Raw genomic sequence first — 117,301 nt, forward strand, 5'->3', positions numbered from 1 at the left:
CATGTACCATCCAAACCATTCATCAGGTGCAACACACCATGATGAACGGACCCGCAAAAACTCAGGTTATTCAAAGTCTCAGATGGATTTACATGTAAATATAAAGGATTTAGGCGTAACTGTTTCTACATGTGATGTGTCCCACCTAAAATCTTTATCAGGATGATTCTTTGGATGTACGGACAAAATAACGTGATGCGCTATGTTGATGGTTTTGATTCTACGTCCATGTCACGGATGGGCCCCACAAGCCTCGAACGCATTGTAATGTGAACAAAATCCGAACCAGATTAGAAAAGCGGGGTCAAAGATTGGAGGGCTCGAATTTTAAAGTCCTGGAAAGGTTTTTCGGAACACGGTCCAATTACAAAGAGGCCCGTCAAAGAAGAACGTAGACGCGGTTTGGGTGGATCCTGAAGTCAGTGGATCCTTACCTGTGGGGCCACTGTGATTATGTGACTCACATCCACACCGTCCATCTATTTTGAAAACTTATTTTAGTACATGATCCAAAAATTTAAGAATATTCAAATCTTAGGTGGACTATACCACGGAAACAGTCGTCATTGAATCCCTACCATTAAAAGCTTCACAGGAGCCACCGGAATGTTTATTTGCCATCCAACTTGCTTATAAAGCACGCACATCACAGTGGGCCTTACTGTCAGGGATCCCACCGACCTCGATGGATCCGGGATCCGCCGAAGCCGCGCCCGGATAACGCGTATGTCGGTGGAACGCGGTTTGCATAGGACGCGGATGGGCTACTCCCCTCGCCACCAGCCAATGGCTGGTGGTCGGTGCTTTGTGGTCCCATCATGATTTATTTGTTTCATCCATGCCGTTCATTTATTTTTCCATATCATTTAATGTATGAGACCAAAAATGAGATATATCTCAATCTCAAGTGCACCACATTACAGGAAACATTGTTGAATAAGCGTTGACCATTAAAACTTTTGGGGCCATAAAAGGTTTGGATCAAGTTGATAATTGTTTTTTCCCTTCATCTGGACCTATATGATCTAATTAACATATTGGATTTCAAATAAACAGTACATTGGGCCTGAGGAGGATTTTAATGGTGGATATCTAATCACTATTGTTTAACTGTCTTAGAATATAAGCCCAAAAATAAGCTAGATAGAAAGCTAGGTGAACTCCAAGTGGGATTAAACTCTATCGTTGAAAACTTCTCGGGATTACGGAAGCTTTGGATGGAGTTTCTTACCACTGTACGTCTCACTTTTGAGCAACATATTTTATTACGCCGGTCTAAACTTACCTTACCAAACTAAGTCCCTTCTGTACGGGGATTGGCTGGTGTGCAAAGACGAGCGCTTGCACTCCTAGAACTCCGAGTTGTACAAACGGTTTAAAAGAAATCAAAGTTATATGGGCCCACAGTTATGTATTTATTATATCCACAACATTCATCCATATTTTGAGATCATTTTAAAGTATTAAAAAAAATAATAATAATAATAATATTTAAAAAGAAAAAAGAAAAAAAAAATCATATCCAAAGATCAATTGGACCACACCACAAATAGCAGTAAGGAAATTGATTTTCACTGTTAAAATTTTTGTAGGGCTCACCATAACGTTTATTTTCCATCTGATCTATTCATAAGGTCACAAAGACCTAGATGAAGAGGAAAAACAAATTTCATATTGATCCAAAACTTTCGTGACCCTTAAAAGAGTTTCAATGGTACACATTTAATCCCCCACTGCTTTTTACAGTGTGGTCCACTTTATAGTTAGACTTGTCTTATTTTTCGTCTCAAGCGTTAATACGAGCTCACCAAATGGATGGACAGTTTGGATATAACATATGCCTCATGATAAGACCCACAGAACTTGCACCTGCCAATCCACTTCCTGTTATATGCGACGACAGTGCTGTGACAGTCTGTCCAGTTCCACACCCCCCTCCCCCATTTTTCTCTAATACATATTTATGTAAATATGTATATATAAGCATATAAAAATATTTTTCTCTTTTTTTATTCATTTAACAAGCATATCTCCCAAACCAGAATGAATTACTTTACGTACCATATATGATTTTGGGGTAAGAGAAGCTACTTTAGCCAGCCAACCAACCTAGTTATTTTTCCAAGATTCCATTAGGTCAATGGTCAAAAATTCATTTCATTCACTTTGCGGTCAATTTCAATCAATTCGCGGTGAATTTCATTCACTTCGCGGTCAATTTCATTCACTTCGCGATGGATTTCACTCACTTCAATATGAATTTCACTCACTTCGCGGTCAATTTCATTCTCTTCATTCACTTCGCAGTGAATTTCATTCACTTCGCGGTCAATTTTATTCACCACATTCACTTCGTGGTTAATTTTATTCACTTCGCCGCCAATTTCAATCAGTTCACGGTCAATTTCATTTACTCCATTCACTTCGCGGTGAATTTTATTCACTCCGCGGTCAATTTTATTCACTTCATTTACTTCACGATCAATTTCATTCACTTCATTCACTTCGCAGTCAATTTTATTCACTTCATGATCACTTTCAATCAGTTTATGGTCAATTTCATTCGCTTCACGATCAATTTCAATCAGTTCATTGTTAATTTCATTCACTTCGCAGTGAATTTCACTCATTTCAACATGAATTTCACTCACTTCACAGTGAATTTCACTCACTTCAACATGAATTTCACTCACTCTGCAGTCAATTTCATTCACTTCTTAGTTAATTTCAATTAGTTCATGGTGAATTTCATTCACTTCATTCACTTTGTGGTGAATTTCATTCACTTCGCGGTCAATCTCATTCACTTCGCAGTCAATTTCAATGGCTATAATTATAACCCATAGCCATAAGGAACCACAACTTTCAGAAATTGCATTTCTAATCAAGCAGGGGCATTTTAGTCGAGTACGTGGCTTAAAAGTGAGTCGTACACCAGGAAAAAACTCTCTTTGATGGAGTTTATATTTGTATTTTCTATTCGTGTAGGTCTATGTAACTTTATGAATAAGTTGGATGGCAAGAAATCGGATTGTGTACTGAGTTACTCGGTGTGATCTTATCGTACTGAGTAAACTCAGTTGACCCAACCTTGAATGCATGTGGTCTATTCATACCATTCATCTGTTTTTCTATCTAATCTAATGGGTTGAACTCAAAATTGAAGCATATCCAAAGATCAAGTGGATCATACCACATGAAACAGTGGGGATAATGATTTCCACCTTTGAAACCTTGCTAGGGCGACAGTATTGTTTATTTGTCATCCAACATTTTCATAAAATTATATAGACATAGATGAACAAAAAATACGAATATAATATTGATCCAAAACTTTTATGGTTCCCAAAAAATTTTCAACAATAAGTTCAATTCAGCTGTTTCTTATGGTATGGTACATTTGAACGTTGCATATGCTTTATTTTTGGGCTCGAGCCCTAAAATTAACCTGGAGAATAGGTGGACAAACGGGATAAAATACATAAATCATGATAGACATTGAAGAGTTTACGTAGTGCTGTAAGCACAGTGAGATACTTACTACGCGATCTGCTTCCTCGTGGCAAATAAATATCACCGTGGGCTGTAGAAAAATTTCAACGGTGAGCATCATTATTACCGCTGCTACCTGTGGTGTGGTTCACTTGAGCCTTGGATCTATCTTATATTCGGGCTTACATCCTAAAATGATACGAAAACATGTATGGACGGTCTGGATAAGACCAATACATCACGATGGCCACTCAAAGCTCCTCACCGTGCGGGGGTAGGACTCAATCCGCGTCCGAAATATCAGCCTGATCCTAACTTTTTTTAATGGTGCGCATTCAATCGCTGCTTTTTCCAATGGTGTGGTTCACTTGAAATTTGGATTGGCTTCATTTTTGGACCCACTCACTAAAAAGTGTTGGCAAAATGGATGGACGGCATGGATATGTGACACACATATAACAAAGTGGGCCCAATGGTAACCGTCTCACCGAAGTGAGTGTTTCTTGGGCCTCACATCCGCGTTCGCAAAGCAACTGCACTGATCACGGAGTCATGCATCATGGGCCCACGTGTACCAAATCAGAGCGGGAGATGATGCAGATCTGGGACGCGGATTAGCTATACTGACAGGTTGAGTAGCGAGACTAGCTACTGAAGTGGCGTCACCTAGCTCTGTTAGTCACACACCATAACGTATGTTTTTATCCACACCGTCTATCCATTTGGAGAGATCATTTTAAGCCACGAGACAAAAAATAAATCAGATCCAAAGCTTAAGTGGACTCCACTATAGAAAATAGTGGAGAGAGTGACACCCACCGTTAAAAACTTCCAACAAAAGTTTTCGATCAAGCTAGTATTTGTGTTTTCCCTTCTTTAATGTCAGTGTTAACTTATGAACAGGTTTGATCTCAAATAAACATCATGGTGGACCTTTAGGAAGGTTTCAATGGTGAGCGTCACTCTCCCCACTGTTTTCTGTGGTGGGGTCCACTCCGCCTTTCGATCTACCCTATTCTTTGGTTCATGCCCTAAAACGATCTCCCCAAATGGATGGACGGTGTGGATACAACACATACATCATGGTGGGACCCACAGAAGTAGGTGACGTCACTTCCGTAGCGAGTCTCCCTCAACCTGTAAGTAGCTAATCCGCGTCGGCAGATCAGACCACGATAACGTGACCGAGGTTCGGATTCCCGAGGAAGGAGCACAGGCATACCGCATACCGTCGGCCTCGAATCCCCTACAACACCACTGCATAGAACACTCAAAGTTTGTGGGCCCACCATGTAGTGCATGTAAAATCCACTCCGTACATCAAGTTATGTCCACGATGGTAGACCCTGAAGATAAAAATCAGATAAATCAACAACTCAGGTGGGCCATACCACATGGAACCATGCAGATTGACTGCCCACCATAGGTTTGTGTGTGGCCACCATGGTGTTTATCTTTCATCAAAACCGTTAATAAGGTGTACTCCCCAGAATGAAGATGATATGCAAAAATCAGCCTGATAAAAAAACTCGGGCGAGCCAAACCGTGTGAACTTGGCAATTTAGAGAGCAATTTCACATTTTTTTTTTCCATCGTTGTTGAAAGTATCATACTTAAATCGGGTATTGCAGACTTGTACTATGTATTTACGGTCCCGATAATGCTTCTCGTATTAGAATGGAGTGGATTTTACATGTACAAAATGGTGGCCCTATATAGTTTGATTGTTTTCTAGACAATTCGGTACCACGTTCTCTTCTGCGAGTGTGGCGTTGTCAAAAAATCCTACAATTTACGATATATACGATTTGGGTTGAATCTTTAAGAAAGACAATTGGAAGATACCTTTGAATCTTGTTTTTATATGAATTTTATGATTTTATAATTAAAAATTTAAGATTTTTATGAAAATTTTTAATTTTGATTCAACTTATATTTGTTTTTTTTTAAAAAAAAATTTCTATTTTAAATTTTATTTGACTTTATTTTATGTTTTTAAATTGATTGAGGCCTTAAGAATCATTTAGACCTATTTGGAAGGTTAGATTTATGATTATAAGATATGGAGTTGCATTTGGTCCAATATAAATTTCATTATGCACTTGGAACCCATGGGAAGAATTGGTTAAATGCAAGCATAGTATCATCCAATCTTGATATGTTATATGGTTGAATTTCTGATAGATTTCAAAATCTACTACATTTATGGGTCTTACATTGATGCACATGTTTAATCTATGCTGTTCATCCCTATGTACTCTTTATATATGACAAATGAGTTGCATATGTGTCAGGGCCCAAATCTGGAAATCGGATTCACAAGAATCCTGATCGTCGAATCCAGTGCCGACAGCCTCCATAGTACCCTATTCTCGGCACCCAATGTCCATATGCCAAGTTCTGATCCTGAGATCCTATAAGGAGGATTTTTCAACGTACATTTATCTTGTAATAAGCATAACCACAGGTTTACCCAAATCACAAAGGCAACATCATCATCACATATCCACTGATATAAACATTTGAATACAACGTTGAGAGGGAAATACATATGTCAAAAATCAAAACTCCAAAAGTCAGCTACATGCTCCAAGCTCCATGCTGCTGCAACCTAACATCACCTGCACGCATTTATCGTGCATGAGCTTATATAAAGCTTAAAAGGTGGTATAAGTGTGTACACAAGGTAAGTGTCAAGTATTGATATTTTATTTAAATCAACTTGATTTAAATGATTTTAAACTCACAAGTATACGAATCAGATGTAGATATGGTACGTATTACGAGATCGTTCCCACGAGGACTGGTTGTCACAATTCAAAATTAAAGACTCTTCTTAACTAATCCAACAAATATTTGCGACAGTAATTGAGTAAACTAAATAAAAATCAATGGAAAAATAACCGAGAATAATGAGAAAAATTCAATCAAGGAGAAGACTAGGACTTTCGAATCCACCCCTAATTATCATAAACCTTGTTCTGCCTGTTGATTCGCCCTAATCCAGATTGATATCAAAATAAATAAAGCGCACTCTATGTCCTTGGTCGGGCACACAGAATGTATAATTCCTTAAAGCATATGGATCACATCTTTCCATCCATGGTCAGGCATGAAGAGATGTAGATTCCTGTTTCTTCCTCTATAGGAACCTGTTCATGGTCAGACACAAGCACCTAGAATAGTAATCCAAACAACGTCCATAACTAGACTTTGGTTGAGCTCTTAGAATGGAGAAGTACAGAACTTCCAATTAAGCACACTAGAGAAAGAAACACATCAATTAAATCAAAACGAAATCAACACATAACAAGGGTTATTCAAGTTAGGGGCTTCATCTCAGCCCTAGCTAAGAAATTTAGCTACTCATGGAATCAACTGGAAAGAAGGAAAAATATAGATGATAAAAGAAAAACATCCTTCCAATCTCTCCCTTCTTTCTTCCTCTCTATCTCTTGCTTCTCCAAGCTGAAAAAATCTCCAAAAACTTGGATGATCCGGCTCTTGAATTCCCTCTTTTTTTTCTTGCTTTCTTCTCTTCTTTCTTCTCTGGATCTTTCCTCTCCCCTTTCCAAACGAGCCCTATTTTTCTCTTATAGGTGCTGGAAGGACGGTGGAAACGCTGTCGCAGCAACAGCCGCGTGCGGACTCCCTTTCGCTGCCGAGTTCAGATGCAAAACAGCCCCCCTTTTCCTCGCTCAGTTTCCTAGTAAATACCGTCCCTTAGGACGTTTTCGAGTCATCTACATGATGGACGGCTTGGATTGATCATACGAGCCGTAGAGGTGGGCCACAACTGCTGCAAAAGTCGGACAGCGTCCGGCGCGCAAAAATAGGGTACGCGGCTTCCTTCCGCTGTGATGCTGGTGGGACCCATTCTCCCGTTATTTTGGGAAATCCAATCCGTCCATTGGATGCAGGACGGAATTTCGACCGCATATGGATGGTTTTAAATTTGCGTGGACGTGGCCCATTGTAGCAATCATGCTGTTTTCATTCTGAACGTCATGGGGCAGCTTGTTTGTGTCCTCTGTACCGAACACGTGTGCACGTATGGGCACAAACTGTAAACATGGTTTTGTAGCTCTTGAACCCTTCTACACGATGAACGGCTTGGATCAGATGTACGTGCTACCGGTGGGGCCCACAGCGGTCCGTAAAAATAGACTTTCCGTCCGTTACGCAGCGCTTAGAAACGGAAACTTCCATTTTTGAAAAGAAGTCGAGTCAGCGCTGCTGACCGACGTGAATTCGTTCGGTGCACGGACAGTGCACATGTGCACTATGTACACACGTTATACATATGGGGTCCACTGTGATTCTTTAGAGAAATCCAATCCATCCATCCTGTTTCTCATCTTATTTAAACCGTCTGGGTCAATTTTGAAGTATATCCAGATTGTAGGTGGGCCTAAAATTGGAGATTAATGGGCTATCCATCCGTTGGCCCACTTCTCGAGATATCCAATGGTTGAAATTTAATATGTACGGTTTATTTATGGCCTCCAGGCCATGTATGGAGTTTCGAGTCAATCGGATGGTGGGAACCATGTGATCTTGCATTCTGGACCATTTTCGGGCCTTTTTAACATGAACGGCTTGATTTCCTTTGATCTCTGGCATGTAGATTCTTCAGTCTTAGTTCTCTGGAGTGCGTCCCTTGCTCTGGTGACTTCGGAGTGTCAAATCCATGCTTGTAGTATTCTTTTTCCATCAATGCTCCTGATTTCATCCTGCAACAAAAATATAATTAAAATACTCCGTTAAGCATTATCATATACGTAAAATCAGGTAATAATTGGGGTCTGATATGTAATATTCGACCCCCATCAAGTATTCAACGCATTGTCATAATCATAAAATGTCAAAATAGGCGCAAGATCATGAATCATACGTTATCAGAGTAAGCGAAAATACTAATAAGTCCATAAGTCAAACAATATCAGAATACGCAATACAGATCAACTATACAAATGAGGAACAATATCAGAATACGCGATATAGATCAACTATACAAATGAGGAGTCATAAAGAGTCAAATATCAGATGCCGTATCTAAACCATATAAATGCAGAAACACAGATAACCCAAAATGCCATATGTCACGGATGTAATGCAATATGCGGTGCGAATGGAATGACCATGATGGAGTGTGAAGTCGGGATGATAGTACGTAGTATCGCAGGCTATAGGGTCCATCACAAGGGACTTCTATCCAAACCAGTCCCATACCTAAATTTGGATAGTCAGACTTAATGTGGTAAACTTTTAATCTCAGGTTAGTTACGCACCCCAACCGAAATCATGGCCATTGCAAAGGTACACGTAACAAGTAGTTGCGCACCACCAGCCCGAGTGGATAGTGAATGAATGAATGAATGAGTATGCAACTTCTACTCAATAAGTCCACATATCAGTATTGTTCATCTCTGGGATCATCACTGGGGTTTAGTACACTCTAAATGGCACTGCCCTTCTCCCAGCAGCACAGTTCAAGTGAGTGTAAGAAATCTCACTATTCGCCTGGCCAATAGTCTGCCAATATCTATCCGGCACGTCGATAGCGGACCCATTTACGAGCTGGTCAAACTCAGCCTAGCTATGCCCCCTACTCTCGGGCAGGTAAGGCCACACCCCCTCCTAACTGACCACGACAGTGGGAGACGCGGCCTCCTGATATTCGACACTCGGGCGCTCATGTATCCACTCCGTCTCGACGTTAGGGTGTCCTCTGGTATCAAGAGGGTTTAGGAATTTTCACCCACGGCCATCTATGGCAGCCCGATGCTAGAACAAATTTTCGGTGTCCCATCTATCCATCCACAATATGCCTGTAGAGGTTACGACCTTGATGTCGCTAGGGCATACAGTAATCATAATGCAAGATGCACGAGTCATACAATCCAGTCATGCATCAATCCCGCGCATACCGTGTGCTTATGTGAGACAATTTTCGCTTATCAAGGAGTCTCATAACAACCAGCATTGTGGCATATGTAATCGTCAATCATGTCTCATAACAAACATGCAGATAATGCATATGGGCATGTGACATGATGCTATGCTGTCACGCACTCATAATCGGTATCAATAATCGGCATCAACCATCGGCCTCGATAATGTGGACATCTAACCAACATTGCTCCAAAGAATGGCCCACATAGAGCCAAATATATAATGGGCCCACGGCCTCACACAAAGGCTTAATATAGAACACAATGGGCCTTACCCAAGGGCCACATATACACAACAGGTGGGCCTTGCTCATGGGCCTTAAATACATGACATGTGAGCCCTACACATGGGTCTCGAATACATCAAATGGGTCATGCATCATGGGCCTAATACATATCACAATGTGCCTTGCACATGAGCCACAAATACATCACAATGGGCCCCAACTACAGGTCGCATATACATTATATAGGTCTCGACAATCGGCCTCGGCCTCAACAATCGAAATTGACACTCGGAATCGACCTCGATACTTGGCCTCGACAATCGGAATCAGCCTCGATACTCGGCTTCGACAATCGGAATCGGCCTCGACAAATCAGAATCGGCCTCGATACTCGGCCTCGACAATCGGAATCGGCCTATACAATCGGCCTCGATACTCGGTCTCGACAATCGGAATCGGCCTCGATACTAGGCCTCGACAATCGGAATCGGCCTATACAATCGGCCTCGATACGCGGCCTCGACAATCGGAATCGGCCTCTATACTCGGTCATGACAGATCGGAATCGGCAATTCGGTCATGATAATCGGAATCGGCAATTCGGTCACGTTACTCGGAATCGATTGATAATCAGAATCGGCAAATTGGTCACGACAATCGGCCGAGCAAGGCCTAAGGGAAGGTCACAATGTAGACATTTAACCATCATTGCCCATCAACGTGGACATTCAACGAACATTGCTCCTAAGGAGTGGCCCACATAGGGCTGAACATACAGTGGACCCACGACCTCATACAAGGGTCTAATATACATCACAATGGGCCGAATACACAGGCCTAATATACATCACCATGGGCCACGACCCATGTTCCTCAAATACATCATAATGAGCTATGACCCATGGGCCTTAATATACATCAAGTGAACCGCATTAATGGGTCCCATATACACGACAGGTGGGCCCTGCACATGGGCCTCAAACACACAGCATGCAGGCCCTACACAAGGGTCTCATATACATCAAATGGGTCACGTACCTGGGCCTCGAATACATCAAGTGGGCCACACATCATGGGCCTAATACATATCACAATGAGCCTTGCCCTTAGGCCACGAATACATCACAATGGCCTTGTCCATAAGCCTCAGATTCAAACAGTTTTTGGGCCCCAATATATGGGCCTTAAATATACATCATGATGGGTCTCATGGATGGGCCAATATATGTACAACATCGGGCCGTATCAAACAGATCGAATCAAATGGGCCGATTCTAATGGGCTGAATCAATGGGCCGAGTCAAATGGGCCGAGTTGAATGAGCCCAAACCAACCACACTATTCATCCATCCAAAGAGATTATTTTAAAGCATTTTCCAAATAAATGAACCCATTCGCCTGGTTCCGATCCTGGGATGCTACAAGGAGGATTTTCAACATCAGTTTGATTCGTAATAAGCATAACCAAAGGCATAACCCACAAACACAACCAAAAACATTCATCACATTTCCACTATAATCAAAAACTTTACAGGTACAATGAGCATAAGGGAAATACAATGAAGATAGACCAAAACTCCAAAAAGAAGATCAGCCACGCGTCCAAGCCTGCTGCGATCCAACGTCACCCGCACGCAACGGTCGTGCATAAGCTTATAGAAAGCTTAGAGGGTGGTAAAAGTGTATGCTCAAGGTGATAATGTAGTCATGCAGTATCAGAGTAAGGCGGAACATGCTGATGAATGCTAAGAATCCCATTAGCCGTACCAAGGCCATGCGGTGCAAAGAATGATGTCGGCCATACCAAGGCCATGCAATGCAAAATACAAGTCAAGCATACAAATCCTCATCTAAGTCCACATGTCAATACGGCTCAAATCTGGAATATCACCGGGGTCTAGTACACTCCAAGCCAGATTGCCGCCCCATCGCGCGCAATAAGGTGAGTGGAAAAGACCTCACTATCCGCCCGCCAATATCGGGCTCGGCCCAATAGCGGACCCATTCCTCGAGCTGGTCGACTCAGAGTCATTGCCCCTCACTCGGGCGGGTAAGGCCGCACCCCTTCCAACCGACCACGACACGGTGGAAAGCGCAACCATCCGGTAATCGGCACTCGGCGCTCATGCATCCACTCTGGCCTAGACGTTGGAGCAACCTCCTGGTACCATAAGGGTTTAGAGACTTTCACCGGGATATCTATCGCACCCCATGTAGAACAAGATTTCCAGATCCAATCCCGCCAACCACGATACGCCTGTGGAGGCTCCGATGTCGCTAGGGCATACAAGAACCATATCACACAATGCGAATGCATGAATCACACTATCCAGCATGCAACAATCCTGCGCGTATCGTGCGCTCATGTAGGGCAACACCCTCTGTACGGGAGATAAACAATCCGCCCAAAGACATATGCTATGATCACCATCTCTCATATCAAGCATACATATGATGCATATGATCATGAATCATGGAATTTAAATATGTTATATGGGGTGGATGACGTGCATAACGAAGGTGGGCCTAGACGGCCTACACATAACATGCACGAGCCTAACAATGGGCCCTAGGGAAAGTCATAATGCGGCATTTAACCACACTATACTTGCAATGTGGACATCAAACCACCATTGCTCCCAAGGCATAGCCCTGACGTAAACATCATCACATAAATTATTTTGGGATTACACATTGCAATGGACCTTAGGTACATCCATTGGGCCCTTAAATACATCAAATTAGCCAAGTCACAAGGGCCTTATATTCATTAAGTGGGGCCACACCAATGGGCCTTATGTACATTGCAATGGGCTATAACCCGGGGGCTTCAGAACATATCAAATAGGCCTAATCTTATGGGCCTTATGTGTATCACATGGGCCACACCAATGGGCCCTAAATGCACATCAAATGGGCCTCAACCCATAGGCCCCAATATGTCTTAATGGGCCTTAAACCATGGGCCCTTAATACCTCAAATGGGCCTTGGGCCCATAATACATCAAATGGGCCTCGACCCTTGGGCCTTGCACATACATCAAAGTGGGCCTCAACCATGGGCCATAAGTACTGAGGTGGGCCTCAATCACGGGCCTCAATATTGGTAACAAATATATGCACAAAATATAGTATATAATATATGTATAGTATATAATATATATATATATATACATAATACATATAATATTATATGAAATATAATATTATATATATATATATATATATATATATATATATATATATATATATAAACACACACACACCCCCACACACTCACACCATAGTGGGCCCACGCACTCATCCGAGTGGCTCCACGTCCACCGTCCAGGGGGACGGTGGGAATGAAACACATACATCAATGTGGGCTCCATGTGGGGCCCACCATAAGGTTTAGATGCCATCCGAACCATTGATAAGGTCACATGGGCCCAGTTGAAGGGTGAGAACAATTCTCACCCTGATCCCAAACTTCTGTGGGCCCAGGAAGGGTTTCAAAGGTAAATGTTCAATCCCACTATTTCACACGGTGTGGGCCACCTGAGTATTGGATCAGGTTGATTTTTGGGGTGGGCCCACGTCAGATAGTGGCCCACCCGATGAACGGGTTTGATGGCACATAAACGTTAGGGTGGGGCCCACGGCCAGGGCCGTGGGTGGCTGCTCGAACGGCGTCCGCCCGGACGCTGGCGTGCACTGGCGTGCCTGCTGCAACGCTGACAACAGCAGCAATAGCTGCTTCTTCATTTTTTTATTTTTTTGTTGTTTTTCAGAAAATCTGCAGATTTTGCAGGTGGGGTCCACATCCAGTTAATCTACACCGTCCAGCGTTCTTCCATGGCTCACCACGAGCAAAACAAGTCCAATATTGGACATATTTCAATGTACAACAACTCAAGGAAGTTTTCAATGGTGAAAACCACCATTTGCTACGGTATGGCCCGCCTGAAAGTCTGATGGATCCTATCTTTCAGGTCAACGGCTAAAAAGAGCTTGGGAAGGGAATGGATGGTGTGGATTTAATACATACATCAAGGTGGGGCCTACATGAGGGGACAACCCCCGTGGCAAGCTAATATTTATGTTTTTTTTTTTTTTTTTTTTTCCAAAACGTCCAGCGTCCCTGGACGCTGGACCATTGAAAATAAATTAGGGGTGGGCCCTGCTTAGGTGGGCCACCTCATGGAAAATGGTGTGGATATTACACACAAAGTGGGCCCCACTTGTAGGTGATTTGGATGGAATACATACCCTATGGTGGGGTCCATTCAAGTGGGCCACACAACCTCATCATCTTACAACAAAATAAAATAAAATGAAATAAAAATAAAATAAAAAGGGAGAGAGATAGAGAGTGAGACCGTGTGATGGAGGGACCCCGGCACTATGGGCCCTCCCTTGCACTAAATCATACATCAAGTGGGTCCCCTTTTATGTGGCCCATGAAAATTAAATCCAACGGTGGAGATCCCTTCTCCACCAAATTAAGCGGTCTAGATGACCCTAATTATACAAGAAGATAATCATCATGATGGGGTCCATGGAGGATGGCCCCGTCATGGAATGATCATGATGATCCAAGTGGGCCATCGGCCACATCTTAGGGTCCAAAGCGAGATCCAAACCATTGATCGGTTGGCCTCACTTGGCCCATCTTAAAAACATCAAAAACTATCCTATCCAACACCCACCGCTAGATCTTCTTGCTCCCTTGGCTTCCTTAGTTCCTTGAGCTCCTCTTTGATGGTGGAAGATGAGAAATGGATGGTTGAGATGAGAGATCAAGGGGTGGGAAAGGTGGGCCACACAAGTAGCTTGGGGGAAATGGGAGAGGGTCTCATACGTATGGATTGTTGCTTGGAAAAAAAAATATGAAGGAATAAAGGAGAGAGGGAGAGATAAGAGAGAGGGAGAGTAGCTTAGGTAGGTAATGATGAGTTGTAAGAGAGGGTGGCTAGCATTAAATGCTTGTAAGAGGAATAGGGGTAGGTAGGGTGGCTATAGCTAGGGTAGGGTGGCTATAGCTAGGGTAGGGTGGCTATAGCTAGGGTAGGGTGACTATAGCTAGGGTAGGGTGATGACATCATTCTCATAATTTCCTAGAGATTAGTGCCACAAGGAATAGGTGGGCCCCGCAATACGCGGTCCATGGTCATAATAATGCATAGTCCTCAGCTTATGATCTAAGCGTCGGTTTTACGCACAAGACGCGGCGTTGAAATCGCAGCGACGGAGCGGTCGCTATGATACAACTTTCGGATCAAGCCGTCATCGGTGCGCGGAACCTGACCTAGGATCGTGTGCAAACACCGGATATGGTACGACGGTTGACGGAATTTGACCGGAAGGACCGCGGAAGCCAACAATGGGCCGAGTCAAATGGGCCGAGTTGAATGAGCCCAAACCAACCACACTATTCATCCATCCAAAGAGATCATTTTAAAGCATTTTCAAAATAAATGAATCATGTCAAAAGACCATCTAGACCATACCACAAACCACAATAGTGATGAGGATTTCCATTGTTAAAATTTAGAGGGAGCCCACCATAGCATTTATTTCCCATCCAAAGTGTTCATAAGGTCATAAGGACTCGGACAGGGAGGGGAAAAACAAATATTATATTGAATAAGAACTTCTATAACCCAAAGGGGGTTTCAATGGTAGACATTCAATCCACTGCTTTCTGTGGTGTAGTCCACCTGATAACTGGCTCTGCCTTATTTTTGTCTCAAGCCTTAAGACGGTCTCACCAAATGGGATGGACGGTTTGGATGTACACATGCATGTGAGGAACCCACGGAACTAACTGTCGTAAATCCAAAAGCTAATCAATTGGTGGATGGATGGTCTGGATGTTGCACATACATCATGATGGGGGTCCACGTACGTGGCCAACACGCCAGCAGGGTGGACGGTGTAGGTATAACACATACGGGGTGGGTCCCACTTGTCTAGAATTTTGGACGGGTGGATAAGAACCATACATCATGGCGGCCCATCCAAGCACTCACGTCCAAACGGTCTGGACCAATGAAATGGACGAAGTGGGTATACATACACTAGGGTGGGTCCCACGTAGGTGGGCCACCCGCTCCACTCTCTCTCTATATATATATTATTAATTATATTACATATTTTATTATTAGTATTATTATTATTATTATTGTTATTTATTATTATTATTATTTTTTTGAAATGGATCACCGTCCAGACATGGTCTGGACGGACGGTGTGGATTTAACAACCCAGCAGCATTGCTGCAAGGGACCCACGTCCAAGCTTTCAACGGACGCTGTGGTTACAATAAATACTTCAAGGTGTGGCCCACGACATCACTGGACGGCCTGGATCACCACTGTCCCACCCATTGGACGGTGGGATAAAACACATACATCATAGTCGGGGGGTCCCATGGACCTGCTGACTTCAATACACTGCTAAATAGCTAGTGTGTGCGTACACCAACCAATCCTTCTACTGCAGGTGGGTCCCATGTGGGGCCCACCATAACATTGATTTGCCATCCAATCTGTTTATAACGTCACAAAGCCATGAATAAAGAGGAAAAACAAATTTCATATAGGTTCAAAACTTCTATGGCCCAAAAATGGTTTCAACGATGGACGTTCAATCTCCACTGATTCCTGTGACGTGGGCCGCCTGAGTTGTGTATACGACTGATTCTTGGGGTGACCCGCTGGTCAGAGGGGACCTAACAAATGCACGATGTTGATACTCCACATGCATCAAGGTGGGGGCCTCAGGTGGGCCCACTCTCCCTGCCCGTTTACATGCATCAGGACGCTGCTGGCTGCAGTGTCCTTTGGACGCTGGCAGCAGCAATGTCAGTTATGTATTTTTTTTTCGAGAGATTTTTGTAGGTGGGGCCCACATCCAGAGGATCCACTCCGTTGATTGGGTTCTCTGGCTCGTGACGGGTCTAACAAGACCTATATTGAACTTTTTTTTGATGCACAACAACATCATGGTGGGCCCTAAAAGTTATTCACTATAAAGATAAAGGTTTTGATGGTATGGCCTACTGGAGATTTGGATTGGCTCCTTTTTCTGGCTCAACGCCTAAAATAAATTGGGAAATGGGATGGCGGTGTGGATCAGATACATACATCAAGGTGGGGGCCTGCATGAGCGGCCCACCCCAAGCTTAGCTAGTTAGTACACCCCAACATCAGTTCACACTTCATTGTTAGCCACAACCCACGCCAGTTCACACTTCACTGTTAGCCACAACCCATGCCAGTTCACACTTCATTGTTGAGCTACGTCCAGCGTCCCTGGACGCTGGATGGTGTGGAAATAACACTGGCATCAAGGTGGGTCCCGCGGTTAGAGGGCATGAATGTAACACATGTTGGTGGGCCATATACACACACACACACACCAGGTGGGCCACAAACCTCATCATCAACGTGAAAATGAAGGGGAGAGGAAGAATGTGTGAAGGGGAGAGACCCTGCCACTATGGCCCTCCCTAAACAATGCATACATTAACATGGGTCCCACCATAAGTGGGCCTTCAAATCATTAAAATCACATAAAACAAACCTTAGAAGAGCACCCACCTTTGATCTTCTATTCCTTCTTCCGCCTATGCAATCTAGAATCCAAGGGAACAATTTTGACGGTTGAGATGATGATCCAAAGGTTGGATTGGGTGGTAGGAAGGTGGGCCACACCAAGCTCTCATGGGGGGTTGAGACGTGGGTTGCTTGTTTTGGAGAATGAGAGAGATGAGAGAGAGGTGTAAGAGAGAAAGAGGGAGGTGATGTGAGTGATGGAGTGATGGGGAGGGGGATGGTGAGTGATGGGTGAATGTAGTTGTAAGAGAGAGTTGACTTTAAGAGAGGGGTGGTTGTACTTGACATTGATTGGAGTGATGTGATGTGTCGTAGAGATTCTCTCGGTGTTTGTAATGTGTGGCGTTTTTCTTGAACTGAACGCGGGCCCACATCTGCTGGCCCGGGTATCGCCTCGGCTCGTGAGATGCGGCATTGGAATCGCATCGACGGCGCGGTCGTAAGGATACAAGTCTCGGTTCGAGTCGACTCAAATATAGGGGACACGACTCAGGACCATGCGCAAATGCCGGTAACAGGTCGAGAGTTGCCGGAATTCGACCGAGAGTACCGCGGAAGCTTACGAAACGGTACGGTCTAGGATATGGGTCTTACAATATGTATATAGGTGACTAACATTAGTTGTGAAATTTATCATATTTATTATAATTCATTGGTCCACCAAATCCAATTTTCACTTAATGTAGTGTTTTTCATGAATTTAATACCAAACATGGGGTTGGAGGGTCAAAATATCATGGTACTTCCAGACACATAATTGTTGTGTAACAGTGGTGTCAATAACACATAATGCAATTCAATACCACTTAATCTCATATTCTAAATAGGCCTTTCGAAAAAAAATTATAAGCAAAAATGTTTAGAAAAAGTAAATTATTTTATTTTGTTTTTTTATATATATAAAAGATTAAATGATATATATTCTCTTCAACATTAAATTGTATAGTTTTTTTTTCTTACTTCTTAACCGGTCGAAACATCAAATTAATGTATCACTTATTTGGAATGTTTTTATGGATATATAATTATAATTGTGATCATGTTAACTTATTTATTGTGAAATGATGGTCAGAAATTAAAATATATTTTTTCTCTATCTATATAATTAAAATGTTGCTTTTCCAATATAATTATATGTTAAAGAAAGGTAACAAGAATATAAATTATTAAAGAATACTTATATATTTTCTAAAGAAAAATTCCTAAAGAACAATTAAAAATAAAAAATAAAAATCCTCTGACAATATTATGACATGGTATTATTGGGTGCATATTGATGCCAAAATGATGATTGCTACGTAATTTTTTTTTATAGTTTTCATATTTTTAAGAAAATCATAAAAGTCTTACAATTTTTTATTCGATAAGATTTTACTCTTATTATGGTTTGTGTTATGATAACAATGTTGACAATGTTACTCTTGTGTACTCAGAAAGATGCAATATTAATTTCAAACGCATCATCTGCAAACGCACCACGTGCTCGCATGACATGTGTCCATAGGATTAGGTACATTCATAAGACAACTCTCCCAGTGAAGATTGTACTGGAGATGAGTAGGACAATTTTTTTTTTCGGTTAGCTTGTTAGTACACCCCACCATTAGCCACCCCACTAGGGATCGATACCAAGACCTTAGTGTTGAAACGAGGTATCTTTCACTCAGTCTACCACTTGAGCCATGGATCGGGGTGTAGATGAGCAGGACACTCACATTGAATAGAGACGGTTGGTTGTCACTTTTCTACTTGTCCATGTCTTTATACACGTATGACCTGTTTGGTAAAAGATGGTCCTATTTTTCATTGTTTTCGTATGGAACAATTGCATGGGAGAATCTTATGGTACCAGATCCATACGTGTTCCTAGTTGCCACATGTGAAGCATGTAGATTTAACAGAGGTGGATTGCGCACCGACCCTGTGAGTAGCGACCTCCCTATTGGTTGATGGTGGAAAAGATTTATGCCGATTTAATAGAGGTGGATTGCGCACCGACCCTGCGAGTAGCGACGTCCCTCTTGGTTGATGGTGGAAAAGGTTTATGCCCCCCGCCCCCACCCAAAAAAAATAAATGATATATCTGTTTTGTCCACTTTGTCCATTCATTTTGGATGCTCATTTTTTGCTATTCTAGGGCATTAACCAAAATTTGATGTATATCCAAATCTTAGGTGGACCCTATAGTGAGAAGTAATGGTGATTGAATCCCTGCCATTAAAAACTTCTAGAGGGCCATAAAAGTTTTGGGTCGAGCCAATAATTTTGTTTTCCCTTCATCCAGATTTGCGTGACCCAGTCAATAGGTTGGATGGCGAATAAACTTTACAATAGGCCCTATGAAGTTTTTAATGATGGGCGTGTTGGGACTTGTTCTATGGAATCACATGGAGATAGATCTAGGATAGCAATCCAAGAGTACCAAGCAAACACAAGAGAACACAAAGATTTAATATGGAAAACCCTTTCAAGAAAAACCAAGACATAAAGCGATAGAAATCTACTATGAAAGCATAAATTTTAAAGAGAAATGACTTACCCGATTCGAACAACCTCGAATCTTACCCTTATTACACCATTTGAAACCCTAGAACTACTTCTAAAAACCCTTGGGAATACTTTAGAAAGCCTTAGAATGTGTTTAGAAAGGCCATGAGAACTCCTATTTATAGTTTAGGAAACCCCACTTTCGCACCGATTTGGAATATTCTGGAAACCGCCTAAAATTTACGTAGTCCATGTGCTATCTACGTAACCTTTGACGAGTCAAAGCAGATCTTCGACGAGTCGAGGATCTCGAAAATTCCAATATACTTTATTGCTGGATTTCGAGCCGAACTTTCTTGGGCTAGTTCAACTTTTTCAGATTTAAGAAATCTTTTAATAACAATCTTCACAATGTCTTCAATATTCAAACATGTACCTTCTTGACCTCTTCTCTTATCTCTGCAACACAACATAGCTTCAATTAATGCATCTCGTGCATACTCTGTCCTTCTTTTACGCTATCGCTAAGCCTAAAGAAGTTGTACATAACTTGAACTTCTCTGTAGGAATGACCTTGGTGAGCATGTTTGCCTGATTCACTTTGGTGTGAATCTTCTCCAGAGCTACGCCTCCTTCAAGCTCCTGTCGGATAAAATAGTGACGAACATCAATGTATTTAGTACGTGGGTGATAAACGAATTTTTTTTAGCCAAATTGATAGCGCTCTCGCTGTCACAATTAACCGGCACGATCTCCCACTGAAGTCCCAACTGATTTATCATGCCTCTTAGCTAAACACCTTCCTTAAACGCTCCTGTCACTACCATATATTCTGCTTCGATTGTGAAAAGAGCCACCACGGACTGAAGCTTCGATATCCAACTAATTGCTCCACTCGCTAGTATAAATGAGTAACCTAAAGTTGACTTTCTGCAATCACACTACCTACATAATCTGAATCCACATACCCTATCAACTTTGCTCATGTCTTCTCAAAAGTTAAGACGTGGTCTTCTGTACCTCGAATGTATCGAAGTAATCATCTCACCGCCTTCCAATGTTGCTTGCTGGGGTAGTTGCTCATAACACTGATTGCCTGTGAAATAACCGGTCTAATACAGACCATGACATGCACTGTCAACCGCATTTAAATAAGGCTCATGAGACATTCTGTTTTTTCTCATCTATTTTGGGACATTGTCTTGAGGAAAGCTTGAAGTGAAACGCGTAGGGAACGCTCACGGGCTTTGCCTGGTCCATCGTATACTTGACCAATACCTACTCAAGGTATTCTACCTGAGATAACCAAAGCCTGCTCCTCTTCCAGTCTTTATGAATATCAATGCCGAGAACCATCTTTGCAGCCCCCAGATCCTTCATCTTGAATGTCCTTGTTTACCGAGTCTTTAATACGTTGATTTCAAACATGTCATGAGTGACGCGATGTACATGTCATCAACATACAATTCCAGGATGATGAACGTGTCATCACTCAGTGTCTTGCAATAGACACAATGATCGTATTCACTCATAGAGAATTTCTAACTCACCATAAAGAATCAAATTTGTATATCACTACCTAGGCGACGGGTTGTACAACGACCTCTTGCAAACATTGTTCTCTGCCCTTTTAACTTCGAACTGCTCTGGTTGCTTCGCAAAGAATAACTCTTCTAATTTCCTATGCAGAAGTACGGTCTTCACATCCATCAGTTCTAGCTTTATATCGCACTCGGTAACCAACACCAATACGAATCTAATAGGCACCTGCTATACCGCCGGCGCGAATATCTTTGAGAAGTCGATCCTTTTTCTCCAAACATAACCTTTCGCTATCGCTATCAGTCTTGCTCTGTATCTATGTTGTATCCCTTTGAAGACCCACTTGCATCCAATCATTTTTCGGCTCACTAGAAACTTCACCAGTTCTCATGTGTTGATTTGATACAACGAGTTCATCACATCGTCCATAGTCACCTTCCACTTCTTAGCATCAGGCTCACTTAGGGCCATCTGAATAGTAGACGGATCCCCCTTATATGTAACGAGAGTATATGTGATATTAGAGTCGTCTATGTACCTCAACGGTAACATGTGATTATGCTGTGTGATTATTCTCATAGGTGGCTGCTTCACTTGCTCCGTATCTTTGTCTGCGCATGTTAGCTTTCATGCCCCGCTCGCTCATATGATCATGCCCAACATGCCACACACGTGCAGATGTGGAATCCGCTTCAGTCACTGCAGCTCCACCTGTTGAAGTGCTTCTAATCAACTTGTAAATGTTACCAAGTCGTTGCGCTTTCATGATTACGAGTGCCCCCTTAGATACTTTAAGGGCATCATCAATACCCGTGAACTTGCACCCTATAGCCTTGAGTGCACCGAGAGAAATCGGACTTTTCTTCATATTAGGAACTTGCCTCACCTCAGTCAGGGTACGCTGTCCTATCAAATATCTTGATGCGCACCGTAACAACAACCATAACATTACAGGCAATGTCATTGCCCATAAACACTTGTTCATCATCGCACTCTTTGTACCTGACAAACCAACTCTGATGAGGAGTCATGTGAAAAGATGCCTCTATGTTTAAAATCCACTCATCCCTGCGATTATCATATAAGTGCCTGATCGTAGACATAGATAAGTCATCACGTTCGCATCCACGTTCTTTCATCAGACGTGACAGCGTTGGCTTCCTTGTACGAAGCCTCAGATTCTTCTCTCTTAGATTTAAGATTTGTACAATCCTTCTTCATGTGTCCTTCCATCCAACAATTTTAGCACTTTAATTTACCTTTGTCTTTGCCCATGGACTTAAATCTCAACCTTGAAGATGTTGTACCTTGCTTAGAATTTATGCCTTTTGTAAACAGTGCATCAGAAGATGTCCCTACACCACTGTTTATCTTTCTCATGGCCTTCCCTTAAAGGGCTGAGATAACGGTGTCCACATTTAGAGATTTATTTGCTGTGCACAATGAGTCCTTGAATGACTCATACGACGCCGGAAGAGAATTCAACAGCATACATGCTTGTTCCTCATCTTTGATTATTTTTTTCATATCCATCAGCTTGCAAACTAATTTATTAAAGTTGCTAATGTGGACCTCCATGTCTCCATCCTCTGCCATCTTAAAGTTATACCACTGCAGCTTCAAGTGTAAGCGATTTTTAAAGGATTTTTCCGCATAGATATCCTAACTTCGCCCATAAACTAGCTACAGTTTTTTCCCTCAAAACATTGTAGAGAATCTCATCTGTGAGACATAAACTGATCGAGGATAAGGCCTTCTTATCAAGGGTATTCCAATCATCATCAGTTATAGTAGACTTTCGCTCCTCAAGAGCACTATCTTCACCTTGCTTGGTTAAGGAACTGATCATTTTGATCTTCCATAACTCTAAGTTATTTTTTTCCTGAGTACTTCTCAATATCATATCTAGTGCTTCCCATCGATGTTAATCTTACAGATCCAGATCTGTGCCCCAACGATAGCTCTGATACCATATGTTGGGATTTGTTCTGCGGAATCACACAAAGATGGATCTAGGATAGCAATCCAAAAGCATTAAGCAAACACAAGAGAACACAAAGATTTAACGTGGAAAACCCTTTCGGGAAAAAATCACGGCACAAAGTGACAGAAATCCACTATGAAAGCATAAATTACAAAGAGAAAGGACTTACCTGATTCGAACAACTTCGAATCTCACCCTTGCTATATCCTTTAAGACCCTAAAACCCCTTCCAGAAATCATCGGGAATACTTTAGAAAGCCTTAAAATGTTTTAGAAAGGCCTTAGAAACTCCTATTTATAGTTTAGGAAACCCCACTTCTGCATCGACTTGGAATAGTCCGGAAACCGTATCAAATTTACGCAGTCCGTGTCCCGTCTGCGTAACCTTCGACGAGTCGAGGATCTTAAAAATTCCAATATAATTTGTTGCTGGACTTCGAGCTAAACTTTCTCGAGCTAGTCGAACTTTTTCAGATTTAAGTCATCTTTTAACAACAGATGACTTATTAGACGTTTCATCTACCTAACCATCACCAACCCGGACATCATTTATTTGGTTGAAATCCTCAGTCAATTCATACACACACCCCACCAACCTCATTACGAAACAATAATTTGAGTCTTATGCTCTCTCAAGTCTTCTTATGACAATGACATTTTTTCATCATCAGATGACTCTCTTAAACTCTTTGCTTACTCCGATTCTGATTGATTTAGTTATGCTGAGATATGATGTTCTACTAAAACATATTTTTATCATCCTTGGCTAAAGTCCCATTTCCTATTATAAAAAAAGTTACTATTGTTCCATGATTGTTTGCCGAGGCTGAATATCATGCCATGGCCAATGGTACATGCGAATTAGTTCGACTCAAAGCTCTTCTTTAAAATCTTGGTGTTCAACATTCTAAATCCATGTGGCTTTATTGTGACAATCAAGCTGCTATTCACATTGCCAATAATCTCAATTCTCATAAATGCACCAAATATATTGAGATTAATTGCCACGCTATTTGGAAAAAATATATATCTTTCAGCTTTGTCCGCATATGCTAGATGTCCTCCTGGCATCACTTGCGGATGCCTTAGCTATAGCACTTCGGCGAGATCATTTTCATCCCGTCACTGCTAAGTTAGGTATTACATATCTTCGTGTGCCGACTAAATGAGAGTATTAGGCAACATTATATTTTCGAGTTTTTTGTTGTGTGTGTGTATATTTTTCCTTTTTTATTCTTCCAAACTGTATTTCCTTATTTGTTCCCATCAAAGCATTTAATTGACAGGTTTGTTTCTAATTTCTATTTTGTAAATTCGATGTATTCTTGTACAAAAAGTTTATAAAAAAAAATGTTTATTTATCATCTTTTCTAAATTTGTTTTCTATTATCTTGAAAATTTTCACAAAGTAAGGTAGCCCTCCTGTTCTCGTTGGAGTCCAAAAATCTTGACATTGCATGACTCAAGTGGGCCACACCATGTAAAGTATTACCTAAAACTTCTAGAATCATGTGGCAATGCTCACTCGAGTTTTGAAATAGCTTGGATTTTTCGGATGGTGGTTTGCATATTTTTAATGCATTGGATGGAAATAAAAATAAATAAAAAACCTATGAGCCACAAAAAAAATGCAAGAGGTTTCAATGATGTCTATCTAAATAGGGCGCTGATTAGATGAGGTCGGGTAACAACTTAGTGGGTGAGGCTTTATGGTAGGCCACCCTGATTTATGCGTTGTATTTCTACACCATCCATCCGTTTTTCTAGCTCAGCCCTAAAATGAAGTAGATACAAATCTAAGGTGGACGACACCCCATGAAAATATTGGTGATTGAATGCCCACCCTTAAAAAACTTCCCAGGGCCCAAAATATTGTTTATTTGCCATCCAACCTATTGAGATGGTTTCACAAGCCTGGATGAAAGGAAAACACAAATATCAGTTTGATCAAAAGTTCTTTTAGTCTATAATAAGCTTTTAATAGCCAATTTCTAGTTTTTCCTGTGCCAGGGCCAACTTGAGATTTAGATTTCCTTCACTTTTGGGCTCATGCCCTTAATTGAGCTGAAAAAATAGATGATCAATGTGGATATACAACACATGCATGTTTCATCAACTGGGCCAAAGCCACCATGACATATGAGTTTTATTGATGCCGTTCATCCAATTTTATAGATCATTTTATATTGTGAGCCAAAAAACGAGGCAGATCCAAGGTTCCAGTGAACCACATCATAGGAAGCAACAATGATAATGACTCAACTGTTAGGGTTGTCAATGGGCCTGTTTAGCCCCCTAGGTTTTTGGGCTTGGCCCACCTTGGGCTGGTATCTAAAGCACATTTCATAAATGGACCGGGCTTGGACAACAGCTAGTCTAACATGATTCAGCCCCGCCTGATCCATTATGGCTTGTAGGGGCTTTTTTTTTATATATATTAAACACACTCCTCCATTCCCTCTCTCATCTTTCAGCAACCCACGCCCCACTTCCCTCATCTACCAAGCTCCAACCATGCCTCACATCCCTCATCTTCTCTCGTCTTCCAAGCTCCAACTCATGCTCCACATCCCTCATCTTCTATCATCTGTCAATTATCATCACGGGCCAAATCTCTGAATTTCCAATGGATTCTCTCTCTCTCTCTCCCAGCCTTAATAACTCACGATCTTGGGCCGGGTTGGGTTCAAGCTTGACCATTTCAGCCAGTCATGGGCCCGAGCCGGGCTCAGGCCTATTTGAAGAACACGGGTTGGGTTTGTGTAGAGCTTGGGCCGGCCTTAACCCGGCCTGTTGATTCCCCTGCCTACCGTTGAAACCTTTACAAGCCACATGATGATTGCTGCCATCGAACCTATCACCGACGGATTTTTTTAATCGTGGACATTCAATCTCCATCGTGTGGTCCACTTGAACCGTGGATCTGCTTGTTTCTTGGGCTCATGTCGTACAATGATAGGTAATGAAAGGTATGGATAAAGCCCATACACTACGGTAGACCCTGCAGAGCCCCTGCTTTGATGCATCCGCTTCCATAACTACTCTGGTTACGATCGTTTAGTTTGGCTACTTTATGCCACGCGTGGCCAATCCATTTCCCTTAGAGATGGAAACAGATTGGCTACTGACCCTGCCACTAGCCAATGGCTAGTGGTCGGTGCTCAGTGGGCCCCACCATGATATATGTGTTTCATTCGAGCTATCAACCTATTCTTCCATATCATTTTATGGTATAATCCCCAAAAAATGAGGCTGATCCAAATCTCAAGTGGACTGTATAGTATTGATTGAACGCCCATCATTAAAAACTTCTTGGGGTTACAAAAGTTTTGTATCAAGCTAATATATATTTTTTCCCTTCATCCAAGTCTTTATGACCTAATCAATAGGTTAGATGTCAAACAACCATTACAGTGGGCCCCAGGAGGTTTTTAATGGTGGACATTCAATAAATATTATTTTCCCATAGTGTGGTCCACCTTAGATCTAGATCTACCTCATTTTTAGGATCAAGCCATAAAATTATCTTTCAAAATGGATGGACCGCGTTGAATAAAACACATACATCATGATGGGTCCACATAGCACGGACCACTGGCCACCTAGCTGGTGGCAGCGTCACTAGCAAAACCGTGTCCATTTATCAGTGGAAACGGATTGGTGACGCTCCTGGAGTTCTGAGTTGTCAGAACGGTTCAAAGGAGATCAAAGTTACGTGGCCCCACAGTGATGTGTTTATTATATCTACACCGTTTATCTATTTTTAGAGGTCATTTTAGAGCATAATCCAAAAAATGAATTATATCCAAAGATCGTCTGGACCACATCATAAATAGCAATGGAGATAATGATTTTCACCGTTAAACAATTCATAGGGCCCACCATAACATTTATTTTCCATCCAATCTGTTCATAAGGTCACAAAGACATGAATGAAGAGGAAAAACAAATTTCATATTGATCCAAAACTTCTGTGACCTTAAAAAGGATTTCAGTGGTAGACGTTCAATCCCCCGCTGATTTTTGCAGTGTGGTCCATTTGATAGTTAGATTTGTCTTATTTTTAGTCTAAAGTCTTAAAAGGAGCTCGCCAAATGTATGGACAGTTTGAATATAACACACCTTATGATCAGACTCAGGTGTGAGGTACACCGGATTGGCTGGTGTACCACACACCAGCTATATACTCCACGAGCTCTTAGTTGTATGAACGGTTCAAAGGAGATCAAAGTTACGACAACCCCATAGTGATGTATTTATTATATCTACACCGTTCATCTATTTTAAGAGATCATTTTAGGGCATTATCCAAAAAATGAATCATATCCAAAGATCATTTGGACCACATCACAAATAACAATGAAGATAATGATTTTCACCGTTAAAAAATTCATAGGGCCCACCATAACGTTTATTTTCCATCCAATCTATTCATAAGATCACAAAGACCTAAACGAAGAGGAAAAACAAATTTCATATTGATCCAAAACTTCTGTGACCCCAAAAAGGGTTTCAATGGTAGACGTTCAATCTCCCCTTGCTTTTTGCAGTGTGGTCCACTTGATAGTTAGATCTATCTTATTTTTCATCTCAAGCCTTAACACGAGCTCGCCAAATGGATGGATGGTTGTATATAACACATACTTCATTATTAGACCGACAAAACTTGCTTACGTAAATATCGGATTTCCTGTGAAAGCCTTTGACAAGAAGTTCCTGCGCTGGGAACTTAGGTGGGGCTCATCTTGATGTTTTATCAGGAATCCACTTTGTCCAACTGTTCGTGAGCTAATTTTAGAAAATTAGACCAAATTTGAAAAGGATCCAAGACTAAGTGGATAGTACTAAAGGAAAAGGTAGTTAGGGAAATTCCTACCGTTGAAACTTCCTTGGGTTCAACAGTGATGTTTATATGCCATCCATACCGTTAATAACGTTATTACTACTAGTATGAACTGAAAATACTGATATTAGTATGATTCAAAACTTCTGTGGCCCCATGAATATTTCAATTGCGGATATTCAATTATCATGTTTTCGGCCCACTTGAGCATTGTATACGGTTCATTTTTGGCCTCATATTATAAAATGAACTCATAAAAGTATGAAGGGTGAGGATTTCTCACAAACATTCCATTGGGCTCCATCTACGTTCCCAGCTCAGGACCTTCCTGCGGAAGGCTTTCATGGGAAATCTGCGTACATATAAGGAAATGGATTGGCTACTCCCACAGCCACCAGCTCCGTGGTTGGTGGTCGGTGCTCCATGGACCCCACCATGATGTATGTGTTTCATCCATTCCATTCATCCATTTTTACAAATCATTTTATGGCTTGATCCCAAAATGAGAGGGATATAAATCTCAAGTGGACCACACCACATGAAAACAATAGTGATAGGACATCCACCATTAAAATCTTCATAAGGCCCACTATACTAATTATTTGACATCCAATATGTTGATTAGGTTATGCTGGTCCAGATGAAGAGAAAAAACAAAGATCAACTTGATCTAAAACTTTTATAGCTTCCAAAATGTTTTTAATGGTCGACCCCATTTAACATTGTCTCCTTTAATGTGGTCCACTTGAGATTTGGATATACCTCATTTTTTGTACTAATACCTTAAAATGATCTCTAAAAATGGATGGATAGCATGGATGAAGCACATACATCATGGTGAGGCACATAGCACTGACCACTAGCCATTGGCCGGTGTTAGGGGAGTAGCCAATCCGTTCCGAGAGAATAAAGGGGCATTGATTGGGTACTATCCTGCCTCTCGAGAGCGCAGTATAGGTAGGGCTTATGAGAGGCCACCGTGGCCTATGGGTTTTATCAACACGGTCCATCATTTTTGAAACATTATTCTACCTTGTAAACTCAAAATGAAGCAGATCCAAGGATTAAATGGACCATATGGTAGGTGTTAAATGATTACCGTTGAAATTGTTCTAGGAGTCACAAAAGTTTTTTCCCTTCACCTCGGTCTATGTTACTTAGGAATAGATTGGATAGAAAATAAATATCAAGGTAAGCCTGGGGAAGGTTTTAACTATGGATGTTATTATCACTGCCATTTCTTGTGGGGTGGTCCACTTTAACCTTAGATCTGTCTCGTTTTTTTTATTTTTTTAACTTATTCACTAAAATAATGGAAACGGATTGGGTATTCCCTGCCAACGGCTATTCACCGGTGATGGATCCATCATGATGTATGTGTTTCATCCATGCCGCTCATCTACTTTTCTAGATCATTTTAAGGTATGAGACTAAAAATGAGGTATGTCCCAATCTCAAATGGACTACATTATGGGAAACAATGTTGAATGAACCTTGACCATTAAAAACTTGCTGGGGCCCATAAAAGTTTGATGATCTTTGTTTTTTCCCTTCATGCAGGTATTTATGACACAATTAACAAATTGGATGTCAAATAAACAGTACATTGGGCTTTAAGAGGATTTTAATGGTAGATATCCTGTCATTGTTGTTTTCCTGTGGTGTGGTCTACCTAAGATTTAAATCCCTCTTATATTTTGTATCAAGTTCTAAAATATTTGGGTAATTTTTAACCATAGGCCCAATGTACCATTCACCTTTTTTCATTCTACCCAGTCAAAACCTATTTCATCAGAGTAGACCTTTACCATAAGGATGAACTCATAAAAACTAAAATATCTCTAATTTTTTTGACTGCTTTTTCTTAAAAACTAAGGGTATTTTTGTCTAAAATTCATTTTTTGTACTTTAAAAATTTACTTTGTCAATAGAAGTTTTCGGGCGAAAAAAAAAAAAAAGCAGGTAAAGCCAGGGTGCTAATTCTTTCAAAATGATAAGTGAAAATGTATAAACAGCATGTATGAAACACATACATTATGATGGGCCCACATACCACCGACCACCACGGAGGCTAGTGGCAGGAGAGTGGCCAATCCGTTTTTAAAATGATAAGCCTAAATGAATAGGCGGTGCCGATCAAACCCGTACATCATGGTGACCCTCCCATCTACCCGTGCGGAGCAATGTTCAGGTGGGGTAGTACCCAATCCACGTCCGTATCAAAGTTTCTGAGGTGGGTGGATTCCTCACTGTGGGGGACCATCTTGATGTATTAACTTAAATCCAAGTCGTCCATCCGTTCTTGACGATCATTTTATGACATGATCCCAAAACCGAAGCAGATCCGAATCTCAGGTGGACCACATCACGGGAAACAATGGCGATTTTAAAAACTCATGTGGGCCACAAAAGTTTTGGATCAAGCTGATATTTATTCGGTCACTTCATCTAGGCCTTTGTGTACTTATCAACAGGTTAGATGGCAAATAAACCTTCCAGTATTCCCATGAATTTTTTAGTGGTGGGTATTCAATCACCACTCTTTCGTGTGGTGTGGTCGACCTAAGATTTGTATATGCTTCAATTTTTGGCTAGTTTACTAAAATGATACGTAAAAACGGAAGGACGGAGTGGATTTAAGTCACACAGATCAAAGTGGGCCCCACAGTGAGGGATCCACCAACCTCGGTGGATCCGGAGACCCGGCTAAGCTGCGGCATTTTCTTCCTATCCACGCCAGTATTTCCCTCTTCCATTCTTTCATCTCTCTCATCCTCGTCTGTTTCCTTCTCTCTCTTCATCTTCCATCTCTCTCTCTCTCTCTCTCTCTCTCTCTCTCTCTCTCTCTTCCCATGGGGCAAGGTTCTCCAGGCGGTCTAAACAAGCAAGGCCCGCATGGCGATCGCAAGCACGACGGAGACAAGAAAGACAAGAAATTCGATCCCCCGGCCCCGCCCGCCCGCGTCGGCCGCAAGCAGCGCAAGCAAAAGGGCCCCGAAGCGGCTGCTCGCCTCCCTCCGGTCACTCCGCTCACTGCAAGCTCCGCCTCCTCAAGCTCGAGCGGATCAAGGACTACCTCCTCATGGAAGAAGAATTCGTCTCCAACCAGGAGCGCTTGAAACCCCAGGAGGACAAGAACGAGGAGGACCGCTCCAAGGTCGACGATCTCCGTGGCTCCCCCATGAGCGTCGGGAACCTTGAGGAGCTCATCGATGAGAACCACGCGATCGTCTCGTCGTCTGTGGGGCCCGAGTATTATGTCGGGATACTGTCGTTCGTTGATAAGGATCAGCTCGAGCCCGGATGTGCCATCCTCATGCACAATAAGGTTTCTCCCTCTCCCGCCCTATATCTATTTTGATATTGTTTTGGTAATTAGGGTTAGTGAACTCTGAATTGTTGTGCACTGTGTACAATCTGCTCTCATGTGCTCCCATGGTAATTGGGGTAGTGGCTCAATTGCCACCAATCCGGGCGTTCATCTGGTCTCTCCCACCATGTAATTGCAATGAGGTTCAATGTACCAGATTGAAAGTTTGAATTACACAAGAGAAAGATGCAATGACTCTGAGTGTCACGCCTTGAAAATCGGAACCCGAGTTGGCTAGACTTGAACCCAAATTTCAGGACTGTGAGTTGTATTTAAACAAAATATACATCGCAACCCACATTATTTTCATGCATTTTCAAGGCAATCAGAGCAACTAAAAGGATAATAATCGTTGTCATTAAATAACGTCCACTGATCAATCCTTGAATCTTTAATTACATTGATAAAAATAATAATAATAACAAAATGCATTGAATTTTTAAATTTTTTTTTTCAAATAAACAAAAGGAGAAGTCTTCAATCTTGGCCAATTGGCTCTTTATATACAGACCTTGCAAAACAATCTATAAGGGTGTGAGCACGATGGCTTGTAGGGTCACATCATTCCCAAAATTGGAATTTCTACATCAACATATAACGAAGAATAGATAATGAAAGGTTGAGTCGTAGTGCGTAGTATTGCATACCGGTAGGGGCCTCGCACTAAGGGCCATAACTCACATTAGTCACATACCTAACGTGAGAAGTGATTCTAAGATGACAGACTCCTGATCCCGAATAGTCCCATACCTATTGGGGATCGTGGCCCACAAATGTGTGCACCAAAACTGTATTTACGCATCCACTACTTGAATATAAGAGGACATTAATATTCCACTAATAATAAGTGAAATTTTGAAAATGAATTCAAATAAAACAAAATAACTTTTGATCCGTTTTTGGACTTTGCCAGGGCAGAGCACCCGTGTACCCATTTTAGGGATTAACCCAAGGCAGAGCACCGTGACCGTTTTGGACCTCCCAGGGCAAGGCATCATGCATCCAACATTTTAGGGAGTCCGGGCAGAGCACCCACGTGTACATTTACTTAATCTTAAATAAAGAAAAATATGACTTTTATCTTGGAACACGGGCCATGGATTGAATATTTAAATACGACACATCCTGGAACACGGGCCAGGGGTTGAATGTCTACCATTGCTAAATTTTAAAATGCGGCACAAAATAAACATCTTTTTGGGGAATAACCTCAGGCAGAGCACCCATAATAGAATATCATGATGATCCTTCTTAGGGCAGAGCATCCGTAACTTAATCATATTTAAAAGCAGGTAGCAATAATCAAGTGAATTAATTCCAGATATCAATAATTAAATAAATGCATTTTATTTTACATGTAACCAAAATAAAAAAAAACTTAAATCAATGATATGAAATAAATAATCAATGGAAATCAAAGTACGTACTAATGTAGGCTTTTCAACCGAGAAGATCACCTACATGCTATTAGAGTGATAGATTTGATGTGATGATGGATTCTACGTGTAAATGGTCTGGGTCCGATTTCGCAAGAACTCAATTCAATGCACTTAAACTAGTAGCACTTGGTAAATGTTTTCAATGTAAAACGATGGCATCCCTACACAAATCATACGTGCTGATTTATTAAGACCCACATTAAGGTTTCTAATTATCTAATATTAAAATATAAGAAATATAACACGTTAAATCATTGAGTTGACTCAATGAGTTGGCTCGAATTCTCTAACGTATAAAATCAAAGGATAAAGATAGAAACTTAGCTGATAAATGACTCGAAGTCGGAATCTAGAATTAACTAGGATGATTGGGCCAGCGGGTCATCTGGTTGACTTGCTGAGTCAACTCGATGAAACTGCCTGCTTCTCTTTCTTCATTCCTTATCTCTTCTTCTGATTTCTCGATGGATGGTGAGGATTGATGTCAAGAAGCGTAAAAACGCATAAAAATGAAAATTCATAACTCTTCATCCGGTGGCACGAGAAGAAAGTGTTTTAGCTTCCTCACATTTAAAACGACAAGTAAAAGACATTCTAATTGGTTGGTGATGAGGCGACTTGCTGGAGGATTAAGGACCATTGAATGGTGAAATGGAGAGAATGGTCGAACGGCAACCCATGGTTGACGGGTTCTTGATGTGGATGAGGAAGATGGCAATGGCTTTTTCTTGTAGCTGACAAATCTCGGTCTACTGCTTCTCCTGGATGGTCCAGATCATTGTGATGGAGCTTATGGCTGATGTAAATCAAAGTTCAGGAGCAATCTAGGTGAGTTGAAGAGTTTTGACGTTGTACTCGCTAGAGGCACATAAAATGAGTTTATTGGTTGGTTGTTGATAACGAAGTAAGGTTAGTGTTTTATGAGTAGTTGGATAAAAGGCATTGGATGACCGAGATTGTCTGAGAAGATTTCACACAAATTGCCAGATATGGACATCATGTGCGGCTTTACCGCTGCGAGACAGACAGAGTCGTACGGATGGAGTCTTGTAACGTGCGGATTGCAGTTGGAAATATGATTGATAGGTGGGGTCCATCGAGCTAGTCAAGAGGAATAAAATCCGTCTATCAGTTTTGTAGGGCCGAGATGGTTTAAGGGCTCAATTTGTGGTTCGATCAGAGATTCAAAGTGGGTCACACATGGAATTTCATAGCAAAATGCGTAAACGGATAGGGTTTCATGATGGTCCGGTTCAGATGGGCGGTATAGATTAGGTCAATGGGTCCTAACTTGATGGATGGGGCAAGGTTGATGGGTCGGGGCGTGCGGCTACCGGTGCGAAATGCAATTGAAGGAGGAGAATGGGAGAGAAGGTCAGGGAGAGAGGTTAGGTCTTGCGGTGACGTGCACTAGCACGTCACTGCATTGAAACAACGGTGGGCCTTATAGAGATGGCAATATAAATCCACTTCGTCCATTATTTTTGCTCGATCATACTAGGGCATGGGCCCAAAAATGAGGTCGATCCAAAGTTTCGGTGGGCCACACCCTAAGAAACAGTGGGGAGTGAAATGGCCAACATTAAAAGAAATGGGTTGTTACAGTGAGTAACCTCAACAGTCCTCCAATCTTATACCGTAGAGAAACAAGGTAACTTGATCAAAGAAAATATTATTCAACTGTGTTTTATTCCATAGGACCTGCGCGTTATTTATAATGAGTGTTTACAAGGTTTTCCCTTTGAAAAATCTCTAATATTTCTAAGGAATCTAAAAAAAAGGATTCCTCGCTAGCCAAGATCTCTAAAATAAGAAAACCCTTAAACTAGAAAATCTAAGGGTTTGTTTGGATGCCTGTTAATGGGGCTAATTGTATATGATTTACAGGTAAATGGTTTACAGTCTGTGTTTGGATGCTGAAAAATGCCTGTAAATGATTTACATTCATGCAGCCCCATTTGATTTACAGGCAAAAAGCTATGATTTCATTTACAGGCTCTCCATTTACATCCTAATGGCTATAAATGGAAAGATTGCCTCTCCTTTTACATGACTTGAGCAATTTATAGGCTATCGAAACCCAGACTATTGTTTACCTGTAAATCATTTACAACTTACAGTCAAACAGTACAGGTTGTAAATGATTTGGAAATGTAAATCATTTTCCACTTAAACCATTTATAGGCATCCAAACAACCCCCAATATCGAAAAGGATATGGATGGAGTTAGGAAGAAAAGACTTGATGACATATGGTCTAATTGAAGGTATGACAATTGATAGAGTGGAATGGTGGGGACCCCAATTAATTGGGATAAGGCTTAAATGATGATGACAATGACGATTCAATGCTCGTGGATATTGTGCAAGGGTTTTTTCAACTTGCATAGCTATTGATCTAGAAGTCAATGCTTAGAAGTTTGTAGCGTCACACGCACCCCTTCAACTGGCTTGGTATGTGTGTAGGACATCTGAACCATGTATCAGGTGTGGCCCACTGGTTGGACCATGTGGCAAAAAATTAGGCTATCGAACATCAGGTTGGCCACATGTACGAAAACCAGTGGACATTAATCTGGCATTGCTGTTGAACAGGCTCACATGGTGGGTCTGCCACTTGATTCACGGCTGGCAGGTTGGTGCGTGTGACTGCATGTAGAGTTGCAAATGAAGGGTCATGGTGGAGCTAGCAAACTTTCACTACTTCAGACTCAGCTATTGTGTGCACGCACACATGTGTGCCATTCACCACACATGTTTGCCACAAGTACAACGAGGAGGGAGATGCACAGAACACCTATGACATGTTTCACATAATAGCATTCCCCTAATTTTTTAGTTTGGATCTGGTTAATCCAGTAGGGTTTTCGATAATCAGCAGTAGAGATTCTATTAATCAAAATCTGGGAGTGTATTGACAGAGGGATTAGAATCCCCACATAAAGGTTTCTTGACACTTTTATTTTATTTTTTGGTTTGGATTGCCATACCAATGCTCCCCTCATCACACCAATGAGACTCAATATGGGTCTTCCCTCTATGGAGGGCTGCACTGACAATCTCAATTTGGAGCTGGAGGCTACAGTGCTGGTTATCTTATACATTTTTCACCCAATGTTTGAAGTATAGGTGCGCACCTTCAAGATTGGGAAATATTATGGGATATAGCGGGAACTGTTGGAGATATTGGGTAATGTATTGTAGTTTGAGGAAACCTTGGGGAAATATCATGTGGAGTTGTTTTATACTGCCTGCTTGCAAATGTGAAAGCTAATAATTTGTATGAATATTTGTTTGTTCATTTTTGTCTCTGCTGTTGGTTTTGTCAAATAAACGTTGAAGGCCTAGTAATAGACTGATATCAAGATATTTTGAAGGTTTATTAATGCATGTTGATGTTATGCTTCCTCCAGGTTCTTTCTGTCGTTGGGCTTCTTCAAGATGAAGTGGATCCTATGGTTTCCGTGATGAAGGTTGAGAAGGCTCCATTAGAATCATATGCCGACATAGGTGGGTTGGATGCTCAAATCCAGGAAATCAAAGAAGCAGTGGAACTTCCTCTTACACATCCTGAATTGTATGAAGACATTGGCATCAAGCCTCCCAAGGGAGTCATACTCTATGGAGAGCCTGGAACTGGGAAAACGCTACTTGCCAAGGTCAGTTGCTAATCTGCATTTTTAATTTCATCACTCGGCATTCAATTCACCCTTTCATGTTAGATCCATGTCTATGGTTCTCTACAACAGATACACACACACACACACACAGAGAGAGAGAGAGAGAGAGAGAGAGAGAGAGAGAGAGAGAGAGAGAGAGAGAGAGAGAGAGAGAGAGAGAGATGAATGGAGTATTTTTTTAATACCAAGCATAATGCGGTATGTGGGAGTATTTTTTTAATACCAAGCATAATGCGGTATGTGTAGTTGTGGGGAGAGTGGTTGGTCTATGACTCTATGTCAGCGGTTTTTTTTGGGAGGGGGGGGACAACCACATTTTTGGTGCTTGCTTAATAAAATTACTGTCAACTTAATAAAATAAAATGGCTTCCTAAAATTCATTAGACACCAGTCACCTTGTTTCTTATGCAAGAGAATTTTAACCATGGACAGGAGTGATGATAACCGTGTGGAATGCATGCATCCAAACAGCCGAACTCTCATGTAAGTGGAAAACAATTTATGTTCCCTCATGGATTCCATGTATTGAAACACGCCCTTAGTTAATGCAAGGGCATTTTCATATTGGGCTCGAGTGGGGTGGCCTATGGGATGTAGGGGCACAATCGGAGTGGGCAGCCTGTGTGAGGCGGGTGGCTCGTGTGAAGTGGAACCCATGTGAAGTGGGGCCCACGAGGGGGGTTTGGCCAAGGTCCTAACCCATGGGATGTGAGGCCTCGGCAATGAGATAAAGGGATTGATTCGCCATGCTTTATAAGTTCGAGCTTTTAGAGCAAGTGGTTAATTATCTTGCATCATTTGTGTTTACTCTTTCTTTGAACTAAGCTGAATTCAGTCCTTTTGAGTTTTGACATGTTGTGAATGTTGTTTGCCGCTACATCTAAATATTAGAATAACCACAATTATCAGCTCAATTTTACATTTGTAAGGAGATTGGTGAAGGGATTGATTCGCTATGCTCTATAAGTTCGAGCTTTTAGAGCAAGTGGTTAATTCCTGCATCATTTGTGTTTACTCTTCTTTGAACTAAGCTGAATTCAGTCCTTTTGAGTTTTGACATCTTGTGAATGTTGTTTGCCGCTACATCTAAATTTTAGAATAACCACAATTATCAGCTCAATTTTACATCCGTAAGGAGATCGGTGAAGGGATTGATTCGCTATGCTCTATAAGTTCGAGCTTTTAGAGCAAGTGGTTAATTGTCCTGCATCATTTGTGTTTACTCTTCTTTGAACTAAGCTGAATTCAGTCCTTTGAGTTTTGACATGTTGTGAATGTTGTTTGCCGCTACATCTAAATATTAGAATAACCACAATTATCAGCTCAATTTTACATCGGTAAGGAGATTGATGCAGCTAGATGTAGCTGATGTCTTGCTCAGATTCTGCCAAAAGCTACTGGTTTGTGGTCTCATTCTGCCAAAAGCTACTGGTTTTTGGGAAATGGCATGTAATGAGACCTTACAGGCTTACACCGAGGTTGCAGGCCATTTGCTAGTAGTATTGTATTGTTTGTGCGTTGTGCTTGGATCATGACCTGGGGCTAAAACTGATTATCTATATCAATCACTCCTGTTTTATTTACATTTCATGCATCTTTCCTGAAATGGAAGACTAAAATGGCTGGAAAATTCTCTGACATTTGATTTTGGTCTTTTCTTACTGTTCCACCACACATTATCTGTTAGTATTGAATTAATAAAAAACTAAAGAATGCATTGAATTAGATAAAATTGGTGAGCGAGGAAAGCTACAGAGCTAGTTGCCAGGGTCCCAGTCATCTTGTAAGTTGATTATATTCCTTCTATCCTCTGCAGGCAGTTGCAAACTCGACGTCGGCCACTTTCTTGCGTGTTGTTGGAAGTGAGTTGATTCAGAAATACTTAGGGGATGGTCCAAAATTGGTAAGGGAGCTCTTTAGAGTTGCTGATGACCTTTCTCCGTCAATAGTATTTATTGATGAAATAGATGCAGTTGGCACCAAAAGGTATGTGGGTGGCCAGTGATTGAAAAAGGAGTACCCTTCTCTTATTGCACGTCACTAAGCAACTAGCTAAGTATTTTTTTGTAGGTATGATGCCCATTCTGGAGGTGAGCGTGAAATACAGAGAACGATGTTGGAACTTTTGAATCAGTTGGATGGTTTCGATTCAAGAGGGGACGTCAAAGTGATTCTTGCAACGAACAGAATTGAAAGCCTTGATCCTGCCTTGCTTCGACCTGGTCGAATTGATAGGAAAATTGAATTCCCACTTCCAGACATAAAAACAAGGAGGCGCATTTTCCAGGTACGACTGCAATCATGAGGAAATAATGCATGGTTTATGCATTGTCATCTGGTCAAATACCATTCCATTAATGGGATAAGTTTTATTATAACCATCCATACGTGGCAATAGCAGATTATTCATAACATTCTCTGTGCTTCTTGTATGCTTGCTTTTTTTTGCTACTGATAAACTTATATTTGTGGAGTGCAGATACACACATCAAGGATGACATTGGCAGATGACGTCAACTTAGAAGAATTTGTGATGACCAAGGATGAGTTTTCTGGAGCTGACATCAAGGCAATCTGTACTGAAGCTGGTTTGCATGCTTTAAGAGAGCGTCGCATGAAGGTGCGAACTTTAATGCCCTCATAATCTCATACTTTTTACATTCATAGATATTTCATGAGTAGTATCCCATTCTCTTAATCCACAGTTATCATTGTTGCAACACAGAGCAGTAATGGAGCTGAATGCATTTTACTTGATTATTTGTACAGAGGAGCCTCTATATACACGCAGACGTTTAAAATGCATCATTGAACCTGTTATAACGGCCATTATAATGGGAGATGGTCACTCAATGCTGTGTTATATGACAAAAAAGCCTGCTAAATAACGTTAAGTAACGTAGTTATTTCCTCAATAACAGCCATTGAATGACTGAGTTATTGCCGTTGTCTGCTCAAGCCGTTTTTGAAAGATAGTGGTGTTACATTATGGATTATTACACCATTTTGGAAAAAGAAAATGTTGTTAGTTCCCCATGGGTTGGATTTTTCTCTTTCGAATTCTCCTGATTTTCCTTTTCATAGCTGCAATTAGCATTATATAATGGAGCACCTTTGATCTTGAATCCTGAAATTCTTAAAATTGGTTCATTGTGTGTGACTATCATTATCCATCAAATATATGGGCGTGGGTGTGCTATTTTCTCAGTCAGGAGAGTCGGAAGGATATTTTTGTGCTTTTTCATTACCAATGCTTACTTGAGAATGGCTAGTGTGTCTTGGAGGACCTGTGTATGACTCGCAGGTCAGTCACTTGGATTGATGCCCACACCCAAAAGTCACATCATCTCATGGTCCTCTTATATCAACTAAAATCAAGCTTCAGTTGAGTACCACCTTCGTAGAATACCATGAAAGCCTTAATGTCACGCATCTCTGCATGAACCCTACATGCTACACATCTAATGGGATTCTTGGCCACCCTTATGTCAAGACTCCATTTCAATCCTCTCTCTCTCTCTCTCTCTCTCTCTCTCATATGATGCTTTGGCTGGCATGACAATTCACACCCTTTGGGTTTCATTTTGTATGAGTGGGAACCATGGTTTAGTAATTATCCAAACCATTAATATGATAGGCGTGGATGGAGGTAGTAAGAAAGGACTTGATAACCTATGGTCTAACTGAAGGTACGGCCCCTGATAGGGTGGAATGACGGAACATGATTTATGTAGCTGGCTCCAATTAATTGAGATAAGGCTTAGATGATGATGATGATGATTTGTATGATTGGCCCACTGCCTCCAAAAGTTCTCCCAGATTGGAAGATCCTAGCTATAGATCATTGGACTGTTTTTGGGTTGAATATGGACGGTTTGCCTATTCTTAGCTGTCTTTGTTGGCCACCTGTTGAAGGGCTGGCTAGTCTTTTCTGTCTGGGATATCTATTTGTGCATGATCCTCCACAGTGGTCCATGGTATCAATAGATAGCAACCGTAGGCCCCACCTATAAAAATAAAAAACCACCTCTACAAGTCTACTACTTTCCTCCTAGCATTGCGTGACCTCAAAACCTCAATGGCTTGATTTGATTGTAATTTGAACCTGTGAAATGGCTTACTGTGCAGGTAACTCATGTGGATTTTAAGAAGGCAAAAGAGAAGGTGATGTTCAAGAAGAAGGAAGGGGTGCCTGAAGGGCTCTATATGTAACTGCACTTGGGCACTGATACTCGCTGTTAACCTTGTGTTTTCGATTTAACTGCTTCTATTGCTGCAAATCTATTTGTGTTTTTACTACATTTCTAGACATGTTGAGAACGCCTCTCTTCCGTGAATGGAGTTCCGGAATTAGTTGGCATATGCAGTGTTTTCTTCTTCTTCTTCTTTTTTTAAAAATAAATATCTTTTACAGTTTTTTCTTGCCGGGGGATAAATCCATCATGATCTTTAGCGGTCCAATTAGCGGCCTGCAAATAAGCAGAGGCTTGAATTGAATGACCAAGTGTCCATGTCCAATTGGCAAGTCCAACTGGAAAGCTGCAATCACCACATTGGTGTGATTTTTGGGACGTGGCCTATGAGGATGCAGAATTGTGGATGGACGGAACTGATCTTATGCGCAGGTGTGAAGTATGGATATCATGATTTTGCATGGGCTCTTCACTAGAATATGCTGTCCAAATTGGAGGAAAGGAAAACTTTGAAAGAAGATTTATGTTGTAGATTTATTTATTTATTTATAATTCTCAGAGAGAGAGAGAGAGAGAGAGAGAGAGAGAGAGAGAGATGGCATCACAGCCACAGAACTGTAAGAGTGGTCGAGTTGGGACCACAAGTAGTCCCTATGGTCCTCACTGGGTGAACGGTCCTTATCATGCATGAACCCATTGTGGAGAGGATTACTCATTTCGTGTAGACTGGATCATTCGTTCTGCTTCCCAATGTCCACAAAATGCAGGGGCATAGAAACGTGGTTGAGAGCATAAGGTTCCCATCCCAATCATCCATTGATGGTTCCCAAGTGCAAGGTGGCCGGTCCATGTTTAAGCGAAAGCCCAAAACCTTTTTTTAAATAACATTTTCTCTGGTCACGGGTCAGACATGTTGGACCGCTGATTAGACGGCTACGGTTGTCTCATCGGGGGATTGTTTGAATCCATCCGCAGGCCATCTAGATGGGTCGTGCAGATCATCTGGTCAAAGCTGTGGGATCCCGTCCATGGACAACCCAAGGGGAACACGGATGGCATCCAAACCCCGCCTGGCTGGTAATCCGTCTAGGCGGATCTGTGGAGGGCCCCACCCTGACGTATCTGTTTATCCACGCTGTCCATCCCTTTTATTGGATCATTTTAAGGTATGACCCCAAGAATGAGGCAGATCCAACACTAAAGTGGATCACACCAAATTGGGCACTATGATATGTGTATGTATGTCGATGGTCTAATGGATTTTTTACCACTGTAAACCCCGCCTTTTATCCAGCGGCTTTTTAAATCTCTCTCAAATTTTACTTTTCAAAACTAAACCATTGTGTACGGACACACTATTTGCAAAAAAAAAAAAAATGGCTGAAGGCCGTAGCTAAATACCTAAAGCTATGAATTATAACTATAGCCATGGGTAGTGTAGCTATTGCTTCATTAGACCTGTATACATTTAGTTCTATGGCTACGAATATAATCCGTAGCGATTGATTCTGCAGCAAAGAATTCATACAACTACAAAGAATTGAACAAGGCAAACATGAAATTTAACTATCCTAACATGAAATTCAATGAGCCTCAAACGAAATTAAGCGAGGCAAACATGAAATTCAACCAGCCTCAATGGAAATTGAGCGAGGCAAACAGAAAATTCAACGAGACAAACATGAAATTTAACAAGACTCAAAGGAAATTAAGTGAGGCAAACATGAAATTCAACGAGGCTCAAAGGAAATTGAGTGAGGCAAACATAAAATTCAACGAGGCAAACAAAAAATTGAGCAAGGCAAACATGAAATTCAGTGAGATAAATAGAAAATTGAGTGAGGTAAATACGAATTTAATGTCAAGCCCATTCAATTTCATGTTACGCTCGTTGAATTTTATGTTAGGCTCGCTCAATTTTATATTAGGATCGTTGAATTTTATGTTAGGCATATTATTTTCGCTGAATTTCATGTTAAGCTCACTCAATTTTATGTTAGGTTAATTTATTTTCAAGTTAGGTTTGCTTAATTATAAATAGCTTTTCACCATAGAAGCTACGCCTTTTATCCGTAGCCATTGTAGTATTAGCTACGGATCTAAGAAAATAATGTCTATACAAATAGTTTCTACGGTTATAATCCGTAGCAATAGCTTTTTAGCTACTGTAAATCCTACCTTGGATGCAAGGATATTTAAGTCTACAAATAGTATATCTGTACAGAATGATTTAGCTTTGGAAAGTAAAGTACAGGAGCGTTTTGAAAATCAGGTGGTGAAAGGTGGGATTTACAGTATGAAAAACTTTCGACAGGCTAAACAGAGAATTGGTATACGTTGTACGTAGATTTAACGTACAGCTTTATTCTCCGCTGATGTACCACTTCCGCTGGACATCCGAACCGTGAAAAGGTTGGACGGACCATCACGTTGGCACGTGTACCGAGATTCACCCGGCCTTTCATCATCTTCGGACGCGGATTTCCTGCGAAAGACTCTCGCAGGAAGTTCCTCCGCTGGAAACCTAGGTGGGGCCCACCGTGAAGTCTGTGAGAAATCTAACACGTCCATCCGTTTTGTGAGCTCATTTTAGGACCTGAGACCAAAATTGAATGGCCTCCCTAGAGGAAAATGTGGGTAGGGAAATTACTACCGTTGAAACCTCCCTGAGGTCAACAGTTACGTTTACATGCAATCCATACCGTTCGTAACGTCAATCCTACTGGGATAAACTGAAAAAACAAATATTACCCTGATTCAAAACTTCTGTGGTCCCATGAATATTTCAACGGTAGAAGTTCAATCCTCACTTTTTCAGACCACTTGGGTATTGGATCCGGCTCATTTTTGATCCTTTGTTCTAAAATGAGCTCACAAAATGGATGGACGGGTTAGATTTCTCACAGACTTCACAGTGGGCTCCACCTAAGTTTCCACAACGGTTCATGAGACGCATACTGCATACTGACAACTTCAGTAGGCAGGTGGCCACTGACATTGCTCCGTAGACCTGCATGGTGTATATATGTGTTTTATCCAAGCCGTCCATCTATTTTTCAGATCAGTACGGTACATGAACCTATAAATGAGGGAGATCCAAACTCGAGTGGACCACATCTCAAGAAAACAGTGGCAATTGAATGCCCACCATTAAAAACTTCCTAATGTGCTCACTGTAATGATTAATGTTTATTTGTCATTCATCCTGTTGATCAGGCCACGCACACATGAATGAAGAGAAAACACAAATATCAACGTATTCCAAAACTTTCGTGCCTCTATTGAGTTTTTAACGGTGAGTGTTCAATCACTTCTTTTTCTTGTGGCGTGGCTCATATGATTATTTACATCTGCCTTATTTTTTAGCCCTTGAAGTAAAATGGCATAGAAAAAAATGGTGTGGAAAAAAAATTGGATGAATGGCGTGGATTGGACACACACATCATCATAATAATGGGCTCACATGCAATGTAAGTAGCCACCTCGGTACTGACGCGGTCAGTGGGCAATCCGCGTCCCCGTTCATCTGCCCTGCGTGAGGTCCTCACAGTTAATGGATCCTCTTAACTATTTTGACGGAGGATGTCTACACTGGTCCTCACCCGATGAGTGGCTCGGATCCCTCAAGGGTTTGCCGTGTTGGCACGTGTGCGGACATTCCCCTCTTCATTCCCTCGCGCGAATCACATGAGCCTTTCCCGCGAGAAAATTTGTAGACTCTAGCACAGATGTAAGCAAGCATTTAGCTAGATGGGACCCACAATGATGTCTGTGAGAAATCCACTCCGTACATCCGTTTTGCTGGGATAAGAGCCCAAAAACGAGACTGATCCAAAACTCAAGTGGGCCACAGTATAGTAAACTTCTGGGATGGAACACCCACCGTTAAAACATTCACGAGGCCCTTAATAGTCTGAGATAAGGCATTTTTTTTTTCTGCGTTTTCACTACATCCCGTGTGACCCACTTAAGTTTTGATCTACCTTAATTTATGGCTTATGTCCTAACATAAGCTGGCTAAACGGATGGACGGGGTGGATTTCTCACAATCATCACCCAAGTTCCTGCGGAACTTGGTGCGGCTGGGGGAGCAAGCAACGCGCGTCCGAAAATTATATGGAAGTTACATACGTGACCGTTTAGACGGACCATCTAACGGATGTGTTGTCATTTATAGGACGGGGTACCACCCACCAGCTATATAACTGGTGTGTATAGCTGGTGTATTGAGGTCAGCAAGTTCTGTGGGTCTCATCATGAGGTATGCATTATATCCAAACCGTCAATCAACTTGGCAAGCTCGTCTGAGGCTTGAGACGAAAAATAAGAAAGATTTAAAGATCAAGTGGACCACACTGCAAAAAGCAGTGCGATATTAAAAGTCTACCATTGAAATCCTTTTAGGGGTCACATATGTTTTGGATCAATTTGATATTTGTTTTTCTTATTCATCTGGGTATTTGTGACCTTATGAACAGATTGGATGGAAAATAAACGTCATTGTTGGCCCTATGAATGTTTTAACGGTGAAGATCATTATCCCACTGTTATTTGGTGTAGTCCATTTGAGCTTGTATATGATTTATTTTTTGGCTCATGCTCTAAAATGATCTCGAAAAATAGATGAACGGTGTGGATATCCTAAATATATCAATTTGGGGGCCATATAACTTTGATCTCATATGAACCGTTCGTACAACTCGGAGATCGAGGAGTGTCAGCTCTCGTCTTCACACGACACGTACCTACATCAGTTATATAGCTGATGTGGGGTACACCAGCCAATCCGCTTCCCATGTTTACAATTTCTGACTGCCTGCGCATCAAGCATCAGACGCTGCCCGAGTATCATGCAATTCTCTTCCAAATTTCAATCGTACGGCTCGAGAGCTGAAGAAGGTCGCGGGTTCGAGTCTTCTCCTTCTCCTCTCTACTTCGCCATTTCTATATTCTTCTTTCCACAGATCTGAGAGCAGAACAGAACACAGAAGCGGAACAGATTCCGATCCAAAGAGCTTCCTCCAAACAGGTCATTTTCTCTCAACCACTCCTCCATTCTCATCTCTCATCCAACGGTCCGATCTCTCGTGACCAATTCGTAATACCTTCTCCAGTTTCCAGCTTCGTACGAGCTTGGAGGAATCGTCATTTCATCTGTTGTTTGAATAACTTTGTTTCTCTTTTCGATTTCATTTATTTGTTTGTCTTTTCTCCTTTGTGGTTTATTTGCAATTTCCTGTGAATATAGAACCATAATCCGATTGGATTTGAGCACCTCGGGGGCGTGTTTGGACGCGCAATCGAATTCGATTCCGATCATTAGTCTAATGAAGTGGAAACGACCAAACTGTAACTGCCTTTGTTTGTGTTAGCATCGACGGGTTTCGGCTCCGAACTGTGATTATGCCCCTTTTGAGTCGGGCTCAAAAGGAAACATAAAATGCAATTTGAGGGATACTTCCATGTCGGGAATGTTAGGAATTCCATTACAGTTTGGCCATTTCCTCTCATTTTTGAAATGCATGTTCACAATTCAGTTTGCTTGTGCATCCAAATGCAGCCACAGGTCGGCATTTTATCGACTAGATTCGGTTGTCATTTATCCATTAGATCAGATCATTTTCAATGTTACAACTGTTTGTATTCTATTACTATACTCTTCGTTAGGTAGTGTTTGGATGCTCAATTGAATTGGATTGCGGTAATTCAATTCATTACAGTGATAATTGCTGAAAATGGGCTCTGCTCACTCTGTTCATAGTGGACTGACCACCCAATGGCAATTCCAGTCGTTTCAATCCATCTTGAATTGCATGGAATTGCAAATAGGAATTTGTTGTAGTTATACTGAAAATGATGATCCCACCTCACTTCTGGTCATTTCCTTGTATCTGTTTGAATTGTTGCGATTTGGTTCAACTGAATATCCAATCACTCTCTAAATGTAATCTGAATTATTTTATACTGTCTGCTTGTAGTGTGACGGCTAATCATTTGTTGGGCTTTTCATCATTGCAGTTTTCCGCTATTTGGTTTGGTCTGTTAAATGTTCATTTGCTGAAATATCCACAACATGGCTTCTGCGTCGAGCAAAGAGGTAAGGTCTCAACTCCCTGTGTTGCATAATAACTTCCACTAACTTACATGAGAAGTGCTCAAGCAGTTTGCATGAGGAGAGTTACAAGAGGCATTTCGTGGCATACATGTGTGACATCTAGGCCATTCATTAGGTGGGAGCGACCTTGATCATGCCTGGCCAAAAAATAGGCAGGTCTACTCATGAGGTGGGCCACGTGTATGAGGAAAATAGTCAGTAACAAAAGAGAAGATCAATGGTCTATATTTGGCTTACACGTGTGGCCCACGTAGTGAGCGGATCTCGATTTCAGGGCCAGCACATGTTCATTGTGCCACCACTTGATGAGTGACAGGTCCTGCACATGTGTGCCACTCAGGCAAATTGCAGCATATTATTCATATTATAATGCCAATGCTTTTGTAGAAGATGGAAGGTTTAATTGTGTTTTTTTTTTTTTGGAAAGGTAAAGAATAATATTAAAGAACACTAAAGGCAAGAATACAAACAAGAAAAAGGAAAAACAGAAAAAAGAAAGAAAAGCTGTAGAAACCTCCCATTAATCAGGATCCCATTCCCTGATATGCAAGAAAACCTTAGAGACTGCTGCCGAAAGATAACCGCTAATGTTCCTAAAGCAGCAGTTATCCTGCTCACCCCAAATGGTCCATAAGGCATCAAGCAAGGCTAATCTCTATTTAACCTTGACACTATCAACCCGCATACTGATGTGCCGAGATGCGAACAACCCTTCCGTAGAGTTTGGCATAGCCCAAGAAACATTAAAAAAATGAGAATGCTGAACCACACTGCACTTGTGAAAGGGCTGGAGATGAATAGGTGAGGGATACATCCTTTATCCATGGGAGACACATATTGGGGAGAAGACTGGATCATTAAAGGAGCAAGCTCTCCCGTCCTCATGATTGAGGATGGATCCCTGTAAGAAGAAGAGCTGGATTGGACTAAGGATGCCATCGACAGAGTTCGGAAAATGATAGGCCTTTAATTCTGAGCTCACGATGAGGATGCAGTTGTGTTGGTTCTGTTCGTATAACAAAGGGGTAACATTTGGTCAAGCATGGGGATCAGAAGGTGGTCCAAGCGAACACCCAAGGGGTAGAGGGAGTTGATGAGATTAAAAAGCTCCATCAATTGCGAAGCAGGGAGCAAGGCTTGCATGTCTCAAAGGGGGAGAAGGGCGAAGTTTGTCTCCCAATGATTGTCTTCAGTTGGAATTTTAGGGATCTGGGCTGCAAGTCCAAGAGATTTCAGGTTAAGGAGGCTTGTAGGAAATCGATTTGGACTCAATCTAGGGCCCCAAGACCAAGGACTGGGTTGTTGTGGATGCCGTGGGCTCAGCGGGTGGCATCGTGATCGCGTGGAACACTAGCATTTGGAGGAAAGAAGATAGTTCTTGCGGCAAGTTCTCAGTCTCAATGGTTCTGTCTGACATTCTTTAGGCTTAAAATGGCTTTTCACATCCATCTATGGCCCTTGTAAGCCAGACCAGTGTTCAAGTTTCTGGGACGTGCTGCTTGCCATTCCTACGAAGTGGTCCCTATCGTGGTGCTTGGGGGGGATTTCAACATCATTCACTTCAGCTATGAGAAGTCTCATGCTTCCCAGGTAACTAGAAGTATGGCAGATTTCGCCTTCTTCACTCAATCTTTTGATTTGGTGGATTTTCCAATGTCGGGCCAAGTTCACTTGGTCCAACGGCCAGTTCAAGCCAATTCTGTCTAGGCTGGACAGGTTCCTTTTGTTGCCGGACTGGTTACAAAAGTTTCCCTTAGTGCAGCTGGTGGGTCTCCCAAGGACTGTTTCGGATCATCGGCTTATCATCTTGTCTGTTGAAAAGGAGGATTGGGGCCCCAAGCCGTTTTGTTTCGAATTGGCATGATTGGAAGTCGAAGGTTGCGGAGATGGTGGAAGGCTGGTGGTCCTCTTTCTAGATTCAAGGCTCAGCTAGTTTCACGCTGCATCACAAGCTTAAAATGCTGTAAGAAAAATTAAAGATCTGGAAGAAGTAAATTTACAGTGCTAGAGAGGCCAAGATGTCCTCCATTTTTTATGAGTTGCATGTCTTCTTTAGAGCTTGAGAGACGCTCGAAGTTGTCTTCGGATTATGCTTCTTATATGAAGGAGGAGATAAAGTGGAGGCAGAGATTGAAGGCCCTATGGCTCAAGGAAGGGGATAAGAACAGCTAGGTTTTTTTGCACAATATTTCCTCAGCCAAAGCCAGAAATAACAAATCAGTCATTTGACAGTGGAGGGTACTAAGTTGGAGGACAAGTCTCAGATTTGTGATGCCATTGTGGGTTTCTACGAGAGGCTTCTTTCTAAGGACGAATGGAATCGCCTGAGGCTCAACAACCTTCACTTCAACATGTCATCGACAGATTTTGTGGACTAGTTCGAAAAGTTGGTTGAGGATGACGAAATTAAGGAGGCAGTGGGTAGTGATAAAGCACAGGCCTAGATGGTTACCCTCGTGTTTTCTTCCAAGTTTATTGGTATGTGCTAAAGGATGTTGTGGTTGACTTTGTCAAAGACTTTTTTAATCGGGGTTATCTATCCCATGAGCTTGGGGCTTCTTGCATTGCTGTTATTCCCAAAGTGGAGGGAGCTTAAGAGCTAAAGGATTTCTGGCCCATAAGCCTGATTGGTGGTCCGTTCACGATCATCACTAAGATTATTGCTTCCAGGCATTGTACAGTTTTTGGAAGTGTCATTTCAAAGAACCAGGGGGCCTTTGTTATTAGGAGACAAATCTTGAATAGTGCTCTTATAGCCCCTGAGTGCATCGACTCTTGATTTGGAGAAGGGAATCTTGGGATCATATGCATTCTCGATTTAGAAGGCCTACGATTATGTTGATTGGGGTTTCTTAGACTACATGTTGTTTCGGATGGAGTGTGGGCCTAAGTGGAGGCGGTGGATCCAGGCCTGTGTTAGATCTCAGACTTTTTCCATCCTCGCGAATGGCTCCCCCAAATGCCTTTTCAAGCCCTCTAGAGGCCTAAGACAAGGGGACCCGCTCTCACTGTATCTCTTCATCATTATTGTAGAAGTGTTTAGTCGCTTGCTATCCAGGGCTTAAGCTCTAGATCTTATCAGTGGGTTCTCGGTGGGAAGGCGGGGAAATAGCCCTCCCATCTTTAGTATGCGAATGATACCATTATTTTCTACGATGCCGATCTAGTTAAGATCAACAACTTGTACAAAGTTATGGTTTGCTTTGAGGTTGTATATGGGTTAAAAGTCAATAAGGTGGAGAGAATCGAGAGAAAACTCTTAAAGTGGAAGAGCCACTACCTTTCGCTAGGTGCTCGCCTCACTCTCATCAAGGCCGCCTTCTCCAATATGCCCATCTACTCTCTCCCTATTCAAGTGCCCCTAAGTGATGCTGGAAAAACTTGAAATGCTTAGAAGAGACTTTCTATGGAGAGGATCGGAAGAAGGGCATAAATTCCATCTTGTGAAATGGGAAGATGTTTGTTGCCCATATTCTCAGGGGAGTGCTGGAATTAAGGATCCTCATAGCATGAACATAGCCCTCTTGGGCAAATGGCTATGGTGCTTTGGCACCGAGGAAGGTAGTCTGTGGCGTGAGCTGATTGCTAGCAAATATGGGTTGAAGGAAGAGGGTTGGTGTGGGAATCCCCCCTCTCAAGCTTTTTTGAGCCTGTCCTGCTTGGCCTCATCTAGGGACATTAAGGTGCATGATCGCTACTCTCGTAGTAGTCCCTCAGTGATGTAGGGACATGTGATGACCTAACCCTATATGCATGTATAATCAGGTTAAAGAATTTTCAAATAAATACACCAATTAACTAACTGTTTCCAATAAAAAAGGTTAAGTAAATCTCAACACGAAGACGGGTTATTCCGTCAGGATTATGCCCCTTAGCATAAGATCACGTAAACAGTAAAAAGGGAGGACCTCGGGATATGAGGATATCCCAGATCTAGCATAAGTCAGTCCACGATTAAGCTTGGATCTGATTCTACTGATTAACCATCTCTCTTTTCCGTTCGAACTAGAAAGGGAATATCCAGAGAGGAACCAAAGAGGTGAAGGATGAGGGGTTCGAGATGAAGAAGGTATAGGTCATTTTGTCGTCAAAAGAAAAGAATGAGGATCATTCTTACATTTTCCTGCACCTCGAAGATCTTAGAAAGAGGGAAACCTGAAATTGGGGTGGAATCCTCAACACTCAAGGGCCAATCTTTAAACCCTAATATCTTGAATAAAGAGGAAGAAAAGAGACGAATTTCTATTCATTCAATAATAATGAAAATAAGGTTTCTTACTAGGTATATATAAGTTATGGAAAAAGTAAAAGTGCACTAAAGCTCCTGGAAGCAAGAAAAAGAACAAAAAAGTCTAAAACTAAAATACCCGTGTGGTAAGGTGTGAAATCCGACCCATGGATCTATGGTCGGGGTGAACACCCGTGCGGTAGGGTGTGAAATCCGACCCATAAATCTATAGTCGGGGTGCGGTCATGCCGCTTCTGCACTCGTAGCACGTCAGAAAGTGGGTCCGATGGACCCATCGTCCATCCACATCAACTCCTCCGCTTTGGTACTCTGTCGGCGACGCCTCTTTCTCTGGTACACTCTAAAGGGTGCACCACTGATGTCCGCATCAATTCTCCCCGGGTAGGAAGAATTCGCCACTGACGAAAGTAAACTCCTGTATCTCTCGAGCAAATCGGGGTTGATGTGTTGCAGCTCTGCCTTTGTGATCCAAGAGTTATCTATAATGGGCTTGTTCCTCCATTTGACTAGGAATTTCTGGAAACCCTCGGAGCGAGTGGAAATCGCCTCGGAGTCCAAAATTCCCTCGATCTCGTCTCTTCTCGGTGCAGGTGGAAGAGAAGGTAAGATGGGTACAGGAAGATAAGCTGTGGCCAAGGTTCGTATATAGGGGGTCTGGGAACAAACAGAGGAACCAGTGGATAGAGGTAATGACTCGTGAAAAGGAACTAGATCTTCTACATTAAATATGGAACTGATGCCCATGATAGCAGGGATATCAACAACATAAGCATTAGACCCCAACCTTTTCACAATTTTATGTGGGCCTATGCTACGGGCATGAAGCTTCTTCACGGATCCAGGTGGAAACTGATCAGACCTAATACGTACTATGACGTCATCTCCAGGTTGAAATTCTCTAAATCTCTTGTGAGTGTCAGCAGAAAGTTTATAATGTTTATTACTTGAATTAATCTTCCTCCTGATCTCACCATGCAATGCAAGTATGTGTTGGGCGAAGGACTCTCCTAACTTAGACGAACGCTGTGGGGTAGTCATGGGGATCAAATCTATGGGGACTCGGGGTTTAAGACCCGAAACAATTTCAAATGGGCTCATTCCTGTGGACCTATTCACTGAAGAATTATACGCAAACTTTGCTGTGGGAAGAATAGTGTCCCAGGTCTTGTGGTGGTCTCCAACCAGACATCGTAACAAATCCCCTGGGCTACGGTTCACTACCTCTGTTTGACCATCGAATGGGGATGATATGCTGAAGTAAACTGGAGCCTCGTACCCAAAAGATGCTAGAGAGTCTTCTAAAAATAACTAATGAACCTAGTATCTCTGTCAGACACGATGGATCTAGGTACTCCATGGAGTCGCACAACCTCCTGAAAGAATAACTTAGAGAAGTGGGAGGCATCTGAGGTCTTATAACAGGGTAGGAAATGGGTCATCTTAGAAATTCGATCAGCAACCATGAGTATGGAGTCGTGCTTACGAATAGTCTTGGGAAGCCCAAGTACAAAGTCTATACTAATATCTTGCCACGGGGCATGTGGAATTGGCAAAGGAGTATATAAACCTGTATTTTGCTTTCAATGCTTCGCCAGTTGACATGTCCGACACTGCCCTACAATCTTAGCCACATCTCGCTGGAGATTAGGCCAATAGAAATGATCAGACACAAGGGCAACTGTTTTATCTCGACCAAAGTGACCTGCCATCCCTCCAGCATGCGGCTCCCAAACTAGAAAATCGCAGAGGGATGTGCGTGGGATACATAGCTTGTCCCCTCTAAAAAGATATCTATTTGTAAGGACGAATTCCGCACTCCTCGAGGGCGGGTCACTAGACAATGACTCATAAATGATCCCAAAATCAGGACTTTTTGAGTACTCACCCTTGAGTTGCTCAAAGCCCGTAACTTCAATACTCATGGACCGCAGCATCATGATATGACGGCTGAGTGCGTTGGCAACCTTATTCTCTTTTCTAGCCTTGTGCTTAAGCACAAACATGTACTCTTGAAGAAATTGTGCCCACTTGGCATGCCTAGGGCTCAATTTCTTTTGAGAGCTCAAATATTTCAAAGCCTCATGATCAGAGAACAAGACAAATTCTTGCGGTAATAAATAATGTCGCCAACGGCGTAATGATTACACAACCGCATAGAACTCCTTGTCATAAGTGGAGTAACGTTGTTTAGCCTCGTTCATCTTCGCACTGAAAAAAGCCATAGGATGTCCCTCTTGGCTTAACACTCCACCTATGGCAATTCCTGATGCGTCACACGCTACCTCAAAGGCTTTGGTAAAGTCAGGTAGACGCATGACTCGCGCTTCCGTTATCTTCTTTTTAATTTCCAAGAAAGCACGTGTCGCGGCTTTAGTCCATTGAAACTCCCCTTTTTGTATGCAATTTGTGATGGGAGCCATAATTGAGCTAAATCCACGGATTAACCGCCGATAGAACGTAGTTAGGCCGTGAAAGCTTTGCACATCATGTATGGTACGCGGCTTAGGCCAATTGACAGTGGCCTTGACTTTCTCAGGGTCTACAGACATACCCTCTGACGATACAACGAATCCCAGGAAGATAACACGAGAGGTCAAGAAGGAACACTTCTTGAGGTTTGCATAGAGCTTTTCTACGTGTAAGGCATTGCAGACTTCCCTCAAGTGCTCAGTGTGCTGGCTAGGGGACGTACTATAGATGGGGATATCATCAAAGTACACAACTAAAAACTTGCCCATAAAGGGTCGCATCACCTGGGTTATCACCATCATAAACGTACTTGGGGCATTGGTTAACTCGAAGGGCATAACCAGCCACTCGTACAGCCCGTCCTTCATCTTGAAGGCAGTTTTCCATTCATCTCCCGGGCGAACACGAATTTGGTGATAACCACTCTTGAGGTCAATTTTCGAAGAGATAGTAGAGGCGGCCATCATGTCAAGCATGTCATCAAGCCTCGGGATGAGAAACCGATACTTGACAGTGATCTTGTTTATGGCTCTACTATCAACACACATGCGCCACGTGCCGTCTTTCTTGGGCGTAAGAAGCGCGGGCACGGCGCACGGGCTCAGACTCTCACGAATGAATTCCTTTTTAAGCAATTCATCCACCCGCCTCTTCAACTCGACATGCTTGGTGGGCTTCATTCTGTAGTGAGGGAGGTTTGGTAAGGTCACCCTCGGGACGAGATCTATTGCATGCTGAATGTTTTGCATCGGTGGAAGCTTGTCTAGAAGGTCTTCAGGGAAGACATCCTGAAACTCCTCTAGGACCGGACGAGCCTCCTGGGGTATCCCCATAGCAACCTCAGGTGTACTCTCCCTAGCCAGTAGGCCGTACACTATAGTCCCCGCCTTAGTCTCTCTCTCAAACTCCTTAACATCTATGATGTGGAGAGACTTCGACTGAGGCGCCCTTTGACTCTTAGGATTGCCTGGGGACGCAACATCTTTCGCTCCTGTTGACGATTTGGGAGGGAGCGGGCTTAAGACAAGCTTCTTTCCTTCATGCTTAAATACACAATTATTCGTACGCCCGAATATTGTGACATCTTTGTCATAGAGCTATGACCTTCTCAAGATGATATGACCAATGTCCATCGTGACCACATCACACCACAACTTGTCCTTGTATGGTCTAAACTCAATCAGAGCAAGGCAATGCTGGGTCATAGGGAGGGATGTCGCATCCACCCAAGAAACTCTATATGAGTTGGGGTGAGGGACTGGCTTTAACCCCAGGCGACTTAAGGTAACTGGGAAACTACATTTTCACAGCTCTCGCCGTCTATGATCACTTTGCAGCTCTTTTCTTCGCACTTGGCGTAAGTGTGGAAAATGGTGGTTCTGCGCCAATCTTCGCTTTCCTTCATTTGGGTCAAGGCGCACCTCACCATTGCAAGTGGGATAGTCTCCACGGTATCATCCTCGACATCACTAGCCAGGTCAAGGGAGGGGATAATGATCTCCTTATCACCCTGGTCACCATCAACGTTATCTGTTACTTCTTCTTCTATGGGGTGTTCGGAAACAAAGGCAATGCGCCCACCCTTATTTGAACACTCGGCAGTGATGTGACCCATGCCACCACAGCGGTAACACTGCCTTGGCATTGCGGGCCTAGTACTTGGTCCAGTCATATTATTACTTCGATTTTTGTTGACTGGTTGTGTACCAGGTTAAGTTCTGGGTTGAATTCCGACCTGAGGTCTCACTCCTTGCGGAGCTACTCTAGGCATAGTAGGTCAAAAATCAATCCCCCTCACATTGGATTGGCGCACACAGTGCTCCAGTTCTTGCACCACCTAGTAAGTATATTCTAGACTGGTGACCATGTGAAGTGTGAGCTCCTGCTAAAGCTCAGGCCTGAGGCCCATATGGAAACGGGAGAGAACTACAGCAGGGTCCTCATCCACATCGCACCTCATCATATATTCATCGAATTTGGCAATGTATTTCGTCACCATCACGGGTCCTTGGCGCAAAATGTGTCATTAATCCAACAGCTTCTGCTTGTAAGAAAGCAGAACATACTTCTCTCGCAACAACTCTTTCATATCAATCCAAAAGAGAACTGGCCCCTCTCCAGATCGCTCACGACGATGCTTCACATTTCCCCAATATAGTTTTGCTTGACCTACCAATTTCATCTTGGCGAACCTGACTCGTTGTGGGTCTGGCAGACCGTACCACTTAAAGAAGTGGTCCATGTCTGCTAACTAGTCAGAAAAAACTTTGGGGTCCAATCTCCCATCGAAACTGGGGGCGTCAACCTTGATGCCCTTCATGACCTTAGAAACAGGGTCCTTATGCTCATGATATCTCTAGGGGTGCTGACGACGCATCCCATCATGACCCTCCCATTGGGCGAGAAGAACAGGATCACGATTGTGTGTAGGTGGTAATGGATACATCCCATCATGTCTGTTACCAGGCTCACGGGCCTGGTCTGCTCCCAAACCATCCCTATGCGGATCAGGGCCCACAACTTGGGACTGATCGACAACTCCAGTGTCAAGGGTCGCTTGGGCTCCACCTACAGTGGCGGTTAGAATACCAGCCTCTAAACGCACAACTCTCTCCTCTAGACGCGTGAACCTACCATCTTGATGTGCAAACTATTGCACGATATTATCCATTAAGGTTCGAAATTGTTGATCCATTCTCTTAGTTAAACCCTCCATAGCCTTGGTAAATTGATTGGAGTCCATGTTGTAATAGAGACCGAACCCACGACCAGTGCACATGGGCATACACCAGGAATGACAAGTGAATGGTCCTATATCTATGTGCGAGAAAAGGGTAAAAACGATGATACCAATGCAAGGCAACTACCTTATATAGCCTAGATCTATATGGGGACTCCACAAAACCTAGGAAAAAGGGCTGACTAAACTCAACAAAATATGACCCCTACGCAGAGTCGGTCACGCGCTCAAAACCTAAACGATTTTTAAAATTTGGGTAAAAGTTTTTTGTAGAAAATTTTCACCACAAAGATGGATTAACAAGAAACTGACCTACGCTAAAACTGTACTTTGATACCAAATTTGATGCAGGGACATGTGATGACCCAACCTTAGATGCATGTATAATCAGGTTAAAGAATATTCAAATAAATACACCAATTAACTAACTGTTTCCAATCAAAGGGATTAAGTAAATCTCAACACGAAGATGAGGTTATTCCGTCAGGATTATGCCCTTTAGCATAAGATCACGTAAACAGTAAAAAGGGAGGACCTTGGGATATGAGGATATCCCAGATCTAGCATAAGTCAGTCCACGATTAAACTTGGATATGATTCTACTGACTAACCATCTCTATTTTCCGTTCAAACTAAAAAGGGGATATCCAGAGAGGAACCAAATGGGTGAAAGATGAGGGGTTTGAGATAAAGAAGGTATAGGTCCTTTTGTCATCAAAAGAAAAGAAGGAAGATGATTCTTACCTTTTCCTGCACCTCGAAGATCTTAGAAAGAGGAAAACCTGAAATCGGGATGGAATCCTCAACACCCAAGGGCCAATCCTGAAACCCTAATCTCTTGAATAAAGAGGAAGAAAAGAGACGAATTTCTATTCATTCAATAATAATGAAAATAGGGTTTCTCATAACGTATATATAAGCTATGGAAAAAGTAAAAGTGCATCAAAGTCCCTAGAAACAAGAAAAATAACAAAAAATACGAAAAATAAAGAAAGTTGCAATAAAGCTCTTGAAATAAGAAAAAGAACAAAAAAGTCTAAAACTAAAACACCCATGTGGTAGGGTGTGAAATCCGACCCATGGATCTATGGTCGGGGTGAACACCCGTGTGGTAGGGTGTGAAATCCAATCCATAGATCTATGGTCGGGGTGCAGTCATGCCGCTCCTGCACTCGTAGCACGTCAGAAAGTGGGTCCAATGGACCCATCGTCCATCCACATCAACTCCTTCGCTCTGGTACTCTATCGGCGACGCCTCCTCCTCTAGTACACTCTAAAGGGTACACCACTGATGTTTGCATCACTTAGCCCTTTGGGCTCCCCTATGCAGAAGAGATCTTGCAGATTCCAAGCTGGATGATTTTTTGCTGCTCCTGGATCAGTTGAACTGCCCCTTATTCCATCTCCTGGGGAGAGGGACTCTTTAGTGTGCTCATTCATAGCTCCAATTGCTTTTTTGGTTCGTTCCTTTCATAGCTTCTTCTGGTCAGAGGGATTGGTTCATTGGAGCGACCATGCCTTTCACTTTTGGTTCTACGGAGCTCTTCCTAAGGTCGCCGCCTTTACTTGGTTAGTGGCTAGGAACAAGGTTTTGACTAGTGTTTTAAAAATCGATGATATCGGCCGATATATCCACGATATATCTTAAGTAGTGGGATATATCCCACATGTTCGATCCGATGAGCATTTTTTTATTTCTGATCATTTTTTCCCCAGTAAATTATGTTAAATTAGTGTCAAATTGTTCCAAATTCATGATTTTTCATGTTTTACATAAAAAATCATGGATCGGGAGCTTCGATTTTGAGATTTGGGGAAGGACCGAGTTGTGGAAAATTGAAAAAAATAAAAAAATTCTCAATTTATCGCAAATCGGTCATGGATTGGGAGCTTCGATTTTGAGATTTGGAGAAGGACCGAGTTGGGGAAAATTGAAAAAAATAAAAAATTTCTCAATTTATTGCAAATCGGTTGCAATCTTTATGTCCAAACATAAAATCACACATGTAACCTGATCTAGTGATTCTTCTTTTGCTTTTGAATGTATTGTTTGTATTTCCACACGTCTTTCTTACATTTATAAATTATATGAATGAACTTTGAATACACTCGCATCAATTTAGTTAGACAACACATAAATTAGGACCCCATACAAAGAAAACATATTATGTGCACTTGGTTTTTTTTTTTTTTTTTTTTCTCCGTAATGTTTTGATTTGTAAGCATCTATTGACGTCTTTTTTAACAATCACTGAAATTTCATTGAAAACTTCGACCAATTTCCAATGTTTCCCCATGTTTCCAACAATGTCAATACATTACACGATACAATCGATATATCCCATGCCATAACCGATATGTATTTGTATCCCAAGGGTGCGATACGTAACACGATACCGATATTTCGAACACTGGTTTTGACGTTGGCAGTCTTCAAAAGAGAGGCATGTTAGTCCCCAATATGTGTTCCCTTTGCAAGCGGGAAGCAGATACAATTGATCGTCTATTTATACCCTGTCCTTTCTCCTCCTCGATCTGGTTGTTCTTCCTTGGCCACTTCAACATGCCATGGGTTATGCCAGGGTCCTCTTCCAAGCTTCTTTGAGCTTGGCATGGCGGGTGTGCAGTTAAGCCTCTCAGACCAATATGGTTCCTTGTTCTTCCGGCCGTGTTGTGGGCCACTTGGCTTGAGAGGAATAGGCACTACTTTCATAATAGCTCTAGGTTGGAGGAGTTCCTCCTAAGTGTGGCTAAGGGCTATGTTATCTAGGGGGCTTTTGTGTTGAATGATGTAAAAGATTTTGATGTCTCTGCTTTTTTGGGGATGTAGTTACTGCTGTCCTCTCAGTTGTATTCTTTTCCCCTTGTGTCAATAAATCATTTCATTGCCTCTCAAAAAAAAGAAAAAGAAAAAAGAAAAAAGAAAAAAAGTGAGCTTCTTCGATAGCCGGTTTCAAGAGCCCGGGAAAAAGAGGACAGTGTCTAGTAGGGAGCCAATTGTAAAAGTTTTGTCATTAACCATTTATATAATCCATGCCCGACTTCTTGAAATAAAGTTGAGATGATGACAACGTTGATGATATGATACGATGCTAGATAGTTCATGGTGGACATGTCTATCCTTGATTTGGAATGTGTAAATTGAGTCATGTAGCTATGCTAAGAGTTATAAGACATGTACCATGCTGTTGTGAAGGATATTGAGTGACATTACACTAGATAACTAGGTTATCCATCCTATCACAATATGTTTTCCTTTTAAGTGGTTAAGAGCATGACTGCTACTATCAATGTTCTGAATATCAGTTTTAGCGGCTGCATTGGCCTAGTCTGTATCAGACCTGTATTGGCCAGAATTTTTTTGCCCAAAAAATTGCAACAAAAGAAGTGTCAGAAAGAAGGAACAAAATGCGAAACAGAAGAATCTATCATTTTTTGAGTTCTGAACATGAATTTAACGGCGTATTGAACCATTCTATGGTAAGAATGTTGTCCGTTGCCTTGATATGTTGAGAGTTGAGCTTTTGAGTCTTTGGCTTCTAAATTTGTTCGATTTAACAAAATTTCTTTGCTCTTCAAAAAAGAAGAAGAAGAAGAAAAGAAAAAAGGAAGTGATGGTTTACCCAATTTTACCAAAACCGTCCAGTATGCTTCAATCCTCAAATCCCACTCAAAATTTCTAATTTGATTGCCAAAACAAGCCTAGATCCAGTTAGAAATGGGTTTCTAAGCTCTAAGGTTGAATAGAAGAAAAAAGAAGAAAAGAGTGAAAATTGAAAAAAAATCGAAGGGGCATTATAGGCAGATTGGCACAACCATTATGGTGTGCATGTGCTTGTATCGACCAATATGTGCTGGTACTGCCACAGATTTTTGAGAGAGGCTATTTCAGCTCCATATCGTGTATCAGAGCTGGCTGATATGGATCTGATAAATATCAGCCAATCTGATATGGACTTTCAAAACCATGCTTACTGTAAGGTGTGTTAGTTACCAACGAATTTTCAGATACTATGATTGGAGTTGGCATTTGGTGAGCCATTACTCTTCATTAACTTATGTATTGCTTTATCTTTAGTAGTCTAATCACTATTTATTTTTAGCATCTAAAATTTTGAAAATTGGCTTCAGGGTGACTCCTATGGTGAGACACATGATATCCAAAAGAATGGATTTGATTTAGGATTGTTTGTTGGGGACTTGGCTTTTGAGGATGATGCTTGCAGGTATTTCCCCATCCTTTCCAATTTTTTCGTGTTCTTTGAATGTATAGTATGGTAGTTTTTCTAGGGTCATGCATGAAGATTGGTGCGTCAAGTATCTGAAGTAACTATAGAAAGGATAGAAGTTCCCTTTTGATGATAATGCTAAGTGGTCTTAAAACACTTTGGTAACTTCATAAAGCTCCCTTCCAATTGTATGAAGAAAATAATATTCTATAAATGTGCTACATTCCTTTATTTTTAAATGGTATCCTCTTGGTTGGCAACTGCACTGCTTCTTTCCTTCCTTTCAGTATCTATCTGATTTTATGTTGACGACCATCCAAGACTGGTTTCTTTGTGAATATTGTAGCTGAAAATGCCTTGGATATGTTTTGCGTAGTGATGATGTATCACTGGAGGGGCTACAACAAGAACTAGAAGAATGTAAGAATGACGATGTAAGTACCTTCAGTAGCAATTTTCTTTTCTATTGTTTTGCCCTTTTAGTTCTTCATTGTCCATTGATAAGGTTGTCACATATGCATTTGATTCTCTACACAAAAATGTAAAGGCCTCCACTGCATGTTTGAAGTAACATGGAAATTTCAAATCCATATGGGTGATGCTCAATACAATTAGTGTGGTGCTGAAATCTGAGACTTGGCTTCTTCGGGCATCATTGCATTCCCACAAAGTTAATGAGTTCCCTTGCCAAGGAAGGAGTAAATATGCCCTCTCTTTTATCCATTATGTTGATGGATCATGTATTTCTTGTTCTTTTCAAGTGATATTTCATTTACCAATATAAAAGATAACTGTGATGCTTATTACGTTGGGTGCTGATGCTATCCATATATGAGGTTAGAGCCAGTGTTTTAAATATCGACGATATCAGCCGATATATCCCACGATATTTCTTGTATCCCACCTGTGCGATACGAAATGCACGAGTAGTGTGATATATCTCACATGTTCGATCCGGTGAGCATTTTTTTAATTATTTTCGATCCTTTTTTTCCTTCTGTAAATCATGTTAAAACAAAGTCAAATTGTTACAAATCCATATTTTTTCATGTTTTGCATGAAAAATCATGGATTGTGAGCTTCGATTTTGAGATTTGGAGGAGAAGGACCAAGTTGCGGAAAATTGAAAAAAACAAAAAAAAAATTCAATTTCTCGCAAATCGGTTGCAATCTGTGTCCAAACATAAAATCAAACATGTATGTAACCTGATTTAGTGATTCTTCTTTTGCTTTTGAATGTATTGCTTGTGTTTCCACACATCTTCTTACGTTTATAAATTATATGAATAAACTTTAAATATACTTACATCAATTCAGTTAGACAACGCATAGATTAGGACCCCATACATAGAAAACCTATTATGTGCACTTGTTTTTTGTAATGTTTTGATTTGTAAGTGTGTGTTGACGTCTTTTTTAACAATCATTGAAATTCCATTGAAAAATTCGACCAATTTCCAATGTTCCCCATGTTTCCAACAACAACAATACATTACGCGATACAACCGATATATCCCATGCGATAACCGATACGTATCTGTATCCCAAGGGTGCGATACGTAACGCAATACCGATATTTCGAACATTCATCCTTTGCTGAATTTTATTACACGTGCATGAGTGGTGGCTATGGGGCTGATTGTAGCTATGCAGTGCTCACAGTCTACAATGAAGAACTATGCATTCCGTAATGTTAAAAGATGATAGGATTAGGTTTTTGGGAATCTTGTGGTGCCGAGGTCCATGCTATCTTGCAAGGTGTGAAAGAGCTTCGGTTGTGCATCTCAGATTCATTAGAATTAGATGGACTCATCTAATGCTATTAGGTGGGGAGTACTGGCAGGTTTTCTTGGTGGTTAGTGGTTAGTGGTTAGCGAATTGGGTTCAGGAGATCAGGGAGAACTGCCTTGTATGTACTCCTTCTTCCTTGTCCTTACAGGGGCCAATGAGTTGGTGGATTCTTCATAGGGAGGAGGTATTCACACTAATTTCGACAGTTAGAGATCATTTTCGTTTTTTGAAATCTAGGTTGCATGGTTCTCTCTCTCTCTCTCTCTCTCTCTCTCTCTCTCTCTCCTGATATAAGTTCTTTGTTCCATTAAAGAAAATAATAGCATTTTTTTGTATCCGTCTAAGATCTAATTATTTCACAGAAGCATTGTAAAGATAGGTCTGCATATTGGTATATTCATTAGAATTTTGGTAGACACTATCTTCTTCTGGTGTGTTGTTAGTGATGATTATGAGATCAAAATTTCATGTATTTTTATTTCACTTCTGTTTTTTCTTGTAGGTAGTGGCAAATATATTGGCTAAAGGCACAAAATTGCGTGAATATGCGAAGGGTGTTGAAAAGGATGTGCGTCAAGTTGAATTGGACTCAATTCAGGTTGGTGCATTTAAGTTTTAGAGTTTTGTTGTTAGCAATTTCTTTTGGGGAACTGGTGATGCTACAAATCATGTAATCCATTGACTTGGAAAAGCTTCTTAGTAATAGTTCAAAAGTATCAATCTTCTTGTTGCAGTCCTGTTTCAAGAGAAGAATGCTTGTTGAGAAGCATAGTACCCATTGCAAAGATTTATTTGGCAGATTCTGTTTCTTTAATGTACGGAATATATACAGTTGCTTTCCTATGCATAAATTGACAGGTTATAGATACATCTCTTGTTCAGTTAGAGACAATGGACATTGGTGACATGTGTACTTGTCAATTATTTAGTCATTGATGTTGGCACCTGAAGCTGCTCTGTAAATAGGAGAAATTTGCAGTTCTTTGAAGGATAGTGACTGAATTAAATGTGATAACTTTTTGCCAGATGTTTTTATTTATGGGTTTGGTGAACTATAGCCTGTTTATATCTCTGCATTGGATGCTTATATTGTTTTCTTTTTACATTGTAAAACCTATGTAGGCAATATTTTGTGGCAAATGTTTCTTGCGTGGTAAAATTGGCAGAGGGCCCAAATTTATGTTGGAAACATATATACAATAAGAATCTATGTGATGCATGGTAAAATTGCTCTCCTGATCATCATTCCCAAACACTTTATTCCAGTTAGACCCAGATTACCCACATACTACTATCATCATTTTGTGTGTTAGTACTGGCAAGAGGGGCTTCCCAACTTGACCTCGTTCCTTATGTTTGAACTCCAAAACCTCCAAAAAAATGCAATAAAATTTATCTGTTCGCGCATATTTTATAATCACAATTCTCTATTTTCATGTAAATAATATGTGAGTCATAAGTCGTTTAGAAGGAACCACCTATTATTTAGTGGTATTCACTATTTTAATAATTTTTAATTATTGTTTTTGTTTTCCAGCTTTGTGCGGTTGTGTTCCCAATTGTACATATTCGTTTAGGATTCTTACCCTTTTCTAATCACGCAGGACTACATAAAAGAGAGTGATAACTTGGTCTCCCTACATGATCAAATTCATGATTGTGATGGCATTTTATCACAGATGGAAACTCTTCTCAGTGGATTCCAGGTATCTCAGTGCACATTAGACTTCTTGTTTTTTTTTTCTTCCCCTTGATCTGCAATTAAAATTTAACAATCCTTTATGTTTGTAGCGATTGCCTGACATGCATGAAAGGCTTGCAAAGAAGATGCATATGCATATTTAGATTATTATCTTAAAAGAACAAAGTGGTAGCAACTCTTATTTTATCAATTTATTGGATGAAGGGTTGATGATGTGCCTTTGTTATGACTACTTTTACCATTCTAGCCCCTACAACCATTTCCCATCTATTCCATGGCATGTCATAAAGGCCGTAAAGGCTGTTACGTAACAGTAACGGTGGCATCCGTTACACATTATGCGGTCATAATGGCCATAATAACCGTTATGGAAAAATGACCTGTAACCACCGTTAATGGCTCATTATGCTCCCTGTGAAGGCCATAACAACCTCGTGATGGTTTGTTACGGGGCAGATACATGTTTTTCATATTTTTTTTTTCTCAACGTTACGGGGCAGATACAAGTTTTTCAGATTTTTCTTTTAATAAAAAAAGAGACCATAATGACTGTTACGAGGGCCGTAATAGCTGTTATGACCCGTATTGTAAAAGTAACGGTGGTGGCGTTATGACCATTGTTAGTCTGTTGCTGTTACGGAATACCTTGATTGTGATGGAATTTCTGCTAGTGTTCTGATGAAATTGTTCTTTTTTAGCGACAATCTCTCTGAAAACTCTTAGTAAACAGTCACCCTCACGATTGGACATCACATTACTGGGCTAAATACCCAATTAAAGTCAACATGAAGACTTGCATTGCTGGTGCCCCACCATTTATACCTCCTCCATAAGGTGAAGATCACACTATCATCGGATTTCCGTTAATGTCGAGGTACTCATGCATGCCTCAGGGTTTGTAGTCCTAGAAACGATGAGGAAATTCTATCTTTTCCCATTGGTTTTAGTAAAGAGTGATGACCATGATGTGAACTTCAAAATTTCAAATTCCAGGTCACATCATATTGTTGTGACTTTTAAGCAAGACTGAGAGATCTGAAACTTGGATACGCATATTTGTCTATGAGAACCGAAGAATTGTTTTACTGTTTGTAAGTTGTGTCTCCCCTTATTTGTCTGTGGTAAATTATGTTGTTTCTCTTCTAATTATCTATTTATTCACTGATGTCAATATTTAACTCATTTGAAAGAGAACTTATTTCTATACAAACTCTTGATATCGTGTCTTTACTTTTTGTCGTTTTTTTAGGCGATAAAAGATAATTTTATTGAAAAAGGCCAAAGACCAAAGATTGCAAGGGAAAAGACAAAAACGAAAGAAAAGAGAACACACTACAGATCTAACCAGCTAGCTGGAAATTGAGTAACAGGGAAACATTAGTTGCATACGTCCACTCAGTTACATTCATTTTTTCTTACATTCATTTTTGCCCTATAAAAAACTTCAAAAAAGAAAAAGAAAAAGCGGCCCCTTCAATGTTGAAAGCAGAGATTATTTCTCTCCAACCAAATGCTCCGAAGCCCTGCTAATAAGCATAAATTCCATATTCGCTTCCCACTCTTACTCTTTCCACCTTCATGCCAAGCCAAGAAAAACTGATCAATCGATCTTGGAGAGACCCATGAAAGTCTGAATAGGTTGAAGAAGCTGGACCACATCTTTGATGCAAAGAGGCAATGAATGAATAGATGATCAACTGACTCATCATCACTATAACATAGAAGGCACACATTAGGCAATATCAAGTTGCACCTTCGAAGATTATCAGCTGTAAGGACCTTTCTCCTACCCACCAACTATGCAAATGCGGCCACCTTAAAAGGAGCACCATATCGCCAAAGAAACGTCGTATGACACTCAGAAGATTAGACATGAAATAAATCAGAAGATTAGACATTGATAATTTCTTTCCAAATCTTTCAATCACTTCATTCTATAAATGTTTGGGTGGCTTTGCAATGCATAAGGGGAGCCCTAAATATGAGGAAGGGAAAAAGCCTGCTCTACATCCAAAACGTGCTGCATAAGCCTCAATCTCCTCCTTTAAAAGCCCAACTCTCAAAATTTCGCTTTTACTTATGTTAACTTTTAAGCCCAGAACTACCTAGAAACATGTAATTATGGCCCGGAGGTTATCAATTTTCATTTCATCCGCCTTGCATAATAGTAAAGTGTCATCCACATATTGTAAATGAGAGATTTAAAAATATGAATTATCCACCCGAAAGCCTTCCACTAGACCTGCCAACACCCCTTGTTCAATCATCCTCCCTAATGCCTCCATTACCACTACAAATAGATAAGGTGATAATGGATCACCTTGTCGCAAACCTCTAGAAGATGAAAAGTATCCGCTGGGAGCTCCATTTACCAACACTGAGTACTTTGGCAATCGAATACACACTTGCATCCAAGCCCTCCATTTCTCCCTGCATCCCATACGTTGTAGCATATAGTCGAGAAAGTTCCAATCTACATGATCATAAGCTTTTTCAATATCTAGCTTGCAGACAATGCCCCTCAATTCTTTCCTTTTACAAGAGTCAATATAGTCACGAGCTACAAGAACACTATCTGCTATTTGTCTGCCTTTTACAAATGCCCCTTGAGATCTTGAAATCACCTCACTAAGTACCAAGTTGAATCTTAAGGCCAAAATCTTTGCTAGGATCTTGTACAAGCCCACTAAGAGGTTGATCGACCTAAAATCCCTTAATCATTCTGCCCCCTCTTAGGGATTAAGACAATAAATGTCACCTAGAACTTTGTAGCCAAGTGACCCAAATAAAAAATTCTTGAATAAAATTGATCAAATCGTAGTTCATTGAACCCTAGAAAATTTGAAAGAATGCAAGTGGGAAACCACCATGAGCCTTATCACTCCCTAACTCTGAAACTGTCCTTTTAATTTCTTCCTCTAAATCCGACCTTTCTAATGGTTCCGCGAAAGTGATAAGGATGTGAAAGAGAGATTATCAAGAGAAGGCCTCAACCATTCTTCCCTTTTGAGCAATTTTTTTATAAAAATTAACAATTGCTAAGCATATTTTATCCTTACCTTCAATTCTTTCCCCATCTACCGATAAACTTCTTATTTTGTTGACCCGCATCCGTGCACTTGCCATTGCGTGAAAATATTTTGTGTTTTTGTCTCCCTCTTTCAGCCAAACCACCCGAGAATGTTGTCTCCATTTGATTCCTCTCTTAGCCTTGAATTATTTTGCTTTGTAAACCTCTCTCCACGCCCTCTCCTCTTGTGACAGCTCTTTGGATTCTTCTTTTATATCAAGGGCCTGAATATCTTGAAGTGGCTTGGCTGATTCCTCTTCATGAGGCTTAGACACCTCCTTTTTCCACACCACAATTTTCTTTTTTAGTAATTTCATCTTCTGAAATAAATGAAAGCCTGCATATCCATTCATCTCGAATGAAGCCTCACCATTCTCTAATTTTCTCTGCAAAAACAATCCACTTGTAACCATGCTAGCTCGAATTTGAAAGGCTGAGGACCCCAATCCTCTTCTTCCACTTCTAAAATAATTGGGTAGTGGTCAGACACTGGTTTTGTCGTTTTCTATGTATGTGTACTTGATATGGTTTACTGTTTCTTGCGATTGTATTCTTTCAGAATAAGAACAGGTTGCTTGTTGTTTTATTACTTCAACTTTAAAGATTCCTTGTATCTCTAATGAGATTGGCTTATATGGTTGTTGTCTCAGTATTTCGACCTTCAGGTTCCTTGTGTTTAAATAAGACTTGATTATTCTGCTCAATGCTCATTATGCTAAATATTTTTCTAATACAATTGGACTTCTTATCATTGAAATCATTAATATTTACAGAAATCTTGTGCTAGGCTGAGATTGGTTCCATAAGTTCAGAAATAAAAAGTCTTCAGGAGAAGTCTATGGGTATGGGTCTGAAGCTGAAAAATCGCAAGGTATGAAGTTTATAATCATGTCTACTTTGTACCTTCTATTAAAGCTCAAACACAAGTTCTCTGGTTTTGGTATTTATGAGATTGCTGAGTGGATCTAATGTAAACAAGAGGCCCAAACTTAGTCATATCCTGTCTCATATTTGATATTCTCATCTGTGGAAAATGAAAACTCAATCATTAATGCAAAAGACAATACCTAGTTTATCATAGTTTTAAGGATATCACAAAAATATCTTGAAAACTCAGATTTTATCAACATCATATAATGCCAATGTTTTTATTATGGGTCCATGCATACATATTTTACCTTCTGTTTAGCCTCGAGTTCCTGAATCGACAAGCACTATCTTTGTGTTTCGCAGGTGTTTGGAATCCTAAGAACATGCTCTTTATCTAATTATAATGAATATGATGTTGTGGTTGTTGAAGTGATAAAGTCCCTTGATATACATTGATACACCACACTCTGACAGCTTAAGCTTTTGGAGTGAATGGTTGTTTGACATGGTATCAAAGCGGAAGATCCTATGTTCGAATCTCAAGAGCAGCAAATATGCCTCGCTAATATATTATTCTCCCACAGGGGGGTTAGGAAAAATCAGGTCCGGCCCAGGGACCTGGAAATTAAGCCCGGCCTATTTATGGTGTGAGCGTCCCTCCACCCTTGTCAGTATGTTCCTATGCAGAGTTCCCACCCTGCAGGGGGGGGGGGGGTTTGGAGTGATATCCCTTGATATACATTGATACACCACACTCTGACAGCTTAAGCTTTTGGAGTGAATGGTTGTTTGACAGTGGTTCTGTCCGCATGTATATAGTTCGTCTTCTTGTATCTTCTATGTTAATACTATTGATACTATTGAGTACTTCTGTTGAAACTAATGCAAACCAGCTGATGCATTGGGAGCATCATATTCTTTTTAAGGAACAGAAAAGTTATTGGTTTTCTCACACATTGTATGAACTTGGTGACTCTGCTATTACCATTATTCTGTTAGATTCTCCTAAGGTCCTTTCAACAGTCATATTCTCATCGAGTCTGATACATTTAAGCTCGCCTTCAAGAAATGAATAAACATCTGGAGTTCTCTACTTTCAATTGGTGATACTGTGGCAATTTAATTTTGGATGCATTCAGCTTGTGGCTCTCAGCAGTCAACTCTTTCAGTTGAGGTACTGGGTTCTCTACTGGTAGTTTTGGTCAAGGAGTTGGCTGAGGGTAGGAGGGTATGAAAATTGGAACAACAAAAAAAGACTCCATATCAATGCTGCACTCCAAACAAAGCCTCCACTAATAACTTATAGATGATAGGAGTTGCTGTAGCATACCTTTAAAGGGGCGTAGGTGCCATGTTTATGACATGATGTTTTGCTTGTTGAGCAGCAAACTAAGAAAACAGTATTCTTGGATGCGCAGGCAGGACATGCATGGGCTAGGATTGATAGTATGTAGTTGTTGATTCTGTATGGAAAATTCCACATTAAAAAAAAAGAATTATAACTGGCTGGGTGAAGTTTAATAAATAGGCAAGCAACATGCTCCTAAAACAAGCTAATACTGCATTTTCATCCTGTCAGTTTGTTCTTATTCATTTTGTGATTCTGTTCCAGCTTATATGGATTTGGTAATTGATGTTTTACTCATTTCAGGTAGCAGAGTCGAAATTGGCGAGATTCGTTGAAGACATTATTGTCCCCCCAAGGATGGTTGACATAATTGTTGATGGGGAGGTAGTTTTCACTTCAATTTCAATTCATCCATTCTTCTCTGCCAAACAGTGTGATATTTTTGCACCCAGTGTGCATGCTGGCATTTTGCATCTTCTTTAAGTTTCTTGTGATGTTCCTGTGCTTTTGTTTGTAGTATTTTATCAACTCATAAATCTTAAACACATAGCTACTATTGATTGAAGGAATGTAACAATGCGAGCAATTGATTTCAGTCTGGTTTAGGACTTACATCCAGGGAGGGGATGATGAAGCATATCCTATTGTCACTTGAGATATAATAGTCTATGCTGAATTGTTTTTCCTTGAAATTCACCATCCAATATGGTGGATGTTTTCCTTTAGTTCATTCAAATCATGGTCAACCTTTCCAATCCACTCCAAACTCTTTCAGGCCTTGCAAGTGGTGTTGCTTATCGTGCCCAGGTTAGAGAAATCTTGATGAAGCCATGTCAAGTTTTCTAATCCCCTACACATTCCATGAGGTTAGGAAGCTTCCACTCCTTTCCATAATTAACGATCATATAAAGAGAAGTTATATGTTTGCCATGAAGTCTGCTTCTTAGAATAGCTGTCTACTTCCTATTATTTACTGACCTCACCTTTAGATAATGTCTATTCCTTAAATGTTTAAAGAGACCTAATAATGGAATTTGTGTGCTGGACTTGGCGACTTGCCAAGTGACTCACCACTAACACATGCCAACCTGGCATGCTTGTGTGAGATCCAAGCTTCTCATCAAGCTGGCCCCACTGTGTATATTCTTTTTTTTTTTTTTCTTTTTTTTTTTATAAGGGTAATGGAATTTTATTAAAGGCTCACCGAAAACCGGTAAGAAAAGAATGCACAGGAGCAAAACAAAAACAAACAAAAGGCAAAGAGGAGGGACTAGCTGTCAAGAGAACTGACAACAGAAGCCCACTCCAAGACGAGAGCTGAGACTCGAGAGAGAGTTGAGTCAACAGAAGAATAGGAGTCTTTAGAGCAATGCCTGTTCCTCTCGTTCCACACCACACCCACCATGCTACTGTGTAGATTCTTCTGCCCAAAAAAGGTCATTCTGCTCATCAGGTGGGCATGCATGTACAAAAGAATGGAATGTTAAAAAAGATTGACCAACGCTTCCACATTCAACCTACGTGTGTGGCCCACCTGAAAGGACCTTCCTGATCTTTGGGTGAGGGAATGTACATGGTGGGGCGCATGCTGTGGCATCTGATGAGCAGCTTATGCCACGTCGGTCTGACTGAGTGGTGATGTAGATGGTAAGAGGGCAAAGCCAAGTGTTAGATGGAAATTACTTCCACTCTGGATGAAAATTGTACTTTAATGTGAGCTGGATTGGAAACCCAGGACTTTCAAGTATTGGCAGGGTGACCCAAAATGACAAGGAGGAAATTTCCTGTTGTCCAAGAGGTCGAGTTGACTCATGAGGCAGAGATTAGAGCACTAGGGGAGGGACTTGGAATCTTGTCCACATCTTTCGAGGGAATGTCGATAGTGGAAGGAGGTCCACAAAATACAATCGAATGGGTTTGCTGGACGATCTTGAGGCTTGGAGACTTTTTCCTGTAGTGGACGAGACTAGAGAATTTGTGTCAAGAAGAATAGTTTCGATTTATCATACATTAAGAGTGACAAACAAGATGGCGGAGTTCCTACTAGGAAGGTTGTTCCAAGGTCTTTGATATGTGTCAGGCTATCATTACCTCTCCATTGGAAGTTTCTTCGTTGCTTTTCTGTTTCAATTAACATTTCTTTTAACCCCAAAGAATGATGTACTTAGTCTTCCACTACTTTAATACCACTCCTACTAGTAGAGCCTATCAGTTAGCCTGGATGTCCCTCACTCCCATTGCCTGAGCCACCTATTTTTGAGTTGAAAACTGTGCAGCACATGCATTGTGCATGACACATGGCTTGTTGTTCCATCTGAAAAATGAATCCCTGCTAGCTTTGCTGGCTTCTGCTAACCACAGGGCCCCATCACTTTCTATACCAGTCATTTGCCTAAATGGGTATTAGCATTAAACACATGCAAATTCTGCACACTTCTCCAAACATATTCGTTCCTCTACATTACATTACAACCTTTTGGTGTTCCTTATTTTATTCTACACCCATTTATATTCATTCCACTGTGACAGGTCCATGTGATTACTGGTCACAAAAGAGGGCAGGTCCTTGTAGTTCCACATGCACTCTTTCAAGATTTTGTTCCTGCTTTTAGTGTATGTTTTGTTTTGTACCAGCAAATAGTTACTGAAATAGGCATCAAACATGAGAATAGAGGACTCAGTGATCTTATCATGTCATTTATTTATCAGACCTTCTAAAAGGTTTCTGCTATTTTTCCCCCTAATGAATCCTTATATTTGAATGAAAATTGTTTTTCAGTCCCTCACTTGCCAGCCCATGGTATAAACATCTCTTGATACTTGCTGTTTTCTTGAAATATCAATGAGAAATATTTTTGAATGTATTGCCCTATGTGGCACTAAAACTGATTAAGTTTTGCACCTATAATGATACATAGTTGTATTATCTGATACCTGGATGATACATACTGATATTTACCTAGTGTGTATCATCTGATACCTGTATGATACACACTGAAATTTATCATTTTTGGAGCTGGCAAAGGTGTGGTCCAATACCAATATTTCAAACTGTGTGCCAACCAGGTCTGGTCATTCTGTGTAACTTCGGTTAAACATGAATTTACTAGTTAGCATTCTGAAAATGTCAGATCCTTTTTTTTTTTTTGGTCGAAAGATAACTGCAATTTATTGGAGAAAACTCGCAGAGCGAGGAATCCATTGTTAACGGAATGGAAGCATTCTGAAAATGTCAGATCTTGATTGCAACCTAATACAATGTTCAGGAATGAAACCATTGTTAACTGAATGGAAGCATAAATCAGCTTAGGTCAATGCAATTTCTGGTTTATCACGTCTGCAACTTCACAAATTTACCGAGTGCTTACTGCATACTGATTTTCTACCTTAGATTTAATCTTCAATATTGCCAGTATATTCAAGCACATCCACTAAAATTCTTTTAGTTCTAAATTTTCAGGTATATTTTGCATCCAATGTTCTGAATGTGGAGTTTATTTGTGCTTTGCTTGGTATTCTGTTGCTATGCAGCATGTAAGAATAACAATTATGACTTTCTTTTGCAGGTGAATGATGAATATATGAGAACACTTGAGTTGCTAAGTAAGAAGCTAAAATTTATTGAAGTGGACTCTATGGTCAAATCGTCAAAGGCTCTGAAAGATGTTCAGCCTGAACTGGAAAAACTTCGGCAAAAGGCAGTCTCAAAGGTCGTCAAGTAGATCAGTAGATGCATGTTGGTTTTGTATTACTCTGGCCATTACATGTGTATTTCATCTATATGCATGTTCTATTTGTATTATTCTGGCTATTACATGTGTATTTCATTCCGATGAATGGATCATGTGTTTTATACCTTCCCTAATTAGCTTGCTCTGAATAATTTAATTTTGATTTCCATGTTAATGTTAGGTTGGTTTGAGTTTGCATGTTTAATTTTATCTTCTATTAAGGCCTTGACTACTCCAGCAAACATATGGTAAATACCATCTAAGTAGGACATGCAAAATTTTCATATGCATAAATATTGTTGTGCCTGTTTGATTTAGTATGTCCATAAGTTACATGTCCACTTTATATCTACAAACATAATAGATGGAACAGCAGATTTTATTTATATTTTCCCATGGAACAGTATTTTATTTATATTTCCCTGCCTATATCGCATGTAATTTGTTGTAGTTTGCAGAAATAATTATGAATATTTGGAAGTTCTTGACCTGCTATCCATCTTTGTGCAGGTATTTGACTTCACTGTTCAAAAGCTTTACGCCTTGAGAAAGCCCAAAACAAATATTCAGATCCTACAACAAAGCGTTCTTCTAAAATACAAGTGAGTTTTTTTTTTTTTTTTTTCCTTATCCTGAGGAATGATCAAATTCTTTCTTTATGCCTGGTACCTCTTCATTATATATTCTATGTGTTATCAATTGAAAAAGGAAACAGCTTAAGTTTTTCCAGGCATCGATTTTTGTGTGACTTCTCTTTTATGATTAATACATCACCAAATTTCCATCTGAGTTTATAGTCATTCACTGTAGTTTATTTGATTTTATTCAATTTCACAATGGCAGTGGGCTTTATATTGTATTTAAGGTAAATTATCAGTCTAGTTTGATGAGATTGCATTAATCATATTTATTTTTTTATTCATCATTTTTTTGGGGGCAGGCCTGTTTATTTAGAGAGAATCAATATGAAATGGAAAACGCTTCTAGAATCCTCAGGGAAATGAAGAAAACCGCGGAAGACAACAGTTATTCCGTTATTTTGGTTATGGGTGTTGTTTTTCATGAAAATGTTAAGAGGTCAATGGTTAACCAGCGAGAGCTATCTCTCGTAACCTTGGGAAATCTACATTTAACAATTTCTTTTTTCTTGGAAAGAATTTTTCACGTCTTTTGAGGAAAATCTAGGAAAAGGAAATTGGTTCCCCCTCTTTTTCTCAAACCGAGGAAACTGTCACATCGGGGGAATTTGTATTCTTTTCCATGGTTTTCTCTTTAAACAAACAGACAAAAATGAAATAAAACAAGCTTTATACCCTAACAAAATTTTGTCTAAAAGAATAAGGTGCAAATACTTGATATTATTAGTTTGTGAGGTACAAAACCGAAAAGGAAAAGGCTGAAAGTACTATTATTATCTGGACCATGCCTATCTCCAATGTTTAAATCTCTCAACTCTAGAATCTTCCTCTAAACCTCCAATTTAGCATGCCCAATATATTCCTCAAAGTCGGTGGGTTTGGTGGTCCGTATGGGAAGAAAGGAACAAGAGATGCTTCAATGGAATATCAAAGTCGGCGGGTTCAACAATCCAGAAAGTTCAGCAGTACTTAGCAGAATGGGTTTCTAATTTTGTTAACGTAAAGGATTGTAATTTGTTTTGTTTCAGAGGTCTTCCCTTTCGCTAGCTTTAATCAATATAGTTTCTGTTACCTTTATATATATATATATTCCTCAAAGTAATTTGTTTTGTACAATCCAAAATGGATGGAGAGATAAATAAGAAGGCTCTTAATAATACTAGATTTGGGTGGATGAGGTGGAGAGATGCCTCTTGAACAATGTTTTCCGTATTTATCACGTAATGTATCACACCCTTGGGATACGGATAAATATCGGTTATCACACAGGATATATCGGTTGTATCGTGTAATTTATCGCTATTGTTGGGAAAACATGAGGAAATGTTGGGAAATTGGTCGAATTTTTCAATGAAACTTCAGAGATTGTTAAAAAAGACACCAATGCACACTTAGAAATAAAAAAATCACAAAAAACAAATGCACATGATAGGTTTTATTTGTATAGGGTCCTAATCTATGTGATGTCTGATTGAACTGATACAACTATATTCAAAGTCAATTCGTAGAATTTATAAATGTAAGAAGACATGTATGGAAACACAAGCATTACTTTAAAATTACTTTAAAAGCAAAAGAAGTAGAAAACTAGAAATATACCTGTGAATTTCGAAAAAAAATAATTTAAAGCATTTTTTTAATTAATTTTTTTCTTAAAAATCCCCAAATTGCTAAGAATGTGTAGATCAAGTTATATACATATTTGATTTCGTGTTTGGACACTAACATTGCAATTGATTTGGGAAAAATTAGGGAAATTTTGATTTTTTTCCCAATTCCGCAACTTGGTCCATCTCTCTAAAACCTCGAAGTTGAAGCTCCAAATCCATAATTTTTCATGTAAAACACGAAGAATCATGGATTTCTTACCATTTGACACTATATATATATATATATATATATATATATATATATATATATATATATAAAGAAGAATCAAAACTAAAAAAATATGCACCTTTTAGAATCCGGCCCCAAGAAGCTTCATATCATGATTTTAGAGAAGTTTCAAAGATTCTCTTCCAACAAACTAGAGTGGCCTGGTCAAAATCACCTTACAATGTACTAGGAAGATTTATTATTATTTTTTTAATCGATATTTGTGTATTTTTGATGATTTTTCTGACAAAATAGAGCCGATTTCCTTTTATCTGTTTTGATATCGCACTCGATATCAATATATTGTATGATACATTAAGAATTTATAAAGGGGGAGTGTAGATATATGGTGATACTGTGCAATATATTGCACGATACCCTGGAAAATGAATATTAAAGCTGGGTTTCATATCGCCTAGCTGCAATAACCGATATATTGGTGATATCGCAAGATACTGAAAATGCTGCTCTTGAATATTGTGGGATGCTACATGTTGTTGAAACTATGCGACCTTTTGATCTTTCAGGAAAATTACCATGATATAAAACATCTGCTGACATTGGTAATAATTATAACCATGTCAGGAGAAGGAGCTGACCTTTTGGGATTGTGCACTAGAAAGATATTAGCTCCCCCCAAGTCGCGGCTTTCACTTGGTTGCTAGGGAGAAATTTTTTTTGACAATTGATAACTTACATAAACGATCTATGGTCATTCCGAATAGATTCTACCTTTATGAGCAAACAGCAGAGTTAGTTGATCACTTGTTCATTTTCTGCTCTTAAGGTGTGGTCCCATTTCTTTTCTTCCTTCAACTCATCATGGGTTATGAACTCATGTCTAGCAACTTGAGAGACCTATGGGCGTGGCATGGAGGAGGTTTGGGTATAAAGGAAGGAAACCTTTGGCACATGATTCTCTCGACTGTTTGGTGGGTAGCGTGGAATGAGAGGAATAGGCTCTGTTTCAACAATGTTTCGCACTCCATTGATTCTGTTATTTCTTTCACCAAGTCTTTTGTTTGTTATTGGGCTTCCATCCTAAAAAGCGTTGACGGATAGCTTTTCTTGAATCCTCTCATTTCCTTTCTCCTCTTTTTTGGGCTCCCCCTCCCCGTTTGTATTCTTTTTTCATTGGTTGTTGCTGGCGGGCCTTTAATAAATGGCCATTACTCTTCAAAAAAAAGAGTATAAGGCCTTAGGCAGGAATGATTTGTGAGAATGGAAATCAGGGCTTGTTCACATCTGAGGGTAGGGCCTTAGGAACGATTCACTAAACCAGATTCATAAAGCCCATCCCAAATGGCTTGAAGTGCTGGTGAAATACATATGTGCATTCAGTTCATAAAGTGGCGACATGTGTTTTTGTATTACATTCAGTTCATAAAGTGGTGACTTGTGTTTTTGTATGGCCTTAGCAGTTATCATTTCTTTAGGATCATTTTTAATTTGATAGTTACTTTTGGTGATTCATTGTTGTGAACTTGAAACTATAGGTATGTGGTTCTTTTTCTTAAAGAACATGGCAAGGAGATTTACGGCGAGGTTCGTGGCGCCTATATTGACACAATGAACAAGGTAATACTGAATTAATGTTCAAAAAAACCAAACTCTTATGCTTGTATGGCAATGGACATGGTGGTAAATTACATGCTTGGCTATGTAAAGAGGGATAATTTATTGTACTCTCACAATGATAAGAATACAAGCACTTGGAGAAACGTTCTTCTCTGCAATTGTGAAACTGAATGCTGGTACTTCATCATGTGAATCACTTCTTGTGCTTTCTTTAATCCGTTGTTAGACTTTTTCAACATTCACTCGAATACTTTTATATCAATTTTACATTTCAAAAAAAAAAAACTTATATATCAATTTAGGGCCTGTTTGGATTGAACATGAACTATGGGAATGCTGGGGAAAGCAAAAAAGCGACATAAGTGCGAGGTAAACTGACATCAACACTAGGGGAAGCAAACCCTTTCAACCTGTTTATTTTGCTATAGAAAAGTGCTGGAAAGTGCTTTTCATTTGCATTTGAATCAGTGTTTCAAATAGCGTCCGTAGCGTAGCATGGCCGTAGCGCTACGTAGCGTCCCAAATAACGTAAATCTACGCTACAGCTACGTAGCGCGTAGCTTTTCATTTGCATTTGAATCAGTGTTTCAAATAGCGTCCGTAGCGTAGCGTGGCCATAGCGCTACGTAGCGTCCCAAATAACGTAAATCTACGCTACAGCTACGTAGCGCGTAGCGTCCGTAGCGTAAGTTACAATGTATTTTTTTTATTATTTTAGTTTTTTATTATTTTTTCAGGTTTTCTTTGTTTCTAATGTTGAGAAATGTGACACTTGTATTGTACTTGATACTTTTAACCTATGGGATTTTTATTTCTTTTCATAATTTACTTGTGGTTTCAATTAGACATTATTAAGTAAAGTGGTTTGCTTAGAAAGTTGTTGATGTAATAATTATTTGATTTGGCTTATATATGTGGATTGGCTTTTGATAAACGATAACTAATAACTTTTTTGAACATGCTTATAATTGATAAAATGAATCATCTTTTAGGCATCATTATTATTTTTTTTTCCTTTTAAATTTTTTTTTTCACTATTTATTATATTTGTCCTATTTTTAAATTAAAAAATAGAAGTATCCTGTAGCTTACGCTACACACTACGTATTTACGCCACACGCTATAGAGGGTTGAGCACTACGCATCACGCTACCTCTATTTAAAACACTGATTTGAATCTGTTTGGATTGCAATCCCATGAAGGAATACCCCCAAAACTGCCATCTAAAATGTTACATCAGAGGCAAACTTGTTTTCCCTCAATTTGACTTTGTGAAAAGAAAGTTGTACTCCCTTGTTGAGGGGAAAGCAAATGAAAACACTTTACCTTTGCATCTGCTGCTTCCCAAACAGGTGCATGTGTCTTGTCCATGCAAACAGTTTGCCTTCTATCCAAACAGGCCCTTAGGGTTCAGCGTTTTATATGCATGCTTATATTTCCTGTCAACCATTATGCTTCAGTTTAGTAATAAGTCAGTTCTAAGCTTTCAGTTTGACATGATATATACACATGTGCAGTCATTCCTGATGGGGTGTGTGTGTGTGTGTGTGCTTCTTGCCGTACGCCTAGTTATTTACTGGGTCCTGTGCATTAGGATGTAAGAGGTGTTCAGATACACCCAATCCATACAATGGGACCTGTGATTTGTTTTGATTATCCAGACCATTGATCATGGTGCTATTTGGATAGGGGACACAGCAAAAGTCTTCCACGTTGGAAGTTTCTTGGCATCCAATCTGTGACCTTTTTTGGACTTTGCCTAAACCATCTATCCATAGGCTTCTGATTGAAAGGTTACGTCCTTCCCGTCTGGAAGATTTTGGGGGCATCATCAATCCAATGTGGCGCGTTGCAGATTGACAATCTGGATCGCAAGACCATGGGTTCCACTTGTATGTGGCAGGCACATCAGGACATGATTCACGTTCTAGTGCATCAGGAACTGATAATTCCTTACAATTCAATACTAGTTGGGAAGTTCAGAATGATGGAGCATGCAGAACAAAAGGATTCTTTTAATTTGGTGAGCTGAGAACATGCTGTATTGACATCAATTTTTATCACTCTAAAGTACAACCATTTAATTGCAGGTACTAAGTGCACATTTCCGTGCTTACATACAAGCACTGGAGAAACTACAACTGGATATAGCAACAGCAAATGATTTGATTGGAGTGGAGACCAGGAGTACTAGCCTTTTTTCAAGAGGGAGAGAACCTTTGAAGAACCGATCTGCTGTTTTTGCATTGGGGGAGAGGATAAACATTTTAAAGGTCTTTCACTTTCTAGCAAGGAGATATAGTTTGCTCTGATCTCAAAAAATTCTTGCATTTGGAGTGTCATTGAAGTCACTTTTTCTTCTTTTGCTAGATAGATTTATATTCACTCAGAAGGATGTTGAAATTGCTACTTCCTTTACCGAGATGTTTATTCACCAGCTCTTTTTGGAAATTTATTTTACATGTCCTATCAAAGTTATCAAATTTGATCCAGATTCAATAACTTGAGTTGCCAAGATGCATCTGAACAAGGCAGCAGTAGTGCTTTCTATTCATATATATGTGTGTGTGTGTGTGTACACACACACACACACACACCACGTTCACTAGGCACTAGTCACTAGATATCTTTTTGAGTAAACATAAAAACTCAAAAGACATGAAGAGAAGATGTTTTTGAGCATTGGGAGTTTCCAAAATCAGAAAAACTTTCCTTCTATTCTTTCCATGAAGGACCGGGTTCAGAGGCTTGATTTAAACTCTTTTACTGTTCTCAGGAAATTGAACAACCTGCATTGATTCCACATATAGCCGAAGCTAGCTCTCTGAAGTACCCTTATGAAGTTCTCTTTAGGAGCTTGCATAAGCTTCTGATGGATACTGCTACTTCAGAGTACTCAATAGTTTTCTTTATCTTCTACTATTTTTTTATATGCCAAATGCCATTAGTTATTTCCCTAGTTCGACTACAGATAATGATCTCTCCTTTGTGGTACAGATATCTTTTCTGTGATGATTTCTTTGGGGAAGAATCTATTTTCTACGAAATATTTGCAGGTAAATTGTGAGGCATATGCTTGTTTCTATCTGTGCAAGTGTTTCTTTCTCTTCAGAAGCTTGGATTTTGTTTCTTTAAAGTTGCCTTCATCTTTAGAGTTCTTAGTCACTCCTATTTGTTCACCATTTTCTCCTCGTATGTTAGTCACATTCAGTGAGAATAGATCACTTCTTGTCACTAGAATTAGTGGAGCTCTTCTTAATGTGTTTCTTTTATTTTTTACCATTTGAGCTGTCATCTGTCACTATCTACTGATGAAATTGTTTTCTACCTTGTATTATTTCTATTTTATTTCTTGAAGCTCAGAAAGCAGCATACATAGATATAAGCTTGATGATACAGGCCACTTAAATTGCAGGCTTTAACAGTAGGTTGCTAGATGTTTGACATGATAATATTCATTTGTTTTCAGCATTTCTTTCAAGGTGGGGTGGGTTGTAGACTTGTAGTCACCTCCGGAACAAAGCTGTGTTATAGAATTGAGGTATTACATAACAGCATCAACCAGTGTATTGGCTGACTTGCTGGCTGATACAATACGGGCTAGAATCTCTTGAAATCGAATGGGCGTTATCTGTGCCGATTCTCTCTGGTTTTGATTTTCTTTTTCTAGGTTTTTAGCTCTCTTTTCTTTTTTCTGCTATCTCAGCAGCTTTTGTTCTCCTCATCAACCAGTGTATTGGCTGACTTGCTGGCTGATACAATACGGGCTAGAGTTGGAAAATGCGAGGGTCCCAAATATTATTATTATTATTATTATTATTTGTTCTGAGCATGTCTTTGATGGTGTAATTGACCATTCTTTGGTAAGAATGATGTCTGTCATTCAATCTTAGCTTGACCTTTTGAAAGCTAACCAAATTTTCTCTGATCAAACAAACAAATCAAGCATGATTTAGTGGATTAGGGCTTGTTACATATAAATACAAGGAAAAAAAAAAGAGGGAAAAAGGCGATGATTTATCCCTTCTTCCAATATTTCTCAAAATGGTTCATTCTGTTTCAGTTCGTTGAATCCATTCGAACTCTTTTGTTCTGATACAGCCATAATGTAACCATTTTTTGATATCATGATTGAAATAGTATGACATGTCTTACTCAGAAATTAGTACTCTGTTGATAATTATGATATTTTTTCTTAAGATTAAATTGCTCGTTGTGAATCTTTGTAAAAGATGCCTATCTTTCACTATTTAGTTCTTCATTGCTTTTGGAAAATCCATTAACAAGTTAGGAAAAGAAGTTATGGCTAAAGGGGTTATTGTGACATTATTGTTACTAGGGAAATGCCGGCGAACAAGAAAATCAATGCTGAACTCCTGCTTGTTTGTTTCAGGACCATTTGCGGTTATTGATGAACATTTCAATTCAATTCTTCCAAATTTTTACGATGCAATAGGTTTAATGCTTATGATCCGCATAATACACCAACATCAGGTAATGGAACATGCTTCATGTGTTATGGGTGGTTCTTTGCTCTCTCTCTCTCTCTCTTTTATTTTTTGAAGAGCTAATGATGATTTCATTAAATTTGTTGATGTAATTGGGCCATATCCCCTTTGGGCCATTCACCATTCGCTTTACTTGGGCCCAACTTGGGCTGCAAGCCTCTTATTTCCCTTTTATTAATTATCTTTTTTTTTGGTTCCTTTTTTTAAAAATCCTTTTCTCTAAGCGTAGTTTATGTAATTTCCCCATTCACTTAATATATAAAGAGAGAGGGCTGGACATCCAAGTCTCTCAGAGTTTCTTTTCTTCCCAAATTCTTTCCTCTGACATGGTATTGGAGCAAGAAGGTCCCTAGGTTTTCTTATCTCTTGATCTCCTCCTTCTCTTCTAATCTCCTCTCCTCTTCTTTTTCATTTCATATAATCTCTCTTGGTTTGAGAGTCTTAACCCTTTAATCACCGACTGTATGTGATTTGGGAGGGGTGGTCCTGTGGCTGTAGTGTGTTGGAGATCTTCTTGTAGTTTTGCTGGAAATTCTGATCGATGAAGTCTTTGAAGATTCAAGGTTGTTGCATCCTATCAGAAACAACAATAGGGTCTTGCCAGAAATTCTGGACTGATTTAAAAATGATAAAATCATAGGATAGGGAAAGAATCACCAGCATTCAAAGTCAAGTGGCCAACACCCTCTTTATCCAAAGAGTCAGATACATCATTTGTCTCCTCCCACGTGGCCAATGACATGTTTATTGGACAGGCGATGTTCCTGAATTCATCAAATACTAAAGACATTCCACAACTTGATACTGTCATTTGATGCCCAAGTCTCTCCTTCTACAACCAGTGCAGCAGAGAGCAGAGAAACTACTACAGAAAATCCTCCAACCTTCTCATAAGGGCCCAAGCATCGGCTTCACTAGTTTCTTCCCAATTGCTGTACCAGGGATAGCAATAAAAATATATCCATGTCATCCCTTGGGAATCTGCCAATTCCTCATGGTTCTTATCAATCCCTTTTATTGCCAACACATCTCATTACTTACCAAATGCTTTTCAGTTGTAGGGTGCCTGGGCTAAGAATACTTTCTTTTTTTCTTTTTTCTTTTTTCTTTTTTTAACTTTAAATCTGTATGTAGCTGAGATGCCATGATCTAGAAGATACTTGATGTAATTGTAATGCTAGAAGTGCTTCCTTCCAATCCTATTCACATTGTTTCAGTTGCTTGGCGGTGTCGATTCCTCAAAATTGTTAAAATTCTATTCAACACTGCTTGTGATAGTAACTGATGAACCTACAAGTGGTGACTCATAAAGGAGTGTTATGAATCACTTCTAGATTGGATTAATAATAATAATAAATCACTTCTAGATTGGATTGTTAATTGATATAGTAAGACCTTTTTTTTTTGTATCCAATCAACTACTTTTTACACTATGATTTTCCCAATTCAAGCAATTAACTCGTGATTTTCTTCTTCAGTTAATTATGTCTCGACGTAGGATTCCATGCTTGGATTCGTACTTGGATAAGGTATGCATCTTTTCAAGTCAAATTAGCATCATGGTTTACCAATAATTAGCTGGTTATTTTCTCCTTTCTTGACTATGTACCTTCATCCAATTATCTGATTCAGAGCCATGCCCCATCAAAATTTGGCCCATGATGCAGGCATCTTGGATTGAGGTACATGTGTGCCCTTGGTTGTGTGCATGGGTACATTGTCTGCATTAGAAACTACTCCATGTTTTTTTTTTTTTTTTTTTTTTTGAAATATGAGAATTTTGTTAAACAAAAAAGAAAAGCTACAAAGAGCAAATAGAAGAAGGAAAAAGAAATACAAGAACTAGTCCCAAGACTGGCAAGAAACCCCGAACAAACCTAAACTATGGAGCCCGGTCCCTAAATGAAACTAACACCCTAGAAAACACTCCAGCCGCTGATATAGTTAGGGTCCTGAAGCAGCGATTGTTCCCTTCCGTCCAAAACAAGGAGAAGAAGGATCCTCCATTTTACGTTCTCCTAGAGCTCCTCCTGGATCCGCATCCCAATTACAATAGAGTTGATCCACAAAATTCGGCATGGCCCACGACACTTCAGCTAAATGAAGGACACTCCACTAGATATCCGAGGAGAAAGGGCAGTGAATAAAAAGATGATCCGCTGTTTCCCTCGCCCTGAGACAAAGAAGATAGACATTTGGGAGAGGCAATCCTCTTTTTCTCAAATTATCAATCTTCAAAATTCTGTTCCAGCCCACCATCCACCCAAAAGCAGCAATCTTTGGAGGCACTCCGAAAGACCACAGAGAACCCGTGTGGCAACAAAAAGAGGAGACCATGGAAGCTGAGAGGGATCTATAAAGTGATCGGACGAGAAAGAGCCTGAGGCTGTTGGCAACCAGCGAAGGGAGCCATCCAGACCAGAGGAGGGAGCAATTTTCTGCAGGCGAGAAAGAAAAAGAATAAATTCCTGGAATTTCGTATCAGACAGTTTTCTACGAAAGGGGGGAGCCACACTCCTTCACCTTCAGCCTCAATGAAACAGTTACCCACCAGAATATTTGGGTTCAAACTGACAGCAAAAAGGGCTGGGAAAGATTCTGCCAGGGTAGGGGAGCCGCACCACAGATCCAACCAAAATCGAATTCTCAGCCATTGCCACAAGAGAAGGAAATCCTGTCAAAAACAGTTGGGGCCACCTTGGCTATCCCTTTACAGATAAAGGATGCTCAATAAAAAGAAGAGCCTTTATCCACTACCCTTGGGGAGATAAGCCATATTTTGCAGCAATTATCTGATGCCAATGGCTCTCAGTTTCAGTTCCATATCTCCACATCCATTTTCTAAAGAGAGCTTTGTTAACTTCCTCGAGGTTTCTAATATCTGCTCCTGCATTATAAGGAGCACAAACCTCCCTCGAATTTAGAAGCGGGAATTTCCTAGCTGTGCATCCTGCTTGCCACAAAAAATCCTTTGAAGTTTGTCAAGCCTGAAGATTACAGACTTCGGGCAATGAAATAGAGACAAGAAGTAGATAGGCAGATTTGAGAGGGCAACCTCGATCAAGATCAATCTACCACACCCAGAAACTTCTCCATGTTATGATTATTGTCTTAATAAAATTTTCTTAATGTTTTTCTAATTGACACCATCATGTTGTCACAGTTCGACCCAGTTGGACCAGACTGCCCACTAAAACAGGTCGATGTCCAGTCCAAATTTTAAACACTGGCTGAAAGAAATGTTAATATTTTGTAAAAGCACCCAATTTGGGAGGACCGCACCATCTGCTACCGAAAGCAGAAATTCGCAATTGTACCCTTAGGGTCTGTTTAGTTTTCCAATTTCCTGTGTAATGCAAAGTAAATGAGCCCTCATTATCATTTCAAGGTGTTTTTGTTAACAAAAATTAAGGCTCGTAAATCAAAAGTCAAATACACTTTTTTTTTTGAAAGATAACTATTTATATTAAAAGGAAGCAAAAAGAAACAAAAGAGAAGTGAGAGACTGCTGAGAAAGCAGAAACAAGCTACACCTCAAGGAAAAGAAAATCAAAATCCCTAAACATATCCACTTGAGAGGCCCATTCAATCAACAGCCATTTAGCTTTTACTGTCACAACTTCGGCCGAATTAGACAAATTCTCAAAACATCTGCTATTCCCCTCTGCCCAAACAGCCCACCAGATTGCTAGGATAGCCATCCTCCACAATCTAGTCTCTCTCTTTCCTATTCTGATTCCATGCCAGGCTTTTAAGAGAAGGTCCGTAGACTCCGAAAAACACCAGCTGATATTAAAGCGCTTCAGAAAATCTGCCCAGATTGAAGCTATATAAGGGCAGTGGATCAAAAGATGATCAGTCGATTCTGCTTCCTCCATGCAGCACAGGCAAACATTAGGTAAGATCATCCCTCTTTTTCTCAAATTGTCCACTGTAAGAATTTTTCTTTTCCCAACCAGCCATCCAAAAACCAGAATTTTCGGAGGGGCAGAGTAGGACCAAACCTGGTGAGAGATCTGATCAGCTGGAGAGTTAAGGTTGAAGCGAAGCATCTTGTATAGGGATTTGACTGTAAATTGAAGCGATTTTTCCGCTCTCCATATAATTCTGTCTTCCTTCAATTGGTTTGGGGAAGACTCATAAACACAGGTAAGCAGATTCACGTATTCCTCAATCTCCCAGTCTTGGAGATTCTTTCTACATTGAAGATTCCACACCATCTTGCCATTAAGAATCGAGTAACAATCAGCAACCCATACTTCCTGGTTAGGCGCCACCCGAAACATATTTGGGAACCTATCTTTCGGCGGGGCTTCACCCAGCCACTTGTCGAACCAGAACAGAATTTTGTCACCCTTTCCAAACTCAAAGTTAATACCTTGAATGGTCTTTGATTTTATCTGAAGAATGCCTTTCCAGATAGCCGAGGATCTGTATAATGACAAGTCTTTTGTCCACCACTCCCCTTTTGATCTGCCGTACTTGCACTTGACTAAAGAATTCCATAAACTGTTATTTTCCGAGCCCAATCTCCAGATCCATTTGCCAAGAAGGGCTTGATTCATAGACTTTAGATCCTTAATGCCCACTCCACCATCTTTAGAGTGCTTACACGCTTCCATTCCACTAGGTGAAACCGCCTCCTCTCGCCCTTACCTTTCCAAAAGAAATTTCATCTTAGCTTCTCTATAGAATCTAAAACAGAAAATGGGCACTTGAATAAGGACATGAAATATACGGGCTAGTTGGAAAGGGCTGCCTTTATAAGCGTCAGACGGCCTCCTAAAGATAGGAACCTACATTGCCAGGCTGCTAAGTATTTTTCAAATCGGTTTACAACCTTTTCCCATTGAACTTTTGGATGAGAACCGATGCAGAGCAGGAGGCCAACATATGTTGTTGGGAAAGATCCTGAGGAGCTACTGAACATATTTGCATAAACAGTAGCTTCCTGCTTCACCAGATTCACTCCGGGGATAGGGGGTCACGTTGCCTGATTCCTCTTGAACTGTTAAAGTAACCTTTCGGAGTCCTGTTCAGGAGAATGGAGAAATGAGCTGATCCAATGCACTCACGAATCCAACTTCTCCATTTTTCGCCGAAGCCCATCCTCTTCATCAGATATAGCAAGAACTCCCAGTCGACATGATCATACGCCTTCTCAATATCTAGATTGCAAAAAATAGATTTGAGACCCGAAGAATGAGCAGACTCCAGGACTTCATTAGCAATCAGCGCTCCATCTATAATCTGCCTACCTGGGACAAACGCGCATTGGTTGGGGGAGATAATAGAACCGATCACCTTCTTTAATCGGGAGGCCAGCACTTTCGCGAGGAAGTCAAATACACTTGTAAAGGAAACAAGTAAAGGAAATTATAATCATTACATTTTTACATTATAAACTACCATTTTTATGGGTGAAACAAACAATGGCAGTAAATTCATCATTGCAGTCAAATGTAGGTGATGTCACCACATAATTATAGGAGTAAGTAATCGTTACCCATTTCTAGCCATTTACTGTTGCAATTGGAAAACCAAACACCCCCTTAAAGGATTTCCGAACATTGGTCAACCTTGAATCAATGCATATAGGACAGCATGAAGTGATTTCTTTAGCTAAAAATGGGGAAAAAAGAAAAAAAAAAAAAGAAGAAGAAGAAGAAGAAGATAAATGAAGAATTTTAACACATAAAATACTTGGTGGTATTCTGAACTTGCTGTTTCTTACCTCTTCCTGTGCCTTGGTTTCTCTGTCTTAGTTCTTATCACAATTATCCATTTGTACTTAGGGACTGGATTTATTTCTCTTTCACCTTAATCAGTGGAACTAATCTGTCTTAAGGAACATCTGAACTAATGAGCTATACATGTTAGTAGGTCAATATTGCGCTGTGGCCTCGTTTCAAAATGGTCTTTGACATGCACCTCAACAGCTTGCGTAATGCCAATGTAAAGACATTATGGGAGGACGATGTTCATCCACATTATGTCATGAGACGTTATGCCGAGTTCACAGCCTCACTTATTCAACTCAATGTTGAATATGGAGATGGTCAGGTAAGCCAGATTCTATTATTCAAATCAGACCAAGTCCCTGTTACCTCTTGAGATTGGCTTAGTCATTACAATTTACATACCTTGGGATGGTAATTTTAATTTTCAAACAGCTGTTGAATTTATTTTCTCAATTATAGCTGGTATTCCATCCCTCGATATCTTTAAGTCAACCGTATTGCAGCATCTGAAATCAGTTAGTTTTGCTTGGCTGATATTTGTAGCTTGAATTGAATCTGGATCGACTTCGAATGGCCGTTGATGAGTTGCTTATTAAGCTTGCCAAAACATTCACCAAGCCAAAGCTGCAAACAGTGTTCCTCATAAACAATTATGATATGACTATTGCTGTGTTAAAGGTGAGAATCAGATGTTTTGTGAGTGCTCATTGTTCTCTCATGAATTCATTTAAAATTTGGTCATGTATGTTGCTAGCATCTGTGTACTTCTATAATTGTTTTAGTGAAATTTTGTTTCCCAGGAAGTAGGTACAGAAGCTGGGAAGGCACAGATGTATTTTGAAGATCTGCTGAAGACCAACACCGCTATTTTTGTGGTATGTATTTTTGTATATTGTTTCTGCTGAGAAGCATTGTCATTTGAGGATTGCCAGCTTTTGGCAAATGCCGGATCACTTTCAAGCAAGATAATGCTTCTTCTGTGGGAAGATGGAGTAAGATTTGGTAGTGATTGAGATGGAATCAGCTGGCTCGTGACTGTTATATATGAGGAGGATAACAATTTTCGATTGAGCATTTGCTTGGCCTAATAAACTGTACATGTAGGGCCCACTTGTGTTTCAGACTTGTGGCTTTATTTTGTGTTAATTAAGATGAATATTTGTTGCTCGGGTGGTCTATAAACAGGCACGCATGGATGCATGATCAGAACCATCTGGCGTGCCTCACCATTGTGACGGTGTGCATCTCTTCCTCACCATCCAATTGGTGGTGCTCAAATTGATGGTTGAGAAACAAAATTCTCAACCACTCACATGCAACAGAAAAAAAAAAAAGTGCATTAATCAGGAGACTAAGATTGTACCGAGTGTCATCGTTTTCATATTAATTGGCTCGTTGTTCATCAGCTAGTTCTCTGTGATGCAAGTGATTTTCATTTTTTTTTTCCCTCTGCAATTCAGATCTTTGTCCATAACTTTTTGATCCATTTTCCTTTCAGGAAGAATTGCTGCTGGAGCATTTCAATGATCTTATCAAATTCGTAAAGACCCGTGCCTGTAAGCATCGAAACAAAACCTTACAGCTAAATCCTGGACATTCAATTAAAAAAAAAAAAAACCATAAAGAGAAGCTTATTTACATGATGTTTGTATCAGCCGAAGACCCGAGTTCTAGCTTAGAGAAACACATCACCGTCGCTGATGTTGAACCGCTGGTCAAAGATTTCGCAAGCCGATGGAAAGCGGCAATAGAGCTAATGCACAAAGACGTCATTACTTCTTTCAGCAACTTCTTGTGCGGCATGGAGATTTTAAGAGCCGCACTGACGCAGCTGCTTCTTTATTACACCAGGCTGACGGATTGCATAAAGAGAATTGTAGGCGGCAATGCGCTGAACAAGGATCTGGTTTCCATATCGTCGATAATGTACGAGATCAGAAAGTACTCGAGGACATTTTAGTCCTTGGGGTCATTGATGGGGGACCCACAAACCAGAGCTCTGGTCTGGAAAATGAGGCTTTTGATAAGACTGCCATGGTTTTTGTTTCATGTTTTTTTATCATATACGGTCATTGTGCAATAGATGGTTGTCATAGTTTTGCCAGTGATGTCTGATTTAGAATCTGCAGTTTCTTTTATAATATAATTATAGGTGAGCTTATTTCCATGGAAAAGATATAATGAATGAGAAAAACTTTGAAACTCTGACAGAGCTACGCAGGCACTCACAAATAACATAGGTGAAATACTTTTTTTCTTTTAACATGCACACTCGCACCCCACACGAACCCACACACTCACACCACAATGGGATTTCACCGCAATGGATACTTGAACCCACAAACACCACAATGGGATTTCACCACAATGGGTACTTGAACCCATGACCTCGTGTTGAAACTCTTGTGAGTCTACCACCGAGGCATGAATAACGACACATCTGAAATACTTAATTAAACTGTTCAATTCATGTCCCAGTTCCAATACGGCTGGGGTTGTCGTGTCTAAGGCTAAGCGTCTTATCATAGAATGGGGTCTGAATGTTAAGCATCTTTCTGCTCAGGACTTATTGGATGGTTAAATTGAAATATATCCAATGGTCCTTTTTCAACACAGGCATCTATGAATCAGAGGTTACTATTGTGGAATCAATCTGATTTTGGAACACTGACAATGGGCCCCTGAATTTGGTCAGTTCAGTTTTAGTTACTGTATGCCATGTTTTCAATTTTTGAGTGCCTCCATATCAAGTATCATAAGCTGCTGGAGTATTGTATCACTCATAATGAACTGCAGTTTGTAGTACATGTGGCAAATGTGTACTGTGATTGGGAATATGGACCTGAATGGCCACCTATGGATGGGTAGTGGAAGAACTCCAGGCTGCTACAAGGTGGTAACTGGACCCACCATTGAGGAAGAAGGATTAAGAACTCTGGCAGGATTTGCTGCTACAAGGTGGTAACTGGACCCACCATCAAAAAATTCATTGGGCGATGCCGGGCTAGGCCGGCACTAAGGTGACAATGGGTTGGCTTCAGGTCAGGTCAGGGTCTGCCCAAACCAGACCTATTTAACAGTCCAAGAATTCCGTACTGAACTGGACCCATGGACCTCTCCACTGTGGCCAGGCTGAGCCCACTTAATATTCAGCAGGCTTCTGCTCATTCCCAATCCAATTAATTGTAATAGAGTCGAGCTCAACAGACCTGACCCAACAAAGCAAGGCTGCAAAAAAGTATTAAGAGTGGAATATGGGCTAAAGATTTGCCAGCCCTGCACAATTAATAGATACATGCATCACGTGAATGTATCAATACTCGTCGCCTTCTACAGGTTGGCCAGGTCAGGACGGGTCATCTGTCTGACCCATTGTCAAGCTATATGGGTTCCTAATGAGACAGGTCGTGATGATAAAAGATCAGAATCACAGAAACATATTTGGCAGATATCAAAAAGAAGTGCCCGATTAATACGTAAATGGCAATATTTTATGAAATCTTTCATTGAAAGAATATACATGGATATCTTTCTATGTACCATTAATATTCCCGGAATAAATGCACGTCTTTTCCTTGAATTTGAATCAACAACAAAATTTATCTAGTAAGGGTTCAACCTGAGCCTGGGCCATTTATTTCAATGGAACACATTTCTAACCACCCCATGAAGGGCATCGAGCAAGTTAACCCACAGTTCTATCCAACCCATTTCCATCCCTAGCCAGCACAGCTGACATGCCACCTAGTTAGAGTAGAATATGAGATTCCATATAATTACAATAGGCCTAAACCCAAATCATTTTATGTACCGAGGGGTATAGCTATTAATGATTATCCAGGGGAAGCGTCTATCATTGATACGGGAAAAATCCAGATAGAAAATATTTGGAATGGAGAATTATCATTTTTTTTCTTAGAAAGAATATCGATATTGATGCCTATGCCAATATAGATACTGGGACCAACATTAATAAAAATACTAAGACTAGGACTAATGATTATCAAATAATTGATAAGAACAATCTTTGTTATCTTACGATTCATCATGAAATCAACCCATCAAATATATATATATATATATATATATATATATATATATATATTAAACGACTCCAAAGCAACATCTGTGGGCAAAACTGATGTAAAGATGGAAATCTTGAGTGGAACCATAGTTTTACGCCTTCCCAAAGTTAACAGTTTGACTTATGGGCAGGACCCCATACACGTTGAGGACCCATGGTATGGTGATTCAGACCACTGATCTAATGGCCTCCACAATGGATGGAACAGGATCTTACATAGACAGCTAAGAAAATGAATCCTGATATTGTTTTGCCATTCATAAACAGGAGATTAGTGAGATGATTGTGGGGCCAAAAAAAAAAACAAAAAACAAAAACAAGAGAGAAAAAAGACACTTGTAGAATCTAGATAATGTTTCGCCATTCATTAGTTTTTTTTTTTTCATTTATTCAAAACCTTTAGTGCAGATGGCAGTTTTATTCATCTATGAATTTGCACCTTGATTCATTCCAAGAAATCACACCATTTACATTTTAAACAGTAACCGGCCACCACTTCCAAATGATTCGAGTCTCCATGATTTTCTCTATATTAGAAGCACGCATCTTGAGCATCATGCTCATCATGTTGTTATACCTTTCTATTGCAATGCCTCAGTCATGATCGACCGGTGTGAGAGCTGCTGCTCGTAGAGTTGCCGGAAGACACGGTATTTGGCGTCATGGTAACACTTCACTTTGGGGTCTTTGGATGGATGAATAACCTGTCGAAATACATATTAATCACTGATTTCCGGAACCATTGACAATACATTTCAATTGGAAAAAATCGTTGCCATGGGTGTGTATAAACGGCTAAAGAATTGATAGTGTAAATGTTAATCTGGTGTGAATCAATTGTATACCTGGCCAGCTGCGTTGAGTGCTTTCATACCATCCCGGAGGCCGGAATACTTCTTGGCAGCAACGGCACCAAGAATGGCAGCACCCAAGAGAACAGACTCACTTTCTCTCGGGAGGATTATAGAGCAACCTGTAAATCATAATTCAGACCTCAAACATGCGCATACATGCATGCATACACATACATACAGACAGAAAACTGATCATCTGCAAGCAGTACCACAAAAGACATTCATGCGGTCTACTTGTGGTGGGGCCCACCATGATGTGTTTCTCACATGCGAGCTGACCATCAGATGTGTCCCATATTTCGGCCTAGGGCCCAAAAATAAGCTTGATCCATAATTCAGGAGGGCCACACCATAGGGAAACAGTGAACAGGGCAACGTCCGTTCTTCCAGCTGTTTCCCTTGGTGTGGCCCATCTGATCATGAATGGGGCTGATTTTTGGGCCCTAGGCCTAAAATGGTGGGATGCATCTGATGGTCAAAGTCGATGTCGCATACACTACGATGGGCCCCATGAAATATAAAGGCTGGAGGTCCCATTACGAACTGTTTCCTATCGTGCTGCCTTCCTGAATCATGGATTGGGCAGCTTTTTGGGCCCCAGGCCTAAATTTGGGTGACGCATCTGATGGTTGGATCAAATGTGAGAAACACATGAAGGTGAGGCTCACCTGAAGCAGACCACATGGATGCCTTCATGCAGTACTGTTCAAAGGCGATCAGTTCTCCATACATGCATACATAAAGATGGAGATAAGAGTTATAGGAAGTAGAAAGAGATGGAGGTTACCAACAATATCAGCCTGCTCTTGAATATACAGCGGGTTTTTTGCAAGTCCACCACAAGCAAGAAGTGTGTCAATCTGCACAGATGTACAAAAGGAAATATGGAATCATGTAAAAGAAATTCCATCATTGTCATCATCATCATAGCCTTGTCCCAGATATTTGGAGCCTTCTTTATTAATCCTGGTTTCCCAATCATATTTGTAATGGGCAGGAACCCCTGTGATTGCCTTAGGGCCGAAAGTCGGGCAGGTTGGGTCAGGTTGGAGCTCAACCCTAGCCCAACCCAAGGTTCCTATACCTCAACCCTAACCCAACCTCGGGTTGCGAATTCTCAACCCAAGCCCAACCCAAGCGGGCTCAATCGGGTTGGTCGGGTGGATAGATGCTAATATTTTCGTCATTACATTAGTCAATTATATTTCAATACACATCTTATTTTTTGTACCTATGATTTTATTAATTATATATGTACTTATTTATCATAAAGAACTTCATTTTTTCTAAACAAACAAGCTAAAATATAGGACTACTCCATTAAAAGTCGTGTTGTATAGCACGCAATCTGTTTGGAAGAGAGAAATCTGGCATATCTTGTTAGCTTGAGTCATCAGAAATGGTGTGGACCAACGATACCCAACGGCACTAGAATTTCCTGTGCCTTCAACATAGACGATCTGCACTCAATTATAATTTATAACTTATAGATCGATCGGGTTCGGGTTGGGTCGGGCAACCCGAGACCTCAACCCAAGCCCGACCCAACTTTTATCGGGTTGGTGTTTATATATCCCAAGCTCGAGACCAAACCCAATACATCCTGCCCGAGCCCAACCGAATGTCGGGTCGGTCAGGTTAAACCCGCCCAACTTTCAGCCCTAGATTGCTTGGAGAAAGTTCTACTTTTTTTCTGTAATTTCGAGTTGTTTTTATCCTCTCCTTTGTATAGTTTTTGCACCATTTTGGTGCTTTGTTAATTAAATTCTTTGTTACCTTTCCAACCAAAAAAAAAAAAAAAGGTCCTTTCTCCCAGCTAAACATCAAAATTCTTCACCTCTATCTGCACATGGGAACAGCTGGCACATTGCTTGCAGGCAAAGTTTTCAATTATGTCTCAGATATTTGACAAAGAGGCATGCTCCAGTGGTACTGGTACCACTGGAACCTGGGGCCCTGTGACGTGGCCCACAGCACATGGAACATGTTGAGAGGGAACACCCACCATTGATTAGAGTGGGGGACCTATCGTGTGTACGTGTGCATGTTTGTATGTGCAATCCAGTCTATTTATGACTTAGGTGTGCCCCTGTTAAATTCAAGGGTGGGTTCCCTCCAAATTGTTTTTTCATGTTGTGGCCCCTTCCAGTTTTGGATCAGGATAAGTATTGGGTCTTAGGTGTTTTTTGACGCGACACATCTGTTGGATGGGGTTAATACATCACATGGGCCCCACAACTGGACGGTGCCACCATAAGGCCATGGTGGAACCGCTACCACTGGAGCATGCCTCTTTGACGAAACCCCCAGTATTAGAAAATTCACTTTAACCCAAAATATAAACCAGACTGTTGAAATTTAAGCATAAATTCATACTAATTTCGTAGATGAACTCGGTGCAACCAAGAGGAAGTAACTAGATGTGGACACAAAAAAGAAGACACTAAAATTATTACAAATATTTCATGCATATACAATCCAACTTTCCTAACTGGAAAATTTTACTAAAAAATGGATTTGTCAAGAATGTAGGATGATGTATAGATGCTCACCTTGTGCCCATGAGAGTTGCAATGCTCCACAATGTGGCGTGTTCCATAGGCAATGCCCTGTATTGTGGCGAGGTATAGAAGGGCCAGCTGTTTCTCACTTGTATCAAGTGTTAAACCAGACACCATCCCTTTTGATTTTGGGTCTGCAATGGGAGACCTGAGGCATCAGAAAACAGAATCACATGTTATGTTTCACAACCATAATATGAGAAAGGAGGATTATTGTTAGCCCATCATCAATTAGGGCCCACATTGTCAGAAGCTGTCAGCATTAAAGCGATTAGATGGACAAACTTATTTTCTTATTTTCTTTTTCCTTTTTTTTTTTTTGAAAGGTATTAGATGGACCTACACAAAACAAAGTTCTGAATATTGGTTTAGGAGGCATATTGGCCCAGCCCGAAAACATCACCACGGATTATCCATAATTAAAAGATCTGTGATTATATTACAAATGATAAATATTGTGGATGCATGCAACAAACACCAAACTATTATAAGTAGTTATCATACATGCATGTATGTAATCCCAACTGAATCCAATACCACAATTCTCATGGTCAAAGATCGGGAAAAATGATTTAAAGCATGAAAATTCAGGAATATATATATATATATATATATATATCAACCAAATAGGCCCTAATCGAACAAAAAGCAAATATGATTTGGAAGATTATGGCACACTACTACAAAAGGCAAATATGGAAAAAGAAAGTGTTGGTTTAACAAATTTTCTGATTTCCTCAAAACGGTCCACTTCATTTTGATTCCAAAAATTCATCCTCAAATCTTGTGTTTTTGATCTCCAAATAGGCATATAGATCTGAAAATATGTTTCTAAGTTTCCTCTAAGCTTGAGAACTTGAAAATGAAGAGAAGGGAGAAAAACAAGAGAGAGGTAACAAAATTCAAGAAAATGGATGTTGGTATGCATATAACCATGCAACTAATATGGGTGGGTGAATCGGCATCGGCATTGGAAAATACAGCCACAGATTCAATATGTGTATAGTGGCTGACACGATATGGATATTCAAAATCATGAGGCAAACAGGCCATCAATTCCTTTGGGGTGATGAGATGTGTTTCCCAATGAGGATGTGAATCAGTTGTGATTTATGAACCAACCACTAAAAAATAGGTACAAAACAAGCTCTAGAGAACCTAAAAATAGCTACAAGCAATTTTCTTGTGAAGTGGTTGCTCCATTCTCTACATATTAAACAAGTACTCACCTCTAGCTTAGAACCTACTTTAAGTAGACATTCATCTCTCCTGCCTGTTTCTAAAGAGTTTTTTTTTTTTTTTGGAAGGTGATGATTACTATCAACAGGTCAAGGCCAAAAGAATACAATTTACAGAAAGAGGGCAAAAAATAAAAATAAAAATAAAGATTGAAAAAAACCATATAAGCTAGCCTATTGCTTTAAAAGCTATCGCCCATTCCAAATACAAATGTTTTAGCCCTTTTGATTACATCCGCTGCCCGTCTACTCCTATTCTGAAAGCACTATTGTTTCTCTCCTCCCATTCCATCCAGATTCCTGCCAACAAGGATATCTTCCATATTTCCTTCCCTTTCCTCCCAATGCCACCCCATGCCAAGCCCAATTTTTTTTTCAAACATCCTAATATTCCCCAAGCAATACCGAATTCTTTGAAAAAAATTTCCCATATTTCTCTTGCAAAAGGACAATGCAGAAAAAGATGATCTACCGACTCTTCGTCAAGCATACATTAGTCAAAATCATCCGTCTCTTTCGAAGATTGTCTACCATTTCTAAAAAGATTAATCTCCGTCTATTAACAATATATGATTCCCCAAACACGGACAAGTCACACAACATGCATATATGCATGTAGGTATCTAGATAGAGACTTTTAGCTTTTATAAAAATAAAGGGTCTAACTAAAACTATTTTGTAGAAACTTGTCAACTTACCTTTTTTTCCCAAGTATTTGGTCGATTCAATTTGAGAAATTGGTCAATTCATCTTGTCAGTTTAGAGCCTTTAAACTTGGGTAAATAATAAAAAAGACAGGCTGTGTATAAAGGAAGCAAGTCCACAGAAATCATCCATTAGAAAGTAACGAAGTAATCCATTGCATGCATCATCTCATCCTCCAGATGTATCGACTTTTTACCTGTTTCCGTGGAAGTCGGGAAGGACATGTAAATCTTCAGTTAAGGCAGAAACAAAAGGAACTTTCGAGTCACGCGCCATTGATTCCAATATCCTATTCAGCAATTCATACAAGGAAATACCTGGCAGATTTTCAAATAGAAAAAGATGTAATCAAGCTGATGTGAGATGCATATCCTAACAATGAGCTCTGCTAAGCACACACGTGTGTGCAACAAGGCTCATGTACACACTATACATGTGCCAGCATGGCAAATATGCACGGCATCCCATTCATCAATCAGTTTAGTCTGACTTCTAAATGTTTTGCTAAAAATAAATCTGGTCCACTCAGCACGCAGTACCCAATATTAGAAACAGGCGGTTGGGTTAGAATCAGCCAAGTTTTTCAGAGCCATACATTTGTTTTGCAAACTGTTGCCCACCTGACCAGTTGATCAACCTGATTCCTGGGATAGGGCATCAATATAGTTGTTCATTCTGATGGATGGATTCAATCTTGGACCTATCATTCCATTCTGGGACATGTGCATGTACACAGTGTTATCGCACATGCATGAGCACTTAGTAAAGCTCCGTAAAAATAATCAAGATCAAGAAAATAACTTACGCTGAGAAGCAGCACGATTAGCAAGATGAGGAGAAGCGATATGGTTCTCAATAATATGATCCAGCAAGGCCCCAGTAGCACTTTGTCCACCCTCAGTGAGCCAGTATTCAGGCACCATGGCTGAATATAAGTAAGAAATAGCCCTATTATCAACAGTCAATAATTCCCAAATGCTGAATAGTTATACTGTCAGTACAATTAACCCCCCCAAAAAAAAGGACAACAAAGCCATGATGAAACTACAATTACAACCATGGTCGGCTGGTTGTTATATGCTCCTGCATGTCCCTAGAACAGTAGCTTGCATCTTCAAGTTACTATGAAAATGCCACTGAAAATGAAACCTGAGTTCCTACAACATTCTAGGGAAAATGTGTACTAGGTGATGGCAGGGAGCAAGCCATTGGATTTGTCGGCCATTAAACATACAAGTAAAAATCGGAGACTGCCCCAGTAAGAAGGGTACTTCAGTAAGGGTTGAAGGACCTAAAAGGACTTGAAGAGAGGCCCTGAGATTATTTTTTTTTTTCTTTTTATTTTTGAACATTGACAGTATCATTAATAAAAGGCCAAAGCCAAAATTTATAATTAAATAAAAAATTTAAAAGAAGAAGAAGAAACACCAATATACAGCACCGGGCCGCATTATGTTACATGACCGGGAAAAGATCAGAAACATTCAAAGCTACTGCCCACTTATAGCAAAACATTTAGCCCTATTGAACAACTTTGAAGCTTTCGCCTTGGAGTTTTTAAAACAGTGATCATTTCTTTCTAGCCACAAAGCCCAAATCCCCGCTAACATACTCAACAGCCAATTTTTTCTTCCAAACTTCCCGGTACCCCCACCATGCCATGACTAGAAGAAACTCTCGATAGAGCCTAGCAATACCCATGAAACCCCAAATAGGGTGAAGAAATTATCCCATACTTCCTTTGCGAAAGAGCTATGAATAAAGAGATGGTTCACAGATTCTGCGTCTTGAATACAAAGCAGACAAGCATTCGGAAAAGTCAGCTTCCTTTTGCATAGATTATCCAAAGTTACCACCTTGTTCCCCCCCATTAGTCAAGCAAACGCCTTGGGAAGATGGGGCCTTAGGAATTTTGTCAGAACAGGACGATGGCTATGCTGATTTACAATAATGACGAGATTAAGGAAACAATTGGAAGTACCAAAAAATGAAATGTGGGGGGAACATATGATGTTTACTTCATTTAACTTACCAAGATTTGGGTTGGTGTGGAAACCAAAACCCAAATAGGCAGATTGTTAGTTTGTGCTTGTCTGAAAACAACATTTTTTTTCCTTTTCATTTCATGCAGCACATGAAAAAATAAATAAATAAAATCATTTCACATCAATTCCCAAGGTACTTCCAAACACACACTAACATAATTATAGCCTTAATGTCAGCTAAATGCTGGTCAAGTGGTTATAATTACCTGACCAAAATGGTCCCCACACGCCTGGAATAAACACCTTGTTCCGTGAAATGGCCATATGGCAAGTAGACGTTCCGCATACTAAAACCATACGCTCGCATATTGCATCCTCTGAAACAAACAATGTTTATTCAAATGAGGGGGGTGAGCGGTTGGTTTTTTCCAATGTTTCTTCAAATGAGAAAACAAATTTCAGGTCAAAGTGCTTGAAATTATGAAAAAGATAGACCATACAGACCATTATCTTCAGCTTCTGATACAGGCATACTTTCCATTATCCCCACCCCGCCAGCATGGGCATCAATCAATGAAGTTCCAACGGGAGTTCCATCTAACAGACCTAGATCCTGAAAATTCAAAGACCCTTTAAGAATAATGTAATGAGAAAGCAGAAAGTCAGTTTCACAATTTAACATGACACCCTTAGAAGCCCAGTAAAAAGGGGCTTTTTTTTGGGGGAAGTAAAAACATTTTCTTGTGTTAATGGACCTCAAGGGTTTGTCTTGTGTTAATGGACCTCAAGGGAGCGCCACTTGAAATCAATGTGAATTCTTCACTACTAAGTTTCTTGCCTTCGCAGCAGTGGGTGTCAGACCAGAACCCAAGGGATGGCCAGGAAATGCAACACTTCGTCCTGTTGGCATCAATTATAGCAATGTCATTGACTGATGCTGAGAAGGAAAGATATTGGATATTTAAAAGCAGTCTTTTGTGATGGTTATAGGCCTATAGCAATATCACTCATTAAACACTGATGAAACGGAAAAATAATGACTATTTAAAAACAGTCATTCGTGATAGTTAAAGCAAAGTCATACATTAACTGCTGCTGAAATGGAAATAATATGTGAATACTTGAAAGCAGGCTAGCATGACAGTTACAGCAAAGTCATCCATTAACTGCTACCAGAGAGGAAACGGGTTGAATATACAGTCTTATGTGATTGGTATAAAGGGAACCAATATATGGGACATGACTTTTTTTCTTTTACTTTCTTCTATTTTTTGAATGATATGGAACATGACCATAAACGAATTGATGAGATCTAAATAATTACTCGGGAAATCTTTAGAGCTGACTTAGCAGAATTACATTTCAAGAGTATTTACAAGCCTCCCATCAATTAACTGGAATTTTCATCAAAATAATGAAAAGTTAATTAATGAAAGAGGAATGATATACATCAAAGCAAAGGGAACAAATGCCCGACATAAAGAAGTGAAGAACAGATTGGAAGGGAATACTTCTTTGATATGTTGCTCCAACATCACCATGGCTTCTTGGTATGTTCTGTGTACCCAAAACCATAAGCATTTCAGGAAAGATGTAGTGGTTCTACATCTGCAGATGAAGTGTCAATTGATTGCCATGTGGTGTTTTGTATTCAAGATTGCATAGAAAAAGATTAAATTTCAATGCTATTAAACAAACATAACGAAATGAGTCTACTAACATTGCTTTACACGATAAAAATAACCATAGTGCACCGAAAATGAATGCATGTGATGCAGCATACCAATTTTAGCATGATTTCCTTCAAAAAGGTCTCCCAATCCAATTTCCTCCCAGAAGACATCATCCCATCCACAAGCTTCCATATCTCGGGAATCTTTCTCATTATCTTTCTGCATGTGTGCATGGCCTAGATAAGTCCATTTGCAAACTGTTGTGCATAGACTCCGCGTATCATCTCCTGTTGCCCTAGGAAGGTGAAAGGAAACCAGGATAAATCTATTAGATACGAACCAGCTGGACAAACGCATCAACTGACTCCTCAGTGAGAAAAGATCTAATATAAATGACCAAATGCTTCTCACAATCAGTGCACATTCAACACGAAGAAGGCAAAAACTATTGGCAGGGGAAAATGTTTGAAGCTTAGCTACAGTGCACTACCTGTATGCCAGCCAGTCACTCAAATCCATCCACCTAAAGGCCATGGACCAAGATTCTTGCAGATTTTCTTTCACCCATAAAAGCTGCAAAATATATTGTGAAGCTGTATTAATCATATATCTTTTTATTATTGTTGTTGTTGTATTTAAGCACATATAATCAAATCATGAAAAGCAAGCAGCCTCAAAGACATGAATATGGACAAAATTCAAAACGTCATAGTGCATCGTTGTCGTTGTTGCCATCATCACCATCACCACCGCCGCCACCATTATCATCATCATGGCTTTGTCCCAGCTACAGGGGTCAGCTTTCATGATTTGGTCAGCAAAAGTTTCATGACTGGCTACCTTTCAAAAAAAAAAAATTTCACGGCTGGCTCCCCACCTGACAGGGATCATTATAAGTATCTTATGGGTTATATATGAAGGGATCCTAAAAGGGATGACCATACTGTTGTCCTATACAGGATCTGGTGATCAAGTTTTACTCTGGTGAGTAAGGCTCACTAATATGGCTCTCGGTGGGACAGATACATGCAAAGTCAAGCAAAATGAAAATTTTGAATGGCCTGCATAGCAGGTTGGGTCAGGCCGACCAGTTCGAAATCCAGGTCTGAACCAATCCATGCAGATCCAGTTGACAACCCTAGTCAGTTAGCTTAGGTGACTGAAATTCCCACTAACAATGGTGGTTCCACACCAAAGCCAAGATAGGGAGGATGGGTTACCAAGGAAACTTTGTTACACGAGGCTTCTGGTGCATTGAAGGCAATTATGGGAGAAATGTCATATGGAATTGGTATGGCAAGCGTAACAGATCTTGGGAAGACCTGAGGTGCAGAGTTTCAACCTTGTGTGAAACTTTTAGCAGTTTATACAGCGTCACTCTAGATTGAGAGAAGATGGTATCTCAGTATATAAGTTGACAAGAGGAAGGACAGTCATGATCACCACAAGCAAGCAGGAATTTATCAGAAGAGGAAATGGCAGACTTTGTTAGCAGCCCTCAAGATGCTTCAAGCATGCACTCTTAAGCCCGGAGCAGGGTGATAAGTGGCATTGAAATGCTGACAAAAGCAGCTAATTCACAATTAAATCCTTGAATTGTATGTTGAAACAAGGAGGTAGGAAATGCACGCTTAACCTATGGCTCATGTTTGACCGTTGACGATTCTGAGGGCTGCCAAAAACAGTTACATTTTGGATGGTTACAAATGAAAAGAAAATACTTACCGTGGACTAGCTAAAAAAAAGAAAGATGATAGTTACCACAGTGTTCCATAATGGTAACAGTGGCCGTAACGGCCATTGCCGTTATTTTTCAGATACAGGCCGTTACGGGAAAAAAATAATAATAATAATAACTGTTTCTAGACTGTATGGGACGATTGTGGCTCTTTTTTTTCTTTTTTTTTCTTTTTTTTTTTTTGTAACAGCCGTTATGGCCATTTCGGCCCCGTGATGCATAACGGTTATGACCATTACCGTTACATAACGGCCGTTATGTAACATTACAATTTTTTGTCTATTGTGTGTAAAAGTGGAGAACTCAATTAATTAATCTCCCTATCAACTATGAGTTTGCTTCCTAATTATGGAAGAAGGTTCTCAATCTCTTCGGGTTGACATGGGTAATGCTGACGTCGGTAGTGTCCCTTCTGCTACCAAGGAGAGGAATAGAGCTAGGAAATAGAGGGTTTGTTCTATGGAAGTTGGCGGAATTGGCAATATATTGGGAGCTTTGGAAAGAACAAAATGACAAAAACTTTAACATATAACAGTAAAAGCAGATATGGTTTTCCATAAAATCAGGGGGTACATCATCTAATGGTCATTGGGGGTTCCCCTCTTTAAAGGATGTAAAATGGAAGAAATGGAATGTCCAAAAATGGGGGTTCTCTATTATAAAGGTCTGTGGGAGGTGCTCTTGCCCCCGTCTCTTATATCTCTTTGTTTGTGTTTTGATTTAAAATTGCCTATCATTGAAGGAAAAATTGATTAAAAGAGTGCGAGTGAGAGAGAGAGAGAGAGAGAGAGAGAGAGAGAGAGAGAGAGAGACCTAAGTTTAGAAGACTCATAAAGTTCCTCAAAATCTTTACTAAATTTTTTTGAGAGGTAACATGAAATTTATTAGAAAACCTTCCTAAAGGCAAGGGAAAGAATCCAACTTGAAAACTACACAAAAAAGGAGGATCCTTTTACCAGTAAAGACTCCAAAGAATCAAGCTAGAACCTGTTGGGAACCGCGAAAACACCCAGAGACAAATCAAGCAAAGTATACACAATCGCACAACCAAGTCCAAACAAGAACAATCTGAATTTTACGTAGAAAAACCCTTTCGAGAAAAAACCACAGCACAAAACAACGAGTAATGCACTATGAAAGCAGAAATTACAAAAGATAGGATCTTACCGATTCAAATAAGCCTCAAATCTACTTCATAAGCCCTAGCTATGCCCTTGAACCCTTAGGAATGATTTAGAAAGCCCTAAAACACCTCTCTCTCTCTCTCTCTCTCTCTCTCTCTCTCTCTCTCCCAAATCCCGATTCCACTTGATATATATATATATATATATATATATATATATATATATATATATATATATATATATATATATATATATATATATATATATATAGTGTTACAACCAAAATAGGAAACAACTTACGCACTTGCGCAATTCAACACGCATCTTCGATGGGACCTTCGATGGCATCAACCACCCATTGAGGATCTGTCGTTTGATGCCATTGAGTAGCAACAATAAAACGTTCCAACAACCAACATGGAATTTCCCAGATTTTCTCGATGGGATCGAGCATCTGTCGATGGCATCGAGTGGTCTGTCGATGGCATCGACAGACCCTTATTACTGACATATTTAAGACATCAACAACAGAACCACACAAAGGATCCTTTATCTCTTAAAAGTCTCTATGCACAATCCAACACATATGACCCCCTAGGTGGGCCGTGGGATTCACAAGTTGGCTTTTGGAGCCCACATCTTCAACAACATGATAATTCCAGTTTGCAACTAAAATTGCCCCTCCATGACCACACTTGCTCATCCTTCTAGGCAATAGGCATGCATGTAACAATTGGGCTGGGAGCCGAGAATTGGTGGGACAGTGCTAGGCTGCTAGCATGGGAGTGATGTCAACGTGAGCCTCTGTCATGGCCAATTCCAAGAGCCAAGGTAAAAGATGAAGATGGATGTTTAGTGGACAGCTGATTGCAACACTTACGCCAATCTAACATCTAAAAGTCAACTCCAAATTGCAGGAAGAGAGGCTAAGACAATGCCAAGTTTGCAAAACAATCTCTATCATGTCAGCAACAGCATGGGATCGGTAATTTAGAGAAAAGATCAGACAGGCTTTTATAAGTACCTTTGGGGGTTGCATTTCAGGAGAGAGAGCCCCACCACAATATTGCAGTACTGGTGAGTTGCAGGCATTGATCCGTTCTGCCTGATTTACAGCTCTATGATCCATCCACACTATAATATTTCTCCTAGCATCACCACTCCAAGAAACAGTAACGGGAGAGCCATCGGCATCAACAGCAACTGCAAACAGAAACCAACTTTCACAGCTAATATTAACATTGTGATTGCCTGAGAATAATTAGAGAGGCATTGGCTAGTCCTAATGAATCAAGAAGTTGAATGGCATCCTACTTTGTCCATTCAATATAAGAGGGCTCCCAACCATTTTATGGATCCCACCACAAATGGGTATACCCCAAAGTTCTTCAAAACAGGAAGATCCTAACCCTTCAACATTTGGCCTAGAAATAATAAGTGAAACAATACAGCAACAGTTCCAGAAAAAGGCCAAATATTAACTGTCTATGAACTTCCCCTGGAAGATTTTTGGGGCATCCTCCATTCACACTGGAATCCATCATATCAACAGTCTGGATCACTGGATCATTAAGGCCACCTGTGTGGAATATGTGCATCAGCACACCAGTCACCTCCTGATGCATCAGGACCCAATAGTTACTCACACTTAGAAATCAACAATTCATATCAAATAGTAGAGCATTCGTTCACGAACCGAGAGAACAGGTAGCTGCAAATCCCAAACCAATTACTTCTTCACTTGCAACATTTGCTAGAGAGCATGCTGCTTTGACAGCTGCACAGATTGCATGCCAGATATCTGTTGAAGATTGCTGATTTGGAAAGGAAAAATCATCACTTTCAATTTAGTTTGCATCTTTGAATTTTCCAGAAGAGAGTAAAACATTCAACCAATGACAGCATTCCAGTTCATACTTTAGATGATTTCTCAGAAGACTTGTACAGTATGTTCAAAAACAATTATTAGGAACATAGGAATTAGATTCTTTGTTACCTCAATACAATCACCATCCTTCCATATCTGTATGGGGCTACTGGCAGATCCTAGAAGTCTCCCTTGCTCATCAAAGAGTCCTGCATCAAGCAACCTTATACATGTAAGAGGTTCAAGTGGTAGGTTTAATGAAATCCAATACCTGCATAACACATTGTATTAACATTGTGAAACTAAATTACACAGGAATATGACAGTTTAGCTGCCAGATTTCATGAATCAAAGACTTGGATAGAAAAACATGGCTTATATTTTAAGCATTTACATTGACCAGACTAAGCTCAATTACCTGCCAATCTGGCTCAATTACCCGCCAATCTGACATAGACAGGGCTGCAAGCATGTGCTCTTCCCTCCAGAAAAGAAGAGAGCTTGAAGAGAATTGTCACAAGATGGCAGAGCCCCCGGACAGAGATGATGGTCAAGAAAGTCAGAGCACAGTGTGTGATCGTGTAATCTGGTTCACACACGTCGCGTTTGGGTGACGAGCTGGTGGCAGCAGGCTGCCAAATGCAATCTTAAGAAGAACAGGTCCCACCTATTCTTATCTTGATGGAGATTTGGAGCTTTGTTAAGCGCACATGTAGGTCTAATAAAGCTCATGTTCACACCACGCACGTGCTAGCATGGCACGATAGGTCCAAGATCCGACCCATTCATTAGGTTGGTCCGACCTACATGTTTCCCAATAATAAATATGGTCCACTACGGGTGTGCGCCCCGATATTGGAACAAGTGAATGGGCTAGAAAACTTCAGCCAAGTTTTTCAAAGCCATACACTTGTTTTGCAAACTGACCAACCTGACCAGTAAATCAACTTGATTATTGGGCTAGGGCATCAAAATAGTGGTTTCTTTCTGATGGATGGATTGGATCTTGGACCTATTGTGTCATGCTAGCAAACATGTAGCATGTACATGAGCTCTATTGCACACTTGTGTGGGCTTAGCAATGCCCAGGAATTTGGCCCAAAAAAGCAGGAAAAAATTAATCAGTATAAGGAGGTAACCATTCTATGAGTCGCCCCAAACACCGAGGACGGTTTACTTGGTGTAACTGTTCCACTAAAATCATTGTTATATACAAACAGGCCCTTATTTGTGGGAATGATGAAAAGACATTGCCAGTGGGGATTAGAAATTATAGAAATTCTCCCACGCATCCCTTATCTTCAGGGGAGACCTTTAGCTTGAAAACCCACCCCACTTCACTGACAAGAGATCAAAGAAGGAAGCAGTAGAGATTCAGATTAACACCATCGCCTCTTCACTAGAATCCACAAAACGGTATGCAGACCCAAAAGCAACATGTGTATTTTCATGAGACGCATGCATGCTTCTTTCAGTCCCTGGAGTCCTGGACTTGCAGAGAGGATCATCAAATCTACAAAGGTTTGAGAAGATGTTGGTTGAAACTTGAGAGATAGGCTCAGTGTATAAACACTTCTAGGCTGTTCTCACATATTGTTCCAAAAGAAGAAAGTACCCATGTCAGAAATGTAGCAGATTCTGATGCTCCCCAGATTTGGGTGTGACACTTCTAGGTTCGTATTTTATTTCTCAGAATTGCACATTGCACATATTTACATTTGCCAGACGTTTTGAGTTCTATCCTTCTCAGTAGAAGGCATTTGTATGGAAAATATAACACGGCATTCATAGAATCCGTTAAATTTCCCACTATATGACAATTTATATCCAGCTACATGGTCCTATTATTTGCTAAAGTCCAGTCTAAATCAACTTGGGCGGCTTGATGGGTGCAACAATCTTTGCCCCATGTCGGATTCAAGTATTCATACCCATAGCTATATGATATGGTTTCTAGGATTAGGACCCACTTAAGGTGTCTAATTATTTTTCTTTTTCGAAAGAAAGATCAATGGGCAGTGTGTGTTATATTATTGCCGTTATAAACTGCATAAGTCTGACAAATTGATGTTATTTGATTAGATCAGGATCAAAGAAAATCATCATAATCCACATCAGTGACACTTCATGAATCTAGTGCACTACAGCCCCCTTTAACAATAAATCTAAACAACAAGGGTACAGATTGTTCAATCAAGCACATTGGTTGCCCCAACAAAACGTACATGGAAAGACAACCTTTTGGTGATCCAAACCATTCATATGGTGGACCCATTCGAAAGGAGATAACCTAAAAGTCACCCACATCTGGTGATCACAACTATCTGACGTAACTGCTATAAAATGTGGACAACTGGTGATAATTGTCAATTCCCAAGCCAAGTATCAAATGGCAGGAAAAATCATCTGATGGTCGAGATGCGAGGGTGCAGCACATCCCATTATGGGGCCCACCAAATATAAAAATTAGACCACCGAAAGGTGTGCCTGCCTGTCCCATTGCTGGGTTGGAAAAGAGAAAACAGTTTGCTTTGATCACAAACTGACCCAATCAGCATGAATCTACAAGAATGAACCCAAAACAAATCCTAACAATTGTTACAGGAAAAAATGTCAAATTCATCCAAACACGACATAATTCAAAGACTGAAGGATTGTTTTTTCTTCTTCTCAAAATTCTAAGGAGGTTGATTCCCTTGAACACTATCAAACGCAACAGCTTCGTATCTTCATCTAACATTATTTTTATAAGCACACCTTTCAAAAAGAAATTTTTATAAGCACATTGTCTAGAAGTATCTCATGATAAAACCACAGAATCAAACACCCAAATAAACCAATTAAAAAATCAAGCATTGCATTTATAACATAAAATTTCATATCATAAATCCCAACTAAAAAGCCAAGTTAAATACCAAAAAAGTTTTTTTTTTTAATGCACAGAGTGAATTCAAACACCTCCAAGAAGCAAAAACTATACTATCTCAGCTCCCAAAATAAAAATAATGGCAGTATGAAGTCAAAAGGGTGGGTGTATATCTCATAATAAAACATCAATTTTTATAAGCACATCATCTAACAATATCTTACAATAAAACCACAAAATCAAACACCCAAAAAAACCAATAAAATAAAAATCAAACAGTGCATTTATAACATACAATTACATATCATAAATCCCAACTAATAAACCGTTTCAAACATCAAAATTAAAAAATAAAATAAAATAGAGACAGTGACTTCAAACACATGCAAGAAACAAAAAAGTGTACTATCACAATTCCAAAATAAAAAGAATTGGAGAATGTAAATCAAAAGGCTGGGCTTATATATCAATAAAGATAATGCAAAGATTCCAAAAAGTAAGAATAAAAAATAAAATAAAATAACAATAAGGGTGTGTTTGATTGCACCAAATATCATGATATTTCATGATTAATCAGTCTAATTTCATGATATTTGGTACAAAATATCATAATATTTGATGCAACCAAACGCACCACAAACGAAGAAAGCGATTCCTATAGCAGAAGTGTAAATAAATAAATAAATAAAAAGCAAATGACGAGATTGTAATCACAGATAAAGAGAAATTGAAGATAAGTAGACGATAAAATGACGAGTTGCTTTTTTTAAAAAAATGAAAATATTGCGACCTGCCCGAGCGCTGCCTGTACCGACGTCTACACCGAGGAAGGCCGTACGGGCAGGGGATGCGGTCATCTCGAATGAGGCGGAGGAGCTGCGGAAAGATGCTCGAGCGAGCAGCGGCGTCGTTTCTCCGAAGGCAGATGGCCACGATCTTGCGGCTGACATTTCTTCTCTGTCTCCCAATCTTCTTCTTTTGTGTTTTTTTTTTTTTTTGGTTAGAGATTTGATTTGGGGTATTAATTGCAATTAATGTTTGGATTAGTGATAATGAGAGATGTGTTTTGCGCGCTGCGGATATGAGATAGGAGTTCGGTTTGCCTCTGTCGTGACTCAATTCTAGCGTACGTCGCCAACACTGGGGCCCACTTGATTTCTGTTCCGATGATCGGAACCGTTCATGTTGTGAAAATCATTGTATAAAAACTATATATAATAAGGAAATGAAGTTGTGGGCGACTTTCAAAACCACTTTTTTATGAAATTAGAGCAATGTAAAGATAATTTTGAATGGGTACGATTCAACTATAAAAATCGAAGGTTAGGATCATTAATACGTAAAAATAGATTGTTTATGGTGGTGAGAGAAACATGGACGTGTAGGACTATCTCAGTACGTGGGTCCCGGTGGGTGGCGACATACCCTGGATCCTGTGTCGCGATAGAGGCAAAACGAGGACGGAGCAAGGAGGAATGAACGGGAGGTGTAGCCAGGGAGAACGGATTGGCTACTCCCCCTGCCACCAGCCCGGTGGCTGATGGTCGGTGCTGTGTGGGCTCTACCATGATGTATTTGTTTCATCCATGCTGTTCATCCATTTTTAAAGATCATTTCATGTTTTGATCACAAAAATGACAGATATAAATCTCAGGTGGACCACAACACAGGAAAAGGAAAACAAGAGTGATTGGATATCCACCATTAAAATCATCCTAAGGCCCACTGTACTGTTTATTTGACATCAAATCGGTTGATTAGGTCATACAGACATAGATGAAGGGAACTAACAAATACCAGCTTGATCCAAAACTTTTATGGCCCCAAAAAATCTTTTACCAGTCTGTGTTCAATCAACACTCTTTCCTGTAATGTCGTCCACTTGAGATTTTTATATATCTTATTTTTTGTCTCGTACCATAAAATGATCTAAAAACATAGATGGACGGCATGGATGAAACACATACATCATGATGGGCCCATAGATCACTGACCATCAGCCATTGGGTGGTGGCAGGGGGAGTAGCCAATCCGTTTTCGCTTGGAGCATGCTATGGCCTGATGTTTCTTTGGGTGGTGGTCATCAGGTAGGGACACGTGTAAATTGGATCTGAACCGTGGGATATTGCACAGGTGTGCAAGATTGTACCCATCTCACCGCAACAAGAAGCGTATGGGATCTGACCGTTCATTCTACCAGTCCATGGATGATAGGCTATCCTTACCGCATGATCGAAGCAAAGATCTGCAAGATTTTTAGGGCATGGCCCATCCTTGGATTAATCCGGATCTAGAGTAGAGTAGCTAGGAAAGTTTTTTTTTTTTTTTCTTTTTATGTTAGAATGATATTTTATTCTGTTGAGATTTTTATGGCAAATTTTCTGGGAAATTCTATTCGACGGAACAACGACTACATCTTGCATGTGCTATTTCATTAATTTATTAGCTCTTTCCTCTAAAATGTAGTAGAAGTAAGGATTTAACGCCATGATCTTTTGTAACCATACCGTCCATCCATTCGGAGAGACAATTTTAAGGCATGAGCCAAAGAATAAGTAAGATTCAAAGCTCTGGTAGACTCCACCACAGAAAACAGTGAGACGGTGAAGCCCACCATTAAAAACTCCTATGCGCCAACCTTAATAAGGTTTCAACGGTGGTGAATGGATAGTGTGGAAACAACACATATATCATGGTGGGGCCCACAGAACTTGGTAATGTCACTTCAGTAGTGAGCATCTCTGGAATTTCACCGTCTATGGGCACTCCAACCCTTGACTGAGTGTTGAAACTCATGAGAGTCTGCCACCCGAGCAAGAGCAAAGACCCAAGTAAAACCATGCTTATGGCAATTTAATTAGACCACGTTGTCACAAACTTGATTTAATGCAGCAGTGCTGACAAGGTCAGTAATGAAATGAACCCAGGAAAGCAGAATTTTTCTGCTTATGATAATTAAAGGACCCAGATTCATCTAACAAATACACTCTACTGTGGTGATCATCCAAACAACTTGTCATATAATTGGATGGGTTATAAATGAATTTATATGTATTAAAGGGTATACATTATTTTTTATGGTATGACTCTTATTTATTAATTAAATTGGTTTAGATTCAACTAATCCTGGTTAGATCAAATGAACCAAAATGTCATTGACAACCATGCCACACATAGTCTAGATAAAGTTCAAAAATAAGAGTTTGATATGTGCACATATAAAAGTTTCAAGGAGTCATGTGGCACCATGGATCCGTGGGCACATGGCCCGTTGATGATATCTCAAAACTATTAGATTATCGATTTCATCATCATAATTACTTTAATACAACAATTTGCGCTATCCAAACATTGTCCATGTAAATCAACGGTTAAAAATCGATGTTAGTCACTCTGACGTGATCTTGGGCTTATGGCCCATATAATACTTCCAATTCATCATTTTGAAGTAAAATTCATGTAGGAAACGAGAATTTTGTCAATTTTCAGTCTGGTCCAGCTTATGCCCGGGCCCAGACAAATCTTTTATGATTGGGCTTGGGCCTGCTGTTCTAACCCCATGGCAAGCATAGGCCCAGCTGTGGCCTTGGATCTTGACTATCAATCTGGGTCGAGCCTAGCATGGCCCATGCCAAACCCAGCCCATTGCCACCTTAAGGACCCAATATGGATGGAAAATGCACCAAAAATATCCGCCATGGGTTGATCTTAGCCTTTGCTCTTGCTGCCTGAGCGTAGACGGCTAGGAAGATAATGCAGTTAAAGGTGTGCCCTTGAGCCATCTGATACTAGGTCAAAGCATGCTCATGATGGTCTCCACTTGATGAATGGCCTGAATCTTTCACACGTGTGACACTTTGTCATACTTGCGTGTGTTATAGGAGGTAGGAATAACTCTGGATCAGGACGGTCCATATACCAAGCACTTTCGTTGTGCCAACTAGGGGTGCACACAGTTCGGTTTGGTCTGGTTCCGGGGTGAAACCGGAATCGAACTGATCCTTACAGTTCTAGGATTTTTGGAACCGGAACCAGACCGTTAGCACCCTAAAACCAAACCGGAACCGGACCATGAAAACTGGTTCAGTTCTGGATCAGTTCAATGGTTCTGGGCTTTTTATAATCCAGCCCAATTGCATGTTCTATTTTATAATTTAGCCAATGTCCACTCACGTTGTGATCCATTTAATGAATGGTTTAGATATTGTATATTGTGTGAAAAAAATATTTTTATAAAAACAATCAAAAGGTGCATTATAAACCATAAATTATGAGTCAAATATACAACTAAAATATATTATAAATTCACAATTCTAGGTTTGGTTCCTCGGATCGGATCCACAATTTAGATCACGATTCAGTTCGGTTCTACATACCCCCAAGCCAGAACTAAACCGAACTAAACGGTTCTTTAATTTTTGGAACCGAAACCGAAACCGATGCACTCTAGAACCGGGTTCAAACCGGTCTGTTTGGTCGGTTCCAGTCCGGTTCCACGGTTCTACCGGTTCGATGTGCACTCCTAGTGCCAACTCCATGCATCTTGCATGTGATGACGACCATTTGCACCTCATTTGATGTCAAATTACCATAATATCCCTACACAAATGCCCATGATTTGGTGATCGAAACCATTGATCTGGTGGGCCACACTATGGATGGAAGATGCCGTGAAATTTTGATCTACTGAAGGGTCAGTACCTTAAAAATGTACACTTGATTGAGAAAAAAAAAAATGGCCAAAAGATCGAATAGCCAGAAGCCTAAAACATTATAAGTCCTCTATCCATAATAGGGTCCGTCAGATCAACGGCTGCGTCGCTGAAGGATGCTTAGCCCCTCATCCTATGGGGCGCGGATTGGCTACTGACAGGTTGAGTAGCGAGACTGCTACTGAAGTGACGTCACCAAGTTCTGTGGGCCCTACCATGATGTATGTTTTGTATCCATGCCGTCCATCCATCTGGAGAGATCATTTTAGGGTAAGATGTAAAGAATGAGTGACATCCAAACCTCCAGTGGACCCCACCACAGAAAACAGTGGGGAGAGTGACACCACCGTTAAAAACTTCTAAAGGCCACAAAAGTTTTCGATCAAGCTGATATTTGTGTTTTCCCTTCTTTAATGTCTTTTTTAACTTTTGAATAGGTTGGATTGCCGAAAAACATCATGGTGGGCCTTAGGTAGGTTTCAACGGTTGGCATCAATTTTCCCGCTGTTTTCTGTGGTGGGGTCCAATAAAGTTTTGGATCTGCCTCGTTCTCTCGTTCATGCATTAAAATAATATCTCCAAATGAATGGACGTTGTAGATACAACACATACAACATAGTGGGGTCCACAGAACTTGGTGACGTCACTTCAGTAGCGAGTCTCGCTACTCAACCTGTCAGTATCTAATCCGCGAGGGTACCTAATTTATCCTAAATTTAAGGTAAGAGGTGGTCCATCTCAGGTGGGCCCCACTGTCATGCACTTTCAAAATCCACTCCCACCGTTAGATGAGTGACTTAATTTTAGGCTTCGTGCAGGAAAACCAACCACAACCGTAGATTCAGTTTGACCATAAGATTAGAAAGATATATGAGATGACATTTACCATCCAAACTGTTTTTCTTGGTGTGGCCCACTTGAAACACGAATAGGTCTGATTTTTGGACCCTTAATATTAATTTTAGTATGTCATGTAATGGTTAGAGTGGATTTCATGCAATCATCACGGCGGTCCCTGAAAATATTAAGAGTGGAAGTATTTTAAGGGTCGGCCTCCCTCTCTCAAACTATTCCCTTCAAAGAATAACAAACCAAGCCGATTTTTGGTACTACAATTAAAATGCAGGGACTGACCTGGTGAGTGAGGTCCATTTAACTTAAATATCATGGTGAGGCCCGTTTCATCCAGCCACACCATTAGGGCCGTAGGTGGGTTAGCAGACCCTATGAGATACCCAAACTCGACCCATTTATATCCAACTCAAACCCGACCTGTTTTTTATAAATGGTACGGGTTTGGGTCCAAGATCAGACCTAGTTGCTAAGATGGTCTGAATTTGGTTTCTTTTATATTGAGTTTGACCCGACTAGGCTCGAACCCATTTAGTAAATGGGCAGGTCTGATCTATATTGCAAGGGACTCAACCAAACTTGGACCCATCCAAACCTTATCTTAAACCTGGCAAAGATGCTTGCACACCTTGACAAGTAACACGAGAAAATGAGAAATTCACATCATGCCAAAAGTGGAGCAATTGACTAAGTAAAGATAATAATCTCTATCATTCTGATTTTTACCTATGCCATTATTTGCATTTTTGTTATTACGAGAAGTTGTTAAATTTAATTTTTATTATTATTAGATATTGATTGATTTTGATATAAAATTAAGGTGACCCAAATCAATTTATAAGTCTCTATATTTCTTAATCAGACATATTAAATCCGACTCATTTATAAATGGGTTTGGATGGATCTTCCTCTACTAGACCCATATTCATTTACAAATGGATCTTATGGGGTTGATTCAAACTGGACTTAAATGCGCTCATTTTGTAAAAGAGTCTGAGTCTAAAAATGGACTCAGGCTCATTTAGTAAATGAATAAATTTGTTTTGGCTAAACCCACCCCAAACCCAACCATTTACAGCCCTAGTGACCACACACACACACACACACACACACAGAGAATGTGATAGATACATACATTATATATATATATATTAGAGAAGGGGATTGAAGTTCTTTCCTTTGTCCCTTTCCTCCTATTACGACGCAATTAGAGCTCATGCAGGTGCAATATACTTAAGGAGTGTTTGGTAGTAAGTTATTCTACTTACTAAGCTGAAGTGATTACTTTTAAGAAAAAAAGTTACTTATAATTAATCTTAAACCAAACTTGCTTATTCCAAAAAAAAATATTTTTTGTTTTACACACACACACGCACCCACCCACCCTCACACACCCACATGCACTCACACCCCCCACACACTCTTGCGGGCACACTCGCATCACAAGGATGCTCAAACTTGTGACTTTGCATTGAAACTCCAGAGAATCTACCACCGAGGCGCAGCGACTCCAAAGAATCTAAGAGTAACTTATTTCGTGGTATCCAAACAAGCCCTTAGAGAGAAAAGGGACAAGAAGGAGAGATGGAAGAAAAGGGTGAGGCTACACGAGCACATTTATAATCTAAGAGACAGAGAGAAGTGTTCAATAGTGGGTGACCTATCCCAACCTTTTTTCAAATATGTTGCCCACTAAAGCTTTAAATTTCTATCATTTTTTAACTAATATTTTAACATGAATGTTACACATTCATCACAATGAGCCCCATTGAGCCCTTATGGCACAACTCCTAGCATTATCTTTTATGCTAACTATGTTGAAGAGTTAAAAGGAGATTGCAGATTCCTACTAGGGTTAAAATTGGTCAAATGCTGCTCATGTTACATATTTTATGAGATCTTCACACGGTTAAAAGAGGTAGGCACAAACAAAGTGGGTGTTATACCGGATTTACAAATGGTTGACAAGATAAGGTTGTTATCTCTTTACGAGATTTGATTTGATGACAGATGATGACAACTGCACCAAAAGCCTCTGAATGGTGCCCACGTGGCTATGCCTTTTTTGCACGAAGATTTGCTAAACTTAAAATGCTTTTAATGCAAGTAGACAACATGGTGTGGATTTCATGCAAAAACTCTTAAAATTTAAGTTTGAAAAAATAGAAGCGAGTAGAGGAAAAGGATGAAGCTACATAAACGCGCATTTATATGCCTAAAGATAAAGAGAAAAGGGTTCAGTAGTGGACAACCCATCCTAACCTTTTTCAAATCTGTGGCTCACTCAAGTTTTAGATTTCTATCATTTTTTAGCTAACATCCTAACATGAGTCTACTCAACAAATGTATGTAATAAATGTAATACGTTCATCACAATGGGGGATAGAGCCTTGGCGGCACAACTCCTAACACTATTTTTTATGTGAACTACACTGAAAAAGTGAATAAGTGATTGCAAGTTACTTCTAAGGAGCTGAAAGGAGAAAAATGCCCTCAGGTTGAAAGATTACAATATGAGATCTTCACACGGTTATAAGAGATAGGCACAAACAAGGTCGGCGTTACGCCGAATTTACTCATGGTTGAAAAGATGAGGTTGTTATCTCTTTACAAGATTTGCCTCGACGACAGCTGCACCAAAAGCCTATAAATGGCACCTATACGTGGTTAATACCTTTTCTGCGTGAAGATTTGCTAAACTTACAATGCTTTTAATGTGAGTAAACAACATGGAGTGCAGGAGGCGGGTGGGCTCTCCGATGCAAGAATTTCATGCAAAAACTTGAAATTTAAATTTCTCTATTCCACAATCAGAGCTAACAAGAAACTTAAAAATAATACTGAGTCGAAGTCTCTGTTAGTGACTGATAGAAAATTTCCCTATCATGCTTCATTCGGTGTTGATCCAGACCATTAAGCCAATGTCACCATCATCAATGGACCCAAAAAAAAATTTCCCCATCATGAAAACGCTAGCCTTTTTTTGTTCTTGGCATGCACATTATATATATATATATATATATATATATATATATATATATATATATATATAAACTCCCAAACATGAAAACGCTTTTTTTCTTGGCATGCACGTACTTGGTTCAGAAGCGATACACCAACAATCCATATTCAAGGGAGAAGGGCAAAAGATTGGACAGCTAAGATCTTCCAAGTTTGAAGATTTTGGCATCATACCAATGGCTCGGATAAGCCCAACTTCAGCCCCCACACATGCAAAGTTCCCCATTAAGTCATTAAGGGAGAACTCAGGACCCCAATAATAATAACAGTGGCTTCTTAACAATAAATGCTATAAAATCCCATGATTTAAAATCAATGAAGCTGCTTAGAAAATGAAATTCTAGACCTAATCATCACAGTCACCTCCACCTTGTCCCACCAATGACCAAAGCAAGAATTCTCATGATTGCTAGGCAAAAGTTGAACTACTCTCTGCAACATCAACCACGCCAGGGCCAGGAACATATAAAGCCAGTCAAAGCAAAAGCTCCCTTTACCGCCAACGGCAAACCAACACAAAATTACTCCTTTTTGCAGCATAACGCATTCGCA

The 117,301-nt window shown here is 40.3% G+C and overlaps 2 protein-coding genes and 1 pseudogene across 6 annotated transcripts; 2 read left to right on the forward strand and 1 right to left on the reverse strand.

Annotated features, from left to right (window-relative positions):
- Nucleotides 1–30,886: 30,886 nt before the first annotated feature.
- Nucleotides 30,887–40,978, forward strand: LOC131217147 (26S proteasome regulatory subunit 4 homolog B-like; annotated as a pseudogene).
- Nucleotides 40,979–45,614: 4,636 nt separating this feature from the next.
- On the forward strand, nt 45,615–89,636 carry LOC131217148 (vacuolar protein sorting-associated protein 52 A). 5 transcript variants are annotated; one of them, XM_058211935.1, is made up of 21 exons: nt 45,617–45,840; nt 46,830–46,908; nt 60,516–60,610; nt 60,990–61,047; nt 62,907–63,002; nt 64,009–64,110; nt 67,964–68,047; nt 69,698–69,778; nt 72,961–73,104; nt 73,636–73,727; nt 77,138–77,219; nt 79,311–79,493; nt 79,997–80,112; nt 80,218–80,276; nt 81,614–81,714; nt 83,207–83,257; nt 87,612–87,791; nt 88,013–88,147; nt 88,270–88,344; nt 88,968–89,025; nt 89,125–89,636. In XM_058211935.1, the coding sequence occupies exons 2-21, from the start codon at nt 46,885–46,887 to the stop codon at nt 89,427–89,429; spliced, it is 2,121 nt and encodes a 706-aa protein (XP_058067918.1). In that variant the 5' UTR covers nt 45,617–45,840; nt 46,830–46,884; the 3' UTR covers nt 89,430–89,636. The 5 variants fall into 5 exon arrangements, with proteins under 5 accessions (XP_058067917.1, XP_058067916.1, XP_058067919.1 ...); XM_058211934.1 differs by having other exon boundaries at nt 45,615–45,840; nt 46,790–46,908; nt 88,968–89,636; XM_058211933.1 differs by having other exon boundaries at nt 45,615–45,840; nt 88,968–89,636.
- Nucleotides 89,637–91,977: 2,341 nt separating this feature from the next.
- LOC131217149 (uncharacterized) lies at nt 91,978–109,175 on the reverse strand. The gene is made up of 15 exons (XM_058211939.1): nt 108,955–109,175; nt 105,428–105,507; nt 105,128–105,245; nt 104,456–104,634; nt 101,060–101,142; nt 100,680–100,864; nt 99,735–99,796; nt 99,401–99,509; nt 99,163–99,273; nt 97,717–97,836; nt 97,108–97,228; nt 94,960–95,116; nt 93,195–93,267; nt 92,399–92,526; nt 91,978–92,257 (listed from the first exon to the last, which is right to left on the reverse strand). The coding sequence occupies exons 1-15, from the start codon at nt 109,112–109,114 to the stop codon at nt 92,135–92,137; spliced, it is 1,809 nt and encodes a 602-aa protein (XP_058067922.1). The 5' UTR covers nt 109,115–109,175; the 3' UTR covers nt 91,978–92,134.
- Between the last annotated feature and the right edge of the window lie 8,126 nt (nt 109,176–117,301).

The sequence above is a fragment of the Magnolia sinica genome, chromosome 10 (assembly GCF_029962835.1).
Source record: "Magnolia sinica isolate HGM2019 chromosome 10, MsV1, whole genome shotgun sequence".
Taxonomy (NCBI): domain Eukaryota; kingdom Viridiplantae; phylum Streptophyta; class Magnoliopsida; order Magnoliales; family Magnoliaceae; genus Magnolia; species Magnolia sinica.

Bases quoted from the DNA above. Each gene is read 5' to 3' on its own strand.
- LOC131217149 (XM_058211939.1), bottom strand. From the start codon at position 109,114: ATGTCAGCCGCAAGATCGTGGCCATCTGCCTTCGGAGAAACGACGCCG. The intron at 105,246-105,427 runs GTAACAAAGAAT...TTTCCAAATCAG, and splicing joins AGGATGGTGATTGTATTGAG to CAATCTTCAACAGATATCTG. The intron at 99,274-99,400 runs GTCTGTATGGTC...TGTTTGTTTCAG, and splicing joins ATCAGAAGCTGAAGATAATG to AGGATGCAATATGCGAGCGT.
- LOC131217148 (XM_058211934.1), top strand. From the start codon at position 46,885: ATGGCTTCTGCGTCGAGCAAAGAG. The intron at 73,728-77,137 runs GTGAGTTTTTTT...TTGAAACTATAG, and splicing joins AGCGTTCTTCTAAAATACAA to GTATGTGGTTCTTTTTCTTA. The intron at 79,494-79,996 runs GTCTTTCACTTT...TACTGTTCTCAG, and splicing joins AGAGGATAAACATTTTAAAG to GAAATTGAACAACCTGCATT.